Source organism: Silene latifolia, chromosome 5, assembly GCF_048544455.1.
Source record: "Silene latifolia isolate original U9 population chromosome 5, ASM4854445v1, whole genome shotgun sequence".
Taxonomy (NCBI): domain Eukaryota; kingdom Viridiplantae; phylum Streptophyta; class Magnoliopsida; order Caryophyllales; family Caryophyllaceae; genus Silene; species Silene latifolia.
This window is the reverse complement of record NC_133530.1, coordinates 8071608-8185972: the sequence shown is the minus strand read 5'-3', so window position 1 is coordinate 8185972 and position 114365 is coordinate 8071608. Positions and strand designations below refer to the sequence as shown.

General features: G+C 38.0%; 9 protein-coding genes across 9 annotated transcripts; 5 read left to right on the top strand and 4 right to left on the bottom strand.

Annotated features, from left to right (window-relative positions):
* Positions 1 to 10159: 10159 nt before the first annotated feature.
* Positions 10160 to 14659, bottom strand: LOC141656616 (uncharacterized). Its single transcript, XM_074463567.1, is given in 4 exon segments — positions 10160 to 10430; positions 10878 to 11214; positions 11794 to 11972; positions 14163 to 14659. Coding segments are annotated over 4 exon segments (1017 nt in total). The 5' UTR covers positions 14586 to 14659; the 3' UTR covers positions 10160 to 10352.
* A 2011-nt stretch (positions 14660 to 16670) lies between these two features.
* On the top strand, positions 16671 to 22439 carry LOC141656613 (mitochondrial ATP-independent inner membrane protease subunit 1a-like). Its single transcript, XM_074463564.1, has 5 exons — positions 16671 to 17118; positions 18109 to 18303; positions 18614 to 18829; positions 21515 to 21625; positions 22088 to 22439. Exons 2-5 carry the CDS (start codon positions 18187 to 18189, stop codon positions 22124 to 22126), a joined length of 483 nt encoding a protein of 160 aa, XP_074319665.1. The 5' UTR covers positions 16671 to 17118; positions 18109 to 18186; the 3' UTR covers positions 22127 to 22439.
* An 18182-nt stretch (positions 22440 to 40621) lies between these two features.
* LOC141656611 (uncharacterized) lies at positions 40622 to 44711 on the top strand. Its single transcript, XM_074463562.1, has 5 exons — positions 40622 to 40916; positions 42363 to 42515; positions 43442 to 43489; positions 43576 to 43765; positions 43870 to 44711. The coding sequence occupies exons 1-5, from the start codon at positions 40815 to 40817 to the stop codon at positions 44394 to 44396; spliced, it is 1020 nt and encodes a 339-aa protein (XP_074319663.1). The 5' UTR covers positions 40622 to 40814; the 3' UTR covers positions 44397 to 44711.
* Positions 44712 to 44892: 181 nt separating this feature from the next.
* On the bottom strand, positions 44893 to 47335 carry LOC141656612 (large ribosomal subunit protein eL24). Its single transcript, XM_074463563.1, has 5 exons — positions 47186 to 47335; positions 45865 to 45940; positions 45654 to 45755; positions 45403 to 45551; positions 44893 to 45190 (listed from the first exon to the last, which is right to left on the bottom strand). Exons 1-5 carry the CDS (start codon positions 47194 to 47196, stop codon positions 45037 to 45039), a joined length of 492 nt encoding a protein of 163 aa, XP_074319664.1. The 5' UTR covers positions 47197 to 47335; the 3' UTR covers positions 44893 to 45036.
* A 960-nt stretch (positions 47336 to 48295) lies between these two features.
* Positions 48296 to 53448, bottom strand: LOC141656610 (uncharacterized). The gene is made up of 7 exons (XM_074463561.1): positions 53324 to 53448; positions 51824 to 52014; positions 51073 to 51213; positions 50448 to 50556; positions 50272 to 50333; positions 49040 to 49143; positions 48296 to 48629 (listed from the first exon to the last, which is right to left on the bottom strand). Exons 2-7 carry the CDS (start codon positions 51914 to 51916, stop codon positions 48533 to 48535), a joined length of 606 nt encoding a protein of 201 aa, XP_074319662.1. The 5' UTR covers positions 51917 to 52014; positions 53324 to 53448; the 3' UTR covers positions 48296 to 48532.
* Positions 53449 to 57825: 4377 nt separating this feature from the next.
* LOC141656609 (protein phosphatase inhibitor 2) lies at positions 57826 to 62593 on the top strand. The gene is made up of 5 exons (XM_074463560.1): positions 57826 to 58116; positions 59449 to 59511; positions 60892 to 61010; positions 61454 to 61618; positions 62091 to 62593. Exons 2-5 carry the CDS (start codon positions 59507 to 59509, stop codon positions 62333 to 62335), a joined length of 534 nt encoding a protein of 177 aa, XP_074319661.1. The 5' UTR covers positions 57826 to 58116; positions 59449 to 59506; the 3' UTR covers positions 62336 to 62593.
* Positions 62594 to 64557: 1964 nt separating this feature from the next.
* On the bottom strand, positions 64558 to 70580 carry LOC141656608 (uncharacterized). Its single transcript, XM_074463559.1, has 4 exons — positions 70256 to 70580; positions 68886 to 69033; positions 67825 to 67983; positions 64558 to 66554 (listed from the first exon to the last, which is right to left on the bottom strand). Exons 1-4 carry the CDS (start codon positions 70441 to 70443, stop codon positions 64881 to 64883), a joined length of 2169 nt encoding a protein of 722 aa, XP_074319660.1. The 5' UTR covers positions 70444 to 70580; the 3' UTR covers positions 64558 to 64880.
* A 36937-nt stretch (positions 70581 to 107517) lies between these two features.
* LOC141656607 (protein ENDOSPERM DEFECTIVE 1-like) lies at positions 107518 to 112244 on the top strand. Its single transcript, XM_074463558.1, has 6 exons — positions 107518 to 108644; positions 109717 to 109836; positions 109981 to 110097; positions 110197 to 110286; positions 110695 to 110802; positions 111651 to 112244. The coding sequence occupies exons 1-6, from the start codon at positions 107775 to 107777 to the stop codon at positions 111729 to 111731; spliced, it is 1386 nt and encodes a 461-aa protein (XP_074319659.1). The 5' UTR covers positions 107518 to 107774; the 3' UTR covers positions 111732 to 112244.
* Positions 112245 to 112901: 657 nt separating this feature from the next.
* Positions 112902 to 113624, top strand: LOC141655868 (uncharacterized). The gene has a single exon (XM_074462892.1). It carries the CDS (start codon positions 112997 to 112999, stop codon positions 113606 to 113608), a length of 612 nt encoding a protein of 203 aa, XP_074318993.1. The 5' UTR covers positions 112902 to 112996; the 3' UTR covers positions 113609 to 113624.
* The last annotated feature ends 741 nt before the right edge of the window (positions 113625 to 114365 follow it).

Here is a 114365-nt window from a genome sequence, read left to right as displayed (position 1 = left end):
ACCAAGTAACGACCACCTTGTGAGACCGTATTATGCCCGAGACTTGACCTAGGTCCGATATAGCTACTAAAATGTGAGGATAGAGCCTCCATATGGCCGGTCCATCAAACCGGTCCCGTTTAGGTCATGAGAGTAGTTCTCCTTACGTGGTATGTCATGTCAAAACGCACAAGTATGGTGCTCATTCCTTACCGTAGAAGTGTAGATGTGCATATTGAGACAATTTTGTTCAATAAAGTAACCTCACAATAGCCAAATAAGCTTTTGTTATGCCCTTGAGTCAATCGTTTCCTTTTGTTAACCCATTTTGAGCCTAAGCCATATCGTTTCTATTGCCAACAAAACAACTACATCCCATAAACAACTCACCTTGGTTGAGTAGTTCGTCATTGTGGTTCTTTTGTGGAGTATATTTGGGTTGAAATTTTGACTTATCTTGAGGTGTATGATCTTAATGCCACATGAGTGAAATGCAATTTTGGCTCATTTTGCAAGAATAAGAGGTGAACTAGTCATGAAAAATGCAAGAAAGAAAAACAAATAGAAAAGAAAAAAAAAATGAAGAGGAAAATCAAATAGAAAAAGAGAAAAATGAAATGAAAAAGCAAAAAGAAAAGAATGTATATTTTTGTCTCCAATAAAGGGTTGGTAATTTGCAAATTGAGTTTGTTTTAAAGAGAATTGAATGATTTTTGGAAGTGGCAATCTTGCCATATTTTGTTGAAGAATTCATTTGTATGGGTAGAGTTTAGTGGATTGGTTTGATGTGGCGACTACTCGATCTTTAGCCTCACATTTCCTAAAAATGGTGCTTGCACCAACCCCTTTTCACCGAACCCAAGCCCCATTACAACCCGGTTGTCTCTCTTGTATGTGCATCATTTAACATTTCTCTTGCGGATATTGGATATAGTACCATATTAGATTGCGGGCATGCTTCGCAAGTCGAGTTAGGAGAGTGATTTTGGCTACTTTTGTCACAAAAATCACCCCGTTCTTTCATTTGAGTGACTAGTGAAACCCGTGAGAGTCGGTCTTTGGTCTTCTTTTGGTCAAAGGTTTGATATGGAGTCGAATCTTGCGTGTGTCGTGTCATTCTTGGGAGTATAGCGAAGTACTTCCTCTTTCCCGCCTAGAATTTGTTTCTTAGGCACTCCGTGTTGTCTATGTAGGTTGCTTGAGCTAGTATTAGGGAGTCGATACCTTGGTAAGACCCGGAGACGACATCCTCCACTAATGACTCTCTTTATTCGATTTTTAAGAGTAAAACGGCCGCTTAGATGAGGAAAGCGGTTTGACTTTTTGTAGATGCATCCATTACTTATTTGTGTGCTTAAATGTCGGATGTATCAAAATTTTCCGCAAGCCCCCACTTGCCTTGCATCGGAATGCATACCTCATTGTGTTTTGGTGTGAGTTGAAGGGACGGAGAAGGCCCGTTAATTGTCTTTCATCGGATATTAGTAGTTTAGATAGTACTTTTATATTAAGGGTCTTAGTTTAGTTTAAATGAGCTTACTCGAGGACGAGTAAGGTTTAAGTGTGAGGAGATTTGATAAGTAGCATTTTAGTTGTATTTTACCCCGCATTTATACCTTATTCCGACTCGATTTTGCGTGCTTAATGATTAAATAGCTCATTTAATTTACTAATTATAATAATTAGTCGTCGTAGTCATATTTATTAATTAGTCGGATATTTATTTAATATTATTATTATTAATATTACTTTATTATAATAATGTGTAGGTAAGGCGGAATAATAAAGAAGAGATTCGGGTAAGAGTAATTTGAGACGGAAATCAAGGAACAAGTTGGGTCGAGACAAAAATATGACGGGTCAAGGTAGAGTCAAAGGAAGGTGACGGAAAGAACACATAAACAAAGTCAACTCTTGACTTTAGCAAACCAAATACCAACAGTACACCATCATCAACAATTCACCTGCCATCGTTCTCCACTCACCAAAATCGTCCTTCATACCTCCATCACCATCATCTTAAACCTCCATTAACAGACATCACCACCATAGCTGCAACCCGACTCCATAACCACAAACCCAATTACCACCATTAACAACTCCCTTTACCTTCATCATTGCCATCCTCTTAGTCTGAAAACCCGACATCGGAACCGGGTCGACAATCAAGCCACCAAGACATCGAGCCCATCAACAAGCAGCAGCGATATATGACAAACAATTCCGCATCTCCATTTTCAGAACAAACTTGTATTCCCAGCCGGCTACCCGTCTGCCGCCTACCCGGCTCGCAACACATTCTCGCGTCAAAATGTTCTCTCAGACGGTCCACCGGCCGTCGACATCACCACCGGCTGAGAGCACATCAAAATTTATTGAAGTTTCCAGGAGATTCCCAGCCGGTGTCAAGCCCGGCGGCCGGCCACCCGGCTGGGACATCAATTGCTACGTTTTAATCCGTCGTTTCACCCTTTTCAATGGGTTTTGTTTGTTTTACTTTTGGGAATGTCGATGTGTTTTAGGAGGCTAGTGGTATTTATTAGGATTATTATTAGTATTATGACCATTATTATGATTATTATTATTAATATTATTATTAGATTAGTTTAGTATAAAAGACCACATTAGACCACCTTACATTAGACACTACCTTAAATTAAAATTAGTGATCTCATTCTCTCTCAATATTGTAGAACCCTAAATATTTCCCTTTCAATATTTCTTCAATAAAATTTGTAATCATTCCTTAATTAGTTTAATTAATCTCTTGTTTATCCAAGTTCTTCATTCCATCAATTCAAGTTCCCAAGTATTATTGGTATAATTCTTTACTCTTATTTCTCTCTTTAATTTCAATAGTTTACATTTGCCTTCTTTTAAGTTTTGTTTAATTGTTTATGTTTGAATTCTCCTCTTTTGTTGTCTAATTGATGTTATTCTCTCTCTTGTTCATCTTTTCTTTGTTTTTCATTGTTGTTGCTCTCAAAGATTGAATCTTTGAGTTGCTATTGTTAAAGTTTGTGTCTTTTTGCATTAATCTCTTTCCATCTTAGATTAATTTGCCTTTCCTCATAATTTTGTTGATTAATTGCATGATTAGTAGTAGAATTTATTCTCCCACCATGTTCATGATTAAAGAATCCATCTTTATTGTCTCCTTTGTCTTAAGAAACATGATTAGTGAGTAGTCTTCTACTAGGACTCGGTTTGACACGACATGAGTAATTTCACTAATTGAATCTCATAAAGGCTAATTATTTGGGGAAATTGGTGAGGGTAGTTTAGAGGATTGATTTGGGTTTATGGATTGATTCCGGGTAGTGTCGACTTGTGACCCTTGTCCACCAACGAGAGTTGGTTAGGTTGTGATTTGGATACCCTAATTCGACCCTATTGCTAACCTTGGTTGAGACCGAAAGGGAGAACCGGGTAGGGCACCTCTAAATTAGCGTTTGAAATCGACCCTTGAGAGAGGGAGTGGGATGACCCGGATTATGATGAGTACTTAATGACCTTGACCGATTTCTTGACCTCCTTGGAAAAGTGCACATTTTTGGGGTTGTTGGGTGTTGAGTTAAGGATTCCGACCTTCGAACCCGAGAGGGGGGTTGGTGGGTAGTGCTAGTGTCCTACTTCGAATCCGAGAGGGGGGTTTTAGGCGAATTAGAGCCATCTCCTCCTTGCCCGTTTACCTAAACGATTAGCCTAGGGAATTAGTATGTGGAATTACGGATTGTTGTGGGAGAACCGAGTTCTAGGCCTTTTAATTATTTGAATTACAACTTAGTCCTTCTTGCTCATTTTACATTCTCTAGTTAAATTGCATTTCATTTTGTTTAGTCTAGTTTTTAGATATTTACACTCATCATTTATTGTCGACTTAGCTAAACAAAAGAGTTAAAACGATTAGTAGTCTTCCTAGCTCCTTGTGGGATCGACCCTCAATTTTGCACAACGATAAATCGTGCACTTGCGAGGTATTATTTGATAACCATCAAGAGGTTATTTTCTGATGATTCAAAATGTGATTTAAACTGAAATTATCGTTAATAGTTTGCAATTTGAGATAAAAACTATTTTTTTTCATCTCAATTATTTCTTTATTATCTTTCTTTTTTTGTTAGGAGAAATATAATTAAAATTAAGTAAACAAACGAATAAAGCGAATATCTTATTACCGTGATTAGTCTGCTCCATTTCAACATCTACTTATAATTTTAAATATGAATTATTCTAATATGTACATTATTAGTTACGTACTCCCTCTGTTCCGGTCATTTGTTATCCTTTCTATTTTAAGAATGAACTTGATGAATAATTTGATCATTCACACTCAATTTGTTCCACTTGTCATTTAGTAATTGATTCCCTCCTTTTTACTTGGTCTTTGTGCCAAAACCAAATGACAACAAATAACCGGGACGGAGAGAGTATTTTACACTTTTTGGGATGATATTTTGTTACAAGTTGCATGGCCATGTCATGTTCTTCAACATAACGTAATTAGGGTCGGTAAGCACTCGTTCATCACTTAAGTCATAGGACCTAGGACGATTAGTTCTTAATGTCATATACTAACTAATCGTCCTATGAAATAGCAACTTAAGTCAAATGGTTATAATTAAATAAATACGAGGTTGTGATGAACGAGTGCTTACCAACCCTAATTACAAATATAAGACCGTCTTAAACTATGTCAGTTCTAACTACGTCATCTTTGTCGCGTAATTAAACTACTAAATATTTTGGCTTTTATAGATAGAGGATTGTAAAATTGTTTTACATTTACATGAGATTTATTCATAGAAATAACCGCATCTTCGTTTTTCATCCTTTATTTTCAATACATTTTCATTTTGCACGTATTGGGTAAGATAATTTTCAATTACATTTAGACTCCCTTAATACGGACATATTCGTCTTATAATTAAAATGGTCTTATAATTAAAATGCATGGGTGAATACGTGACCTATGTAGTTCCAACGTTGTTATACAAAGTTATCAATGTTATTATTTATGCTCGGAATCAATTGATTAAAGAATACTCCGTAACTTTCAATTGATTGAAAATATGTAATTATTTTACTCAATGATTGCTAGGAATCTGCCAGTTTGCTATTACAGTTTAAATTCTTGGAACTATAGAGTAGACTAACAATGGACGTATTAAATTAACTGATGCAAAAGTCATCTTAATTCTATTTTTTATATACATTTTTAATGCAGAAATTAAAGACAAAGTACTCATTTCACTACACAATTCAATGCTTTCCAAGATTAAAAAAAAAAAAAAAAAAAAAAAAAAAAAAAACAAAAAAACTCCATTGTCAAACTATTCTCACACTAAAATTTTTTTAAGGAAAAAAAAAATGATGGGGCATATTCTGCACCCGCTGACCGAGTCAACACATTGAGCAAGGTCAAGGATCAAAAGACAGCAAGTCAACATGTTAGACCGCCTAACCGACGCAGCCTGTCGGCCGATCACTTGGGTCTCGGGTAGGCAACTAGCCAGCCGGGAGACATATCCGCGTACTCATATCCAAGACCCCTCGGCATGGAGTCAACAGGGCCCGCCGGCCTGCCATGGGTCCCTCGGCCGAGGGTAGAACAGACTTTCCACCTGCTACGCCACTTGGCCCACTTGGCCACTACGTGACAAAAGGTGAAAGTTTATAAATACTCCACTTCTCTCATTGAGAAGAGGATCCACAATCTAACCTAAAATTCACTATTCATCTGGTATAAACTCCCTTATCTCTCTACAATATACTTTGTCAAGTAACACACAACTTAATCCCTTTAGGTTTACTGACTTGAGCGTCGGAGTGAGTACGCTCGGTGCAAAGCCGAGCCCTCAGTTTGTTCATCGTTTCAGGAGAGATCGAAAGGAAGAGTCAAGACAAGGAAAGACATCATTTCACCAAGCTTACGTGGTAAACAAATCTGCTCTGGAATTACACCCGGAATAATTGGCGGCTCATCTTGAAGAATGATCTGCGTCGGGGGCATCCATCCCTTCGGCGACCCATCCTTCTCAGTCTCAAACAGCTTCATTGCCCGCCGTTCGTCCGCATTAAGAGGGACCTTCAAGGCGTCCATCTTAAGCTTATGCCAGGAGACATATTTCTCACGCTCCCCTTTGCTCTCGCACCGCAAATTGACGCGGTGCTGGAAGGACCGAGGCAGTGGATAATCCCCTGGAACCTCAACATATACCCACCGTGCCTTCCAGTCCTTGCAGGAAGTAAGCTTAGAGACGGTGATATAACCTGGCTCGGTGCGTATGCTATACCACCCCCGCCACCTTGAACATTCGATCGAAGGTGATGAAGCGTGAGGAATAGGTTCACCGTTGGGCCTCCCCTTAAATCGGCATAGCCACACAAAGCCAACAATCGTCCGAATGGCCAACGGATGCAACTGTGCCACAGCGACGCTCATTGCCTTAATTATAGCAGCAACGTATGCATTGAGAGGAAACCGGAGCTCATACTCCAGGTGTCTCATGTATACGCCGATACAACCCGGGGGAGGGCAACAGACGACCTGGCCCTCTTTAGGAATAACAATCCTATACTCCCTGCCGAAGGAGAAGTGATGTTCAAAAAAATCAGGACCAGAACAATTGGCGAACTTATTGGTCCAAGCACGATCAGGGCCGATCTTACAGGCGTCGCCGTGGTCCAGGAGTTGCGGCCTCTCCTCATCGGAATGAGTCTTTTCCTCATCATCACCGTCATCATCACCATCACCATCATCCGAGAAATCCTCCAAATACTGATCATCAACCTCAGGAGAAGGAGACCTAGGGCCCCCAGACCTTATCGGGATGGCGGCCAGTGCCTCCTCCTCATCAAGGCGCGACGGGAACCCCGGCGCAGGGATTACTAGGTCCCAGATCGCGAGAAGACATGTTCACAACAAAAAATTAACAATTAAAAGTTGGAAAATTTGTTTGTTTACCTTGGGAAGAGTGTTACGCCGAGTAACGCTTCAAAGACTAGAGAGAAGTTTCGTCAAAGAAAACTAAGCGAAAAGAAGAAATTTTTTTGAGAAAATGAATTTGGAAGGCCAAATTCAGGGGCTAACTGCCCTATTTATAGGGCAAAGTCCACTCAATCCGACCAATCAGGGCAAAGCCCATGAAGCGTCAACCAATCAAAACCAAGACACGTGTCAAGCATGCAGCCACGGAATGTCAATCGTCACAACAGTTACCAATCTTCTTTGACACGCTACTTGGCGGAATGCCAATCGACGTATCTTCTTCAACACGCTCCTTGTTATCTTCTTGCCAAACGGCCAGCTGATCAACCAAGATTGGCAGCACCGGCCGGGGGCAATCAAAGCATTCGGCACTCTCAACCTTGGACCCGCCGGCCAGCGACACCTTCTTTTCCACATTTGATGTCCATTACACATGCATGTGGAGGGGGGATATGGTACGGCCTGAACAGAAGCAAGCCGGGGGAGAGGAAGCCGGGGAAGAAAATTCAACTTGCGCAGAATACGCTCAACACTCATCGAAGGTCCATACCACGGCATAGACTACGCTGGGGGCAAATTGATGGGGCATATTCTGCACCCGCTGACCGAGTCAACACATTGAGCAAGGTCAAGGATCAAAAGACAGCAAGTCAACATGTTAGACCGCCTAACCGACGCAGCACTGTCGGCGGCGATCACTGGGTCTCGGCTAGGCAACTAGCCGGTAGGAGACATATCCGCGTACTCATATCCAAGACCCCTCGGCATGGAGTCAACGGGGCCCGCCGGCCTGCCATGGGTCCCTCGGCCGAGGGTAGAAAGGACTTTCCACCGCTCGCCACTTGGCCCACTTGGCCACTACGTGACAAAAGGTGAAAGTTTATAAATACTCCACTTCTCTCATTGAGAAGAGGATCCACAATCTAACCTAAAACTCACTATTCATCTGGTATAAACTCCCTTATCTCTCTACAATATACTTTGTCAAGTAACACACAACTTAATCCCTTTAGGTTTACTGACTTGAGCGTCGGAGTGAGTACGCTCGGTGCAAAGCCGAGCCCTCAGTTTGTTCATCGTTTCAGGAGAGACCGAAAGGAAGAGTCAAGACAAGGAAAGACATCATTTCACCAAGCTTACGTGGTAAACAAATCTGCTCTGGAATTACACCCGGAACAAAAATTATACGATGCGATCACGTAAAAAATAACATTTTGTATTAAAAATAGACTACTTTTTGTTGTACTATAATAAAGTTGACAATTTTTAGACATAAATCACTTTTTAATATAAAATGGCCACTTTTTGTCTTACGAACCATATGACAGAAACAATAACTGCTATAAAAACGCTAAGTCTCCCTTACGACAATACTATCCGTTTTAAGTTTAAGACGAGTCAAATATATATCACTTGTGTATATAATAAAGCATGGGATCGAAAAGATAATATATTTGTCTTACATACATATAAGTGGTATGATAATGCTTTTTTTATATACACAAATGGTAAGTATTTGATTCGGTTTATGTTTAAGACACATAGTGTCGTTTTAGATGAAAATTTGTGGAAAAAAAAATATGGAGTATGATTTGCATACTAGTGATAGTCGATGCACAATCTTGTCATTTGTCTAAAAAGAATGAGTTTTTTTTGTCAAAAACTACCTAATATTTACTTCATTTTCATAAATACTACCTAAAGTTTTTAATTTTGCGAGAAACTATCTGTATTTTCTTGACTTTTGCCGGACACTACCAAATTGAAAAAACCGATCAAATTAGACAAAATTCTAACTCGAAAACATTATTTTTGGCATTGAATATACATTATTTACTATACTTAACCACTGCCAACTGTTTTGATTAGCTACTAACACATTTATTTCAATTTTTTTTACTACAATTTTGACTAGTCAAGAAAATACAGATAGTTTCTCGCAAAATTAAAAATTTTAGGTAGTATTTATGAAAATAAGGTAAATATTAGGTAGTTTTTGACAAAAAAAACTCAAAAAGAATAAAGAAAACATTTGTACTTCATGATGTATTCTCATTATTACATGGAAGAGTCGCGTCTCTTATAGCTCATTAGCCGGAGTTGAACCTTTGTATTCTTCCATTTTCTGACTACTTGACCTTGTTGTATAAATAATGTGATGCATTAATAAGACTAATTCTCATTTACAAATTACAACCCAGCATATTCGTTTAGATCTTAAGACGGTTAAGTAGTGCATATAAGACAAAATTAGAATACATTGAGATTAACAAAAAATTTGTCTCATTTATACAAGTGAAATGTTATATCCGTCTAAGGAAGACTTACTGTTAAAAGAATTCAATCCACTAATATCAACACAAAATGATTATACATCAATTCTTAATTAAGACGGATTATTTAATATATACACACCCATCTTGATTTACAATAACCAAGTCTTAACTAACTTATTTCCTATACTTCAGTAGATCAATGAGACAAAAATAGAATATTTAAAGACTAAAAAAAAACTTATCTTATCTATCCAAGTGGAGTAATGTTTAACCTGTTTTAATTTCAAGATTAATATTAAGAGTCCGTCTTAGAGAGACCAAGTAACCAACTAATTGATATTCTCACTAGTATAGGCCCCGTGCAATGCATGCACGGTGTTTATAGAATTTTACCTTTTAGTATATACTATATTTATAGAGTGTAAATTGACAATTCATTATTTTTTAACGTTTTTCATCATTGTTATTTTGATTTGAAAGAAAAAAAAAACAATTTAAGTAATACTCATAACATGAAATGTGTATTTCAATGAAAAAAAATTAATGAAAAATTTTTTTTTACGCAGATTTAATGATATTGTCTTATAACTTTTTTTAATAGCATATTTTTTAGCTACAAATTATCTTACCGAGAACGAAAAATTTATTATCAAAAAACCTAAAAGCAAATCTTAAATAGGGAACTATATTGAAATAGGAAAGAAAATAGAAGATTATATCAAAATAGGGGAAATATTTTAGGCGGGAAAACTTTGAGTTTTTCCTATTCATTTAGTATATAGGGGATGTTATTAGACTCGAGATTTTATGCTTAATTTGCCATCCCTATTCTAGTACTCTTTCGTTGCTACGAACTGTACCCAAGTTTTTTACGGAGTAATAGCCAAATTTCTCTCCGCCATCAGATGGCACAAATGCCAAAACAATCAATTTCATTCAGACCGTTCCCTTCGCTAATCTTTGCAAAGGCGTCTTTTGTGTCACTTCTAAATCGTATACTAAAAAATGGCCACGAGAGGCTATTACATGAACATACTGAGAACTTTACAGGACAGTCTGCAAGTCTACTCTTGTTGTAGGCTTGTTCCACAAAGGATAACTTCATTCTACTCTTCTGATACTATCTCTTGGATGTTCAAGTCAGATATCGTCTCCTTCCCGAAGATGGTGAATCCAACTGTTATCTGGAGTAGTGCAAGCAATTCAAAACTATGAATTATGACCGCTAATTGTCTGGAAGAAGAACAATACCAAAAGGTCCTCTCCAGAGTCGTAAGATTAAGATAAAGAGTTTAAAGTATATAGGCAACCCGATGAACCAATAATGACTATTAGAACACAGTGGCGGATAAAGAGTTTCACTTTTTCTTTTCTATTTTTTCACATTTTTGAGGTGTGCGTTCACCCATGGACGATTCTAAAGGATGATTCATGTCAGCCGACACCAAATCATTTTGGGATTAAGGCTCTGATGTTGTTGTTGTTGTTTGGACCTGTGCCACTTATCGGTTAATCAGCATTCCGTATATTTTACCTTACTTGAACACCACATTTTTATAGAACCTTTTTGCCATGTCTCATTGCACAAATACTTGTAGAAAAAAGAAAACGAAAACCAGATAAAAACTTACCTTTTCATTTTTCCTATCGACCTTCTTCATGATTCCTGAAAACTCAGCAAATGACCCAGAAACAACTCTTACGCTTGAACCGATTTTGGGGTACTTGCTCTTTCTTCCTCTTCGTGAAGGCTCCAAAACTTTTTCGATCGGGATCTTTGTACTTGTATCAAGAGGAGTTTCCGCAACCCCATTTAGAGTATCAAGATTAGGCATCAAAGACTCCAGAAATTTTTCGTGCTTATCTTGGAATGCCAAATCAGCTTTCTCCTGCTCTTGTTTAGCTTCTTGAAATATCTTATCCATATCTTCCTCATCTACTGGTCTCGGTTTGTTTATTTGTCGTTTCCTGAAACCAGCATTGTCCAAGTACATAAGCTCAAAAGTTTATTTGACTTGAGATGAGAAGTCAGTCAATTCATAAAAATCTGTCAATGCACTCAAACTCGTCTGTTGCATGAAAAGAGGTTAAAATTAGTAAATCGGGATGAACGGTTGTATTGAAAGCTGGATAATACTGCCATTTTTTTTATAAGAAGAGCAGCAATTTAGAAAGGGGTACATACATATATGTGAGAATAGAACTTATCTGGCAGCAAGGCCAGTTTCCTAAAGGCAAATAACTTTCGCGACAAACAAACTGCAGTAGAAATTTAATAGCAATAGAAAGCAGACCCCTCTAACTCTAGTAATTTGCCGTGTAATGTTATTATAGAAAGAAAAGTAACAATCTTGATTACGTATCATGATCAGTCCACCCTAGAAACCCCAATCATTCCCAGAACCATTATTTGCCGCGATTCTGAGAATGCCTGGAATTCCACCAGAGTTCAATTGCAGAACTGTAGCATTATTTCGGTGGAATTTTATAGACTGAAAACAGACGACATTCTCCGCACAAAAAAAAAAAGTATTGAAAATAGCTTACGTGTTCCCGACTTTTGACCCAATAAATCCTCCTATGCCATCAACATCTCTAATGAAGTCATGTATTTCCTTGTTCAGCACACATCTTAAGAAGAGACAACCCGGATATAGCGGTCTTGGCTAGACAGAAATGGATCCATTTTTTAATTTCCTTTTCTCTTTGATAGTAGGATTGTACATCTGAAATAAAATAGAAAATTCTTTACAAGATCACCAACACATTACATTACTGATCATCATATCCACCCACCAGGGCCGTCTCTGAGATTTTAGGGCCCTGTGCAAAAACTTAAATCGGGGCCCTATATAGTATTTTTCAACTTCAAAGTATAATTTTAATCCCGACTACTAAGGTATCAAAGCCCTATTAAATTAAGATGGCATAAAGAAGAGACCATCTTTATAAGTTTTACATTAATTTAAGGTGCATAAAATAATATTAAAGTATAAATATTGTCGGGATAAAACTATATTAGCTCAAATACTAAAGGTTCATCAAAACAAAACAAAACAAAACAAAAAATAATTAAGATGGCACAAAGATGAGACCATCTTTATAAATTTTATATTAATTTAAGGTGCATAAAATAATATTAAAGAATAAAGATTGTCGGGATAAAACTATATTAGCTCAAATACTAAAGGTTCATCAAAACAAAACAAAACAAAAAATGACAACAGTAGTAGTAGTCAAACCTGGGACATAATGGCTACATGAATCCCTTATTACCACAATATGAACCACTACAATGCGTTGGATTATATGATAATACACATTATCAAAATATCCTTATCTAATATTTCCGATTTTTGGGATATGCTCCCAACACCGATTTTGGGCCAAAATTTTTGGGGCCCTGTGCAACCGCACGGGCCGCACACCCTCAAAGACGGGCCTGCCACCCACCAGATTTGAGGAAAACATCTACATGAAAGTTTCATACTTGTATGAAAATTTCGGCGTCTTATTCTAGTCCTCAGCCATTACAGATACTTCCATGTTTATCACTTTCCATCTCAAGAACCTAAATGCACCTGAACCTAGTCCAAATCTCTTTGCTCTTTGTGATTAACCACACTGATGCCACGCAAAATGTGGTATATAGATTGCTTGTCAAGATATGCAAACCAACAGAAACGTGGCTGTGACGGGTTTAATATTAATCCGTACAGAACAATTTTGATAACCAACTAGATCCAGCAGCTTACATGATTAACAAATCCGAAAAGCTTAGAACTCAAAAGTAAAGCTGTAGTTATTGATTTTCCAGCGATGATCCATCATGATTCATGAGTGAAATGTTCATGCAATTCACATTTCCAAGTAAATATTTCATTTTAACTGATAGCAATGATTCTATATTGATACCAGTAATCCACCAGTGACCATTTTAGTTTCAAAAGTGCGCCTAACTCGTGCTTAAGCACGAGGCGCTGTGAGGCGCATCTCGTTCAGAGGGTCAAGGAGCTTATGATCCAAACGGCAACGTGAGCACTTTCCCTAAAACTTTCTCTTTCCTTTCATTAGATTCATAGGTAGGATCGGATACAGCTACACAAATTCCTCACATCAATTCTAACACACAAGGCAATCCTATTTGAACAAAAAAAGTTCCCCATGAGCTTAGTCTCATCTGTCAGAGGGTCGGGGCTAATGCCAACAGCTTAAGAAGGTTCATTTAATCCACTTCAGTAATTCAACGGAACTACCATTAGCTACTAAAATCTCACACGACTACATTTTTCGTAATCATCATAAGAAAAAAACATCTACCACTCTTTCGAAGTAGAACGAGTTGAAATAATATATCACCAAAATAATACAAAATGCAACTTTAAACCAGTCATATTCTCATACTGTGCACAATATATGACAGATCAATCAGCCAAGCTAACAAGCATGCAGAAAAATGTGACAATTCCGGTGTAAAGGTGTTACCTTTCATTAATTCATCTCTAAACCAGTCACTTTTACTGAAGTTCATAGCACCATTGTCTAAAACACAATTAATTTTACCCTTTTATGCGGTAAAACATCTAATTCCCCGTTGCACATAGCCAAAGGACACATTATTCTTTGGTACTGGATTACGATGGAATAAAGCAAAAGGACCAGTTAATTCTATACAATTCTTAAGGGAATTAGCGAGAGCTCTTGAGGTGTTGGACTAATGTTGCAACTATTGTGTTGAAAAATAAGGCGGTCTTTACACAAGTACTCCACTGCAAACCGTTTTCTTTTGATGTGGAATCATTTCACCCAATGACTGTGTAAAACCGTCTTGCACAAGACTAACTGGTTTCGAAAACAAACTACAATACCAAAAAAATCCAACAACCAAAACATCAAAAAAAAATCAACAAACAAACCTTATAATCCATATCAGGATGATTATTATAAAGAGCAAGAGCAAGTCTTTCAGCAGTGAACTGACTCATAACCCGCGAAACCCGAATAACCCACCATTGAGGACCCAATTCAGCTAAATTATCCAAATTAAGTTCTTCAGTCCAAGAAGCATATCTTTTCTTAGGTTTCTTAATAAGTTTCATTTCAACCTCTTCTTTCCAATTAACTGCTTTACTTTGTCTTCTTTCATTTTTAAGTTTTCTTCTCTCTTTTGCTGGTAAATTGGATAATGATTCTTCTTGTTGATTTTGTTCTAGGGAATTTAGGGTTGCTGAGATTAAGGAAAAGGGTTTTGATTTAAAGGGGAAAGATGGTGTTTTTGATTGAAATGAGGAAAGGGAGTTTGGGAAGCTTGGACTCCATTGTAGGATACCGTGGTTCATTTTATCCTCTTTGGAAACAGATAGAATTGTGCCTCATCACATTAGTTGTCTCATGTTTTTCAGTCGGCCCGTCTTGTATTTGTATGGGGATGTTCGATTTACTTCAGCTCAGTTTAATTCTTTACTAGATTTCATGTCCTTGCGCTGTACGGGTATGTAAAAATGTCCTATTTTAATATGAAGCTATTTATTTTAATGTGTAAAGTTATTTTAGTAGCACCAAATATTCTGGTTTGTAAGATTACATTTTAATTGAAATAAACAATCTTTTGATGAACAATTCATTAATTTGCCTTCAGTACTATTAGACGGAGATGGCTCAATCTCGCCGTACTCGCACCAAGATGTCATTAGTTCATTCTTGTTTAGAGTTTGACTTGATCTTTATCCCTTATCGAAGAATTAAGTCAGACCACATTTTATTTTAAGAAAGCAAATATAGGAATAGGTAAATCAGTGTCCTATGGAAGAAAAGAGTTGCGGTAAAGATAGGATTAGCATTGTTTAATATTGTTTTAACTATACCTAATACTTTACCTATATTTGTATTCTTGATTTATAATTATTGAAACAACTCTTTTTAATCCAAAAAATTTTATAATTTTAATTTCTCTTTTATTTATTTATTTATTCTGAAGTGTTCTATAAAAGTGTGAATTTCTTATTGTACTTATAATGACGAATTAATGTCAAAATTGTGAAATATGTGTTTGGATATGTGTTAAATTTTCATTATATGTGCAAATCATTTTTTATTTTGCTTTAAAAAAAATATCTTTTTTTGTTTTATCTTATTTATGTACTATAAGATAATTCTTAAATTTAAAATGCTATATAATTGTTATATGTTTAAGAGATCCTACATGTTTTATACTATACGTACAGATTAGTTTTAAACAAAACTCAAATCAAGTTTTGAGTTTTAACCCTTATTCATGCAGTCATGTCATATATTTGTAAATAAATATTAAGCGCTTCTTATATATACTTTCTCTAACTTGTTAATCTCAAATTCTCATCTAACCCGTTTTATTCTTAAACGGAGATATTTGTCTTAAGGATACGTAAAAAATTCGACTTAGTTAAGACAACAAAATAACTATGAACCATATTCATATCCCATAGTCAATGAAACTTAATAATTTAATATGGATTTAGCTAACTAAGCAACATGAGAATTGAATTTGGGTGACAAAAGGCTAGAAAAATCGATTACAATAACAATATTGTTGAACTGTTATTAATTTGGTCTTGCAATAACTGATCTTCGATAACCTGATAACACTATATATAAAGCATAAGAGCAAATTGACAATTGATGAATAAATTTTAAGTAAAGCTAATGCACACTTGCATATCCATAATCCCATATGTAGGAAAGAGTGAGGAGTATCAACCTACGTTTTATGTTGCCATTGTTATATTTGATCCCGCTCTAAAATGTCGCTTCACCTAAGAACCCTTCATTTTCTCACCCATGAAATTAATAGTGTTATCTGATAGAAATCCATTTGAAAGTTTGCAATTACAATGCATGCCTCGTCCGACTTTGAAGGTTTAGGTTTATGCATGCGCTCTCTGATCCCATCGATTCTCGTCAACCGAACTTTCAGTTAGCAATCAGTTGTCGTACATGTTTGTCACCGCCTGTACAACCTATTAATTCCGCATTCATTAGCAATCCAAGAATGTTAAATATACATACACAAGTTAAAATAATTTACGACAAAATCATCTAAAACTATTAAACAAAGTTAGATAGCACTTTTAGCTGTACACATCAAATCAAATAAAACAATACAGAGACTCAAATAAGTGATGCAAAGGGCGTGGGTCAAGATGAAGTATGCCAATATGAGTTGTTTTTATATTGGAATAGCTGTTATTGGTGTAGCTGTTTTAGAATTACCGGACTCCTCGAGAAAATCTTCTATCTCTAGTTAAAGATAAAGATTTTTAGAATAAATGTCATTTTATTAATGCAGAAAATAAATTAAAAATAATTAGTGTTTTACAAAACTTGGAGACTACCACGTGCTTTGAAAAATAGTTCAGTTCAGTTCAGTTCAGTTTATTTTATCATAATATTTGAAAAGATAGATTAGCCCTCATCACCTTAGTCGTTCTCGACTTCTCATGTTCTTCAGCCGGCCCCCATTATATTTGTTCTATGTAATTTGAAAATTTCAGTTTAGTTTATCTCAATTTCGATTATATTTTAGTTAAAGGAATTTAAACTTAAGTAGTCGGGTCAATTTCGTGTTTGCTACCTTCTGATTGGGTTCGGGTTATTTTCGGCTTAACTATTGTCAAGTTTTTCATGGATAATAATCAGTTTGCAATAATAAATATTTGGATCAAGTTTCAGTCCTGAGTTTGGGTGTCGGGTCGGATACAATTGGCCATGCCATAACGTAGGTTCAATTTCCACAATTGTCATCTTTTGTTGTTGTTCACCTCAAAAATAACAATCCGCCGCGCTGCTTTACCCGTCTTTGTCGTCTTCGGCCCATCGCCAGTCGTCATCTTAATTGTAAGTGTTTTCTCCCCAAATTTCCATTTTTTTTACCCAATACATCCCGTTGTTACCTTCTATTAGGAGTAAATCAGTAATTACACTCATTTTTGTTACATTGTTACTCTATTTCTGTCATTCTATTTGTATTTAAGTATGGATTGTGAATTTGTGATCATTTGGTTAATGCTGGCAATAACATGGAGTAGTGAATTTGTGATGTTGCTTTCAAGCTACTTGGTTTTGGCCGTCTCATTCATTTGTTTGCCTTTTTTTTTTTTAATTCTTTGCCATAAATATTTTAATCAAAGGTAAACAAATGATTGAGAGGGAGAGAGTAATAAGGGCAATCAACTTTTTATGTATTAATGCTTTTTAGAACTAATTTGTATTTTTGATTGAATAATGAATAGAGGAGCAATTCGAAACAGGCAAATTAGGGCAAGAGTAATCTGAACCTGTGTTACCCCGACTCTCCGACACGTGTTGAGAGTCGGATATGGCTATTTTGTGCGAATTTTTCAATTGTTTGGTCTAAAATGAAGTGTCGGGAGTGTCGTGTCGGTGTCGACACCTACACTCGACATGGCAGCTAAGTGAAGTGTCGGAGTAACATAGATCTGAACATGGTTACGGAAAAACTAGGAACATTTTTTGATTGAATAGAAGAGGAGGCAATTTGACATCCCTTTGTTCCACCATGTTATAACATTTATGGACTTGAAAGTATAATGTAATCTACATACACTTTATTCGCGGTCGATGTGATGGTTATCAAATATTTCTGCCAGTTGAACAAAAATAATTAACTAAAGATATCATCTTTACCCTTCTCGTATTCCTCCTCACCGTCCCATTATTCTATGTCATTCCGTCTTTTTCCCCTTTTTATGGTGTAAAGGGAGCCACAGGGGCAATATGTTGTTGACGGGATCAGAAGTACTACCCGTCATGACTTTTTTTTTTGCCTTTCTCTAACATCTTCTTGTCCTACTGATATCCATCTAGATCATCTTCAACTGAAGACTGTTTTAAGCTGCAAGCGCCTCACCTGCACATCTCAAAAGACATCGTTAACTCTATTACATGTTGTGGGGACAATGGTGCAACATAGCCAAGGAAGCAGCTGCTCGAACGTTCCTGGTTGCCAAATTCCTGTGTCTACTTCATGTCACCGACACCTACCTCGTCTCTACCTCCATTGTACTTTCTTTCTCACTCTCTTCATTGTTGAAAAAACATTTAAACTTTGGCAAATTCTTGTTTAAGATGACAATATCTGTTTTAAAGGTAACGGATCCAAATAGGAATTATGTGATAAAGGTAATTGCAACAAGTTTGTCTTATAATCATCAAGTGGTAGTATTTTGATCCATTTTACTATTAAAACGGAACTGCTGTCTTAACTCTTAAGCGAGAATAGCTGAAAAACTTTTGTTTGTAATGTTAAAACTATGCAATTAGCACTAGTACACTATGCTGTATTATGTATGTGATTGTGGGAAAATGGCAGGTACATGGGCCAAGCATGCTACCAACGCTGAACATGAGAGGGGATGTTATATTGATGGATAAATTGTCGCATAGATTTGGGAAAGTGAACGCTGGAGATGTTGTGTTTGTCAAATCCCCACAAAACCCAGATAGGTTTTTGACCAAACGTGTGTTGGGATTGGAGGGTGATGTTGTTTCCTTCGATACTCGCTCCGGTATCTTTAAGTCGTTGGTGGTGAGCTTCTTTTGTGTTTTATTTTATGTTTTGCTTCCAAAGTGTCTATCTTTTGATTGTTGGAGGATTATTGATTAGTGAATAGTGGTGGAATCGGGATTCGAAGTTGGAGGGGAGGGGTATGTTGATCAAAACTCGCAGTGATCAAACTAGTAATGCACTGAGATAACTTAGAAAAAAAATCGGAACTTTATTATGAAAAAAAATAATCATATTTTTCATTGGTAACAGGGTGGCAGCCGTTGTTACCCTCTCTCCACATTGGTAGTGAATGTGAATGTATGTTCTGTCCGGAATAGGTGAAATGAGTTTTCTCAGTAGTGTGAATGAAATTTTGGTTAATGAATATCATTGTTGTAATTTGCGTTTTGGTTGGGTACTTGGAGTTAGTTGAGGAGTGAATGCATGTTGGTTGATACTCCGGATAATGATTTGTTTTAGTAGGGAATGTATGTGTATGTCTTAGTGAAGGTTTTGATGTAAATGGAATGAGGGATAAGGATGGAACAGGATGGTCAGTATTGTTGGATTGTAATAGTGAAGGTGAATCTATGTTTTGTTGGGTTTTGATTTGATCTAATAGATTACGTAAACGAAATTTTGGTGTGAGTTGCTGTTATTAATGTAACTCTTGGTTGGATAAAACTATTTAGTGCGGCAGCATGTTTTGGCGGTTAATGAATTAGTTGTATGAATTGTTTGTTTTGGGTGTACCTCTGTGAATGGATGGAGTAAACAACATAATATTACTCAGTTGGTGGTTGTTATGGTAATCACCGTTCGACCGGATCTTTGATGGAATGAGCTAGCTGCTAGGCTACATGAGGTTACGTTAAAAGATGAGTTTGTAGTCTATTTGTTGAAAGACTCACACTTTAGGCCTATTTTGGATGGAAGGATTCGGTGGGAAGAGAGAAGAAGAGGGAGGGAGGGAGGGGGGGAGAGTGCGGGATTTTCTTTGTTTTGTTAGTAAGCGGCTTGGAGGGAAATGAAGGGAAGACTACAGAAATAGAGGGTTTCATTTGCTGCAGCCAACCCCAAGTTATTACCTTTCAAGTTTCAACATTGGAAAGATTTAGTTAGAAAATGATCTCCCCCCCTACTATTTTAACAAAGAGTGAGTCTCGCGCATCATTATGAGACATACTTTTAGTTTGGTTAGTTACTACGGAGTATTTTTTTGGTGAAACGTTTGATTAGTTACGATGGAAATCATCTATCACTATGCTTGGATAAATATTGTGTAGAGTTGTGGGATCTGTCTTCTATAAGAGGTGGTTGTTCCCGTGTGTTGCACATGGACCAAACATAAAGTAAACTGCCTAGAAAGTTGCAGTTATTCAGCTTTAATACTTCTAATTTAGAGCATTACACAGAGGAAGGTTTCTCGAGTTACCCAATTAGATAGTCTCTTGAAGATAAAATAACTGGTCTTGGGGAATTAGATCTAGGACCTTACTTTTGGTGTTAAGGGATAGACAAGGCTAATACACTATAAAGGGGAGGGGAAGTCGAACCCGGGACCTTTTGTAATCCCGTCTTAACTACTAGGTAAAATATCTTCTGGCATCTAAGACCTTAAGAGGCTACAACCCATATGTATGAGGACTTTGGGAGACATAACAGAAACATGTCTGAAGGTGGTGAGGTGCTCTTGGGGTATTTTAACTAGGGGTCGTCATGGAAAGAAGGATGGATGATTGGGTGAGGAATTGAGGATGTGTCGGCACCAGTAAACCAGCAAGGATTCCGAAAATGACTTGGTTGGGATGTTTATTTGTATTAATTTCTGACAATGCTTGAGAATGGAGTTTTCTTAGAAAGGATGTGGTGGAAAACTTGTCATCTTTGATAGGTGAATAAAAAAATTGCAGCTGGGAGAAATTAGTCAATTACTGTGCAATTGATATTTAACTACTTTGTACTCACATAGCTAACAGAGAGTTGAGCCATAGACCCGAGTCTCCTTTTCTTTCACTCGTGAGATTTCCGTTTTTTGGTCTATGCTCTTCCAGCTAAACCAAGACTAATCATTAGTTGGATCTGGGGAATTGTGATAGGAAATTATGGTGTGTAATGGTTTTAAGGGACAGTATGGAGTTCAACATAAGCATCATTAGTCTCATAGATAGGACGTTGAGACGAATGAAGTGTCACATCTGAATTTGGTGAAAGAGTGTGTTTTTGAACTGAAGTTCTTAAAGCAGATTAAATTGAAGATTTATAAAAAGCAGGCCATAAAAGTGTGCAATTAAAATGATTAGATATGAGCTGGGCGTACTTTAGATCTTTTTGAGGACGATACATATCTTAACCAGTTCATGTTTGAACTGGCGTCACCCTGATAAGAGGGAATTGGCGGGAAGGACGGACTTTAAAAATGTAAACCTAACTGCAGTCTTGGTTGAAACTCTTGAAAGCTAAATAGCCCGTAATTTATTGAAAAAAGGCTCTACTTCCCTTATACCAACTTTTGCCCTTTTAAACCTATTTGTGGTCATGGACTCATGGGTGATAAATTCATCATACAAAATTACTCAAAAAGTTTTCTGGAAAGGCGGGGGTTAGTCAGCCTCTGATTGTAAGTTTGATGAGTGAACTATTTCATTTGTTTACTTAGTTGCTTTCATTATGTGCAAATATATTAGGTTCATCTTAGACTGGTTCAAATTTTACTTTGAACAGGTACCTACAGGGCATGTTTGGATACAAGGAGACAACATTTATGCATCAAACGATTCACGGCACTTCGGTGCAGTTCCATATGGTCTTATTCAAGGCAAAGCATTGTGTCGGGTATGTTTACTCACGTGGCACCTTGTTCTGAGTTGTGCTTTACAATATGTATTTGCAACTGCTTCATCACTTAATGATGGCTTGTGATGCTATAGTAGATTTTGGCAAAATATATTGCAAGCCTTTTGCCAAAATGGCAAGGGAAGGCTTGCGCCTATTACACTTTTATGGTGGGTCCCTTCCCCGGACCCTCGCCTTGCGGGGACGCCATCGTGCACCGGGCTGCCCTTTTTATATTGCAAGCCTTTGCTACACCTGTTGAGTTTTTTTGCATGTGGTTACATCCATTGGGTAAAAAGAGCGTCAACCGGCTATATTTGTCTTGCTGTTGTACTGCTATTCCATTCATGATGGCTCGTACTTTCTGTATTTGACTTAAGCTTTTAATACCAAAGATGATACCTTTTGAGCTGAAGTATCTCTATTAACTAGTGTTATCGCTACTACGTCTTATCTCGACAGATATGGCCGCTTGCGGAATTTGGTATGCTGGGACCATGATGCGTGGGCAGTGAGGTCAGGGTTCTAACTTAAGGTAAAGCAACGCTCTCTTAATCATTGTCCTGTTAGCATTTCTTCGAGGCAACCCTGGTTATGTGAATCACTATACCTTGTCCTTCGTGATATGTTCTTCACAGTTCAACAACTGCTAATCATCTGAATTCCTTGCTCTAGTTTACATACCTTACATACCTGAAACATTTTTTATTGGCTATTGCTGACGGATGGAATGAGTATGAACGTATGATGTTGATATCTGCATCGGTTTATCCCTGAAAGTAATTTTATCCAATCCTATAAATCAGTTCTATGATGGGTGTCGACAATTTATGGACTATGCAACCAGTTGTATATGTTGTACGGTGTAGAATCTGAGCTTTGTGATAAAGTATCTGAGCTTTATATTAAAGAATATGAGCTTTATTAGAAAGTATTGAGAACATCCATTTACACATTAAAAACATGAACTTTGAATTAGCTCAGGAAAAATACATATAAGCTCGGATTCTTATACCTTGGTTGTACAATGCTTATGGTACAACTGGATGTATAATTCTATTTGTGCGAAGTTTTTAGGCTGTTGAATAATTTTTGAATTTTAACTTTACTAGTCATGAGTGTCATGACCATATAAATGTTCACTTCAATTGTCACGAATACAACGCTATTTTAATTCACACAGTGATACAATGCTATATTTCACAAATACTTGTGTAAGTCGGCTTTATACACGTATAATGTACAACCAAATACTTTGATAACTACTTTTTCACTAATATTATCTCCGTCCCAGTCATTTGTTTATCTTTTTTTTGGAGTATTTTAATCAAAGGTAAACGAATGATTGAGACAGAAGGTTCGTTTGTCTTGTTCATTGGTTTACTTTTTTTTAGGGTTATTTTAATCAAAGGTAAACAAATGCTTGGAATAGAGTATTTGTGTTTTCCCATTGTCGTCACTTAATTAATTTTTATTTATTTCATCGGCTAGTTTTACGTAGGATTGTGTATGAGTCTTAAGTGAAAACTTGTGTTAATGTGTTTGTTGGAATATAGGCACAAAACCATAGTTAGTTCAAGTTAGTTAAGCATAGTCACAAGTTAGTTATTCTGTTAGAGTTTGTTAAGTACTAGGATTTCTATCCTATGTCGGTTTATAACAAGTACTCCTTATATGATTGGCCAATCCAATCCTCGTCTAAATTCATGACGGAGAACTTCGCCTTTTAATCTGTAATCAATTCATTCATTCATTCATTCTTATAATAACAATCTTAACAATTCTTACACAATCTCTCTCTAGAATACTTTCTCAAATATTCAACTGTTATTCATCATATTTTATTGAGTCCGTTTTTGAAATAATGCTGAAAAATAAAATAATTGTTGTTTTGGGTCGGTTTTGAAAATAATTTTCGAAATGGTGTCCACGTAGACTCGGTTTTTACGAGCCTGTGTGGGGTTCAAACACGCCATACGTATTGGCGTGTTTCTTCAGTCCAATTTTCCAACCCCGAATAAGGGAAACAAATCAAACACGCCATTACTAATGGTATGTCTTCTTCAGTAAACACGCCATTACCAAACTGGGCTAAGTGCTACAACCCAAACACGCCATTAAAAGTGGCGTGTCTTCCTCACTAAACACGATGTGGCGTGTTTCTTCAGTACATTATTAAAACCAAACTGGAAATTGATTAAACATAGAGACGCCAATACGTATGGCGTGTCTATGCAGTCATTTTTTTTTTTTACAAAGCTGCCCATTTTCACTTCGTCCTCATTTAGTTCCATTGTCAAACGGCACAACCAAACTCAACAATGCAAATTGGACACAAACCATTGTCTATTGAAAACTAAAATAGAGTTTACACACCACATAGTTTAGCACAAGTGGTTTAAATTCTAAGTTTTCCAACTAAAATATCAATTACATTAACCGTCTAAAGTGTCAAATACATTAACCGTCTAACTATTACATTAAGTTCTTCAAGTCTTCTTCTTGTTCTTTCCTCGAAGGCGACTTTCCCTTGTGAAGGTTCCGGGGTACCTTGTTCATTGATGGGTGACATGGAAGACATAGAAGGATTAGAGCGTCTAGCCCTTCTAGTGTATTGAACCAAATGTGCATCGTCATCCATATTCATTGAGTCGAGTGACTCTTGAACCATAGGTGAACTTTCTTCCCTTGGTTCTTCGGTTGGTTGAAGATGATGAGAATAGCCTACATGTTGAAGAGATTGAGAGGAGTAGTCCCGGATGTGTGACACCATTGAGCGGAAATGAGGAGGCACCTCAAGAGGCATTTGTTGAAGCTCCTTATCACATGTATCATGGACATTGACAAAACCATGCTCCTAAAACAAAATAGGTAGTATCACAAATCACATTTTATGAAATATTGGTTAAGAATTAAAAGACAAGTATATTAAGTATACTTACAAGATATTGTATGGCTCCAAATCGTGCTTGATAAGTAGCTTGTTGGGAGAAAGGGTTCATGCGAAGAATAGTGCGATCCCGGTACCAAACCATGTAAGGGTCGTAGTAGCTCATTTCATTATCACCCTCTACACCACGGTACCTAAAATCAGCCCTCCTAACCCAACTTTATATGTATGGTTGATGTCTTTCTATCCAATTCCGTGAAGGGGCACCCCTTTTGTCAACTTTGTGCAAGTTAGGTTCGGTATTAGAATTTAAAGGGATATCTTGTTTCCACCCAAATTGACGAGCTACCCTATTAGGAAAATGCCACTCAACAATGTCGAAACAAATCATAGGTGCCATCACTGCCAATCGTCGGAGTATCATAACAAAACCCGGGCAAAAAAGATAAAATCTGTTGGGTGTAAGGTTGCCATATAAACTGATCATGTCGCATTGTATCGAAAACATCCTTATACCCAATTAGTGTGGTAATGCCTTCCGGTCTCTTACGATTCACACTTAGCCACCTACGACCCAATGAGTCAATCCTTATTTGATGTTGAGAACCTAATGGGTTTGGTCCATGATGTCGACCAATACTAATCCTCTCCCAAGCCCACAATTGCAATAGAATAAGGGGACCTCCAATGTCTTTTGACTTGACGTTGCTTGCTCTACATAAATTATGATATAAAGTAGCAAGAATGACACTTCCCCAAGAATAATTATCTAAGTTGGTCAAATCCCTCAACAAAGGCAAATAAACAACTTGAATGTCATTACCACTCTTATCCGGAAACATGATAGTTGCCATTAAGATAAGCAAATACGCTCTCACATATCGATGTAGAACATCAATATTTGCATCTTCCGGAAGACCACTAAATTGTTCCAACAACCAACCAATCCTTAGAGAAGCCCCTTTAAGGTCTCCATCACCCGGTATTTTTCCTAAGAATTCAGTTACCAACAATCGCCAATTATAAGCGGTTGTTCCACTAACAATACCGCTAACAATCGCCAGTTGGTAACTGAATTCACGCCCACTAAATTAAATAGAACTTAAACGAGAAATAGAGGCTCTTAGGGAGGCATTCTCTTCCATGATTTTGATCTTCACCTCCTTTGCTAGTTTGAGGTCTCGTAAAGCAGATTCAATATCTGCCTGCATCTTCTCCAACTCCGGCATAAAGTCACGATCTTTGGCGACCTTGAGTGGGATCTGAACATTAACAAGGAATATGTTGTTCTTCCTTTCGACTTCCTCTAAGCGATTTATGAAACATTTGTTGTACTCGATTGTAATCAATGTTTTGGTAATGTTCCGATCCATTATTTTGAAGAAAGTTTTCAGTTTAGGTTTTAAAGGTTTAGGGTTTGAAATATTGATAGACAAATCAAATTAGATAATGGCTTGGGTAGTAGATGTGGTTAGGATTTACTGAATATATGTATCATATATATAAATAAAGTGTGGGTCGTGTCTTTTCATATGCCACACAGGAGGATTTTTAATTATAAAAACAAGTGGAAGTTGAATTAAAATTAATATGTTTATAGGAAATGACAACTTGTCCTTTAATCTTCCGGTACAATGAATTGTATTTTAATAAATCTTACGTAATTAATATAATTCCGAGTATTTAAAACCGATATTTATTTATCAACTCTTGTTCAAGTACGAAATTAAAATGACGTCACATAGTTAACATTCAAAATCGAACAAAATATAAAAGGGGTAGAAGAGAAAACCCAACCATGATAGTACTAAAATGAAGTAATATTAAGATAAAACTTAAATAAGAAAAGTACAACATAATAATATTATAAAAATAAAACATGCATAGATATTAATTGGAAATTAAATACATGAATATCTAATTAAGGACTTCTTTTAATCCTTACTAATTTAAGGATTTTAAAGCCTTTAGATCATCCTCAAGTTCTTTCCTAAGGTCGATGCATTTTCCATAAGAAACAAACAAGGATTGTGTGAGATCATCCGCTTCCTTTTCAATCTCCTTAACGCATACATGCATAACAATAGTTCCGAGTTTCAATCGCACCAACAATCATCTTCATCGTTCTCAACTCTTGTTCAAGTACCGTTTGAATGTGTTTTTCCAAATTGGCGATCAAACCCATTGACATACCACTTAGGTTTGCCATTTGAAATCTTTTGTAGTTTTAGTGAGAAGAAAGAGATAACTATTGTTATTTTAAATTGTTTTCTTTTAGAATGATGTTAACCACCAAATATTTATAATTGAATTTATGACCTTTGGAGAACCGTGCGTTGAATAGTTAAAAACAATTGTCACTTGCGTTTTTATTTTTATTTTTATTTTTGACAAATTGGTTCATAAATTATGATCATTGGTGATTGCCAATTTCATTTACCTTGCAAACAATGGTCACTTGCATAGAAATCAAATGAATGATACACCTAATGTAAGAGGTAGAAGTAGAGAAAACCCAACAATGTTAACTAATTTAGAAATAATACCAGGATAAACTTAAAAAAAAGTACAACGTAATTATATAACTAAATATCAAACAGGAATAAAAAGAGGTCTCCTAATCCTTATTAATAATGAACTTTAGAGCGTCAATATCCTCTTCAAACCCTTTTCTAAGATTGTTAAATTTTTCATACGTACCCAACACGTATTTGATGAAATCATCCGCGTCCTTTTCTGTTTCCTTAAGGCCCCTTAAATAACAATCGTTACGAGTTTCAATCGCCTCGACAACCACCTTCATTGCTTTGAACTCGAGTTCACGAAGATTGGAAACTTGTTCTAAAAATAGCAACGATTCAATTAACAATTCATTAAGGTTTCTCATTCTAAAAATTTTAGTTGATTTATTTAGAGAGAAGATAAAAGGTGAAATAGTTTAGAAAGAGAGGAATAGTTATGTTTTAGAATGGCTACTTTGTGTTAGCTCCCCCACTATTTATAATTAAGTTGGTGACTGTTCTACTACCATGACATCAAAGAAATTAATTAAATTAAATTAAATTAATATAAATTTAATTTAAAATTACTTTTTAATTACCGTTGGTTCACCATTGCTCTATTAAATATAAAAAAATAAGTTGGTGATTTGTTGGCGTACCATTCTTTGTATTTTGATTGAAATTATATAAATAATTGAAATTGGCATAATTTTTAAATACTTTAATTTAGCACATTTGAAGGTAAATTAAAGAGTGCAAGGATTTGAAACGTAAAATCGAACTGGTAGATAAGACTTAATACTGAATTGAAAATAGGAACATAACAAATTCGACCATCTAAAATCGAAACGAGACTATGAATCTACTTGAAATTAAAAGGATCCATGAAAGTTATTTAGTAAACTCTTTGATCCACCCTTGATAAAATTCTTGCAACCCTATCCTCTATTATGGCAAGCCTTTGGTCAAGATGAAACAAATCTTTTGTTACTGGGTCTCTTATCCCCTGGCAAAGACAATATTCCTTGACTAAATTAGTCCCTCTTCTTATAGTAAGGATACCAAACTTCACCTCTCGGCGTAAGGACAGACGGTAATCTCTTATAAATGATGGTTCATGGTCTCCAAGAAGAAACCATTTAGCCTAAGCTTTGCATACCTCTGCTACATTCTTCCTATCAGTTGTGGCCAACCTATTGAATATATGAGTACTCATAATATCCACATTGCCGAGGACTTCGGTAATAGGTGAACCCGTTCCCCGGTTTCTTTCAACACTATAGTCAACATTGAAATCCATTTGCATGGAGCGCTTTTTGTTGGCGATATATTCTTCTTTGAACAATTATTTGTCCTCTTCCAATCTATTGATTGAATGAAATCGACAGTCAACAATTCTCATATTTGAATATTTTTTTTTGTTAAATTATGTTTAATTTAACTTGAGATAGTCTTTTAGGTTGGAAACATAAGGTATTTATTTAAGATGCGTGACCGTAATGGATCTGTGGCCTTAAATACACAACTGTTTATTTGAAGAATGTAGCAGATAATGAAAGGTTACATGAAACTAAATTATTTGAAAAGATACCAAATATAATATTATGATATCTATTTTAATTGAACATTACTAGACAATGTTCGTTTATACAACTTAATTGATCAACTATTTTTTGTACGAAGTAGTAGGTCTAACTTATGGCGCTTTGTTTCTAGGTTTGGTTTATTTTAGGGTTGGTTGTTTTAGGGTTTCTAGTGTTTCTATGTTATGTTCATTATATGGTTGGGGTTGTATTTAGTGTTTGTTAAGTATAATTATTTCTAGCAGCTGGTGTCTCAACAATATCATTCTTGACCGGGTAGAGAATGACATGTTCATCACTTGGCCTTGCAACATCAACGACCCCGTTTATTTCCCTCGTGTACAGCTGATCTCTTCTCAGCTTTGACTCGAACATTAGGTTAAACTCCTCCTCGTACATGTTATCTAGTAAGCGATTTGGAGTTCTAGGGATTCTAGAAATTGCGTTGGATACTGCAATTTTTCCAGATTCCTTGAGCATTTCCCTCATGAACATCCTTAAAGAAAGAAGATCAGCCACGTGGGCCTTTCTTTCCATCGACATTGTTTTGTATAGAGTAATAAAAGGATTTTTCTTTTACTTGAGTGTTAAGTTGTGTGTATAAAAAATGGAGGGAGGTGATTATTTTATAGTGTAAGCTTTCCCTCCATAATTACCCTAATGTAGTAAAATTTTCCTCCAAAATTACACCTAATGTAGTAAACTTTCCCTCCAAAACACTAAAGGCCAATATAGTAAATTAAAAGTAACATATAACATTAAATCTAAAATATTTGATACAATTTAAAGAAAATTAACCACTATCTTTTTTTTTTTTTTTTTTTTTTTTGGAGTATAAGATATACAATATATACATATAAATAACCTTCCTTAAATTCGATTTTCATAAATTTATATTTTAATCTAAAAGGCCATTGAGTTCTGACATTTCTTTAATATTCCAATGTTATTTCATGATGATATTGTTCTTTTTTAAGCTGCAAGTAAATTGTGTTTCTTAAGTTCCCTATGTAATCTTTATTATGTCATCTATTTACGAGGTGATGTGTTTATTAACCTAGTTTTAGGCATACGTTTTTGGTAGTAGGTTTAATATTTTAGTATACCTAATTTTTTTCATCAATAATTTATTTTGTAACAAAATAAAACATGCCATGAGTAGTAAACGAATTAACAATTGTTATCTAAATCTATTTTGAGTAATACACCCAAAAAGGAAAAAGATAACAAGTGACCGAGACGGATGGCGTATGACTGAAATGTGGATATTTATCTATTTTGAGTAGTACACGGAAAAAGGAAATAGATAACAATTGACCGAGACGGATGGAGTATTACTCAAATATTATCTAAATCTATTTTGAGTAATACAAGAAAAAAGGAAATAGATAACAATTGACCGAGACAGATGGAGTATGACTCAAATGTTATCTAAATCTATTTTGAGTAATACAAGAAAAAAGGAAATAGATAACAATTGACCGAGACGGATGGAGTATGACTCAAATGTAATCTAAATCTATTTTGAGTAATACAAGAAAAAAGGAAATAGATAACAATTGACCGAGACAGATGGAGTATGACTCAAATGTAATCTAAATCTATTTTGAGTAATCCAAGAAAAATGGAAATAGATAACAATTAACCGAGACGGATGGAGTATTACTCAACAATTATCTAAATCTATTTCGAGTAATACAAGAAAAAAGGAAATAGATAACAATTGACCGAGACCGAGACAGATGGAGTATGCCTCAAATGTTATCTAAATTTAGTTTTAGTAATAACATTTCAGTAATGAACCCAAAAACGAAATAGATATCAACTAACAGACAAATTTATAGTATGACTCAATAGTTATCGAAATTTAATTTTAGTAATATTTGAGTAATACACCCAAAAAGGAAATTTAAATATCAATTGACAGACAAATATGGACTATGACTCAATAGTTATCGAAATCTATTTTTAGTAAATAACATTTGAGTAATACATCCAAAAAGGAAATTTACATATCAATTGACAGAGAAATAGGTACATAAACCTAAGATAGAGACGAAATGAGTAAACCTTTTTTAAAAACAAACCCTAAAATAAACCTACCCTAGTAAAAAAACCCTACAAACCCTTTTTAAAACCATACCCTAAAATAAACCCAACCCTAAAACCACCAAAACCAACCCTAAAATAAACGTGACGTAGAAATAATTATACTTAACAAACACTAAATACAACCCCAACCATATAATGAACATAACATAGAAACACTAGAAACCCTAAAACAACCAACCCTAAAATAAACCAAACCTAGAAACAAAGCGCCATAAGTTAGACCTACTACTTCGTACAAAAAATAGTTGATCAATTAAGTTGTATAAACGAACATTGTCTAGTAATGTTCAATTAAAATAGATATCATAATATTATATTTGGTATCTTTTCAAATAATTTAGTTTCATGTAACCTTTCATTATCTGCTACATTCTTCAAATAAACAGTTGTGTATTTAAGGCCACAGACCCATTACGGTCACGCATCTTAAATAAATACCTTATGCTTCCAACCTAAAAGACTATCTCAAGTTAAATTAAACATAATTTAACAAAAAAAAATATTCAAATATGAGAATTGTTGACTATCGATTTCATTCAATCAATAGATTGGAAGAGGACAAACAATTGTTCAAAGAAGAATATATCGCCAACAAAAAGCGCTCCATGCAAATGGATTTCGATGTTGACTATAGTGTTGAAAGAAACCGGGGAACGGGTTCACCTATTACCGAAGTCCTCGGCAATGTGGATATTATGAGTACTCATATATTCAATAGGTTGGTCACAAATGATAAGAAGAATGTAGCGGGTATGCAAAGCTTGGGCTAAATGATTTCTTCTTGGAGACCATGAACCATCATTTATAAGAGATTACCGTCTGTCCTTACGCCGAGAGGTGAAGTTTGGTATCCTTACTATAAGAAGAGGGACTAATTTAGTCAAGGAATATTGTCTATGCCAGGGGATAAGAGACCCAGTAACAAAAGATTTGTTTCATCTTGACCAAAGGCTTGCCATAATAGAGGATAGGGTTGCAAGAATTTTATCAATGGTGGATCAAAGAGTTTACTAAATAACTTTCATGGATCCTTTTAATTTCAAGTAGATTCATAGTCTCGTTTCGATTTTAGATGGTCGAATTTGTTATGTTCCTATTTTCAATTCAAAGATTAAGTCTTATCTACCGATTCGATTTTACGTTTTAAATCCTTGCACTCTTTAATTTACCTTCAAATGTGCTAAATTAAAGTATTTAAAAATTATGCCAATTTCAATTATTTATATAATTTCAATCAAAATACAGCAATGGTACGCCAACAGTCACCAACTTATTTTTTTATATTTAATAGAGCAATGGTGAACCAACGGTAATTAAAAAGTAATTTTAAATTAAATTTATATTAATTTAATTTAATTAATTTCTTTGATGTCATGGTAGCAGAACAGTCACCAACTTAATTATAAATAGTGGGGAGCTAACACAAAGTAGCCATTCTAAAACATAACTATTCCTCTCTTTCTAAACTATTTTACCTTTTATCTTCTCTCTAAATAAATCAACTAAAATTTTTAGAATGAGAAACCTTAATGAATTGTTAATTGAATCGTTGCTATTTTTAGAACAAGTTTCCAATCTTCGTGAACTCGAGTTCAAAGCAATGAAGGTGGTTGTCGAGGCGATTGAAACTCGTAACGATTGTTATTTAAGGGGCCTTAAGGAAACAGAAAAGGACGCGGATGATTTCATCAAATACGTGTTGGGTACGTATGAAAAATTTAACAATCTTAGAAAAGGGTTTGAAGAGGATATTGACGCTCTAAAGTTCATTATTAATAAGGATTAGGAGACCTCTTTTTATTCCTGTTTGATATTTAGTTATATAATTACGTTGTACTTTTTTTTAAGTTTATCCTGGTATTATTTCTAAATTAGTTAACATTGTTGGGTTTTCTCTACTTCTACCTCTTACATTAGGTGTATCATTCATTTGATTTCTATGCAAGTGACCATTGTTTGCAAGGTAAATGAAATTGGCAATCACCAACAGTCATAATTTATGAACCAATTTGTCAAAAATAAAAATAAAAATAAAAACGCAAGTGACAATTGTTTTTAACTATTCAACGCACGGTTCTCCAAAGGTCATAAATTCAATTATAAATATTTGGTGGTTAACATCATTCTAAAAGAAAACAATTTAAAATAACAATAGTTATCTCTTTCTTCTCACTAAAACTACAAAAGATTTCAAATGGCAAACCTAAGTGGTATGTCAATGGGTTTGATCGCCAATTTGGAAAAACACATTCAAACGGTACTTGAACAAGAGTTGAGAACGATGAAGATGATTGTTGGTGCGATTGAAACTCGGAACTATTGTTATGTACAGGGCGTTAAGGAGATTGAAAAGGAAGCGGATGATCTCACACAATCCTTGTTTGTTTCTTATGGAAAATGCATCGACCTTAGGAAAGAACTTGAGGATGATCTAAAGGCTTTAAAATCCTTAAATTAGTAAGGATTAAAAGAAGTCCTTAATTAGATATTCATGTATTTAATTTCCAATTAATATCTATGCATGTTTTATTTTTATAATATTATTATGTTGTACTTTTCTTATTTAAGTTTTATCTTAATATTACTTCATTTTAGTACTATCATGGTTGGGTTTTCTCTTCTACCCCTTTTATATTTTGTTCGATTTTGAATGTTAACTATGTGACGTCATTTTAATTTCGTACTTGAACAAGAGTTGATAAATAAATATCGGTTTTAAATACTCGGAATTATATTAATTACGTAAGATTTATTAAAATACAATTCATTGTACCGGAAGATTAAAGGACAAGTTGTCATTTCCTATAAACATATTAATTTTAATTCAACTTCCACTTGTTTTTATAATTAAAAATCCTCCTGTGTGGCATATGAAAAGACACGACCCACACTTTATTTATATATATGATACATATATTCAGTAAATCCTAACCACATCTACTACCCAAGCCATTATCTAATTTGATTTGTCTATCAATATTTCAAACCCTAAACCTTTAAAACCTAAACTGAAAACTTTCTTCAAAATAATGGATCGGAACATTACCAAAACATTGATTACAATCGAGTACAACAAATGTTTCATAAATCGCTTAGAGGAAGTCGAAAGGAAGAACAACATATTCCTTGTTAATGTTCAGATCCCACTCAAGGTCGCCAAAGATCGTGACTTTATGCCGGAGTTGGAGAAGATGCAGGCAGATATTGCATCTGCTTTACGAGACCTCAAACTAGCAAAGGAGGTGAAGATCAAAATCATGGAAGAGAATGCCTCCCTAAGAGCCTCTATTTCTCGTTTAAGTTCTATTTAATTTAGTGGACGTGCATGATGTCACTTATATTAAGTATGTAAATTTTAAATGTGGGTTTTTAATATTTTCTATTTGAATCAGTTTTATTATCATTGATTTTCTTTGGTTTCGATATAACATATGAATATCTATTAATAGTTAAAAATGTGGATTGATTTTCCTATTAAGTAGTCCGTATAAATTATTTTGATTTGACTAAACACAACACAAAAAGAATTACAATTGATTTGATTTGATTATGTGTGTCGTGTAAGCAAGCAACGAAACGGCAGAAATCTAGCATGCATACATGTTGATTTGACTTCCAATTGACAGGATTTAAACAAATCATCACTAATAAGAAAAATAAAAAAATTTGTCTTTCTCCCCATTATAAAAGGAAAATGACACTATTTTACATTCATCTACAAAAATAAAACTACCTTTAGATCTCATATATACTTGTAAGGAGGACTCCAAACTTGTTCACAACTCTTGTGTTACTACTAATTCATTCATCAAGGTATTTAACCATTCATTCCTTTAAATTAAATCGTTTGTATAGTTTACAATTTTTGCATGTATGCGACAATCAATTTAATAAGTCCTCAATCATAATTATATTTTAATTGAATATAAACGGTTTATGTGATAGGAAAGGTTGTTATATTTGTTTCTTTTTACATAACGCTTTAATTTTTTTAATTGAATATAGACGGTTTTAAACATCACTAATTACAAAAATTAAAAAATTGTCTTTCTCCCCATTATAAAAGGAATATGGCGATTTTACATTCATCTACAAAAATAAAACTCCCTTTACAACACAAACCCTAGATCTCATATATACTTGTAAGGAGGACTCCAAACTTGTTCACAACTCTTGTTACTAATTGTTTGATCATTCATCAAGGTATTTTAACCATTCTTTCTTTTTTACTGCTCATTTCATCAAGATATTTAACCATTCTTTCTTTTAAATGAAATCGTTTGTATAAGTTTAAAACCGTAAACGATTTTTGCATGTATGTGACAATCAATTTAATAACTCGTCAATCATAACTATTTTTTGATTGAATATAAACGGTTTATGTCCATATTGGCAATGGGATATGAATGGTAGTTGTCATCCAATTTTCCTTTTACATAACGTTTTATTTTTAATTTAATTAACTCGTATGAATTTCAGATGGTTAGACAGTTCATTCCTATATTAGTACAATACACTATCAATCGCAGAATCAAACTCGCTCGGTTGCGAGAGATTGACACTCAGTTGGCCGATCTAATAGACCGAGCGGAGGTGATAAGGCAGTGGGCAATAAGTAGAGGGATGAAGGACGTGCAGGAAAATATGGAAGCTCTGATACATGAAGTGAAAGCTAATAGTGAACAAGGGGTGATTGAAATCCAGAAAATTGAGTTGGAGGTTCATCAACTTGAACTTCTTGGTTTTAGTTAAGTTAAATATGGTTTATATAGTACGTATTTTGTAAGGATTAAAAGGTTGGTTTATATTTTCCAATAGATCTATGATTATCAACTACCCATTTTCCTTTTCAAATTCCTGTTATTTTTTTTTAATTACTAGCTTACGTTCTTCGTTAAAAAAATACCCGTAATTTTACCAATGTGTGATGACTAATTTTAATCCAAAAAAAATCCGGCACATGAGGAGAACACGGCCAAGCGAGTAACAAACGCCACAACGAGATCTTATGCTGCTACAAATAATTATGCAATTTAACTTGGTAGGACTGACCATTATTCACTTGGGCCATTAATATTCATTTTCCATGTTTCTATGTTAAAAACCAGACCATTAGGAATGTGACCCTAATAGAGGAAAAGCCCAATCAAAATATAGGTCTTATATAACAATTTGGGCTAATTCTATTTATCAACTAACTTACTTGGGCCTTCGGTAACTAGACCCATTATTACTTCCTCAATTGTGCCATTTTCATCGATTACTTTTCGTCGACCCATTTACTTCCTCAATTGGGCCATTTTCATCCATTCTTTCTCGTCGACCCATTTACTTCCTCAATTGGGCCATTTTCATCCATTCATTTACTTGGGCCGTCAGTAAGTAGATGTCATTTGCAATTTGCAAAGTTAACACATTACAAATTTAATGTTTTTCTTTTTGCAATTGATTCATTTTAAGTTTTTAAAACCTTAATAATCAAGCATAACAAACCGAGACCGAAATTATTTTTGATCGACAACGAATAATGGACAACTATCGTCAAAATACAAATTTAGATCAACAATCAATAACAAATTAAAGCTTCTTCTCTTATTTATGTAGTATTATCACAATACAAATTGATAATAATAATACAAATACAACCCATGAATAATACAATAACCGACGAGCTAACTTTTCTGATTTAGTAGCACGTAACTTATGAGATTTCAATTTAATATTTTCCGATGTCAATTGCCGTAACTTATCCTCCAAAGATTTGTTTAGATCAATAAACCTGTTCATGTTCCGATCAACCTCCACGCATTCATCCCATACGAAGTAACCACAATCTTCAGTCTAAAGATGCATTAAAAATTAATTAGAGCAATAAACATAGATATTATACTAATTATATTATTTTGAGCTATAAACATAAATATACCTTCCATAAGGGACAACGATAAAAAAACCTTCCTTTGTTAGGTCCATTTTTCTTCACGAGTTGACGGATTGGAACCAAGTTATGATAACAATGTGAATCGCAAGAACAAGATTGATTAAAACTCATATTTGAAAGATGATGGTGGTGTCGACACAATTGAAATATAGTATGAGATTTTAATAATTAAATATGATTATTAGATTTGGAAACAAAATATACTTATTTTTTTAAGGAATTATTAGATTTGGGAAAAAAAAATATACTGATTTTTTTTATGGATTATTAGATTTGGGGAAAAAAATATACTGATTTTTTTAAGTGAGAGAAACGATTTTTTTTAGTTAGAGAAAGGAGGTTAAAATAAATAAGAACATAAAATAAATATAAGAAACAAAAAATAATTAGTATAAAGATTAGTATAAAAAAATTAGATTAATATTGCTAATGATCTTTGGAAAGTGTAGCAATTAATAGGTTGTCTCTTTTTGAATTTGAAATTCAAAATTTTCAAATTTATCCCTCTAAAAACTCATTTGAAAAAGATTTCATATGGTCCCTACCAAACTCCACTTGGCGCGCTCTCACTGGCCTGTGTACCAAGGCCCTTGTACACCCCGTGTACTTGTAGCCTTTTCAACTATATTTATCTACAAACTCAATATGAATCTTAGCAACATTAAATATTACTTGTATTTATATATTTTATTTGAATGACCCAACTGATACGCTTTTATTTCCACTTCATCCCTCATTGGCTCACAAGTCAAAGGTCACCGGTCCACACCCATTAAAATTGTCAACAAAAATATATAAAACCCACTAAATATATTTTCACAAACACACACTATTTATGGAATCATGGGTCTTAAGTTGGGTCTATTCAAGACCCATTTGAAGACTTTTCTATGCTCCCTCCGACCCAGGCGAAAAGTAACATGATGAAAAATGAATTATTTAAAAAAAGGGTTAAAAGGAGGGGCGAAGATGGAAAGATTGGTGAGTGGACCACATGCATGGGTAGTGTGTATAATTAAATGGGTTTAGAGCATCCACATCCAAGAGGATGATTTTATCCTCTTATTTTTTCTCTTTCCTTCTCTAATTTTGACACCTCAATTTCACTCATATTTCACTATCTTTATCCTCTTCATTTTACTCTTCTTAAAAAAATTACAAATCAAAGAGGATCCTCTAACCTCTACTCTCCCAAATTTTTTATACCAAAAAAAAAAAAAAAACTTATGCCACATGCTTGATATTGGAGGACCAGTGGACACAAGGGTCAAGATTTCATATCCTCTAAAAATAGAGGAAGTATTTCTCTTCCTCCTTCTAAGAGGATATGTAACCATGGTTCCACATTAAAGAGGACATCCTCTTAAATGAGAGAGGGTGCTAAGAGAATGGTCAATCCTCTTCAATGTGGATGCTCTTAAGTGGGTTAAATAAGGGGTTGGTGAGTGGGCCACATGATGACATTTGTATAAATATAAGGAGGGTATAAGAATTATAATGTCCAAAAACATGTTATTTATAGTATGTTACCTTTGGAATGATTTGCCCATTTTTTGCAATCGTTACCTTTGCTTAGTTTCCTCTCCATCCTTGGTTAAACTCAAGCTAAGAGTAAGATTATCAATCAGACTCTTCCAATTTTAAAACATTCTCACATTTATTTTTCACTAACGTTTATTATTATTTTATTGTTCAGACTCACCTGATACTTTATACGTCAACCATCAGACTCACTTTAGACCCTACTTTTTCTACTTTTCCACTACACTTTTCTTGTGGGGTTTTAGATAAAAAGGAAAATAATAATACTTTTAATACATGGAACTATGGAAGCCATTCATTCCATTGATTGTCAATTTGTCATTACAAAAAGTGAGTCTTAAATAGATTATTGGTAGTCTTGAGTTAGTCATATCTTAATATTTACCAAAATCTTATTTCAAAACTATCAATAATGTTAACCTATGGATATTCTAGAGTCTCATGAGACTATGAGAGTACAAAATCTGAAAATCATAATTATGTACTCCTGTGATGTATGACAACATGTCATATCGGTTAAATGCGTTAAGATGTCAATCCAAGTATCCAACCTGATTTCAATTCGTTTAGGTAAACAAGTTATATTCACCATTTTCTTCCCTATTTCCTTAAACGGATTATTTACGTTTTCTTCCATATTTTCTTTTTTGGTTTGATTTGTGTGGTCCAAATTCAATAGCATGTGGGGTAGTGTATTTTGTGTGGTCCAAATTCAACTTCTTATTTCTTGTACAAAAAGGAAAGGGGGAGAAAATGGTGAATAGGAGGGAGTATGTAACATGTGTCAGTCTTGTCATAAGAACTCATCCTTAACCCGACACATTTAACTTTATTGTCAATTTCGTGCTAAGCTATTACTTAAATGGATTAAAATGTTTCAATAACCTAAACACGCTAAGAACTCTACATCACGTTCAATTCGTAGTTGACTAGTTATAACATGCATGTGTTGATGTCTATATGCAAACTCTCGAAATTTGCTCATGGATAAATTTACGTTGCATTTTATTACTCATGCATGCTAAGTATTGGTGTCGTACCTAACCATCCATGAATGTGAGAAAAATAATGCTTTAATTAATTCAACTAAATTGAAATGAACAACAACAACAACATAGGACACGTATAAGGAAATCCATAGAGTTGGAAGTAAACAAAGATGACAATTGTCAAAACACACTCTTTAAGTTAACACATTAGCTATACAGGTATCAAAGATAGTGGATTAACAATGCTCTTGTCTTTCCTTGGAACTTCAACAAACACTCTCTTTAAAATAAACCCAAATTCTACTGTAACGATATAAAAAGTGACTATATTTTCCTGCTGAGTCCATCTGTCCCGCTTATTTGTTGTTTTATTCAATTTTAGGGTGTATAGTTAATTATTGTTCTTTTTATTTTAATAATGAATTTGATGAGTAAGGCCTTGTTTGGTTGCCCTTTCAATTCATGGGAAAATAAAAATCCAATGAATTGTAAAAAGTGGTGGATGTTTGGTTGCCAAATTTTTGGCAAAATGTAGGCATTCAATTTTCCATGGAGTTTTGAATGCCTACATAATGGTGGAATTGAATGACCTAGCCCCCCCTAAGTAGTTCACAACTCCTGTGGAATTCAACTCCCGCATTCACAACCAAACGACTTTTCCGAATTCATGTGAATTTGTATACAGGAAAATAATTCACATGAATTGGATATTCCGGTGTCAATTAAATTCCTAGATGAACTAAACGAGGCCTAATTTTATCATTCACACTCAATTTGATTCACTTGTCATTCTGTAATAAGCCTCTTCCTCTTTCTTTCATCTTTGTACCAAAAACAAAGGTCAAGAATTAACTGAGACGGAGAGAGTAAAAAATAGTGACCATTTTAGTATAAATAGTGATAGTTTTTTTTATTACTTTTTAGCAAAAAAATAGTCACTAATAATCATTAAATGGTCACTTTATGCAACATTACACGATACAACCGAACCCTGGTAAATGGGTTATTCGGGCTGAGTTCAGATCGGGTTATTTTTAGGGTCAATAACTATCAGGTCGGATCATTCTTGAATTGGGTCTGAGTTAATAGTTATTTAGTCCAGACTTTGCTTAAAACAAGTTATTTCGGGTCAAATTCAAGTGACCCTTTTTAGATTCGAGTGACCCTTTTTAGATCACTTTTAAATCTCGGGTCAATCTTATCGAGTCAGATCACTCGATTGGGATCAGTTTTATTTACGAGGTCTAGGTACAACCGTCGTATACTAGTTACCGATAGATAAATAATACAAACAGATTGTTTATGTTGGTGTTACTTAAGTTAGTTTGGCACCATACACGTGTGACATCAACCATCTTTGTTCTTCAACAAATTTACGTACATAAATTAATAAAATAAAACAAAATTAGACGTAAATTAAATGGTTAAGAAAGTGGGTGTAAAGAGTGATGAGTAGAAAATGTGAGTGTATGAGATTTTAGCGGTGCCTAGGTTTTAGGAAGATTAACCATAAATGTTGAGTGATTTATAAGAGAGTTTAGTGTTTTAATTTGTGAGGTTAAGCTAAGTAAGAGGAGTTGGTAAATTTTCATGGTAAAAATAGTGAAGAGGAAGAAATAATAGTAATAATAATGGGAGAGCAAGTAATTAAGGGTGAAGATTTGTTACTAGAAGGGCTGCCTGAAGGATGGAAGGTGGAGATTCGAGTTCGAAAAACCGGCAAAAAAGATAGGGTATTTTCTTTTAATTTATTTCTTGTTTTCTTGAATTTTTCTAGTTTTGAATTCATACTTTTGTGTGTATGCAACTATGCATAGGTGATTATTTTCTTATAATATAGATGTAAATTGTAATTTTTTTTTTGTGTAAAACAGTTTTACATAATTGTTACGGTCAAACCATGTGGTAGTTTAGTCATTTAATCCCACTAACTCAAAAATTTATTGTAAAATGGTTCTACAATGTAGGATAATATTACGACGTTATCGGGTGGCGCTCAATTTCGGTTCCACCCTCTCACATGCATCCCTTATTATTGGGGTTCCCGCTTATTTTATGGGATTTATCCATTATTTTAGGGTCCACATTTATTCCCTGTGAGAGGGTGGCGCCGAGATTGGACGCCATCGAGTGGCGCTAACTTAAAAAGTCGGCCTTTTTTTATGATAAGGGACTGCAACAGTTATTTTTGGTGCGCATTCAGTGGCGGACCCAGGATTCAAATAATGGGGGTTCACTTTTTAACCGAGCCGATAAATTTACATGAGCCGATCATAAAAGTAGAATATACGCGCAACGGAAATTTGATTATTTGAACCATAACAATAAAATTCAAGGTATTCTGCATAGAAATTGAACCAAGTTTAATTTCAGTTAAAATAATCTAAAAAAATTCAATAATTTTTATGAGAAAAATATCATATAATTTCACCCTATGATGAACACCCAAAAGATGATGAAACTTTATGTGTATTTTCTTGGATGATTCCAAAACAATGGGTTGGAAGTCTGGCGAGAAGCAAACGAGTATGGGTCATGGGATGTGTGCTTATAGCTTGGAATGGAGCAGCTAAAGCCCAAAAAAGTGAAGAAGGGGAAAAGGGGAAATATATGTTGGGTAGCAGGATTTGATCCCGCGTCTCTTGAATTGGAGATAGGACTGTTAACCAGTGCGCCACACGGACTTTCATTGTTCTTCTGATACGCAAATAATATACAAACCTTGGATCGAAGCTTTTTTTTTTTAAAAAAAAATTCAGAAACCGAGGGTGCGCACGTGCGGTGCTGTGCGCACCCCCCGGTCCGCCACTGTGCGCATTAGGTAAACCTCTAAAATATGTAATTAATAGAAACCACGTATACCATCCTACCAGGTAAGGTACCCGAGGGTGACAGATCCAAAGATTACTTTCGGAGAGACTTGAACCGTAGAGTACGTCTCTCCACCCTTGCGGGCAAGTTGGCCATTATACTCGTAGAATTTATGTACTTCGTATTTCTTCTTATATGAGCGGAGTCATATGTTCCATCTTATTATCTAGCATTGAGCCGGTTAGCCACTCAGACTTCGGTTTCGAGTATTGCAGACGGGTGTATGTTTTAGTGTCAGACCTGTAAAATGATGAGACTTGAGAGCTATATATATTGATGAATGATGGAAGTGATGCTTATGTTTGCAGTACTACACTGATCCTGAACATGGGTATATATTTCGGTCTATTAAGGATATAGACCGATATCTTCTAACCGGAAAATTGGGAAGGCATGTAACAAAAACAAAGCCAAAGGAATCAAACAGTGGCACTGCAAATGTCGAATGTGATGAACTTAGTGTAAGTGCACTTTAAAATTCCTCCTCTAGCTTTAATAATCCCATTAATGTAACACAAATTCTTGTTTGTGACGGCACATATCCGTCACTTTTAAGTGACGGATACCATTTTACCTCACAAAGTACCCACTTTTTCTCTCTCTGCAACACTATTCATGTGGTCCCCTTTCTCCACTAACCCATTTTATTACCATTTTTACTCACAAAATATCCACCACAAATGGTAACCCGTCACAAGGGAGACCAATTGTTAATGTAAAGACTTATGTGCTCGGCCTTATTGCAAATTTGCAATATCGCCTTAGTTAAATAGTTATGTTGTGGCTGATTACCAAGGAACTGTTCTTTGGCTTTGAGATTTTAAGGAATGAAGTAAATTAGCTCACTAGAGCTGGCCATCAGCACCGGCGACACGGCCCGTCCTTAGCCCGTTATTTTAAGCAATTTGGCCCGACCCGACCTGCCCTTGGCCTGGGTCCTAAATTTCCATCACGGCCCGCCTTTGGCCCGCCTTTTTAGTAAAAAAAATAGAAATAAAATAATACACCGGCCCGTCAGCCCGCCAATCACGGGCCTGGTCCGGGTCAAACATACTCCCAGCTCGGCCCGGCCAAATTCGCCCCTCCCCCTAGCAGGTTCAGAGCCTGACCAGAAGGGCCCTGCCCGGCTCTGGCTAGCCCGGCCCAAACCCGGCCCGAAGACAGCTCTATAGCTCACTAATAAACTGTACTAAAGTAACAGCTGATTGATGCTAGAAGCGTTTCGCTATTGGGTTCACGGGAAACACCCTCTACAACTCTGTTTTTGAAATGAAAAAAAAAAAATTGCGAATGTGGCCCCGTTTCCTGACATAAACGGGCGCTTTTGAGAGAAGGGTAGTAATTTCCTAACTTTGTATGTTGCCTCGATTCTTGCCTACTGAGACAGGATGTATCACAACAGAAGGAATTGATCAAACCAGATGAAATGAAAGAGGTAAAGTTTCAACTTTGACGAAAACTTTTCTATGGTGCTCCAAATCCTGTATTTTGTTGCCCTTTTAGACGTTCTCTCTTTTCCAGCCATGTCTCGGTCTAGAAGCCCAAGGACAGGAACCAGGTGAAAACGCATCCAAGCGAAAGGCTTCCACCACTGCGCATGACTCGAAAGGTGGAACGAAGAAAAAGATCAGTAGACCTTCTGCCGCGAAGTCTTCCAGATCTCCGAAGAAAAAAGAGAGTCCACGTTTCTTTATGCTTGATTCTGATCAGTGTATGCCTCTAAACTTTCATCCCAAATTAGTGTTCGTGTAATTTCCTCCCCCGTCTTCCTTGTTCATATTATCTTCTGTGTATTTTGTGATTTGTGTATCACAGGTGATGAGACCGATGCAATCGACATACCAAACCTAGGAGAAATTATAGATTCAATGCGGAAGGAGAAGGAGGGTAATAAAACCGTCTACATTTCAGCACCAGACATTGGATCCCTTCTAGGAGGACAAACATCTGAAACGAGGGCTAGACCCAATCAGGGACATGACACCAAACCTCGCTTCCCTCTACCCGTAAGCCAATACATTACTAATATACCGAACATGTCTTATATTCCAACATCCATGTTGCCGAAACAGGAATGGGGGCCAAGGAACATTCCAACTCCTTACCAAAGTTCATCACCCTTGGAGAAGTTCGGTAGACTAAGCAGTGAAAGTAGGCCTATAGGCGTGCCAGGGTGCGCTCTTTTTGGCAACTTACTTACTGATCCATGCATCGACTTTGCTTTCAAGACTCTTACTGGGACAACGCCGTTCGGAAATAAGACAAGTGCTGAAGATTACGTCTCGCCGCAGCAACTTGGCTCATCGAGGATACTAAGTCAAGGCGGCCCTTGCCAATCCTGATATAACATGTATATGTAGAGACTCAGTTAAATGGTGGCACGCCAGTTACCTTCTCGTCTCAAAAACGCATAAAACCGATATAGTTATTACTTACATGGTGAATACAGAAGGTGTGACAAATAAAGGCTGGAAGGAGAAGTTAGATGGCGTTCCCCCAACGGTTAGGGTGTTCCGCCCAATAGTCATAAATCGAAGATCGTCTAGTTTTCCATCTTCGGTTTTCTTTTCCTTGCAACATACAAAGTGAATCTAGTTGTATATATCGGATGTATGTATCAAATAACAGAAATAAGATCGAACTTTTTAGTTGTAAAATTTGCTGAATTGTACTCCAATTCGTAGATTTCTAGTGCTATATCAATGCATAAACAGCAGATTGGTAATGTTCAGTTTAGCTTCCTGGTTATAGAGCTTTCTGATTGATTATTCAAAAATAGTGAACACCGGAAACGAATGCCATCAAACAATCAGCATGGCGGTGAAAACAAAGCCAAGGTGATGAGAGAAATAAAGAACTCGGTTTAACAAAAAATCTCGCGATTCAGCGTTAGGTGTTTGAAATACGAAGTGAAACATAATAAGACCAAGTTGCACAAGTCTTCAACTAGACAGTAATCTACGACTAGGAAAGTGATTTTGTTCAGCGCTTTCCACCACCACCACCAAGCTTAGGGCCTTTAGCGGCTCCTCCCTTGGGAATTCCCTTTCCTTGAGCCTTTGACGTCTTGGCTACTACCTCGGCTTTCTTTGCCCTCTTTTCATCCTTGGTCTTCTTGATCCTTTCCTTGATCTCACTGGTAATAAATTCATGTTAGATTGTTGAAGACGCTGAAAGAGATCTAAAAATTCATATAGGCTGTGACTAAGCTACATTTGAAGTATACTTTAGTCCATACGAGTGTTGTCAAACCTATGTGTGTGTACAGCTAAGGTTGCAGGGTAAGATGTAGCCAAGGAGTAACATAGGACAATGGTAACAGATGTAAACGTAAAATTTAAAACTTACCGGAGAGCAGCCTCTCGAGCAGCATCTCTTACTTCAGGCTTCTCAGCTCTCTTCTTCTGGATGACTTCCAAAGTAGCACCAACAATGGACCTCGAGTATGGCTTCTTGGTAGCTCTTCTCCTCTTCTTCACAGCTTCAGCAGAAATATCCTACAAAATAAATGAAATTCAATACAGTACAGCTAACGATAATCAATTATGCTTCTGCAACACTCGACAATTACAATAATAGAAAGAAAACCAACAACTAACCTTCTTGTGCTGCTTTCTGTAGACAGCGGTCCAGCAAAGCTTTGCTGGCCTGAGTTTGTTGTGGAAGTACCTCTTACATTTAGAATTAACAAAAAGGAAAACCTTCAAGAACAACATCCCGTTGTCAGATAATTCGATGGCTTCTAGAATTATGGATAAAAATGAAATTACAAACACAAAATAGAGATGAGCACAGCACAAACTACTATACCTGGGAGTCTCCTCGGACAAACCTAATCCCCCTTCCAGGATAAATCTTGGCACCGCTGAAACGGCAGAGCTCAGTCCTGAGAACAATAATCACTATCAGTATCCGAGACAACACAATTGACAGACTTGACACTAGACAGTATGATTAACATACCTAGCTTGTTAGGTGCATAAGCTTAAGAGAAATATGACAAATACTAGAGCATCGCAAATAGTAAAAATGAACCACGTCAAGACCCTTAAAACAAACAGAAGGGCAACAAACAAACTTAAAATTTGGATAATCGTATTCCTTTTGTAAAATGTTAATTTCCTAAATCAGTATGAACAAGGAAAAAAACTATTAACAAATGTGCTATCCTAGATCAGTATGAACAAGGAAACAAACACAATTGCTATAGAATCACCAAATTCATACGCCGTACTCAAAAATTCAAATATAACAGACAAATGCTCTATCAGCGAAAACAAAATTATACACACAAGCCACCCAAGATCGATAAATCCATCACGTTGTCGGATGGAATGGTTTGGAGGGAAAGATAGGGAAGTGAAACAATTCCCATGTTTAGTTACCAAAACTGAGTTACGAGGGAAACGAGGTGAAGGAATATTGATTCCTGCATCTTCATTCAACAAGGTAAAATAAAATTGCTCGGAAAGGTATAAAAGAAAAACGGCATTGGTTCATTACCATCGTCCTCTACCTCCCTCCCGTCTCCTTGTCTTTTTATGTTCAAACAAGCTTGAACCATTAAAGCTACTTCAAATTCTAACCTACCAAGAACACAGTATCGAACACATTGAAAGTCCATAAATATCTTCATCAATCGATATCGTAAAAAAAACCAAATCAATCGGATCATTCAAACGGCAACTAACTATCATTGATAGTATCTATTCATATTCAGCGACAAAAAACCGTCTCGATCAAACTACGAAGTGCATCTCACTACAATACAACTTCAACCTAGATCGATTACTAGATCAGCCCATCTAGCCAAACAACCAACAACCAATAATCATGTGAAAAACCCTAAATTTCTCAATTAGAAAACACAATTAAGCTCAAACTAAACAAACTAAGTTCAAAGACACAATCTTTTCTACTCAAACAGCAAAATTAGTAGATACCCACCTCACAAATCACATGAATGAATAAAAATATACGAAATTAAGACAACATTTTTCACATTGAAATGCATTTCTGCATAAATTTGATCAGGAATCAAATGTAAGTCATGGATTAATTAGCAAAGATAATGAACAAATTAGTGTAGAAATACATAGATTAGGGAAATGAGGAAAGAGAGAAAGATTACTTGAGAACCATTGTAGCAAATGTTGTGAAATCGCGGCAGAGAGATTGAAGAAATTAGAAACCCTAAGATGAGAAACTATAAATGTGGTGGTGATGAAAAATGAATTGGGGGTTATATTGCCAAAACCCTAATTTTATTTTTGGGCTGATTGTGTGACTTCATGTGGTGTATGGGCTTTCCTTTTAGTGAAATTTATTTGGGCTTTTTTCTTTTTTTATCCTCCGTGATTTTGAGGTGAGACCGTTTTATGGTAAGATAAATCCTGAAGATGAGAAATGTCCGAACAAAATTATAATACTCGGCTTGTTTCATTTTTTTTTTTTAACTTAATTTTTTTTTTTTGATGTATATCATCTGGTTTATCCCGAGTTCGAATTAAGTAGAACCATAAACAACCTAAACTTTGTAATGACATAATAACGATTTATCTGAATATGCCGAATGATATAATAAAATGTGAAGCTCTCAAAAAATTAAAGGTTTAAAAACACTTTTTATGATTGGACTCTTTGTAAATGAATTGGTTTTAATCTAGGACCATCTTATAATTATCAATTGTCTTGCTTATAACCGTTGTAAATTATAATGAAGGGGCGTATCACCCTACCACCCCAAAAAAAAGGTGTTAATTAGGATGGATTTATACCTACCTCGTAAATTATTCTTGTTTATAACGGAAGTAAACAAAAATTTGTGTATAATTATTGGAGTATTGGTTAAAGTATTCTTTTCGTAAGGAAAAATTTTGATCGGGTAAATTGAGTATTTTAACTTCCGTTATAGGGTTGTTTATTTATAGAAAAGAAAGTGCAAATCTTTTTCGTGGTTGAACCTCATGTAGTCTCATTTTATTTATGAAAATTCGTTGTGGTAAAAAAAAAAAAACAGAAGAATTGAATCCTTTGAATTGATGTAGCTACTAGCTAGGAATGGGGTAACCATTCTTGCTTGCAGAGTATAGTTATTACTCTTATCTTACGGGTATCGGGTATGTGTAAGTACATACAAAATAGCTGGATGTCTGGTGTATTATGTAAATATCACCGGGTCATTCGAAATGGTTTAAGGAAATTACAACAATTGGCATGTGCAATAGTCCCGGTGACAACAGATTAATTCTAGCGTCAGTTTGACAAACCGAATGCTTATACCTTTTCCGCCTTCATTAAGTTCAGCAGCATAAAATCAGACAGAAAAGAATCAAGGCCACTCTGCGGAGCTACAAATTGAAAATCTGAATGTATCCACCATTCCACCCTGAACTAAGATTCGGAAAATTACATGCTAATTTATGTACAGAAGGTGTCGGTGTACTACTACTCAGCAGTGTCAGCAGGAAACATTCATTCAAGTGGCGGCAGGTGTACGACTTCTCAGCACCTCAGTTCGTTTGCTTCTCTCCATAGCATCCACAAGCCATTCTACACTTTCTTTGATCCCTCTACTGCAGTCAAGCCAAACCACAAATTTATCTTTCTCGAGTTACACAACACAGATAACAAAGAGAAGGAAATTGGTTGGTATGTCTAATAATCACATTTTTATCACCATGCAAGCGTGATCAACTGCCAACCTGCCAAGGACTTAAGACATACTCCCTCCGATTTTTTTCCCCGGTGTGTCCAGACTGTCCACTGTCTAAGAGTCAGGCTCGGCTATTTAGCGGAATATCCTAATGTTTTTCTGTTAAATTAAGTGTTCAGGTGTCGAAGTGAGATAATATAGTGTTCCAAGTAACATAGCTAATAAAAGAAATAAACATGGAGATAATGTGATTTCCAGTTGGGGAGTTCTTAAAACTGGGATTTACCCACTATAACACGAAAAAAGAGTAAAAGGTTGAACAAAATTTACCCATCGTACGCTGAAACACCTTCGAACATATAAGCCCTTTCATCCAACTTTTTGAGGTCCAGATATCGAGCTACTTCTGCAGCTGATTCTGCTGAAGAAATATCCTGACACATAAGAGAGGGAGTATGAAGATCGGTAAGTCACTGCGGCATACAACATTAATCCTCATATTAAAACTCTTTCTGGTTCCGTTTTTAGGTTTACGTATGAACTTTCCACTTGAAATATTTCTATTTTGTATAGTATTTGTGGTCAAAATGGTGGTTTGCAACCTTGCATCTTCCATCAACCTACATTTACATTTACATTGTACATGTTCCATAATCTTTGCTCAAAGCACACCATGAAATTTATTCATGGACAAAGATAGTACCATATACACTTCAAGAAAATTCATAACGACCTGGTTAGATAAGTGAATGGCTACGCTACTCAAACACGCTGGTATTGTGTCGCATGCTAAACGATAAAGGGTGTGTGACACTATTTTGATAAATGACTTGACCAGTGGATATGGTAAAACAAGTGTATTGACTAATTATGTAGACATGGATCCCGACTCATTTTGTGAAACAAGACTAATAAAATTATCCTCTTTTATTTATAAATATTTCTATAATGTTACCTAGTGATCTACGGAGTAGTTTGTAAGGAGTACAAGCTAAAAAAACAATCAATACAAGTACAATAAGTTGTTTTAGTCTTAGATAATGGATGTATTATGGGCTCCGAGAGCCGGATCATTGTGTAATACATCTTTTCACTTCTGTCAAAAAAAAAAAAAAAAAAAAAAAGTTCTGATACTTGCAATTATTTAAACTACTAATGCTCGATTGCTCGATGCATAAAACAATGGAAGAGGAAATTTAACTCTCCTCTTTGTTTTAAGCGGGCCGTTGCCTCCGTGACTCTTTCCATATCGTCTTCTATGAATTGTTTTTTTGTTAGGAGAACATTCTTTTACTTTTTACTTTCTCTTCTTGCTCTTTCGATACCGTCGGTGTCACATCTATTCACGCGGGTCAAACAAGAGTCTAGGGTTGTATTGGCCGTGAGTTGCTTAAGATGCGCGACACTATGACTAAGTGAAGTGTGTATGTAACATATGACGGGATAACATCAAACAAAAAAAAAAGTCATTTACCCTAAAACATACAGTTGTGTCAGTGTGTATCCGTTGGTCAATACCAAAAGTGTGTTTCAGAAGCTTCGCACCAAAAGTGACCAAATACCTGTTTGTTCGCTAGAATCAGAAGAGGAGCACCTTGTAAATCCTGGTGTCGAAGAACCTTTTCTGGAGATATCAAATAATCAGGATATTTTTGTCTTGAAACTAAATTTATTAATCATAATGAAAATCCACAATATAAAAAAAGACAGAATGGTAATTAAAACGAACAAAACTAACCCAGTGCAGACTTTGAATCCTCAAAACGTGAAGGACTATTTGCATCAACTACATAAAGCACAGCATGAGCCTCTTCGTAATATTTCTCCCATATTGAACGAAGGCCGGGCTGACATAAAGAAAACAATACATCGTCAATATAAAAGCTAAAACTTAGTCTTAGAAGGTTCCCGTGGGAGTATAGTGTCCCGAATGGAAATAAAGAAAGGAGTGAATATTTACACAACACGGTATAAGCTAAATGTATGATCAGCTGGTTAATAGTTAGCTAAATTAAGCAGTGTGAAGCACTAACATATCATTAGATTCAATGTGTGGGACGAGGCTGGTTCCAGTAAACTACTAAACCGTGCTTGATGCACCCTACACATAGAATTATGGATACATACGACTAGCCCTACAATTTGCTAAAGAAACAAATAATTTCAAATGCTCACAAAAAAATGAGCAATATACTAGAAAAACTATGAATGTATGCTAAGATAGATGTTGTGGCAGCTATAACTTGTAGGGTGTAGCTATCCTGGGAGCTAAGCTAGAACAATTTGTATTCATCATGGAAAAATCGCATTTGTGCAAGTCATGGAGTTAAAAAAAGCAGAGAAGAAGAATAGTTTAGGCATACCTGGCCACCCAAGTCCCAGAACACAAGTTTTGTGTTCGCCACTTCGATACGCCCAATGTTGAGTCCCACTGTTGGAACAATTCGATCAGGGGGAAGGCCTTCCAAATTTAAGTACTGTTCTTTCAACTTCTCCAGTAAAGTCTGAAAGACATTGAAATCAATATTACTACATGCGGAATACCTTTAGTTTGATAGTCACAACTCACATGTCTGGCACATAACAAGGATCGACGTGTCAATTTTGGGTAACTAAGCTGAAGAAAAATGATGACAAGAGGATTAATATTACTCCACAAAGTAAGGAAATATACCAATAGAGGGCACAAGAATATAAAAGTAAACGGTAAATGCATGTTAAGTGGCCTTGATGACAATGTGCTTTACCTTCAATCAAGTGTTCAGATGTTCAAGTTACGTGTGCCTAATGGTTCTGCTCCTACTGTCAGCGCTTTGACACCCAACTTAGGACAGCTAAGGAAGCCCATCTTCAAATAAGTTGGATGACAAAGGTGCAATGGAACTTATCATCTCAGATTAACACACTTTGATGCAATCAAACCAAGATATTGAAGTGCTTCTCCCTTCCACCAATACAATACAAATTTTAAAACAGCCTTACAACTAAAAAGCTGTGTACAAAACTGTGCGCACACACCAAATCACGACAACATGACCACCATAAGAGTTATAAAAAAACTATGCCGGTTGACATTTTATGAGAGAACATAAACCTAGGAGCAGATGAACTTACCGTTTTGCCAGCCTTGTCGATTCCAAGAATAAGAACATGGAATTCAGTCTTACTGAACATATACTTCCAGAACCCATGAATAAGAGAAAACATTGTCTCCGACTCTCCGCCTTCCTGATACTCCTTTTTTCTCTTACACTGGTAAGAGCTTCAAAAAGTGTTGATGTCTACCATTTCCCACACTCACGGACCTAAACACGTAGGATAAACACAAGTGTACAGAAAGTGAACTTTCAACACCCAGCATAAATATATTTCTTCGTAAGCCAGATACATCAAAAGCATTTCCATAAAATTACACTCATATTATCATATAAGTCATCAATAGATTCATTTCCGGATAGCTCACAACATGCATCATTAGCATTATACTCCCTCCGTCCCAGTCAATTGTTTTCCTTTGGTTTTGGCACAAAAACCAAGGAAAGAGGAAGGAGCCAATTACTAAATGACAAGTGGAACAAATTAAGTGTGAATGATCAAATTACTCATCAAGTTCATTCTTAAAATAGAAAGGACAACAATTGACTAAGACACCCCAATATGGAAAAGGACAACAAATGACCGGGACAGAAGGAGTAACTAGTAACAGAGCAGGGGCTAGCAGCGGCGGATAAAATTTTCAACCTAATTAGCACCTAACTTGGCACCGTCACTAGTTACAATCACGACACTCGTATACATCATCATACATACTCTGATATTCATTAGCCCCTAACTTGGCACCGTCACTGGAAAAAAATGAAACTTTTTCATTAAAAACTTTGAAATTTTTTCCCAAGTTACTCTACTGCACAAATTATTCCCACCCCTAAAATTTTCAACCTAATTAGCCCCTAACTTGGCACCATCACTGGTTACAATCACGACACTCGTATACATCATCAACATTCATTTTCGGATAGTGGACAACATGCATCACTAGCATTGTACTCCCTGATTAGAATACTCCTCACAAAGAATATAAAAGTAAACGATGATTGAGACGGAGGGAGTAATTTTTTCGTACCCCCTAAAATTTTCAACCTATGGTTTAACCCCCAAACTTCAAATGCCGGTACAGCCACTAATTATAATCATGTGATACGCCTAAATCAACCACAAAATATTGTGCATTCGATTAAGTCGAGAAATGCTTTCCATTATACAGAACTAGGGAATTCAGCGTCATGCCGGTACAGCCACTAATTATCCAATGAATTGTTTACGCTTTTCAAAATTGTCCTCACATATTTTGCAAAAGGTAAACAATTCAATGGAACATAGGAACTATCATGTAATATCCTCAATATGATAAATCCGAATTCCAAATTAATAGTTAATAAATCAGTAACAGTATCTAAATGATTCGATGTTATGCCATAAATTAACACTTCTCCAAGCATCAAACACATGATCAACACTTAACAGTAAGGAGATGACAATTGATACGGACTACGCACTATAAATCAAAATAATAACTTTGGTGAAATTGCAATGAAGAAAATAAAAGAAAAATACCAGATGAATAATGCAGAATTCTGAGAAAGCAAGCAAGGTATCGGGGTATCGGAGTATCGGAGATGAAGTTGAGACTTGAGACTCGAGACTTGAGAGTTTTGAGTGATACTTTGATATTTGACCTCTTAGATATTTTATTCCGTCTTAAATTTAAAACGAATACTTCCGTATTGGTAAGACTATTTTAAGCTACTAGCTTAAAACCCGTGCAAAGTTGCACGAGCATATTACAAATATTATATACAAATCAGTTCTTATAATGAGGTATTACTCCTCTTGCGTACCAAAAGAAAAAGTTCTTATAATATTTATGTTCGTTTGAGGGTACATCTTATGTATATATTTATATTACATGAAAATTATATTCCAAAATGACCGAGACGAATTAAAGTGGACAAATGCAAAACAAAAAACATAATAAACAATTCTCTTCAACTGTTACTCGTTATAATTTAATAATCATAATATTAAATGGTTAATCTTTCTCTTCCTTTTCAAGTTATTGTATATCACTCTTAAATAGGGGAGTGATATGTAAAGTGCGTTTTACATGTTTGGTATGAGAGTAATTATTCACATCCCGAATATATTACCCTCATGAAGGGGTAATACAATACCCACCCTCCCCCTGCCTGGGTAATGATTAAGAGAGTAAAACATCTCCTCAGTAATCATTACTCATATATGCCAAACCTATCTTCAAGGAACTCATTACCCAAGTAATTAACTTACCCAGTAATTATCACCTAATTAAAATTACCTAAGTAATTAACTTCCCCAATAATTATCACCTAGTTAAAATTTACCCCTTGATTATTTCATGGATTCCGGCTAGCCCAAAGATAGTTTATACTTTTGTCAGAGCATGTTTATACACGTGTCCTTATCCGAGATAAAAAAACCACTATGTTTAATTGTTTTACACGGTGTGTCCTAGCATGTTGATATTATATAAATGTGGAATTAAGTCAATTTGATATAGTGGTTGCTCATATCATCTTTAAACTTCGTGCTCAACAGCGAGCAAATTTTACCCATGGCCTATGGCTATGTCTCAATCATATACTCAAAAATAACTACTATTATTTACAAAGAAAATATTTATATATAGTCAATTGTATACTTTTATTATTCGTGACTTATTACAGCAATTCTTTCCTCTCTAATAAATTGGGTGTAAAGCACCTATTTTCATTATTTCATACTTATCTCAAATGTGCAAATCGAGCCATAAACAATTCTTTTGGGATCAAATATGAGTTTTTAAAATACAACGTAATAATTTTAATACAAATAATTAATCCTTTTGAAAAAGTAGAAAGATTTTCAATCAATCGAAAATATAATTTATTAAATGTACAAAATACGAAGTACTCCTCTGTCTCTATCATTTGTTAATATTTGATTAAAATACCTCAAATAATAAAAAAGAAAACAAATAATTCGGACAAAGAAAATATTATTTTTGTAATCATATATATTGCATAAAGTTACAAAAAAAATTAATTTATTTACACATAAATATATGAAAATGTATTTTCCTAATGTTTAAATACGTATAAAAGGAAAGGAGAAAATTAGAAGATATACTAAAGGAGATAAGTATACATGGAAGTATAAAGGGAGATTTGTTTCGTTATTTGTTAAGAGAGTAGTGGGAGATTTTTTTCTTGAACTGTTTACTGCTTTGTATATTTACAATAGAGATATTTATTTTCTTTTTTAATCATTGAGTAAATTGCATATATTAAAGAGGTGGAGAGTTGGTGGGAATTGAGAGAATGTATGGTTTTTGTTTTATAGTATTGTATAGATAATGTTACAAAAAAAATCAATTTATTTACACATAAATATATGAAAGTGTAGTTTCCTAATGTCTAAATACGTATAAAAGGAAAGGAGAAAATTAAAAGATAAAATAAAGGAGATAAGTATACATGGAAGTATAAAGGGAGATTTGTTTGGTTATTTGTTAAGAGAGTAGTTGGAGATTTTTTTCTTGAACTGTTTTAGTGCTTTGTATATTTGCAATAGAGATATTTATTTTCTTTTTTAATCATTGAGTAAATTGCATATATTAAAGAGGTGGAGAGTTGGCGGGAATTGAGAGAATGTATGGTTTCTGTTTTATAGTATTGTATAGATAGATAATGTTACAAAAAAAAATCAATTTATTTACACATAAATATATGAAAGTGTATTTTCCTAATGTCTAAATACGTATAAAAGGAAAGGAGAAAATTAAAAGATAAAATAAAGGAGATAAGTATACATGGAAGTATAAAGGGAGATTTGTTTGGTTATTTGTTAAGAGAGTAGGGGGAGATTTTTTTCTTGAACTGTTTTACTGCTTTGTATATTTACAATAGAGATATTTATTTTCTTTTTTAATTATTGAGTAAATTGCATATATTAAAGAGGTGGAGAGTTGGCGGGAATTGAGAGAATGTATGGTTTCTGTTTTATAGTATTGTATAGATTCCACATCTTTTTTCGGGATTAATTATTTTCGCAATTTTCTTCCTACTTTCCATCTCTTTCGAGTTCTCTTCTAGACTTGTACAACAGTACAAGTGTTTCCGAGAAAAAGGATTGTACATCAGATGTATTACCTCACACTTAATGACTTTTTGAGTTTTTGTATATTTTTTTTGAGTTCTATGAAGTTTATAAATTACATTTTAGTTTTATGATCTCAAAAATCAAATTTTTATGAGCTTATATGTAATTTTTTTGAGTTATAATGTAACTTTTTGAAATTAATGTTTAAGTAATTGAACTCGAAAACTTTATAATAAAACTCAAAATTTTTAAATTAAAACGCAAAAACTTTATCTTAATGCTCAAAAACTATAAAAATTTGATGTATTACATCAGATGTATAATCCACTTACTGAGGATTTCCTTGGCTTTTTAAATTGATTTTTTTTGTCATTCCTTCAAAAATAAATTAAAGGGTAAAAAAAACTTTGATAGCCTCGAATTATCACAAATATTATCCTACAACTGGTTGTATAAGAGTTATGTACAACCACGTCAAAGTTATCGAGCTCTCACACAAAGTTGTTGAGTTATTGAGTTATTTTACGAAGTTATTGAGCTTGATAATTATTCTGTTTAGCTCAATAACTTTGTATCATAACTCGATAATTTTGTTAATATAGCTTGACAACTTTGTAACAAAACTCAACAATACTGCATAAGTTGTATATACAACCGGTTGTATAATAAATTAACTGTCGAATTATATGCTGCACATCTAATTTATATCAAATGATTTTTTATCGTAAAAAAAATTATACTCCCTCCAATTCGCTATAATATTCCCTCTTTCCCGAAACGGATTATTCAAGTAATGTTCCCCTTTTCTTTTTTGATAACTTTTACTTTTATTTTATTCATCCCTCTCTCCTATTACCAAACCCCACTCAACTCTTTTACTCTTATTTTATTACTTTTCTTAATGTTTTGGCTTCACAACTCCTTATTTAACTCCTAATAATTCATCTCTCTCCTATCAACAAACCCCACATTTGTCCTTTATTCATTTTTCTTAAGTATTGTGTCCATCTCAAATGGGATCATTATGATGAATTGGAGGGAGTATTAACTTAATTAGTTAAACAGATATCTAATAAACTAATTCGCCCTAATTTAATGCAAGGTCCATCATTATATTAACGGTTGTTAGTGGTTGAAGATTGGTGTTGTAAGGTAGCGCTGATGTCAAAGATTGGATGAGGGGGTGCGTTGACGGACAATCGGGGTGGCTACGTTGATGTCTTAATGGTTACCGATACTAGTGGGCTAGTGGTATATAGTGGTGGTGAGAGAGTGGAGAGAAAAGTATGAGTTAAGTGAGGATGCAAGTGAGCAAGTGGATACCTTAAAACGTAATATAATATATATTCGTCTTAAAAGATACTCCCTCCATTCAACTTCACTTTGCAACTTTCTATTTTGCGCACTATTCACAAGCGGACGTTCAACTTCAATTTTCTTTCGATACATAAGTGAAAATATATTCATGTGAGATCTTATTTGATTCGTCTTTAAAAGTACATTAAAAATATCTAACTTTTATAATTTTTGCAAATACGCAGCTAATGATATTTATCGTGCAAAAACTGCGTTGACAAACGTGATAAAAGAAACTTGTAAAGTGGAGTTGAATGGAAGGAGTACTAACTTGTTCTAACTTATATCTAGGTAAAAATATAAAATCATCCTCCAAAGTTCAAACTAACGGTGGTCAAACATCCAGGCCAAGCTTGACCAAGGTAGACTGGAAAGCGGTCAAGTGTAAGGGCAGGTCAACATAGACTGGCTCCGATGAAGGGGGTCTTGGATCGGCCCGGCCCAGGTCTAGGACGAGCCAAGGCAGTCCATACTTCATGCCAAACAGTTCATATTATTTCTAAGTAATAGGGGTATCAAATTATAACCGGTCGAGAATAGGTCGGGTAGGATTTCTTGTACCCGGCCTCAGCCTTATATTTGAACTTTGGTCTTTTCACGGGTCACACTAGACGGGTTAAGATCCGAGGGACGAGACGAGACGAGCCGGCCTGAAGTTTGACAACTCCGGACTAACCTAACCTAGAAGTCAACTCCCCAAAATGAGAAAGTAAAGGGGTTGAAACAAAAAGTAGCAACCTACCCAAATATATCTATCTCCCTACCCTCAGGCCTCAATTGAAAAATAAAGATCTCAAACCCAAATTGTTTCCCGGATTTCGTTGATTGCTTTCTTAAATCATCAAATTTGCTGAAATTTATTCAATACATTCCTGGTAATGATCTCATTTTCCCTAATCCCATCTTTTTTTTTTTTTTTTTTTTAATTTTGTTTTATTTTAGCCCTTGAAATATTACTTCATTGCCTCTTACCATGATCCAAACATGATTTTAGGGTTCATATCTAATCAATTAAATTAGTATTTTATTTATGTGGGGTTTTATTTTATTGGGTTTTGATTGCTTGTTGCTCTTATTTGATAATGTGATTTTTGGAGGATTGTTGTTGTTTTTGATTGAGGAATTAACTATTTAGCTGGGTAGATGAGGATGTTTAGCTGTATTTTCATGTAATTGATGCAATTTTAGCGGTTAATTTGATTTATCTAGTATTTAGTTGAGGAAATGTATGTATTTTGACATTGTTGGTGGTCTCTTGTAGGCTGTAGCAATTATAAGGCGGTTTTACACAAGTATTGTGTAATATGGATCTATGATTCTATTCACAAGGAGATCATGATTCATATTAGTAAAAGAGTACTTCTTAGTTATCAAAAGCCATCCGTTTTACACTATTGTAAGGCCGCCTTACACACTACTTGTGATTTCTGTAAACAATGTTATGACACTCTTTAGTAGTATTGACTCGTCATGTATAATAATTTCTCAGTCGCTTGGATTTGGGGTAATTGTTGGGGTACTAGAGCCTGGAGGTATAACACAAAGGAAAGTAGGAGGAAGTGATAGTGGTGGATAGAGATAGGGAATGGAAATAAGCTAATTACTACCACATTACACGGGTAATAGTTACCTACTTTCCCATCTCCGTCGTAGATATGGAGTAGTATCTTAACCCCGTGTTCACCCTCCTTCACCACTTGTTATTTGTCCTTCACCACCATCACTTTCCAAAACCTCTGTAGTTAGTGGCAAAAACTGTAGCGGCCTTTAGGTGCTTCATGTGTGAGAGGTGGCTAATGCTCGAATTTAAGTTGGTTTGAGGTATTGTCAATCTTGCATCTTCTTTGAGAGTTAGACTGATATTGCTTGTTGGTCAGTCACCAGTTTGGGTACTCCTAAGTCCTAAAGATTGGGAGCATTCATGTATATCAAAGTTCTGTTGAACTTCACTTGTATCAAAAATAATTTAATTATTCTTGGCATGTGTTTAGAATGGAGGGCGTGCTAAACGTTGTTTGATTTGCGTTATCGGTTACGACTTGTTGATGTTTATACTACTGCCGATTTGGACGAAATTCGTGTATCTCTGTATTGCCCTTTCTTGTTTTATACTTATTTCGTTTAACCTGTCCCAATCTTGTATAAGAGAATTTCTACATGAACTTTGTCTTGATGTTAACTAGTTCCACACATCTGTTGAAACACAGGACGCTTGCCGCTTGCTTTGCTTGCTGTGGATAGTCTTGGAAGATCACCATTAGAGATATGGAGTATGTCACCTTTATGTTTATAATTTTTTAGTATTGAATAGAGATGGTTACGTGGAAACATTCTATCCATGTTTTCAATCCAAGGGAAACACAAGGGTAAGTCCGCACATACATTCGACCACCTTACCCCTTCATAGGCAGGTTCTTTGAGGTACTTGTCTAATATTGTTGTAATTAGAGACACCAGAAATGCATAATTTCTCCTTTTGTAGCAACTGTGCTTTATATTGCTAACTGGCTAAGTCTCGTGCTTTATTCTTCATTCATGCCCCTATAAATTTAGGTTCCGGGTATGTAATTTCATAGGTATTTGTCAGCCGTTGGCATTCTTAGCTAGTGGTGCGCCTAGGGCCGTAGGCGCAGTTTCGACCATGTGCATGAGGCACGCTCTAGGCACACAAGGTGCACCTGTACATCTTAGCGCTATTTGTAGATCAGATGCCCAAAATTTTATTTTAAAATACACGTTTGTCTGCAAAAGCAAGGTGTCCTGCGTGAATAAGGGCTATGAGACCTGATCTGCACAGTTACGCCTCGTTGCCACTCGCCAGAACTCGTTATAGCTTTGCTGTGATCTTACGTCTTTCAAAACAAAATGGCCATTAACTGTTAATGTACACTGTGTAGTTTGTAGGTGTAGATAGGGTGTGGGAAAGGGTGCTAAACATCCGACCACCCCCCACCCTCTTACCTTGCTATTTGCGGGAGCCCTTGAGGCACTAAGGTAATGCTGTTGTTTTAATGTCAATTCAGGAATGGATGGGCTTAAATTGCTTTTAAGCATTATGTAAATGTTTAAAACCTCGTAAGTTGGAGGAATGTAAGGCAGCCAAAAAACAGGTTCAAATGTTAAATGATAGGCAATCCTAAAGCGGATCTGATAATGATTACTGGGCAACTAAATAGAAGTTCCTTCACCCAGGTATATGTGTAATCCGTAATGAGGCAGTCGCTTCCTCTTCTCTCTCCTTGAGTCGTATTATAAGTGTGTGTGTCTTTCGAATTGAGACAAGGAGAATGTGAGAGACATTTGGTATGATATGTATGGTAAACTAGTGAGTAAAGACCAAATGATGAGGTGCAGAACCTCTAGCACAGGGGAGAAACTAACAATTGAGTTATTGGATTCCAAGTAATTTAATAGCCATTTTAGGGGCCCGGTTCGTAAGAAATGGTTCACTTGATGTCCGATGAATACAAATGACTTATCTTTAGCCGTGACATAAGGATTATTGTGTAGTTAACTTATTGGCATCCAATATTGTATAGACTGAACGATCTAATTTTTTTTGCAAAAGTTGCAGCTCTTTGAGATGATAGCCTGTGTCTTTGTGTCTCATCACTCATGTATTGACACACACTTGCTTTTGCACTTATTAGGAACAGAGGACGTGTTAGGTGGAATGAGGATAACTTGGGGGAAATCGAGAAGAATAAACCTGTACGACAGAAGATCACTGAGCCTAAAACACCATATCACCCAATGATTGAAGATGATGGTTAGTATTTTAATTGTATTTCATTGGCACAGTTCACATCTGTATGGTTCTTATGTTATTCTCAAATATGTTGTAGCTTGTAGTAAGTTTAAATTTTAGGCGCCATGTGCAATTCATGTTGTAGTTACTAATGAAAATAAAATGGGGACTATCCGGTAGTTCATTCTTCAGGCATGAAACTAGTAAAATTTGTGGTGTCTTTTTTAGCAAATTGCTGCTACATGTGCATTATTCATAACATGATTATCACTTCTATGCACAAATTTCCTCAATTTCAGAAATACTCTTGCAAATATTTTTAGTGGTGCATTTAATGGTCTCATTCTGCGTAAATAATACTGAATTGTTCCTTGAGACGGAAACAGGGATGACCTTGTTGAAAGTGTTATGTTTCTATATGGTTCTAAATATTCTAATATCCTACATCCTCTTGGATTGTTCAGGTTCTTTGTCTCCAATACGTGGGGGTACTTTCGATGAGTGTATTGATGCTGCTGAACATGCCGAAGCCGTCCGTCATGCTTTGGATGATGCAGCTTCTTCAACTACAATGAGCACCAAGCAGTCTGGCGGCTGGACGTCTTCTGAGGATGAGGAGGATGATGGAGGTAGTTTTTGTGGTGTAGCTTTCTCTCTCTTGTTTGTTTGATCCATAACTTTCCATTCCCCAACAGTACAGTCATATTGCTTGCGGACTGAAAGTCCTGCTCTTTGATTTGAAATATGAGTCTGGCTAAGTGACGTATCTTTACAAGTCTTTTTGAAGTAGAATTATATCGTCTTCAAACAACACTACCTCGGTATCTCAAGGATTCACAAATAGATGTTCGAAAGGAGTAATGAACAAATATGCTACCTCTTTAGTCCTTCCCTCCATTTGTTTTCGACGGATTTGCATATTAATGGTTTTAATGAACTCTGTGAAAATGCTAGAAAGTAGTTCACTCACTAGTTTCCATTGAAATTTAGACGAGTCTTACTCATTTATAAACTTTGTTTCATATTATTTGTCAACAAAAAAAAATATGCATATTTCCCCATTCTTTAATTAGGCTGAGTAGGGTTTTATCATTATGGCAGATTTAAACCGGAGTGAGAGTTTCAAAGCGCTCAGGACAGCCCATTACGACGAGTTTCTGAAAGTGAAGGAGCTTCGGCGCAAGGGTTCTTTCATGGAGGAAGAAGAATCTGATGAGGATGAAAACAGTGTATTGAAAAAAGGCAAGGCATCTGCCTCTTCTTCATCGACTCTTGCATCAAATGGGGTTACTATAGATAACGGGAAGAGTGCTGCGATTGATCCTCCATCAGCCAACGGATCCTAGGAGTTGCAGGCTGAAACAGCATGTCCCGACTGTTGTACTGGGTTAATCAGTTTGCTGACTTTTCTGTTGGGCGACACAGGATAGTAACTGTTGTTGCAGTTGTACTGTATATAACTGTATGCTGACCTTATGTTGTACTACTGCGATAAGTGGATCGGAAAAACGTTGCTTCTATTCATATCATGATAATTAACTCAAGTTTGGTAACAAGAACTGATCTATCTTTTGCAATATATGGATTACTTCCATTTTCTGCAATCCACTCTCTTCAAATGCACTTGTGGCATAAAGTTTGTAACAAAAAATGTTTTACTATTGAAGATAATCCTCAAGATCATCTCAAATCATAATACTCTGTATCAAGCACATTATGAGTACATTCAACTTTGGTTATGATTATTATGTGTACATATTCAGACTAATATTTTAGTTTGAAGATGATATTATCCGATCAATTTAATATACTCCCTCCTATTCTACATTACTACATAGCCTTCCCTTTTTTCTTTTTCATCTATTCACAATACCTTTCTTATTTCCTTATTTAATAAAGTTTTATACTTATTTTAATCACATCACCCCACAACAATACCGCACCTCATCCCACAACAATACTTATTTTAATCAACCTACCCCACAACAATACTTATTTTAATCACCCCACCCACAGTAATACCCCCACAATATTTTCCTTCTCTCCAATTACATAACCCTACTACAATACTTTACCTTATTTTAATCCATTTCCTTAATTCTAGTGCCCCATGAATATGGATGTTTATAGAATAGGAGGGAGTACAAATTTTGGTTATGATTTTCTAACGTATTGCCCTGATATTAAGAAGTTAATTTTAAAAAGATTCGTAAGAGTATATCATGAAAAAATTTTGATGTACAATATCCTAAAAAAAATTTTAAAAGAAAAAAAAAATTGTAGATCTTTCTCTAATTAACTTCTAAATTTTATTTTGATAATTTGATATCTTATGGGTGGAATGATAGATACTAACATACTATTTAAAAAAAAATCTTGGGTACATCGGGTGTACAAGATTATCGTACACCCTAACCAATGATAAAACTTAAATTATATTTTACATAGATTTTGATTCATTATTTATGGAGAGTTTAAGTAGTTCTAATGATCTTATTGGCTAGGATGTACGATGACGTGGTCAGTATAAAATATTATGCTATCAAAAATAAAATATTTTTTTGAAGATTATCAAACTAATTTAATTGGGCTTTTTATTATGGGGCAAAACCAATCAATAAAATGGTCTTATACGACAAATTGCGACGAAAATAAAGCTGTCTATTTCCTCACTAAAAAGGAGAGGTTCAATCCTAGGAAAACCTAGAGAAAAGAAAGGAGTAATAATGGCGGAGTCCGAGGACGAAATGGCAATAGCAGCGAGGTTGGAGAGTTCATGCATAAGTTCATGCAACGCGGCAATAGCCGACGCATTAGCCGCAATAGAGTACGCTAAAGCTGCCAAAGCTGCCAGCCAAAAAGTAAAAAGAGAGGTTGAGAGGATTAAGGCCGAAGCCGAGGCCATGTACAACCCCAAGCCCATGGCCATCAAGAAGGAGAAGGAGACGGAGGTGAAGAATGAGGCCATCAAGGAGGAGAAGGACTAGGAGGAGGAGGCCGCTAAATTGTTGTCGTTTATGTACTCGAACTTGGTTGAAACTTGAAATGCATTTGCGCAATGATCTTGTCTACGATGATTTTTAATATTACGTCGGTTTCAATTATTTGTTTTCTATTTTTATTTGTGTTTTGATTAAAAGTAAAAAAATGATTTAATCGTAATAGGTCAAAAGTGAATGGGTGTACAACATCCATTACGAGTAGAATCTTCATACAATCAATGAATCAAGAGTCGATTTCCTCATTTCCCTTGAGCCGGTGATATCCGTCTTAAGTGTATAGTAAGGCATGTATGACCAGTACTTGCAGCATGGCAACTTCAAAATATGCTCGTTGCGACTCTGAATACTTGTAGAGCGCGATCACTATCCATAGCCAATTAGCCATGACCCTATGTTAGCTCGACATTATATCAAAAAAGTCTGCAGAATGGAAAACAGGCCTGAATCATGTAATAGCATCATCGGGTGGTTTGTCAGGTGGTTGCAGTACGCAATACTCGCATTAGATTATTTGATTAATATATAATGATTTTTTTTACTTAGTACCAACCGGTGGTATTATAGCATTTCCACGACAGCAATGGCTTCTTGATCAGATAACAAAAATACATTCAGGTTTGGTTACACACTCGCACTACAAATATTTCACCCCTGTAAAATCCAAAATACATCACAAGACACCCAACTTCACAATTTACAGCCTTATTGTCTAAACTTTTGAAGCCACAATCCATACATGGAAATTACGTCCACAAGTACAACACCCATTAGCCCACAGAAAAACGAAACAAAATCAACAAATAGGTTGGCATAGGGTGGGACTGTGCGGTCAATCTGATGATAATAGTGTCGTAGGAGAATTTGTGGGTAAATAAATGGATTGCTTCAATCACCTCCTGAAAGCATTCTGTTCGTCGACTTGTGTCCGTCCTTGAGAGAAATGGCTACGACGACGCACGCTCTCCTCAATTGTCGAGCTCCCCCCCTTCTCAGCACCATACACACTTTTCTGAACAGCATCCAAGAATGAAGAGCCCCGAGAAACAGTCGCTTTGCTGGCTTCTTGTGCATCCTCCTCTTCGGCTTTCTTCAATCGTTTCCAACGATTCTCTTCATGTAGCTCAGCATCCATTTGCATCTCCCTCAATCGAGCAGCCCTTTCTTCTTCAGAAAGCTGAGGAGCTTTACCCCGGCGCCTGTGTGATTCAGGCTTAGGTGGCAAGGCTGCATGCTTAATGTCACTGGTTTGAGATGAGCTGCTAGGTTTATCTCTCAAATCCTTGTCAACATCGAGGCGCTGACAGCCTTCATCTTTACTTGCTTTTTCGTTTACGGGGCTTCCATGATTCTCAATTTCATAATCTCTGCGAGAGTGTCTATGATCTTTTCCTCTCTCTCTCAAATCCATGTCTCTGTCTAACTGCTCACGACCTTCATTTCTATCTCGCCTTTTGTTTACAGGACTGCCATTTCTTCTATCCCTCGAATCCCTGTCCATGTCTGAGTTCTCACGGCCTTCATTTCTATCTCGCCTTTTGTTTACAGGGCTACCATTTCTTCTATCCCTCGAATCCCTGTCTATGTCTGAGTTGTCACGGCGTTCGTTTCTATCTCGCCTTTTGTCTACAGGGCTACCATTTCTTCTATCCCTCAAATCCCTGTCTATGCCTGAGTTCTCACGGCCTTCATTTCTATCTCGCTTTCTGTCTACAGGGCTACCATTTCTTCTATCCCTCAAATCCCTGTCTATGTCTGAGTTGTCACGGCCTTCATTTCTATCTCGCCTTTTGTTTACAGGGCTACCATTTCTTCTATCCCTCAAATCCCTGTCTATGTCTGAGTTCTCACGGCCTTCGTTTCTATCTCGCCTTCTGTTTACAGGGCTACCATTTCTTCTATCCCTTAAATCCCTGTCTACATCTAAGTTCTCATGGCCTTCATTTCTATCTCGCCTTTTGTTTACAGGGCTACCATTTCTTCTATTCCTCGAATCCCTGTCTATGTCTAAGTGCTCAAGGCCTTCATTTCTATCTCGCCTTCTGTTTACAGGGCTACCATTTCTTCTATCCCTCAAATCCTTGTCTACGTCTAAGTGTCCATGGTCTTCTTTTCTATCTCTCCTTTTGTTTACAGGGCTATCACGGCGCCGCTTTTCACCGCTGTGGTCTTTGCGAGAATGTGCATGGCGCCTTTCTCTATCTTCAGAGTCCTCATCTGAAACCAGATGCTCCTTCCCTTTGTGGTTTGCCTTTCCTTTTCTTTCATTATCTTCATCACTATCATTTTCCGTGTCAGATTGGTGCTTCGATGAAGAGTGCCTTTTACGTTTTGACTTTACCTTTTTTTGCTTCCCATCATGAGCTTCATCATCTTTCTTGTCCTCATCTGAAACCACACGCTCCTTCATTTTGTGGTTTGCCTTTCTTTTTCTTTCTTTATCTTCATCACTATCATTTTCCGTGTCAGATTGGTGCTTTGATGAGGAGTGCCTTTTATCTTTTGACTTGACCTTTTTTTGCTTCCTATCAGAAGCTCCATCATCATCTTTCTTCTTTGCGTCCACCTGATAACAAGAGATTGTTAGTACTTAAAAAAAATATCCTTCACATGCAAAAAAGAAAAAAGAAAAAAAAAGCAAGGCTCCATCCAGATTCAAGAGGAGATTGACATAGGTTCGAGTGAGTGAACTCATACGCCTACTTTGTAGTCTAGTGACTATAGTTCTACCTCTGTAACACAAATTTCTAATCTTCATTTGACCATGAATTTCTACACATATAGTACAGATAAAAGCCATTATTTGTCGCGTTTCATTCATCAAATCAGCTAATTTTCGTATTATCATCTTACCAAAGTTGTAATTGTTCCTATTGTGAGAAATTACTTGTCAAAAAATCGACATAGATTGACAAACAACGTCAAGGGGGATGGGAAAGAGGGAGCACTAAGCAGCGGCATCCACAACATTATTACCACAGTACCTCAAGGGCTCCACTATTTGCGGTAGATAGGTCGAATATACACGACGTTACCCTTATATTAGGAATCAGAGAAACTGTTTGCAGGTGACCAAAGGGAGAAAGCAATGAGATAGATATATCATTCAGTGTCTTGTGTCTGAACCTACAGGCTACAGCTACCAGAAAATCCAAAAAGAATAACTGCCCTCAATACCTTTAGAATGGGAAAACCTTGTTAATCACCAAAAACGACACAAAACAAATCACGAAAATTGGTAAATGAAAGAAAATGCAGCCAAGTAAACACTTTAATCACTTGAGACGCTTTTCTAGATGGTATGTATACAGCTGGCTGAGCACATCAGCGAGGACAAGAAAGGGAGAATGGCAAGGGAACTAATATTTCAGTAGCAGTTAATTGCTTACTCAGAAAAATATAATTAGTACCAGAAGAAAAAAAAAAAACAAAGTTTGCCACTCCTCCGACAGGAACCGATAAGTTATAAAAGATGCAGTCAACCTAACAAGCTATACATCTAACAGTCTGACACCTCTGCCCGACGAAAATGCTATTTGCTTCTGGGTTGTTACGGCTAATGAGCTTATAATAACAACGTTGTCGATAGAGATGTTTCTACATTTCTATAGAAACACTCATGCCAGCAGAGCACAGGGCATATCATGCATTATACTAGCTGGCAAAATGACATTACAATGTTTCCTAGACAATGCAAAGACAGATTTCGTTCAAACATAAGAAGGTACAATGTAATAATCAACTGGGACATTAAGATAACAGCAAGCAATCGCCACAAACATTCGAATGTCATATTTGGAAAATAGAAGTGAATAGTGTGGGCTTAAAGAGCTTACAGATTTGCGAATCATAGCCATCTTTACAGGGTTATTCTTAATCCTAGCAAGAGCTTCTTGCTCTCTTTGACGGATCATCAGCAGTGGATCTGAATGAAGTTTCCTCCATGAATCATTTGCGGACTGTGGTTTTTCTTCAAATAAAGCTCCAGGGTTAGACTGCATATGTTTAGAAAAATGATTGTAAGAATAACCTATCAGGAATGTTTACCATGATTGTAGCAAACATGAAGGGATAGTAGGAACAGGTTCAGAAATCAAAAGATAACATTAAGACTAGAGTGGCAGTATCAGTAAGGAGATGCGGTATATCTTGGCTTATGCAATAACAGGCTGAAGTGAATCTATCAACAAAGACTCAAAAGGAAGCAAATAGGTTGAGTTGACCAAAAAAAGGTATCACTCGCTTTCTCCATGGGTCACTACGGGTTAATCAAGAAAGAAACAACTTAAAGCCTCACTTACCAATCAAAAACAACATGGAACTTTAAAAACCCATTGACACTGGGATGCCGTTATGTTGGATCACACATCAAGCCATTAGCATCTGGTCACAAGACTAAGATTCACAATATAACCTCCTTCATCACTAGACTAACGGATACTTGTATTACAGTACATCCTTCATAATCATATTTAAGAGCCCACTGCTGCGACATATCATTTTCCATCCAGTAAATGGCAACATGAATCACAAATCCACAAACATTGCAGTCCAATACTTTATAATAGAAAGTTGCTGTCTTGCACAACGCAGCAGGATAGTCTCAATATTCCACATAAGTCTCAATCGAAGATAAGCTACCAACAACATAATCAGAATCATAAAAACTTAATAAGATCAGTACGACAGCACACTAATCCTGAACCTATTCTTCAACTCCAAATCAAATTTTCTGAGCCAAACTACTACTGAGTACGTAATTGCTCTATACCTAATTTGTTTTTATGCTACTTTGAACTCCACAAACCCAAACACCATTAAGGCACAAACATCATTACATAGAGCAATTTACTAGAAGCAGCTAAATTTAAAAGGAGAAAAACATAATTGAACTTACATTTGTGGATGACTGCGCAGCTGGTGCTGAAGAAGAATTGCTGGTATGAGCAGCAGGGGGATAGCTCTGAAGCGCTGAAAACCCTTCAGTACTAGTTTTCCCAACAGACAACCCTGAATCATACAAAAATTCCAACCTTTCCTGTCTCCTACACAAAAACAACACACAAAAACTGAATTAAAATCACTAGCAGTATATCACAAAAACCTAGAACCTAACCGTAGCTACGATGATCAAGAATAGAAACGACAACAATTAACAAATTAAGTAAAGAGAGCAAGGAACAAAGAGTACACGGCACAAAAACCCAAAAATTAACAGTACTCACGAGAATCAACCATGGAAACAACAATAATAGACGATTAAAGTAAAGAGGGATAGAAAACAAGATTTACAGACCACAAAAGCTCAAAATCTAAACCATGAGAATCAACCGTATAAACAACAATAATTGCCAATCAAAGTAAAAGAGAACACGAAAAGATTTACTGAGCACATAAACTCGGGGCTTACCTAATTACAAGAATCAACTATACTAATAGCCATAATCGATGATTAAAGTCTGGAAAGGAGGAAAGAAGATTTACTGAACGCAAAAGCACAGAACCTAACCCTAATTACAAAAAAATTAACCATCAAAACCACTATAACTGATGATTAAAGTAAATAGAGCAATAAAAGAAGATTTACAGAGCAGAAAACACACAAAATCGAACCCTAATTAGGAGAATTAGGCATATCAATAACAAAAATTGATGATTAAATAAAACAAATCAAGCAACTTAAATATAAAGAGTACAAAAACACAAAGCCTAACCCTAATTACAAAGAATCAATCACATCAAAACAACAATCGATGATTAAATCACAAAAAACAAGCAAATTCGATCTACGAAGTACAAAAACACAAAACCTATAACCCTAATTAAGAGAATCAGCCATATCCAACAATTATTATCGATCACATCACAAATAAAATGGAAACAAGCAAACAAGATGAACGGAGTACAAAAATACAAAACCTAGCCCTAATTACCAGAATTAACCATATCAACAACAACATTTGATGATTAAATCACAAAAAGCAAGCAAATTAGATATACTGAGCATAAAAACACCAAACCTAACCCTAATTACGAGAAATCAACAATAATTGATGAGTTAATCACAAAAAGCAAGCAAATTAGATATACTGAGCACAAAAACATCAAACCTAACCCTACATACGAGAAATCAACAACAATTGATGATTAAATCACAAAAAATCAAGCGAAAATGATTTAGGAAACACAAAACCTAACCCTAATTACGAGAAATCAACCAAAAAAATCAACAAAAATTGAGAAATTACAAAGTAAAGAGAATCATACGGAGCGAAACCAGCTTGTTCTTGAAGTTGACGAAATTCATCGCGTTCTTTCTCTTCATGAATCTGCTTACGAAGTTCCTCTAACTTGCGCTTTTCAGCTTCATCTTTTTGTTCGGCTTTCCATACATTCTCGATATTACGAAGACTTCCTGTATGCCATCCCTTCTTGTTCAAAAATTTCATCCCCATTTTTGCGGATTTTGTATTTTTCCCCTTTTCGAATCTGTTTAACTGGATCTTTATAACTTGATTGATTGTTGATTGAATAAAAGTTTGAGAAGAAATTTAGAACACACCAAGTGTCGGGCGGGCTTAACAAGTTTTTTTTTTTTTTTTTTTTTTTTTTTTATAAAAGATTGTCAAGCGACTGATGGTAGAGAAAACTAAAAGAAAAACAAATTCGCAAATATAAAAAAACTAGATTTCATTCCCGCATGTCAAAAAATAATTTTTGAATACTTATCTTGAAATAATTATGAAATATTATATTTTTTTTTGTAAATCTAGTGTGATTTATTTATCTTTTAATAATTTTCAAAATATAACATACTTATACTCTCTCCATACCACACCAATGGTAACATTGAGAATCTTGGCACTATTCATGATCGTAGAGAATCTTTGATATTATTCTTAATCTATAAAACAAAATATAGTCATGTGAGATCTTGTTTGATTTATCGTCATGAATGCTATAAGAATATCAATTTTTTATAATTTTTAATATTGTGTAACTAAAGATATTCACGTTGCAAAACATGTCTCGACAAGTGTGAAAAAGTCAATGTTACCATTGGTGTGGTATGGAGGGAGTATTATATTTGGTGTATGTTAAATAATTAACATCTTTATACTAATTAATACCATAAGTAAGACATATTTATTTTAAGGAAAATCATCATATTCTAATTTTGTCTAAATTTATACTTCAACTAAAACTAAATACGGAATAATATTTACATTTTACATTGAAGTGTCTTGGTTAGGTCTATCACACAACGCTATCGATTAAAACTATATAATATAATTAATTTGTAAAGATTTATTTAATTACATTTTTTTTTTTTTGGTGAGGAGAAGCAAGGTACAACATTTGAAAAAAGAAAGACGAAAAATAAAAACGAAACAACAAACTAACTACTACAAAACCTTAAAACGAATAAAACGGGACAACTCGGACCCAAGGGACTCTACCATTGTCTTGCTCCATTAACCGGAAAAGTTGATCTGGTACATTTGAGAGTTCATAGATGATCAGTTGCTGCATTTGTGTCACTCCTTGATTTGCAAGCCAATCCGCACATGAATTAGCTTCCCAATAAATGTGATGGAGCTCCACTTTCCAAGTATTATCTCGAATAAAAGATTGACATATTTGTATCGTATGGGAATGGGCTATTGGGAACTCAAAAGTCCAGTCCATTAGCGTTCTAACAACCTTCGAATCTGTCTAAATCATGAGATGAGTAAATGGTTGTGTTAAGCGAATCTCCAAAGCCAACATTAAGCCCCTCCGTAGCGCCATGATCTCAACCCTAGTCACCGTCGCCATTTCAATTCTTTCAGCAAAAGCATTAATTGGGTGGCCATACGAGTTTCTAAACAAGCCACCCAAACCAGACAAACCCGAGTTGCCCTTAGAAGCCCCGTCAATATTGAGTGCAATCCAGTTCGCCGGCGGTGCCACCCATCTAATAAATATCTCCATGTACCCTCCTTCTGGTTTGTTAAGACTAACATCCGTCGATTCTTTTGCATTACGCACTTCCCAGACCCTTTGCATCAGGAAAGCAAACTTATTCGACGCTATATCATTCGCAGGGTTAAAGATTCGACAATTCATCCATCTCCATATCCACCATGCTACAATTGAAAAAATCAAAAGCCATCCATCCAGCCCCTCGGTTTTTTTAATCTTCAAATTTTCTGAAAATCATGGGTTTCGGCTCTACCTGGAGAAAATGGATTTATCAGTGTTTGTCTACAGCAACCGTCTCCATCCTTATTAATGGGTCTCCAGCCACACCCTTTAAAATGGAACGAGGACTAAGGCAAGGTGACCCCATCTCACCCTTTCTCTTCTTGCTAGTGACAGAGGCTTTCAACCAAATTATGCTCCGTGGTATTCAGGCCGGGTCCATTCAGGGATTGGAGGTAGGAAAGGACAAAGTGGTATTAAGTCATCTTCAATTCGCAGACGATACTCTTGTTTTCTGCCCAGCTTCGTCTCAGGTCTTGACAAATATTAGACGTCTACTTGATAACTTTCAGAGAGCTTCTGGCTTGACAATTAATTTCAAGAAGTCGGCTCTTTTGGTCATGGGTAGGAACCGACAGTGGGGTGAGAGGAATGCTCAAAAATTAGGATGCCAATTGTTGCAGTTACCTGTGAAATACTTGGGTATACCTTTGGGGTGCAATCCGAGCAAAATTTCGTCTTGGGACTCAGTAATTCAAAGGGTGAAGGTCAGACTAGCTTCTTGGAAGGTTGGGTTATTGTCCAAAGCGGGTAGGGTGGTGCTTATCAAAACGGTCCTGAACTCGTTACCCCTTTATTTTATGTCTCTATTCAAAATTCCTAAAGGCGTCTTAAATAAAATCATCAGTCTTCAAAGGAGTTTTTACTGGGGAAAAGGAAATGAAAAGAAAGGAATACCTTTAATCAGCTGGGAAATCATTCAAAGACCAAAAGACCTGGGTGGCTTGGGCGTGGGTGATCTTCAGATAAAAAATGCCAGTTTGCTTTTTAAGTGGTGGTGGCGGTTTTCTAAGGAGCATGAATCGCTTTGGAAGAGAGTTATTTGCTCAGTTCATGAAATTAACCCGGAGAGTGGGTTTAGGAGTGATGCAATGGTACCTAAGTTTGGACTCTGGAAGTCAATCTGTTATGTGAAATCGTGGGATTCCACTATTGCTGAGGTCTTGGCGCAAGGTACAAAAATCCGAGTGGGAGCAGGATCTAAAATCCGGTTCTGGGATGATAAATGGATTGGTGATTCATCTCTTAAGGATGGATTTCCGCGTTTGTATAGTGTCTCCAACCAAAAAAACGAGTTTATAGCGGACCTGGGTTGTTGGCAGAATGGTGTGTGGCGATGGCAGTTGACTTGGAGGAGGTGTTTATTCCAATGGGAACTGGGTCTGGTTGACCATTTGATGTCACTAATTGAGGACTTTACGCCGCCTCCAAATGATGTGGATCGTGTGTACTGGGAATTTGGCAAGGCAGACGGGTATACAGCTAAATCTTTTGTCGATGCTTTTTATAACCTAAAATATGAAGATGTGGAGCGGAAACAGTGGTTTACGCTAATTTGGAAAAATCTAGCCCCACCGCGTTATGAAATTATTCTATGGGCTATTTTGTGGAAGCGAGTAAATACAAAAGATCGGATTTTGAAGTGGAAGACACTTTCTTGGGATGAGATGACGTGTGTTTTTTGCCGAGATGTTCTGGAAACTCCTAATCATCTATTCCTACACTGTCGATATTCTTGGAAGCTATGGATGGATTGTTGTGATGAGTGGAGTATAAATTGGATTTGCCCCATGGAGATTGAGGACGCTTTTATATGGTGGAATGACTCCCCTTTTTCTGGTTTTGAAAGACGGATTTGGGAGGCTATGTTCGTTGCTATTGTGACTCTTATTTGGGAGGTGAGGAATGAATGCATTTTTGAAAACAAAGCACCGAATTGGTTATGTATGACGGACAAAGTGGTTTTAAGGGTGGGGATGTGGAGTAAAGCTTGGAAAGACAAAATGCTGTACTCGTTAGAAGATTGGATGAACAATTGGAAAACGTTAAGGTCATGGAGGGGATGAAGTTTTTTAGAGTCGAATGCTTTTATATTTGGTCTGATGTTGTATGGCTGCTTGTAGCTCTATTTTGTTTTTTTTTCTTTTTGGGACTCTACTCGCTGTAGGTCTTCGGGTTAATCCCCTTTTTTTATCAAAAAAAAAAAATTTCCATTTCCCATTCTCGAATATTGGGAGAAGAAAAAAAACGTTGTGACTGAGCATACGAAAATAAAGACCATACCTTCCTTGCCTCCGGGCAATCTCGCAATAAGTGAAAAGAAGTTTCCTCAACCCCGGTACAAATACTACAACACGGGTCTTCTGTAAATCCACGACATGCTCTCTTAAAGTTTAACATAATTCTATCATGTAGCAATAACCACATAAAACCCGTATTCATTGAGGCGTCCAAGTCTTCCAAGGCAATTTCCAATTCCCGTCCGACACGCCCTCTGGTTCATTTCGTAAGATTTGAACAGTTGACTTTATTGAAAAGAAACCCGAAGAAGTAGCAGCAAAAAAATACGATCTTCATTCTCATCACCTGGAAAAACTTCAAACGAAGCAATGGTTTGAAGGACTTCCGAAGCAAAGAAATCTGCAACAATCCCAAACGCCATCCCGTGGACGGCTCCCACATATCTTTAACCGACACATCAATTAAATCAGTAGGAATAGAGAGTGGTGTCAAAGTTTCCTATGGAACATCCATAGCCCATGCATGTTTCCAAAACAGAGTTTTCTTACCATTACCAACCGACGAACTAAAACCCGTCTTTAAAGTCGTCACACCTTCCACCACACCTTTCAAAACATTAGAATTATTTTGCTTATTTTTGAACATATCAATGTCAAATCTACCTTTACAGTATTTGTGACGTAAAACACAAGCCCAAAGCGAGTTAGGCTCCGACATTAACCTCCAGCCAAGCTTTTCTATGAAAGCTATGTTAACTTGTCTCATTGATCTAATTCCGAGCCCTTCACTTTCCTTGTATTTGGTCACATTATCCCAAGATACAAGATTGGGACCCCTTTTCTCTTGATCACCTCCCCACAAAAAGCGTCTTGATTTTTTATCAAGTTCATCACACAAAGACCAAGGTAATCTTGTTGATTGCATTACATACGACGGAATCGACGCAAGAGTTGATTGTACTAAGGTGGCCCGTCCAGCTAGGGAGATATTTTTATATTTCCAACCTGATAATCTTTTGTCCACTTTTTGCGCAATAAAATTAAATGTATCTTTTGTCACCCGATCATTCAAAGTTGGCATACCCAAGTACATTCCGAGATCATCAGTGGCCAAGATTTGAAGCTCATTCGTGATGTTTAAGGCCCCTCTCAATCAACATTGGGTGAAAAATAAACTTTAGACTTCGACTTGCTAACTCTCCGTCCCGATGCTTGACCAAAATCATCCAAACAGCGATTAATCACTTGCGCTTGTTCAACCGTAGCCTCGCCAAACAGAATAATATCGTCTGCAAAAAATAAGTTTGATAAAGTCAGTCCCCCTCTGCAAATTTGAAACCCTTTCCATTGACCCACCCGACACCTTTCTTCTATAATTTAGCTCAATTTCTCCATACAGATTGTAAAAATGTATGGCGAGAGCGGATCACCCTGTCGGATACCTCTTGTAGGTGCAAAAGGCTCGGGTTTTTTTCACCATTCCATAACACTTAGAGTAGCCGATTTCAAGCATAACATTATGGTCTTGATTTGTAACAACGCACGGTAATTGAAGCGGTCTATTGATAGGCTTAAATGACTAGTGCTTAAAGGGATTGAAAGTATTACTCATATTAACAAAGTGCACTTTCTTTTATGGTCATTGTGGACATGGGCCATGGAGGCGTTTGGGAACAAGCATTGCATTTGTGGAGTCTCCACCAATTTTTATGGGAAATTGGAACCGTTCGAATACCTCGTGCATGTCAAGACACAAAGTAGTGACATGAACACTAAGAACTCGTTACCCTTAGCATTCTATGTCTAGAATGACTCTCGTGGATGCCAATGAACACAAATGTTCACATAGATCTGGAGTAAGGGGTGAGGTACGTATTAGGAAGCTCTTTTAATGAACACCTAATCCCGCCCTCCTCGATAGCGGCATCTACTAATGATTAGGGAAATTATGCATATTTGATATGTTGTCGATTATATTCATCAAATGCAACAAACAACGTTTTAGTCCTAGCATGTGAGATTAGACTATGTCGGTTGACACGTAATTTATAAAACAATTGAGGCCGAAGTAGGATATTAGGTTAATTACATGTGAATGCCATACAATTAAATCATACAATATGAAATATTACAAAAGAATAAGAAATGAATTACAATGGATATTTGAATTTGCATCATAACACATGCCCAAAAGAGTTTTAGAAATAAAAGAATAAATGAAATAAAGAAAATTGGAAAAATAAGGAAATTGGAAATTGATTTAAATAAGGAAATTAAAAAAAATAGGAAATAAAATAAATTAGGAAAATAAAAAATAAAATAAAAAAATACTCCCTCCTATTCTATATATTCTTCCCTATTTCCTAAAACGGATTATTCAGGTTTTCTTCCCCTTTCTTATTTTGGAAACTTTTACTCTTATTTTATTCATTTCTCTCTCCTATCACCAAACCCCACTCAACTCTTTTACTCATATTTTATTACTTTCCTTAATATTTTGGCCCCACCATTTCTTATTTAACTCATAATTATTCATCCCCCTCTCCTACTACCAAACCCCACCCAACTTTTTACTCTTATTTTATTCTTCTCCTTAATTCTCGTGCCCACAAACATAGGCAAGAATACATAGAATTGGAGGGAGTATAAAATAAGGAAAATATGAATTATATAGAAAATATGTTGATTATGGTGATAATAAGAATAATAGTTAATTAGAAACCTAATTAGAAGCCTATGTCAAAACAAGAAGAGTTCAGAGGCAGAAGCCGACTCAGAACAGGCGCAGCATAAACTGCGTCCTCTGGAAGAGGCGCAGCACTTCCTGCGTCTGTTCTCCAGTTGGATTCTGACTGTGAAAGTCAGACCCGCGGTTTGTTAATGTTCGTTAGTTATTTAGTGTCGATTTATTGGTATATGACTCGAGTAGAAGTGATTTAACATGTTTATGTATAAAAGACAAATTCTAAAGACTCGATATGGAAGAATCGAACCTATAAAATTCGGGTTTATGAAAGCAATGTGTTTATCTACTTAAGATTAGGATGTCATAAAATGTTATGGGTATATCTCATTTTGAGTCTCATGTCACTTCTTTGGGCTAAACTTAAAGTTTACATTACAAAATGTGCATTTCATTTAGTTAAAATGACAACCCGACCTTTAGGCCCGTTTAACAAGGTGATAACGACTTTTTTTGGGTCTAGCCTATTTCACATAAAGTTCTAGATCTTTCTCTTAGATTTCCAACGCCGCCAAAATCACCTTATTTCGAGTCTTGTAGAGAAAGTTATGCCTAAAATACGACAGGCTGTCAAACGCGTTTTCTACGCGTAGAGGAACCTACCCGAGATAGGACGCAGTAAGAGCTGCGCTTCTTTGAAGGATCGCAACACCTGCTGCGCCTTTTCTCAGGGCTTTCTTTTTGTCCAAGTTTCTGTGTTTCAACCTAAGTCGGTTGTTTCCGGATCTTTCCTTCCGTATCCTACTCTTACCATAATTCCTCCGTGTGATTAGTAAAAATAGGGACCTTCGTTCCACATATTTTTCATGCGAGTGTCCGCCCTTCTCTTCTCCCTTTGCATTCTAAGACCGTGCTCTAAGCTTATTGACGTCTACGTACTTGATCAATCGACCACGTAAGCTCAGATCATTATGAGTACCAGTCACAATTGCATGACCGACCAATTTGACCATTGCACCATAATTTATCAATAATTCAATTAATCAATCTTTTAATTCTTTTTTTAAAGGCACTTTCATATTTGCATAGACCGAGTCGACTTACCACTAAAAACCGATTAGTTAAATCTCGCGGCGCTAACATGTAAGTCCGAGGGTGTAAAATCCCAATTTTATTTATTGTACTTTTTATATTGTAATTAATGTACGAGTTTATGTCATAAGCATGCTCAAAACCGTTTTCAAAATTGTGTCTTAAAATCCTTTTCGACGAAACAAAGAGAGAGACACAACATCGAGAAGAAGAAACGCAATAGTCGTTGCGCCTATACGAAACAGATCGCGACAAAGACTTGTCTGCGCTTATTCCAGAGGCTGCTTAGTCGTTGTTGCTCTTCTTCTTCCTCGTGTTTTTTTGTTGCTTCGTTTAAAGGTCTTTTCTTGTCTTATTTCTTATTTTCCTCAAGATTTCACCTTTTCCAGTTTATTAGATTATTTTAGAAAATCCTTTTCAATAAATTTTGACTTAAATCCCTTATAATTCGATATTCGCGGGTTTTGGTCATCTTATTCAAACCCAAATTTTATAGGTTCGATTCTTCCATATCGAGTCTTTAGAATTTGTCTTTTGTACATAAACATGTTAAATCACTTCTACTCGAGTCATATACCAATAAATCGACACTAAATAACTAACGAACATTAACAAACCGCGAGTCTGACTTTCACAGTTAGCTAAATGAAATGCACATTTTGTAATGTAAACTTTAAGTTTAGCCCAAAGAAGTGACATGAGACTCAAAATGAGATATGCCCATAACATTTTATGACATCCTAACCTTAAGTAGACAAACACATTGCTTTTTGACTCGGGATTTGACGGATTTAGGAAATGAAGACGGTTTTTGACCCGGACTCCAATTATACTCTAATTACTGCCAAAACGACCGTAATGACACCTAGAAGACAACCATGGGTTAGACACAAGTGTATGAGTTACTTTTTATTAACCGATTTGCAAAACTTCATAAAATCGCGACATATGCTAAACATGTGGCCCAATCATCACTGGGTGTTCGGCGGGAGGTGCAGAAATGAGGTATATACAGTCATACATGCGAAAGAACTACAAAGTTAAGCGTGCTTGGCTGGGAGTGGTCTTAGGATGGGTGACCTCCTGGGAAGGTTCCCAGGATGCGCATGAGTGAGGACAAAATGCTCTATAAAGGACCCATGTTGATCTGTGGGCCATCTACACAGCCTGGTGAGCTATCATAAGTAACCACTCCCGCCTCGGTTTGGGCCGAGGTGTTACATGATCATACGTGATGGTAGACCCATATCCCTTAACGTAAACTGAATAAAAGGTCATTCTAAGCGGTCATATGCCTTTTCCAAGTCTAGTTTAAGAGCCATAACCCATGTTCTGTCTTTCCTGCTCCACATAAAATGAAGCGCTTCTTGAACAATAATAATATTGTCCATAATTTGTCGGCGGGGCATAAAAATGGACTGCATAAGATTAATTAGAATCAGAAGAACCGGTTTGAGCTTGTTAACAATCATCTTGGTAATAATTTTGCATGCGACGTTACATAAGTCAATCGGTCTAAATTGCGAAGCCAAATGTGGATGGTCAACTTTCGGAATCAAGGATATATATGTTTCACCTAGACCTTCAGGTAACATATTATTATGAAGAGTTCCAAAAACCATATTTATTTAATTACATTGAAATCCTTTGATTCCCTAGAGTAAAAAAGAAGTGGGTAATTCACAAATTCTGGGATTCTTTACCAAAAAATAGATAAAAAAATGAATAGATATTCATCACCAAATTAATTTCATCCTCCAAAAACACAACTCATCAACATCAATTTCTGGCACACAATTTACAAGTTGTTCATCACCAAGTTACTGATCCCCAATTCAAAACCTCAATCCCTACCCAAATTTCAATGCTTTATTCTACATAAAACCATCTCACAATTGCAGAATCCACGAGTCTAATGAAAGCGTTGATATGCTAAGGGGTGTTTTTTTTACAAGAACCCTACAAGCAACCTTAGTTAAATATGATTTTAATTAATCGTTTATGATGCTTTATTATATTCACTTTGTTATCTCTGATTATTGTTCAATTAAATGTCATTACAGTCTGATTATAATTAGAGTCTATTTCCTTACATGACGCTTGTATTAAACATTAGCCTAATGCTAATAAACCTAAGTTATGCCTAGCATAGCTCTATCTTCTCCAATTGTGTGTAAGTCGATGAAATTGTTCCGGTTAATCTCGACGGGAGTGCCTCTTTTTTCGATAAAACTGACCTTAAGATGTAAGTCTCATTGTAACTTGTAAATTGCTCACAATGCTATAGTTGTTAATGCTATACTTGTTATTAGTCGTATGGTTGTTACTGGTTAGTTAAAAGTTAGTTAAGAAAATTGTAGTAAAAGTAGCACTGAACCTTAATAGATAAAGTAAGTCTGGCAAAAATTAAAAATAGATCTCCTTATGTTCATGGAGCCGTGAGCAGACAAAGCAAGAATATACTCCCAATAATTCTTACAACATTCATCTTTATTATATCTATATCTATATATAATATAAAAAGGCAAAACTAAACATTATCTTTCGTCATTCAACTTTTAAAACTATTAGAGCATGTATTATTTTTAAAAAAAATTGAAAAAAATCCTATCATAAACACAAATTATGGATCTTATCATAATCTTTCAAAACAATGCTAACCATTCAATCTACCTTGAATTATAGTTCACAAATAAAAATACAGAAATTTCTATTTTGAAAAAGTTCTTTTAGAATGAATTAATTACATAGCTAAAAAAATTAAAAACAATAATAATAATAACAATAATCGTGACAAAACATTAATAAACGTAACAATATTCGTGGCAAAATACAAATAATCAGTTGCAAACGTTTTTTTTTTGGTACATATGAGAGACGAACCCTGAATGGCAAACGTTTAGTAAATGGTGGAAAATATATTTTGACGGTATAATATGACAATATAATTATTGAGTAGTAAAACGTTTTCTTACAAGTCTTTTTTTGTCATCAACGACCTCAAATCTGAGTTTGCATAACACAACCAACATGATAATATAGCTAACCCCATGCATTTTCACGGGTAATAGAACTAGTTGTTATTCAATTACAATCTTTACATACAGTTTTAGATTCTTTACATATTCATGTCATTATCTTCTTAGTATTTTCGAAAAGAATCTTCATGTCTGCATATCCTTATCTTCTCTATTTCAGCTTTTGCATATCAACATGATGTTAGGATTTATCGGTTTCAATACTTGTTAACAGGTGGAGTTGTGGCGTTACAAGGAAAATTGTCCGAAAATTTAAGTCGGCTACTATTTTCAACACGTTTGTGGTATTGTCTCTTCAGCAGATTATACATGTAGATTCTCGGTTTTTAAAATCTAAAACTTTCCAAGTTGGGATGGTATCCCGTTCTCCAGAGGGAAAAGTACTTTGGTCTACAATGTCTAGGTTCAATATAGATGAATTGATGCCAAAATCTCTCGTAATGGATAATTAATGTCGATGTAAATTTGGGTGAGATCGCTCCATTGGCCTATGCAACCATTAGAGTTCATGAAATGGACGAATTTTAAACAGCTCATTAATAACGTATTTAGATGTAAGGTTGTATTATACTCCCTCCAGTTTAGTAATTAGTCAATTGTTATTTATAGTCTTTTATTTTGTAAGAGAAAATTCAAACATAGATAACTATTGATTAGAACGGACACAATAACAATTCATGTAAAATAGTTTATTACTGCAAATATAATGACACTTTTAGTGAAAAATAAATTAAAATTTGCATTACACAAGATTTGAAAATTTTAGGAACTCTCTCAAATTTTGTTGAATAAATGATTGTGTTTAATAAAGCAATAAAAAATACAAAAATTGCACATAAAAAAATAAAGTATTAAATTAACATATAATTAATAAGTACTCACTCCTAGTCTAATTGTTGGTTCATCTTTCATTTTCGATGCTAGTTAGGTGTTGGTTCCCTTTTCTTTTTTGCTAAGTTTAGTGCGGTCCAAATTTAATTCTATGTGAATTAGGGTGTTTTGTGTAGTCCAAATTTATTTCCTTAATTTAATATCCAAAATAAAGGAACCAACAATAGACTAGAAGGTAGTAGTACACTTGTTGAAATGTGGAGTTGGAAATATTAATCAATGGACCAATATTGAAGGATGCCCAAGGAATGAAATTGCACAAATTTTCATCTGTGACGGACAAAGTCCGCCACAAATTTATGATGTGAGACAAAGGGGTAAATAAGAGGGGGCAAGTGAGAGGGTAAGTGAGAGAGGGTTGTGAGATATCACAAGCAAAACTGGCTAATGAAATAGATAGAGGCGTAGATCAAATGAGGAGAAGTAGGGTCCAAAGATTTGAGCCGCAACAATAGTGCAGAATGATGCTTTGGCGGGAATAGATTTACCATGTTAAAGTGGTTGTTCTATTGTGATTTACAAACTGTTTTATAGGATAAATTTATCAATAAAATCGGTCTAATAACCTACAATCCAATTAAAATAGTTAAATATAGTTGTACACTTATTTTTTTATTTTAAAAACATAATATTATATTTTGATAACTTATACATTTTAACATGTCCGTATTCATACCAAGATGTCGGGTTAGCAAATACAACTCTTCTATAAGGCCGTCCAATAACATAGGCCTGGCCTAGAAGGAGAGAAACCCAAAAATAACACTTAATTTAATTTATATTTTAATTTTATTTTAACAACACGACATTTTATGATAAAAACTAACATATTTAAATACACAAGTTATTAATATAAAATTGGATTATTTCACATGAATAATTCATCCTATTGCTCTCCCCCCTATATTAATCTATCCTTTACATTATCTCACAATAATCCTACCTATTACACGACTTTCCTTGCTTGCACTTACGAACTTAAGTGACCCGCTAATTCCGGTTTCTTTTTTTAAACCCTATGTGTGACTGTCTTCCTTTCTTCTTCTTCTTCGTTTCTTTTTCTCCTGCATTTGATTCCTCCTCTTTCCTTCAATACTATCAAATTCATCATTTTTTCTTTTTCCTTCAAACATTTGTGTTCTTATTTAGATCAACATTTACTTATCCTCTTCACTCCTTCACTTCTCCATCATTAACCTTCAAACACCAAATAAACCACCAGCACACGCCCATCAACTTGTTGCTGCCACCACACGTCACCACCACCAAAACCACCAACAACATCATCATGCAAATTAGCTAGACCAGAAATCTCATCCCTAACCTAATTTCATCAAACCCCAAATCAATCACCCCCAAAACAACCCTAAAATCCCTAAATTCAATTATACATATGCAATTAACAAAAAAAAACCCAGAAAAAGTACTTAAGAATAACCTGAAATTCGACATTAATCAGAGAAATAGAAGAATCAAACGCGGTATTGAGCTTTTCTTTGAGATAATCGCATAAACAACAACCATGCTTTGAATATAAGATAAATCTATGGGGTTTTCAATTGAAATGATGAAGAGAAACATGTAAGTTTAAGTGACGATGATGATGATAGTAGAGGCTGACACCATTTTTGGGAATGAGCTTGAATTTCGAGTAACGATAATGATAATGGCTTATGAGTTGTGACGGAAAATTAAGGCTATTAGATTCTGGGTTGATTATTTAGTTTTACGTTTGTGTTGGCGGAGTAAATGGTTGATGAAGGGTAAAGGTAGTTGGCTGGATTGGACTTGAGGTAATGGCGTGGTGGTGGGCGGTGACCGGTGACGGTGATTGGTGATGAATGAGATGTGAGAGAGAAAGACGAGGGATGATGATGACGTTTTAGTGTAATTAGAATATGGGTTGACCTGTTTAACAGGTAGCCCTTCACCTTAGTGCATAAGACCATCCCCAAGCAGTGATCGCGGTAATTAGGTCGCGACCCGATTTTACTCTTAATCCCACTTTATTAACCTTGACCCATTTTCACCTCCCAAGCAGAAGGTCGCGACCTAGGTCATCAACCCAATCATTTTTCACCTTCCAACCCTTTTTGTTTTGTTTACGACCAATGATAATTTGACACCTATTGGGTCACCAATTGACCTAATAAGGTCAAGAGCAACCAAAGAGGTCACAAATTGACCTTAAAAGGTCAAGAGCAACCAAAAGGTCACGCTAATCTCATGCTTAATTGTTGGTTAAGGCGACCCAACAAGGTCGCGACCTTCCTCGTGACCTTGCTTGGGGATGGTCTAATGGGAAGGTCGTGTTATAGGTAGGATTATTGTGAGATAATATAAAAGAGGGATTAGTATAGGTTGGACAACAATAGGATGGATTATTCCTGTGAAATAATCCTACAAAATTTTAGGTTATCAAAATAAAATATTTTCTTTTAGGAATCTACAGGGTATTAAGTAATTTTTTTGGAGTTATAAGTTAATTATTTAGGCTTTTGATTATGGGCTATTCTTATGTTATTAGACAATCTTATAGAACAATTTATAAACAAAATTAAATATTGTGTGTGTGCTATTCTTCTATTGGGCCAGTCTTATGGTATTGGACGCTCATATAGGAGAGTTGTTATACATACTTATATATATAAATAAATAAATACGTTAATAGCATCAAGCAACGATGGAGCAAGAGGAATCATCATATTTTGAAACAGAGTGATCAAGTCTGGATAGATAGTGTAGGAAATTAGAGTGATTGAGATTTTGTGTACTAAGTTGTTTATATCCTATAGGACGCATATGTAATTTGTTCCGGGTGTAATTCCGAAGCAGTTATTGTGACCACGTAAGCTTGTTGAATGATGTCTTTGCTTGTCTCTTCCTTTCGCTCTTTCCTGTTTAAGATGAACAAACTGAGGGCTCGGCTTGGGGCCGAACGTACTCACTCCGACGCTCAAGTCAGTAAACTTAAAGGGATAAGTTGTATGTTACTTGGCGAAGTATATTGTAGAGAGATAAGGGAGTTTATACCAGATTATTGTATTGTGAGATGAGTTGTCGATTATTGGATTGTTTTCTCAATGAGGATTGAGGAGTATTTATAGACTTTCACCTTTTGTCACGTAGTGGCCAAGTGGCAGAGCAGGTGGAAAGACTGTTCTACCCTCGGCCGAGGGACCCATGGCAGGCCGGCTGGCCTGGTTGACTCCATGCCGAGGGGACTGGATGTGAGTACGCGGATATGCTTCTCGGCCGGCTAGTTGCCGAGACCGAGACCCAAGTGACAGGCCGACAGGCTGCGTCGGTTAGGCTGTCTAATACGTTGACTTGCTGTCTTTTGACTTTGACCTTGCTCAATATGTTGACTCGGTCAGCGGGTGCAGAATATGCCCCATCAATTTGCCCCCAGCGTAGTCTATGCCGTGGTATGGACCTTCATGAGTGTTGAGCGTATTCTGCGCAAGTTGACCTTCTTCCCCGACTTCTTCTTCATCGGCTTGGTTCTGTTCAGGCCGTACCGTATCCCCCCTCCACATGGATGTGTAATGGACATCAAATGTGGAAAAGAAAATGGCGCTGGCCGAGACCAAGGTTGGGAGTGCCGCGTGCCTTTGATTGCCCCCGGCCGGTGCTGCCAAGCTTGGTTGATCAGCGGGCCGGTGGAAAGTAGATACCAGGAAGCGTGTCAAAGAAGAGTGGTTACTGTGTGTCGATTGACATTCCGTGGCTGCATGCTTGACACGTGGCTTGACATTGATTGGTGGACGTTTCATGGGCTTTGCCCTGATTGGTCCGCTTCATGGGCTTTGCTCTATAAATAGAGCAGTGTGCCCCGTTTTTTGGCCATCAAACTTCATTTTCTCAAAAAAAAAAAAAAAAAAATTTTCTCTCTCTTAGTTTTCGAAGAAATTTCTCTCTAGTCTTCAAAGCGTTACTCGGCGTAACACTTTTTCCAAGGTAAACAAGCAAATTTTTCCAACTCTCAATTGTTAAGTTTTTTTGTTGTCACTATGTCTTCTGCGGATGCTCAACCCAGTACCTCTACGCCGGGGGGCGAACCGTCCGTCGCGTCCTGATGAAGAGGAGCCACTGGTCGTCACCCCGATAGGGTTTGGGGGTCCTAAGTCTCCTTCTCCTGAAATTGATGAACAATTTTTGGAGGGTATTGATGATGATGATGATGATGAGGCGACCCCTTCTGATGAAGAGAGGCCGCATCTCTTGGATCACGGCGACGCCTGTTCGATCAGTCCTGATCGTGCTTGGACGAATAAGTTCGCTAGTTGTGGTCCTGATCTTTTTGAGGACCATTACTCCTTCGGCAGGGGGTATAAAATTGTTATCCCTGAGGAGGGTCAGGCGGTCTGTTGCCCTCCCAAAGGCTGTATCGGCGTATACATCAGACACCTGGAGTATGGGCTCCGGTTTCCTCTTAATGCATACGTCGTAGCCATAATTAAGGCCATGAATGTCGCCGTGGCACAACTGCATCCGTTGGACATTAGGACGATAATCGGCTTTGTGTGGCTCTGTCTCTTTAAGGGGGAGGCCCTAACGGTTAACCTCTTCCGTCGGCTCCACCATCTTCGGCAGACTACCTTAGGTGGCACGGGGTGGTACAGCATACAGACCGAGGCGGGTTATGTTACCGTTTTGAAGTTGTCATCTTGCAAGGACTGGAAGAGGCGGTGGGTATACGTCGAGGTTCCGGATGACTATCCGCTGCCCCGGTCCTTCCAGAGCCGCGTCAATTTGCGGTGTGAGAATCAAGGGGAGCACGACAAATATGTCTCCCGGAATAAGCTTAAGATGGACGCCAGCAGGGTCTATCTTAATGAGGACGAGTTGCGGGCAATGAGGTTGTTCGAGGCTGAGAAGGATGGCACGACGAAGGGATGGATGCCCCCGACGCAGATCGTCCTTCAAGGCGAGCTGCTTTGCCACGTCGGCCTCATACCGGCCCTCAGCCAAGGTGAGTGGGGTCGGTATGAGGCCCACTTTTGCTTTTACTCCTTCTGTATAGCCTCGGTTTATTTCTTTTGCTTAACTCTTGCTTCGTTTCTTTTGCAGACCGATTTGGCCCGGAACTGCCTGTCTCCGTCCTCAAGCGGTTGGGACTTGGTGAGGACGAGAGAGTTGTTGAGCTGCATCCTAAGGCCCTGCCACGTGACCGCAGACCGGCCCCTCACGAACTTATGGAGCAGCAGTTGAAGGCATTGGATGTGACGGCGGCTCAAGCGCAGATTGCTGGAAACGTGTCGCGCCGGAGATCAAAGACAACGTCTACGGCGGCAACGGTGTCAACTCCAGCTCAATCTTCAATCCCCGTGGTCCAAAAGGAGCAGGTGATCGTCGATGTCGAGGAGGAGGTCACCGTTCTGGAGGCTCCTCCTCCTTCAAATAAGAGAAAAGAGGCCGCTGCTGCTGTTACCGAGGTCGGGAAAGGAAAGGGACCAGCCGACCCTCTGCATAAGAAGGCCAGGACTGGTACGGATCTTACCCATGGCTCGGATTTAGCAGGTTCATTGGGCATTCCTGATGACAGACTCTCTGACATGTCAATGAATGTTGACATGGATGCTTTGTCTGGATTTTTTGTAGATAAACCGTCGCCAGCTGCTGTTCTCACCGATCGGCAATTGGAGAAGCAGCCTGTGCAGACGAGCGTTAAAAATGTCACCGCCGACTCCTCATCCCAGAAGGTTTCCCCCGCTCAGCTTGTGGCGGAAGGCACAAGGTTGTGCAAGAAGCTGGCGAAGTGGAATGAACTAGCCGGCGGGTGTATTATGGAGCAGGAAACGGTCATGGCTCGAGCTGCCGGTACACTTGAACGGCTTAGGCTCGATCTTGCCGCTGCTAAGAAGGAGGCTGAGAAGTCGAAGGAGGACTCCCAGGCCGCCAAGAAGGACCTCCTCGCTGAGCGAAAGCTTAGGAGGACGCCTGCGAAAAGCGGTCCCTGCCGAGAGAGCCAAGGTTGAGGTTGCGGAGGCCGACGCTAAAAAGTCTGGAGGAGAAAGAGAAGCTTCGGGCGGTTACGATGCTATGCTTGAGCGAGAGGGAAAAATGGAAGTCCCCGCATCGAGGCGAGGCGAAGGAGCACAGGAACACAAAGGCCATCCTTGCTCAGAGGGAGAAGGACATTGAGACGCTCCAAACTGTCATCATCCCTGACATGTGTGCCCAGTACCGGGACCGGGCTGAGGATGCTACCAGGGATGTAATTAAAGAGCTCTTTCTTGAAGGCTCCTTCCCGTGGCAAAAATTTGACCGGCTTCTTGATGAGAAGGCGGATGCTGCGGAGGCAAAGGCTGCGGAGAAGGCGGAGGCGGCGAAGGCTGCTCAGGAAGCTGAAGCCAAGGCGGCCCATGCTGCAAAGGTGAAGGAGGCTAGGGAGGAGGCCGAGAGAGCAAAGGTAGGTGAAGCTTCTGGGTCGCCCACTGATGGTGATGCTGCTACTGCTGCCGGTGGCGAGCAGCAACAAGCATAGGGAGACGGGCGGTCGTCACCGGATTCACCCGGCCCTTCTGACAGCTTCAGCTGTTCGGGGGCCAACTATTGAGCCTTTCCTCCCTGCCATCCTTTTGGCGCTTTCAAGTCTTATGTCTGTAACCTTTTGTTGTACCTTTTGTTTTTGTTAAACTTTGGTAGGTTGTGTTTAGGCTATCCCTATGGGGACGACCGTCGTCTTTATTTTGCCTTCACCTGTAAACATTTTTCAATAAAGTTTGTTTATTTTGCCTCCATCCAGTTGTCTTATTACGTTTCAACATATTGAGTGCTTTTTCGTTTTTACTTTCGGCTTGGCCGAGGCAGTTAGAAGGCGCACTCAATTGTACTTAAACTTTTATTAACATGTTGGCATGTCGGTCGCTTCCTCCTCCACCCCCGGTCTTAGCCGAGGCGGACAGACTTGCGCTTCCCAACCGCCGTTGTGAACATGTTAGCGTATCGGTCGTTGTGTCCCCGCTACTCCCGGCTTTGGCCGGGGCAATCGAGGTTACGGCTCGACAGCGTTCGTATCTGTAGACATATTGATCGCTTCCTCTGCCACTCCCGGATTGGCCGAGGCGGTCAAATTTGCGTTTCTCAACTGTACTTATACGTTCCTAAGCATGTTGGTCGCTTTCGCGAGTATCAACCGCTGCAGTGACTTCCCAGAAGGGGCGTCTACTTTGGTTGCATGTTGGTCGCTTTCGCGAGTACCAACTGCATTTTGTAGTGACTGCCCGGCTTTGGCCGTGGCGTCTTCCTTTGTACGACTACGGAGGGGACGAGCATTTTGATGGAAAACTTGGATCATTCTTCATTAGATATAATCACGCGCTGGGGTGTCCACAACGGTCTCGGACACCTCCGCCGCTATACAAAATATTTCCTAAGGTTGTCCGTGTTCCAGTGGCTCATTAGAGGAACACCCTCCATGTCTGTCAGCCGGTATGTTCCCGGCCTCATTTCTTCAACCACTTTGTAGGGTCCTTCCCAGTTGGCCGTCATTTTACCATGGATGTTTCCTTTGTTTGTTGCGGCCGACTTTCTTAGGACTAGATCTCCTCTTCTTAAGTCCCTTTTGTGGACCCTACGGTTGTATGCTCTTCTCATCCGGTTTTGATAAACTGCCAAGTTGAGCCGTGCCGTGTCTCGACTTTCTTCGACCAGGTCTAGGGAGGCTTTCAGGCCTTCCTCATTTTCGACTGGGTCAAAGGTTTGCGTTCTGAATGTCGGCACCGCTGCTTCAATTGGCAGCACGGCCTCGGACCCATAGACTAGGTGGAATGGACTGTACCCCGTTGCTTCTTTCTCCGTGGTTCGAAGAGACCACATGACGCCGGGTAGTTCATCAGCCCACCTTCCTTTTAGATCTTCAACCTTCTTTTTTAAACCGTTCAGGATTGTTTTATTAGCTGCTTCCGCCTGCCCGTTGCCCTGAGGGTGGCAGACGGCGGAGTATGCAAATTTGATACCGAGCTCTTCCAACCAGTTCATCACCATGTCGCTCCAAAACTCTCGGCCGTGGTCAAATACCATGACTTGGGGCAACCCAAATCGAGTTATAACGTTCTCCCAAATCACTTTTCTTACGGCCGCCATGGTCTTGGCAGGTACCGCGACAGCTTCGACCCATTTGGTGAAGTAGTCAACGGCGACAATCAGGTACTTTCTTCCTCCGGAGGCCGTTGTAAATGGCCCTAATAAATCCATACCCCACTGTGCAAAAGGAAGGGGACTAAGCACCGGTTGCAGGTCTCTGGAAGGAGCATGTATTACCGGAGCATGCATCTGACAATTCTTGCACTTCTTGGTCTTTGCTCTGGAATCCTCAAGCATGGTAGGCCAAAAGTAGCCGACTCAGAGAGCTTTGTGGGCTAGCGTTCTTGCCCCCATGTGATGTCCACAGATGCCTTCGTGAATCTCTGTCAGTATTAGCTCCGCGTCGGCTGGGCCGACACATTTCAAGAGTGGCCTTATCACGGACCTTCTTTACAATTCTCCTTCGAACACCAAGTACCTTGCGGCGATCCTTTTTATCTTCTGCGAGAGACTGCGGTCCTCCCGCAATTCATTTGTAAGTTTGAATTTCATTATCGGAGTCATCCACGTCGTCTCGGCTTCGATGTCGCCCACCATGCCGACGGTCTCAGTGATGCTTTTAGCATTCCTGATATCCACCAGCACGGTTCGACTGACATTCTTGATGCTTGAACTGGCAAGTTTTGAGAGAGCGTCGGCTCGGTTGTTCTCAGACCTGGGGATGCACTGTATTTGGAAAGATTTTAGTTTTGCGGTGTCGGCTTTTACCCTCTCCAAGTATCTTACCATCCCGTCGTCTCGAGCCTCATACTCTCCTCTGATTTGATTAGTCACTAAGAGTGAATCTGTCTTCAACACAATATGTTCCGCCCCGGCAGCTCTAGCTAACTCGATTCCAATTATCACCGCCTCATATTCGGATTCATTGTTTGAGGCCGAGAAGGTAAACTTCAAGGCGTACTCAAACACGTCCCCGTTAGGGCTGATGATAAGGATGCCGGCTCCTGAGCTGTTCGCCGTGGAGGACCCGTCGGTGTATACTTCCCACACCCCGGGATGTTATTCTTCTTGATATGTGCACTCGGCCAGAAAGTCTGCAAGCGCTTGCCCCTTTATCGAAGGCCTCGGCTTGTATTGAATGCCGGCCGGATAGCTCTCGCCCATTTGATGAGCTGCTGGGATTTTTCGAATTTTTCCAATGCTTTCTCCAATGGCTGGTCGGTTAAGACCGTCACGGGATGTGCGTCGAAGTAGGGTTTCACTTCCTTGCGGCAACGACGACGGCAAGGGTCGCTTTTTTCGATCGGTGGGTAGTTTCTTTCTTTGACGGCTAGCGATGTATGGCGATAAAGTAGATTGGGTGTTGCTTTGCTTGTTTCTTCTCTCGACGATTACGGCGCTGACCGTGGCCGAGGTAACTAAATATAGGTATAGCGTCTCCCCCAAATCGGCTGGACGGGGTCGGGAGAGTTAGTAGGTGGTCTTTCGATTGCTTGAAAGCCGCACTATGTTCCTCCCCCAAAGAAAAGTCTTTATTCCCCTTCAACACTTTAAAGAATGGGGTGCTCTTGTCGGCCGACCGAGAGATGAAGCGGGCGAGAGCCGCCATTCTCCCGGTCGACATCATAACCTCTTTGCGATTCCTCGGCTCCGCAGTCCAAAGATTGCTTGGACTTTCTCCGGATTGGCATCAATTCCCAAGGCGACAAGTACGCCGAGGAACTTACCGGCCCGGACACCGAAGTTGCATTTCTTTGGGTTAAGCTTCATTCTATATTTCCTTAGTGAACAAAATGTCTCGCTCAAGTCGGCCAGTGCTGCTCATTTGTCGGACTTGCTTTTTACAATAGCATCGTCGACGTAAGCCTCGATGTTTCGCCCTTTTTGATCTTGAAACACTTTGTCCACAAAATTTCTAGTGTAAGTTGCGCCAGCGTTTTTCAAACCGAACGGCATCATTTTATACATGTATGTGCCGTGTATGGTGATGAATGCGCACTTAGGCATGTCTTCCTCGGCCATGAATACCGATGGTACCCTGAGAAGGCGTCTAGCAGGCTCGGATAGTGTAGCTGCCGTTGCGTCAATTAAACTATCTATTCGAGGCAAGGGATAACAATCTTTAGGGCATGCTTTATTAAGATTTGTAAAATCAACACACATCCTCCACGCCCCTGATGACTTCTTTACCATTACAACATTTGCTAGCCACTCAGGGTAAGTACAAGACATGATAAAGCCCGCCTCTAATAGTTTATCTACCTCGGCTTTGATGGCCTCATCTTTCTCGGCCGAGGAGTTCCTCATCTTCTCGCTTGACAGGGCGGCGGTGGAGAGTACGTTCACTTGTGAACGATCACCTCCCGCTCACGCCTGGCATCTCGGCCGAGTATGCGAAGACATCTTTGTTCTTCCTCAGCAGGTCTAGGAGATCGGCTCTGAATTTTGGCTCCAGGCCGACACCGACAGTTACGGTGCGTCCTGGGTCAATTTCCACTTCCTCGGTCTCGGCTCCTTCGACCATGCCGACGTTGGTATCCATCCGTTCGCCCCCCTGTTGTAAGGATGGGCTCTTCCCTTTCTCTGACTTCTTCGCCACTTTGAGGGATTGCATGTTGCACCCTCTGGCAGATATTTGGACATTGACAATTTCGTCTCTTTCGTCCCTTGAGACGAGCTTTTGTGCTTCCCCCCGGTCCGAGACATACATCAATGTCAGGGCCCGGATGGACATCACAGCATCGGCCTCGCTCAAAGTGACCCGGCCTATCAGAACATTGTAGGCAGACGAACCGTCGATTACCACAAACTCAGATAGAACATTTTTAGCCGCGTCGTCTTGGCCGAACATCACCGGCAATCTGATTGACCCCAGGGGTACCGGGCCGGCCCCGAGAAGAAGTGTCGGCGGGTTGGTGCAGGGGCTCAGATCTTCAATCTTCAGACCGAGATTGAGAAAGCATTCCCTGAACATGATGTTCGTGTAGGCGCCTGTATCAATTAGGCACCTCTTGACCAAGTGGTTGGCTATATCTAGGTGGACTACGAGCGGGTCGGGTGTCAAGTGGGGCAACAACGACGCCGTCGTAATCCTTCTTTCCGATGGTTATATCGGGGACGGTGGAAGCGGGGGTCGCTGTGGTGGGCACAAAGTTGATGGCTTGGTAAAGCTCATTTAAGTGCCGTTTGTGCCCATTAGCTGACCCACCGTTCTCATTTCCTCCGATGACAACCTGGATCACTCCCATTCTTTGGAATACTGATTTTCTATCCGCCCCGTCGGAGCTTTTTCCTGGGCCTCCAGCTACATACTTGCTGAGGGCCCCATTTCGGATCAGCTCCTCGATGGCGTTCTTAAGATGCCGACAGTTGTCGGTCTTATGGCCGGGTTGGCCGTGGTAGTCGCAAAACTGGCTAAGGTCACCGTCCCCCCTCGCCTTGGGGGGCCTTGCCCATTTCTGCCCTTTATTCTTGCTTAGGGCAAAGACCTCGGCCGGTGATTTAACCAGGGGGGTGAGATTGCTGTACCGCTTCAGGGTGTATGGTCCCGAACTCCCCCCGGCGCCCGCCGAGTTCTGTTTCCTATTAAATCTTTCAGGCCGTGACCTATTAGCGTCACGGCGTCCTTCATCTACGTTGTCCTGGCGGCTCCTCCTCTCTGGGTGCCCAGCTTCGCTGTGGCCTACCCAGGTCTTGTGATAGTCTTCCACCTTGATGGCTCGGTCGGCCATCTTTCTGGCGGAGTCTAGGTTGAGGTCCTCGCACTTGATGAGTTCATTTTTGAACTCGCCTTTCTAAGCAGCCTTTCATCGATCTGCGAAGGCGCGATTCGATGTTCGGCTCTCGGATCTGCTGAACCTTAGCGTCGAATCTCTTGACATAGCTCCGGAGGGACTCGTCGTCCCCCTGTCGGATAGTCAGGAGATCAGATGTCTCCACGGCCCTTCGCTTGTTGCAAGCGTACTGGGCTAGGAAATTATCCCTGAGGTCGGCATAACAGTACACCGAGCCATTAGGTAGCCCTTTGTACCAACTCTGTGCCATCCCATGCAGGGTTGTTGGGAAGACTCGGCACCACACCTCATCGGGTTGCTCCCATACCGACATGTAAGACTCGAAAGCCTCGGCGTGGTCGGTTGGGTCGCTATCCCCTTTGTATGATAGGGGCGACAGCTTCAGTTTGGTCGGCACCGGGACTTCGAGGACAAAGGCACTGAGGGGCTGTCTGACCACATGTCGAATGACACGCGGCGATCGACTCCTTGCACCCTTGGTCCGGCTTCTCTCCCCGTGGTGGGAAGGGCTTCTTGTTGTCCGACTTTGGAGAGTTGGACTTCTTTCTTCATTTCTTCGGGGGTGGCCTCGTTGTTGCCGCGGCGACGCTATCCTCCCGCGAGTGGGGGAAGGACTTGATGCACTTTGGCGGCAAAGACGGGCACCGCCGGCGTCCTTGTATGCCCAGCTCCTTGTATTACTTCGGTTAAGTTGTTCGGAGTCACTTTATGGGCCCTGGTTACCTGTGGGTGCGCTACCGTCCCCGTCGCCGTGACAGGGGTAATCGGTGTACTACCCATCAGGTCCAGGAATAGCTTCAATTTGGCTGCATCGACCACATGTCCCATGACAGTGACTTGGTCGGTAGGCAGCGGTGTTTCTGGCTCTCTCGGCATCCCGTACTTCACCGGCTCAATGACTCGGCCGGTGGGGGACTGCCTGATCTCAGAATTAGGGAACGTCTCATCCTGGTAGAATGCGGTTTCGTCACTCACAATTATTTCTTGTTGTTTTGACATCTTCTTAGCTCTTTGAATGGTTTTTGGTTTTTTTTTTTGTAAGGTAGGTGACTAGGTTTTAGTGTCGTATCCCCACAGACGGCGCCAATTGTTCCGGGTGTAATTCCGAAGTAGTTATTGTGACCACGTAAGCTTGTTGAATGATGTCTTTGCTTGTCTCTTCCTTTCGCTCTTTCCTGTTTAAGATGAACAAACTGAGGGCTCGGCTTGGGGCCGAACGTACTCACTCCGACGCTCAAGTCAGTAAACTTAAAGGGATAAGTTGTATGTTACTTGGCGAAGTATATTGTAGAGAGATAAGGGAGTTTATACCAGATTATTGTATTGTGAGATGAGTTGTCGATTATTGGATTGTTTTCTCAATGAGGATTGAGGAGTATTTATAGACTTTCACCTTTTGTCACGTAGTGGCCAAGTGGCAGAGCAGGTGGAAAGACTGTTCTACCCTCGGCCGAGGGACCCATGGCAGGCCGGCTGGCCTGGTTGACTCCATGCCGAGGGGACTGGATGTGAGTACGCGGATATGCTTCTCGGCCGGCTAGTTGCCGAGACCGAGACCCAAGTGACAGGCCGACAGGCTGCGTCGGTTAGGCTGTCTAATACGTTGACTTGCTGTCTTTTGACTTTGACCTTGCTCAATATGTTGACTCGGTCAGCGGGTGCAGAATATGCCCCATCATAATTGTTTGGAGCTTATTCTTTATTAGGGGTTGTTTGGTTGACACTTGAAAAACACTGGAATTGGAAAATCCCATGAATTGCAAAAACATGGGTTGTTTGGTTGCCATATTTTTTGGAAAATGGGGGAATTAGAAGTTCCCAGGAACTTCCAATGCCTACATGATGTAGGAATTGACTTACCTACTCCCCCCTTGGTCATTGGAAGTTCCCATGGAATTTAATTCCTACATGAGCAACCAAACACTTTTGTCAAATTCACCCGAATTGGATGTAGGAACTTAATTCCCATGAAAATGAAGTTCCTAGGAAAATTAAGTTCCTTGATCAACCAAACGACTCCTTAATATACTTACCCTTCACCAAAAAAAAAAAATACGTTAATTTTCCCTTTTTATTCACATTTGATCGTACCATTTTCATGGCGATACTTTGACTATGCGTTACTACATTTATAAATAGATAGATTCATTATTGGTTGGATATGATTGATAACCAGATAATTATTATGTTTAATATTGATCCAATAAAAACGATTTAGTGTTTTAGCTTGATACATTTTACTTAATAAAAAAAACAACAAACTAAATAATGGCCGGAATTAAACTTATTAGTTAAAAAAAGTTAAAGTATTGTTATAAAGCAGTTTACCCGACCCAAAATTAACTCGAATCGATAAATTTGTTAACCTGAAATGACACGATCCAATAACGTCTTCACCCGTTCGATTGTTACATCTAACGTTATTGGATCGTGGCAACACTAGTGCTCGTCCATCGAAATTACAGTAGGAAATTTCACATTTTCACCATTGCAAATCTATGCAGCCGCACTTCCAGATTACACCCTAGAGTAGGAAAGAAGTAGGATTCCTTACCAAAAAATAGATAAAAAATGAATAGATTATTCGCCAAATTAATTTCATCCTCCAAAATCACAACTTTATCAACGTCAATTTATGGCACACAATTCACAACTTGTTCATCACCAAGTTCCAGATCTCCAATTCAAAACCTAAATCCCTACTCAAATTTCAATGATTTATTTTACAAAAAACCATCTCAGAATTGCACAACTCATGAATCTGATGAAGGCCTTGATACGCCAAGGGGTGTTTTCTACAAAAACCGTACAAGCAACCTCGTGTAAATAGGATTATAATTAGTCGTTTATGATGCTCTATTATGTGCATTTTGTTATCTCTAGTTATTGTTTGATTACATGCTATTACAGTTTGATTATAACTAAAGGCTACTTTTTTACATGACATCTATACAGAACATTAGCCTAATGCTAATGCACCTAAGTTATGCCTTGCATAGCCTTATCTTCCCCAATTGTGTGTAAGTCGATGAACTTTTTCCGGTTAATCTCTACGGGAGTGCCTTTTTCTTCGACAAAACTGACCCTAACATTTTTATATAATTTTCGATAATAGATTTAATCATCATTCTCTTTTGTACCTTTAATTATGCTTTTAAAAAATTTTTTACACTCTACATGAACAGTTGTGATGGGATTGTTGGTACCAAGTTCGATGCTTTATTTATGTGCCAAAATAGAGAGGATACACTCGTATTAAAGAAGACAACGGGTCTTGGGTTGAAGATAGTGAAGCTGTTAAAGACTTAGTTGTGAATTATTTCAAAAATCTATACACTGATGACACACCGCCTGATGATATGGATTGTATTCCGTACGATATTTTCCAAGAATTTAACTCAATGGACTGGGAATGGCTTACAAAACCATTCACTATAGCGGAAATCGAACAAGTTATAAATAACATGGGTCCTTTGAAAGCTCCCGGCCCAGATGGATTCCAAGCATTATTTTACCAGAAACATTGGGCTCTTGTGGCGGACTCTTTATGCTCGATGGTCCTCAAGTCACTCGAGGGCAAGGGCTTTCCCGAAGGATTAAATGACACGAACATTGTTCTAATCCCGAAGGTAGACTCTCCGGAAACAGTGTCCCAATTTAGACCTATAAGTCTCTGTAATGTGGCATACAAAATCATCAGTAAGACCATCGCTAACCGGGTAAAAAAGGTGCTCCCTTTCCGTATATCCGAGACCCAAAGTGGGTTTGTCCCAGGGCGGCAGATCACTGACAACATTGTAGTCTTTCAAGAGGCAATCCATTCCATGCGTACAAAAAAAGGACGTAAGGGCTTCATGGCGATTAAAATAGATCTCGAAAAAGCTTATGATCGTCTCAAGTGGGATTTCATACAATCCACTTTGAACGACATGTGCTTCCCCGGGCTGCTCATCGATGTCATTATGGAGTGCGTTCGTACCCCGAGAATGCAAGTCCTATGGAACGGTGAACCAACTGCTCAATTTAGACCATCTCGAGGAGTCCGCCAAGGTGATCCACTTTCATCTTATTTATTCGTTATGTGCCTTGAAAAATTGCAACAATTAATTGATCAAGAAGTCTGTAACAACAACTGGAACCCTTTCTCGGTTTGCCGCAATGGTCCGGGTATTACGAACCTGTTCTTTGCAGACGATATGGTCTTATTTGGTGAAGCATCTGTTGCTCAAGCCCTAGTTATCAAACATATTCTTGATGCCTTTTGTCTAGCTTCTGGCGAAAAAGTAAGTCACTCCAAATCTCGTGTCTTCTTTTCGCAAAATACAGACATTGCAATCCGAGTGGAAATATGTCGAGCTCTGCATATGGAAGAAACAAATGACCTTGGGACCTATCTTGGTATGCCCACCATTAATGGTAGAGTAACTAGACACACTTTCGCCCATCTTGAGGAAAAGATCAATAAACGTCTTACTGGTTGGGCGACAAAACGGCTCTCTCTTGCGGGAAGGGCCACTTTAGTTAAATCCACTTTGAGTACGATCGCTAATTATAGTATGCAGTCCGCAAAAATCCCGAGAACTGTATGTGACTCTATTGATAAAAAATCTAGGAGATTTTTATGGGGCGGTAACGAAGATAAAAAAACGATTCATTTAATTGCATGGGAGACTATCCAACGCCCAACATCTCACGGAGGCCTAGGCATCACTTCGGCCCGTCAAGCTAATGCCGCATTCCTAACCAAACTTGGTTGGAGAGTCCTTTCTGAACCCGACAGCTTGTGGTCACGGGTCATTCGCTCAAAGTATTGCCATGGTCGCTGTGACCTAGATATTTTCCAACCTAAGCGAAACATGTCTAATGTATGGGCCGGTATTACCTCACAATCGAAAAACATTGTGATGGGATCAGCCACGGCGGTGGGTAACGGAAGACGAACTCTTTTCTGGGACCATCCCTGGGTCGATGGGACTTGTCTATCGGATGTCGCTATCTCTACAATTCCTGACGATATACTCGGAGCAACGGTAGCCGAGATGTGGAGTGAACAATCTGGTTGGAAGTGGGATCTTTTTTCAGATATTATACCTCAAATTTATCTGCAAAAAACAGCCTCCATTTCCCTCATTTCAGACCCGGATCTTGAGGATACATTGTATTGGAATGGTACAAGTTCAGGGAAATTTTCGATCAAGTCGGCTCTAGGATTCCTCTGTGGACACGACCTCTCTAACAATTCTGAAGCTCCCATTTGGAGGATTATCTGGCGCTTACCCATCCAACAAAGGGTTAAAATGTTCTTATGGCTTGCAGCCCATGGCAGGTTGATGGTTAATGTGAATCGAGTCCGTCGGAATCTCAGTGACGATTCTATTTGTCCTCGTTGTGAGACCAATGAAGAAACAGAGAAGCATCTTCTTAGGTCTTGTCCGGTTTCTAAACACATTTGGAGCCTTCTAGGTATCCGTTCCTCTCATACCCCTTTTTATAACGTCCCTTTTTCGGATTGGCTAGTCAAGAATGCCGGGAATGATGCTGCATTTTCCGTCACCGATTGGCCGATTCATTTTACTATTACCTGTTGGTGGATTTGGCGATGGAGAAACAACATTGTGTTCGGCCGAGCAAATGAAAACCCAACCAATCCTAGGGAGTTTCTTATCAGACATTTTGAAGTAACGAAGCTAGCGTTTGATAAGTTCGACATCTTCGTTCCCACAGTAGGTCTAGCTAGTAAGGAGATCTTTGTTCGTTGGCTTCCACCACCGCATGGGTGGCTCCAATTAAACACGGATGGCGCCTCTAAGGGAAATCCAGGGATAGCAGGAGGTGGTGGCATCTTTCGAGACGAAACGGGTAATTTCCAACACGCTTTTTATTTCTCCTGTGGATTTTGCACCTCCATGAAAGCAGAGCTCTTAGCTCTACTGAAGGGTTTGGAATGGGCGCGAGAGTTGAGAATCACCAAGCTTATCGTTCACATGGACAATAAGCCTTGTATTAAGCTTGTATTGGAGGATCAATTGGTGAGCAATGGCCTTAAATTTATAGTGATGCGATGCAAAGAACTTATAGCCGCTACTTCTTGGACAGTCAGACTTGAGCATTGCTACCGGGAGGCGAATAGAGCCAGTGATTGGCTCGCAAATCAAGGCATCAACTCCAGCACGTCGGGCACATACCTAGACTCTCCACCTAATGCTCTACGTTCTATCCTACGGGAGGACATTTTTGGGGTCGCTTTTCCCCGTGTAATAGTTTCTAGTTAGTTTCGGGGTTCGCCCCTCTTTAGCACCAAAAAAAAAAAAAAGAAGACATCCACTTAAATGAGCAAGAGTGTTAAAACCATGTTCAATAGAAAGGGAGTTTTGCAATTGTCACATTAAAGCTTTTGCAATTTACAGAATAATCATAAGTTTTCTCTTACAGATTCTTGTTGCGCACTAATTTATTTACTCAAGTTTTTTGTTTTCTTTCACCGTTGGACAATCTAATATGGTCATAACTGAAATACTAACACATTTAACCTCTACTTGAAGTTCAAAATCTTTATAATTTGAAATTAGTTCATTACTCGATGTACGTGATGAATATATCTATTATCACCGTTGGACAATATAACACGATAATAAGTTTCCGCCATTAAGACGATTTTAAATTTGTGAGAGAGTGCTTTTGGGGTAAGGGTTGTACTTGAGTTGCAGTATCGGGTTGATAGTGGAGATTTTTTTGTAATCGGGTTGGGTTGTAAAGAAAATAATTATAAGAGAGATATTAGACGTAGACCTTTAGAGAGTAGGTCGAACACTTCAAAAGTTCTTGTGCGCTTGTTTTTATTTCTCGTGTTCATCATGTTTGTTATTTACGAGTTCATACAAATAGTACTGCATAATCATCATTGATTGAACGGTCATGAAAACTGTTTAAATTGCATGTGTGCTGATTCAGAATCGTTAACAAACGTGCTTTTCCCTTATAATTTAAATGGTCTTAATTCACCTCCTCCCCCTCTTAAGTGTAAGGTTTAGAAAAGCTTGAATATTATTGATGAATAATCAAGGTATTTATACAAATACAAACAATGCTATTTAGGAAAACCTAAGATACAAGAAACGAATATAACAACCTAAGGAAATACAAATAAACGCGAATTAGGAAAGACGGAGACATTATAGAATATACAAGATACGGAGTGTTTTAGCAGGATTTTCCTGAAGGGATCCGGCTTAGTTATATAGTGATCAGGGTATCTAGTTCTATAAGATTAGAATGGTATGAATAAATGACAAAGAAAGAAATAAGTATAAAGAATAACGTTTTTATTATTTTGATAGACCGGGCACAATGTTGTATGAATATCTGAATGCTCAAGAGTGAAAAGAGATAAAGTATGGATAAAATTAACTAACCATCAATATCTTTACAATTGTTAAATTCTCCTATTTATAGTTCTACCCCCCCTTAACGTTATAATGAGCAACGTTTATAATCAGCAACCTCTTCCCCAAATTGTAGGAGTTGTTGCCGGAATAATAGGGCACGCTTCCTATTAGCTCGCTTGACCCGTTCTCAACTCAACCAATCCTTAGCTTTTTCTCTTCTTTCCGTCCAGATTCATGGATTAAATAGTTTTAGGTTTGGACTTGGTCTTCCTTGAGAATAGGGCACGGTTATTTGGCTTATACAATCGCATTTCTTGTTTATCTGCTCAATCCAGGCTATTTTTAGTAATCCGCCAAGCTATGATATACTGACTATCAGGCTTCTCTTCCAGGATTTAGTAGTCTTCTTGCCATAATATTCTTCACCAGCTAGATAGTAGTTAGTCTTGTCCGGTCTTCGTCTCAATCAATCAGCTTTATTGAGTCGGACCAGGTTATGGTCAGACCAGGTTAAACTGGGCCTAACACGGAGAATAAACTACGAAGATACAGGAATATTATTAACATGCTCCCGCAAGTTGGACGATCCTTCGAGAAGACCAATCTTGGAAATAAGAGACTGAAATGGCGCACGGGCAAGAGGTTTAGTAAGACCATCTGCTAGCTGATCACGGTTGGAGACATGAGCTACACGAATAGAACCATTTTGAACATGCTCACGGACAAAATGAAAGGCAATAGCAAGGTGCTTCATACGAGAATGAAATGTCGGGTTAGCAGAATAGCTCGTAGCACTCAAATTATCACAAAAAATAGTCGGCGAGGCTCGAATAGGAAATTGAATTTCAGTGAAAAGATTACGAAGCTATAATAACTCCGCAGTTGTAGCAGCGATAGCGCGAAATTCAGCTTCTGTCGATGAGCAAGCAAGAGCCTTTTGTTTCTTTGATGACCATGAAATTGGAGTCCGACCAAGAAATACAAGATAACCAGTTGTAGAAACAAAATTATCCTTGTCACCCGCCCAATCCGCATCACAGAACGCATGAAGACTAAGCGGTGAATCACGATAAAGTTGTAAGCCGAGAGTCATAGTACCTTTGAGATAACGAAGCAGGCGCTTCAAAGCGAGCCAATGAGATTCTTGAGGATCCTGCAGAAACTGAGCAAAACGGTTGACAGAAAAAGCAATATCGGGACGTGTAAGGGACAAATACTGCAAACTACCAACGATGGCACGATATTCACTTGGGTTAGAAAGGGACGATCCAGACCCGACAGTAAGAGGAGGGTAAGTGGCGAGAGGGGTAGGTGTTGGTTTAGCATCAGTCATGGAAAAACGGGTAAGGAGATCATGAATGTACTTGGTTTGGGTAAGGAGCAAGCCACGTGAATTAGGGGTGACCTCAACACCCAGAAAATAAGAGAGCGGTCCCAAATCCTTAAGCGAGAAACGAGAAGAGATTGCTTGAATAAACTGAGCAATAAGAGATGAGGAAGAGCCGGTGATGATGATATCATCAACATAAACAATAAGAAATAGAATAGATGAGCCACGAGTAAGGACAAATAGAGACGAGTCAGAGACAGTAGGTTTAAAGCCATAGGAAAGAAGAAAAACTTTGAGTTCCGTATACCAAGCCCGAGGGGCCTGTTTTAGCCCATAGATGGCTTTGTTTAGATGACACACATGAGTGGGGCAGTCCGGATTGACAAAGCCAGGAGGTTGGCTCATGTAGACGGTCTCACTCAAGGTACCCTGTAAAAAGGCATTATTAATGTCTAATTGACGAAGAGGCCAATTATGATGAACAGCGAGAGTAAGAAGGAGACGAACGGTTGTCGGCTTAACAACCGGACTGAATGTGTCAGAATAGTCAATGCCAACTTGTTGATGAAAGCCCTTAGCAACAAGCCGTGCTTTATACTTTTGAACTGTGTTGTCGGGGTTATATTTTATACGATATACCCACTTACAACCGATGACATTATAATTTGAAGAAGGAGGAACAAGTTGCCATGTATTATTTTTGAGGAGAGCTGCGTGTTCCTCGGCCATGGCAGCCTGCCAGCGAGGGTCAGTGTTGGCCTGACGAAAGGTGGTGGGAGTAAAAGGGGTAGAAAGAGTAGCAACTTTGGCATATTTGGGATTTGGCTTACGTATGTTGTTTGATAGACGAGTTGTGACATTGCGCTGAGGAGGGGGAGGAGGAGGAGGTGGTGGTGGGGGAGAAGAGGAGGGAGTAGTCGTGACAGTAGGAGTAACTGGTGAAGAAACGGGTGTAGTAGGGGAAGCAGCAGATGAAGGCGTGGTGGTGGTGGATGGTGAAACCAGAGGAGTCGTGGGAGAAGACTGTTCAGGAGATTGTTCCTGAGTTATAGAAGGGGGGGATGCAGTGGAGGGAGTTAAGATGGGAATATTAAATTCACACCATTGTGAGGAGGACACAGAAGAATTCGACGAGGAGGGTACAAGACGAGAGTATGGGAAATCATGTTCAACAAAGCGAACATGACGGGAGGTATAGATACGGTTGGTGACGGGATTGAGACAGTGATAAGCACTTTGAGTGGGTGAGTAGCCTATAAAAATACATGGGACAGACTTTGGTGACAGTTTGTGTTCAGAGTAAGGCCGAAGCCAAGGATAACACAAGCAACCAAAATTCCGAAGCTTGGCATAATTGGGGACGGAATTAAAGAGCTTGTGAAACGGGGAAATTTTGTGGAGATTTGGAGTGGGCATGCGATTGATAAGGTAAACGGCTGTTGCGAAGGCGTGAGGCCAGAAAATAAGAGGGAGAGAGGCGTGAGTGAGGAGGGTAAGACCAGTCTCAACAATATGACGATGACGTCGTTCGGCATAACCGTTGTGTTCTGGTGTGTGAGGAGGCGAGGTAAGGTGAGCGATGCCAGTGTTTAGCAGATCGGGAGTGAATTTAACAAATTCACCGCCGTTGTCAGAAAAGAATTGAATTATAGGCCGTTGAAAGTATTTTTTCACAAGGGCTTTGAACCGAAGAAAAGTTTGAGCAGTGTCGGATTTTTGTTTGAGAGGATAGAGCCAAGTATACTTCGTATAATGATCAACAAATATAACGTAATATTTGTAACTATCATACGACACAACTGGAGATGTCCATAAATCAGAAAAGATTAATTCAAGAGGAGCTTTAGAATTAAGAGTAGAAGAATTAAATGGCAATTTGTGACTTTTATTGATAGAGCAAGAGTTACAATTATGCTTAGAGCTAACAGACTCTTGAATTGGAAAAACACTATTAATTAAACTAATGACTCGAGATGAAGGGTGGCCAAGGCGATGGTGCCAGCTGGAGATGGAGGTGAGGCTGCTGTGATGAAGGCGAGGAAAGGAGGGACACCATTCATAGATGCCGCCAGAGCTAGGTCCTTGGAGAAGAATTGTGCCCGTCAATCGTGCCTTAAAACAGAAAGACGAGTGTGAGAATTCAACAATTGCATCATTATCATGACAAAATTGTGAAACAGAAAGTATATTACGAGAAATAGACGGAACATGGAGAACATTATTGAAACGAAATTGAAAGGAGGAAACAAGGATTGAGAAATAACCAATATTCGCAATAGGAAGAGAGGAACCGTCTCCTATAAGAAGTTCATCCGACCCATCATAGGGAGAATGAATGGCAAGAGTGTTGAGGTCATTAGTAATGTGGTGAGTGGCTCCACTGTCAATGAGATAGGAGGATGGGGAGGCCGTATTGGAAGCAGTGGCGGTGTAGGCTTTCGGGGTTTGTGGTGGTCGCTGATTACGAGCAGGGGGTGTGTAAGGAGGGATAGTGACATTAGGGAAGAGCTTCTTGAATATAGGACATTGTTCAAGGAAGTGTCCAATGGCATGACACCATTGGCACTTGCCTTTGAACGGGGTAGTGGTAGGTGATGCAGGCGGGGGTGTGGGAAGGAGGGGAGGTTGTGTGCGTGGCTGGTTGCGGGTATAGGAGGTACTGCCTCTGTAATTAGCAGCATAGGCAGAGGCAGGGGAGTAAGCAGGGGAAGTAGGGGGTGGGTTTTGAGTCCCAGTGAGTTCATGATTGAGTAATTTTTCATGAAGGGAGTCAAAAGAGATGAGTTCATCACGGGCTTTGACGGCTTCAATGACGGGGCGATAGGTGTTGAAGTCGAGGCCGCGAAGTACTTTGGCAATAATGTCTTCAGGGTCCATGGGTTTACCAAGGAGGGATAGTTTGTCGGTGTAAACTTTGATGGATTGCATATATTCTGTGACGGTCTTGTCACCTTTGGAAAGGTTATTGAGGTTGTCTTTGATTTGAAGGATGTGGCCACGGGACGGGTTGGCATAGGTCTTGGCTAGGACGGTCCAAGCTTCACGGGTAGAGGTAGCCCGAATAATGAGGGAGGAGATGTCAGGGGAAATTGTGCCGACAAGAGCTCCAAACAGTAGTTTGTCTTGTCTTTTCCAGGTGAGAAAGGCGGGGTTGGCAGTGGTTTTCTTGGTGGTGGTGTTTTCAATGGTTTCGGGTGGGCAAGAGTATGTGCCATCGAGGTATTTGAGCAAATCGTACCCAAACAGAAGAGATTCAATTTGAATCTTCCAGGACATGTAGTTGAGAGGAGTAAGCTTGTCGCAACTAGCAAAGTTGACGAGGATAAACGGTGTGTTTGGATCATTGGCATTAGGGATAACTTGATCATGAGGTGCCATGGAGGCCGAAAAAATTAGGGTAGAAGAGAGGTTTGTTTGCGATTGTGAGGCTCGATACCATGTAAGGTTTAGAAAAGCTTGAATATTATTGATGAATAATCAAGGTATTTATACAAATACAAACAATGCTATTTAGGAAAACCTAAGATACAAGAAACGAATATAACAACCTAAGGATACAAATAAACGCGAATTAGGAAAGACGGAGACATTATAGAATATACAAGATACGGAGAATAAACTACGAAGATACAGGAATATTATTAACATTAAGTACCGTGTCCATGACTCACCTCCTCCCCCTCTTAAGTAGCGAATCCATAAACTCAACAATATGTATGGTGTAGAAGTCTTGAAAATCATTGTTGATCAAGATGTTAAGGATGATGATCATGATGTAATGATGGTGACTGGTGAAGAATTGGCCTCAAAAGAAATAAGTTTCATGAAAGATTTGATCCCTTATAAAATTTTAGGTACCTTTGGGCCAAAAAAGAAAAGTTAGATACCTTAGTGTAAACGAGGCTAAATGTAGGTACTCCCTGACAAAAAATCTTTTTTTGGAATAACCACCTTAATTTTTCTTAATTCAAAAACTTAACACCTAAATTGGATTACGCCGACGACTTTCATAAAACCAGAACTAATTACGACATTACTGCTTTAACTTAACTATACTACCTAAATTACCCTTACTAATAACACTCATCCAACCTTGACTTATTAAAACTCCAAATCAATTGAATCTCTACCGGTCCAAATACTTTTTTATCCTTCATCCTCAACACCACGAGGCCAGAAAAGAGATCCGACCAGCAACAACACCGCGAGTCTAAACGAGCAGCAATTCCAACAACCAGACGAAGTCCTCTGTTTCGCCCCTTCCCACCAGCAACGGTTAACAGCCACTGCAATCAAACCCGTCTTTGCTGCCTAGTGCACGGACAACAACCACCTAAAAATGATAACCTCTCAGACTCGGAATGAAACCCGAATCCAGATTACCAAACTATAATTACACAATCGACGTTAATCAAGTAGTTTTGGTGAAGTGGTTCCTCACACAATTGCATAAAACGTTGTCTCGGCTTATTACATTTCTTGTGGTATTTCTTCGTCAATAAGGGAGGAATTAGTAGTTTCAGCCACTAGGTTGGACAGTGCGAAACAATTTTGAGTAAAGAAGCTTCTTATTCACATGAATAAATGCTCCTTCTGTGAATATAATCAAAGAAGATCAACCATCAATAATATTCCTCTTCCGATGGTGCAGCACTGTAAGGATCTAATCAGAAGCGAGAACTAATCGATCAAGATAAAACATGTGTACGAAGAAGTTGATTAAGCCAGTGATTGGCTCGCTAATAGAGGAGTAACATCCTCGACGGATTTATTAATCATCTTGGACACGCCCCCTTATAAGCTCCCTTCCATCTTCCGTGAAAATATTATCGAGTCGCCACTCCTCAAGTAGTAGCTAGCCACTTTTCATTTATTTCGGGGTAGCCCCCTATCTTACCAAGAAAAATGAAGATAGGAAGGGTTCGATCCCATGAATTTTGTCCCCGTTGCGATTTACACCAAAAAGAAAAAGAAAAAACAAATCCATAAACGGATGGTGGGTGAGGTGGTAATCTTAGTCACATGAGATTAACGTTAATTTTGGCTCGTTTAGCTCCCCCTCTTCAGTCCCCCAACTTTTTAAACAATACCGTTAAAACCTCTCATGTAACGGCTATTTTTTTTGTTCTCTTTTGCTCCATTTTCCTCAGTTGTTAGTTTTACTACACTCTTTCTTCAATTTCCCAGTTCTTATTCATCACCCTTGTCTAATTTCCCCCAATTTAATTTCTAGGGTTTCCCCCAATTTCATTTCCCCCAAATCTGTAAACCCTAACAATGGCGGAATTCCCAAAACCACCAACATCAACATCAACCTCAACCCCATCGGATATGGCAACTCCGGCGAATCACAACCCGCCGCGTCGATCACGACCTAGAGTTCGTGAGGTCAGCTCGAGATTCATGTCGCCGGCGATATCGACACCGAAACAACCTTCGATTAACTCTCTCCGCCGATCACAGACCGATTTACGACCGAAGTACGCCGACGAAAACCGGCCGGAGTCGCTGAATCGGACCTCTGTCAGTCCAGTCCGGTCTAACAAACCCCGGTCCGCCGTCAAGCTCTTCAAGGAAACCTCTCGGTCCGACACTCCGGCGATGGTGCCGGTGCCGGGAAGGAGTATCCGGCATCCTAATTGGGATACCGCCGCGTCGAAACTGCTTACTGTAATGGCGGATAATAGTAGCTCAATTGATTGTTCTAGTTCAGTTGATGGAGATTGTGAGTCAGTAAGGTCAGAACCCTGTGAAATTGGTCAAAGTAATGGAGGAAATCGGGTTTCAACACCGTGTTCTAGGTCAATGGAGCTATCTTTTTCGAGTCACGAGCAAGGGAACGTCGTAAATGGGAATGTAGATGGAACAATTAGGAGGAAAGATGGTGGGAATGAAGAGAAAATGGGTGGTTTGATGATGAGGGGGTCGGTGAAGGTGGGGAGGAGTTTAAAGCTTCCTCCGGTGCCACTTCCGCCTGGCGGGGCTAAGGGTCAGGTGGCGGTAGAGGTTAAAAAGGCGGTGAGGAAGGGTTCGAGCCAGGTAGAGGATGTGCATAGGCTTAGGTTGATGTATAATCATTATTTGCAGTGGAGGTTTGCTAATGCTAAGGCTCAGGCTTCTTTTGTTAATCAGCAAAAGCAAAGTGAGGTTAGTGAGTGCTGTCATTTTCCCTTGATTAAATTGGTTGATTGTAAATTTAGGGTCGAAAATCGAAATATTATTCATGGTTACATGTTATTTGCTTCTATGAAGGTTGAAGTTTTTGATGTGATTGTGAATTGATAATTAGTGATACTTGTGTAGGACGGTTTTAGTAAAAGCGTGTGCACAATAACCCTAAAAAGCAGTAATTGGTAACTTTGGTAGTCTTTATATTATGGGTTTAGATTGTAAAACGGTTTTACACAAGACTTTCTAGAAGGTGGCATCCTTTAGATTGTCTTTTGCATCTCTGTGTTGAAGTTTTTTGATATAATTGTGAATTGATAGTTAGTGAACACAAGTGACAGTGGGCAACAAACCAATGGAGTAACACAAATACTTGTATAGGACGGTTTTAGTAAAATCGTGTGCATTTGTCCAAAATGTCCCTAATAAGCAATTGGTGAGACTACTTTGTGCAGTTCTTGATCTCTTAGTCGGATGAATATACCGGCCCTCTTCGGATAATGTTTCTTACTTTCTTTTGTGAGAATAATTTTGGTTGAAGAGCTCTAAGGAGGATGTCTTTAAGGCTTTGTTTGGATAGGAAAAAAGGAGAGAAAGGGAGGGAAGAGAAAGGAAGGGGAGGGGAGGGGAGGGAAGGGAGAATGGAGGAGGTGATTTTCCCTCCAAATCTTGCCTATGTTGGTTGGGAAATAATTTGCCTTGTAGGAGGGAAATGGAGGGATCCATTTTCCCTCCCCTCCAAATCCCTCTACCTTCATTTTGCTAATCAAAGTACCAAACAATGAATTTCTCATCCTTCCAATTCCCTTCCCTCCCTTTCCCTCTAAATCCCTCAATCCAAATACACCCTAAGGGTAGTTTTGTACTCCGTATTAGCACAACTGGTTTTTAGGCTCTAGCGCATTTTGAAGGGATAGATGGTTAAAATTAAGAGTCTTTTTTAGAGATGATGCTTGCAATTGGATGTTCCTCACTCCTCAGTAGTAAAGGATGCATGCTGAGTATTTTGTGTATCGAGTTTCGCTTACAAGTAGTCCTATCTGTTTTGCAGAGACAGTTGTATTCTTTGGGAGTAAAGATATCAGACCTGCGGGATTCTGTACAAAGCAAGCGTATTGAATATGGGTTGTTAAAACAAATGGAAACTCTATCTACGGTACTCGACGCTCAGGTGAGAGTCAACTACACCATATTTTTCCTAGCTTAATTATTGGCAATCAACTAGCTTAAATGTTTAAGAAATATGCTGTACATTTGTTCCCTGTACTTCTGTTGAACAACTTAATGAATACTTGACTCCTTGTTGCTTTCACAGCTGCCCAATCTGGAAGGCTGGGCCTCTATAGAAGAGAGTTATTCTTCTTCATTGCTGGAGCTTAGCAATGGATTGCTGAACGTCTTGTCTCAACTTCCGCTTGTCGGTAATGTAAGGGTAAGAATTCAGAGACACTCCACTTTACTTTCCCTCAGATATTCCATGCTTTCTACTCCTCTTTGACAAGGTCTGGATTACTAATTTACTATATTACAGGTTGATTTGAAAGAGATAGAAGAGGCCCTAAATTCAGCCGCGAAAGCAACTGAAATGATTTGTCTACAAGTGCAAAATTTCATACCCAAGGTCAGTTCTTTTTCACAGTCATCATTGCGGAAGTTCCAGAAAACCTTGATCCATCACCCTGTCTCGAAAACACTGCGAGACTGTTTCTGGGGAAAAAAAATCATTATCCTCAATCAACATTTGCTTCAGTTTCTTTGGTACTCCATTATTTACACCTTTTAGTGAATCGAAGTACTGCACGAAGTAATTATTAAGGCATAAAATCATTTATTGGACCTCAATCACCTTCAGCTTTTGTTCATATGGTCTACTCTCTTGATATCAAAGCTCAGGCTGGAGTTCATCTCATAAGCGGAATATTGATAAAAAAATTATCTTTTGCTTAATATAAGTCGATTAAAGAAAATAATGTTCACCGATCATAGCAATATGACATTCTTGACTGATAGATATTTCCAATCTATGCAGGCGGAAAATATGGATAGCTTGGTTTCTAACTTGGCCAGAGTATACAGTGGAGAGCTTACACTTGTTGATGAATGTGGAGATTTGTTGTACAAGACACATGCATCCCAGGTTAGTTTCACATCTTATTTGAATCTCTGCATTTGTCTATTTTTGGCGTCATTCTTTTCCACGGAGAGAAACATGAACATAAGCAAAGCTGGTTCTGCACTACTGTTACATGCTAATTGGTAGAGCCAAAGACGACAATTTCAGGGCCGTCTCCGACATTTTGGGGGCCCTGTGGAAAATTTTAAAAGTAGGCCCTGCAAATATTTATATTACCTCAAATATGGCATGAATTTGTAACAAATTATTAAAAACTCGTTATAAACGCAAATTTTTTTGCAAGATAAGAAACCTTTGTATAGATAAAAACACTACACTAAAGAACAAGAATTAATGTTGGTAAAGATGGTTCTACCTTCACATTTATGGTGTTTGGTTTCAGGTTCGAATCCAACCAACTACAACATTCTTTAAATTTGTGTTGATTTAAAAAAATAAAACTGAAAACTGATTCTACCGAGAATCGAACACGGAGTCTTTAGAACATACACTACGCATAGCTACCAGCAACACTCTTCAACTAGTGATATTATTCCGCGCTATATAGTATACATAGTCTTAGTAAATAGAATTTCAGATTACCCCCGGGCCCCAAAAAATCGGGGGCCCTGTTCCGTTGAACGGGTTGAACACCCTAGTAGCCGCCGGCCCTGGACAATTTCATAAATTTTACAACAAAGGTTTCTTGAATTCCTCTACCTCTTTAGATAAAAAAGTATGGTATTCTTGATTTACCCTTTTTTTGTCGGGGGTTGTAGTCTTGTAGATTCGCTATAAGTCGGATTAATTGAAGAAGAAGCTAAATGCTGAGATTTTCTGAAGGTACTAATGGGCTATGTGACTATTTTCAGGTAGAAGAGTGTAGCCTAAGAGGACAACTAATGGAGCTTCAGCGTTGCAAGCTTGACAAGCCTAAAAACGGACAATGCTAACCCACACACTGGCTTGATTTGATAGGGTTAGATCAAGTTGGTTCAGATGGTCATAGGAAGAAGAGTGTAGCCTAAGAGGACAACTAATGCAGCCAGTTTCATCGTTGCAAGATCAACGAGCCTACAGACGGACAATGCTCACTCACACACTTGCTTGATTTGATCGGTTCAGAACAAGTTGGTTCAGATGGTCATAGGTAGAAGAGTATAGCTTAAGAGGCAACTACTGCAACTTCATCGTTGGAAGCTTGACGAGCCTAAAGACTGACAATGCTAATTCACACGCTGGCTTGATTTGATCGGGTTAGAACAAGTTAGTTCAGATGGTCATAGGAGCGCCTCTTTGTCAGGGTCATCATATATTTCTAGCATACTCAATGTATGTAATCATCCTTCTCATATTTTTGCTGCTGCAACCTAGTTAAGATGATCGGTGCAGTTCCAACATAATCTGTACAGCTAAACATGATAGATTGATACAAGCAAAACTTGAAGAACAGCGATTTCTGTCTTGTAAACAGATGGCTTTCAATACTATATTGTCTCGATTTATTTACTCAGCGTGTTTCCTAGAGTGCAATATTGGCTCAGCCAGTAGAAAAACGGTGCTAATGGGGAGAAGAAAATGAGGACGAGTGTAATATGTGCGGATAAGCTCCTTCTCCCTGTCTGTCCTTTTTTTTTTTTTTTTTTGGCAGCAGTAAAGAAAGGTACACCTAACTAATCATGGCCTTGCAGGCAAGACCATGAGCGATATTATTAAACAACCTAGATAAGTAACTAAAAGATAAATAGTGAAAGGAGGAACTAAGGGAAAGGATATCTATCATCAAGGATCTCCTTAATGAGATGGTGTGTCTTGCCGATGTTTGCAAAGAACGCGACAATAGGAAGACAGTCGGAAGAAACCTCCAAATGCCACAAATTCGACTTCTCCCTCATTTCCATCGTTTTTGCCTCCGTTACATCTAATCTTCAATCCAATCAAGTTCAATTGTTAAATAGACGAGATCATGATTGTTAGTATTCGTTAGATTATTTATAGAAACGGTTACAATCACATACTCCGTATTACTTTTTAGTCTCCCCTTATAAGGATAAAAACAGCGGGCCCGTCCTTGTGAACGAAAACGAAGTCATATCGACAACACACTACACATCCAACCTTTAAAATTTCAATCAGTAGATAACAACAATTGTAGTTCAAGATTATTCATAGAATCATAGTCCACAAAAACAACCAAAGAGAAAAAACAGCTGCAAAAATGGGAGACCAAAGCAACTCCGCAATGGCAACCATGGCAACAAAAATATGCAACCAAATCTCCACCATTTTCACCAAACCCACCCTCGGCCCGTCACCACTAACCCTTTTAGTGGACCAAATCTCCGAAACCTCGGCCCAAAAGGGTCAAATCTTCGTCTATGGGGTTGGCCGAGAAGGCCTAATGCTCAAGGCCTTATGTATGAGGCTAGCCCACTTAGGCCTATCAGCCCACTGCGTCTTCGACATGACCACACCACCAATTGGGCCCACAGACCTCCTTATTGCATCTGCTGGGCCGGGTGGATTTGCCACGGTCGATGCAATCTGCGGTGTGGCCCAGTCCAAGGGTGCTCGTGTGTTGCTACTTACGGGCCAACCTCAAAGTGGGTCATGTGTTAAGTATGCTAATTTTGTGGCCCATGTAAATGCTCAGACTATGGCCGATGATCGCGATGAAGGACACGTGGAAGGATCGAGGCCGTTGCTTCCTATGGGGAGTGTATATGAAGGGGGGTTGTTTGTTTTATTTGAGATGGTTGTGTTTATGCTTGGTGATGTTTTAGGGGAGAGCGCTGAGAGTGTTAGAGCCAGGCATACTAATTTGGAATAAACTAGTTTTTGTTGTATACTTTTTTTTTTTTTTTGAGGTAAGAAAATTAGGTTGATCATCGAGGGTAGGACCAATCTATCTCATCCTTTCGAATGAGGGAGGTAAGTTGAAGCCACCGGCTATCAAACCAACTCAAAAGAGTTGGACTTGATTTGTTGTACTTTGTGATGTTCAGTCAACCAGTCTTGCTTATAGTGCTTTTTTTAGATGTAATGCAAAAGTTGGAAGTCTTAATAACAATGCCATGTACATTGATGACAAATATCAATGTAATGTACATTGATTAATTAATTTATCATGATTCATGAGGTCAACAAAGTAAAATAAGTTACTATTAACACAAGTTATGATTTATGATCCATTTTCCATTTTGAATGGGTAGGTTAAAGATTTCATAATTCCGAAAAAGATAATAACTTAACTAGACTTTATCGGTGAGTATGCGTTTTTTTAGATCAATCTATTAATGGTGAAAGACTGAGAGTAAAAATATTCCATATCCGATCAAACCTCTCACTATAAGCTCCTTGCATCACAAGAGCGAGTTAAGGAGACATTTTGTTTGATCTGCCCATATCTTAGTGTTGTTGAGTGGTCCGTCTCTCATTCGTTCAATGTGGGACACTAACATGTGCGTTAATATGAGATTCTTCACAATAAACTTGCAAATTACTCCATAGATTGCTAATATTTTGGAAAATATCAAAATAATCATTCTATCATAAGGCTAAACTCTATAATCAATCTTGAATACGTA

Bases quoted from the DNA above. Each gene is read 5' to 3' on its own strand.
- LOC141656613 (XM_074463564.1), top strand. From the start codon at position 18,187: ATGTTGTGGGGACAATGGTGCAACATAGCCAAGGAAGCAGCTGCTCGA. The intron at 18,304-18,613 runs GTACTTTCTTTC...GGAAAATGGCAG, and splicing joins ACCTCGTCTCTACCTCCATT to GTACATGGGCCAAGCATGCT. The intron at 21,626-22,087 runs GTATGTTTACTC...TTATCTCGACAG, and splicing joins AAGGCAAAGCATTGTGTCGG to ATATGGCCGCTTGCGGAATT.
- LOC141656611 (XM_074463562.1), top strand. From the start codon at position 40,815: ATGGGAGAGCAAGTAATTAAGGGTGAAGATTTGTTACTAGAAGGGCTG. The intron at 40,917-42,362 runs GTATTTTCTTTT...TTATGTTTGCAG, and splicing joins AAACCGGCAAAAAAGATAGG to TACTACACTGATCCTGAACA. The intron at 43,766-43,869 runs GTATGCCTCTAA...TGTGTATCACAG, and splicing joins TATGCTTGATTCTGATCAGT to GTGATGAGACCGATGCAATC.
- LOC141656612 (XM_074463563.1), bottom strand. The intron at 45,756-45,864 runs GTATAGTAGTTT...TTGTTCTTGAAG, and splicing joins TTGTCCGAGGAGACTCCCAG to GTTTTCCTTTTTGTTAATTC. The intron at 45,191-45,402 runs GTAAGTTTTAAA...ATTTATTACCAG, and splicing joins GCTCGAGAGGCTGCTCTCCG to TGAGATCAAGGAAAGGATCA.
- LOC141656610 (XM_074463561.1), bottom strand. From the start codon at position 51,916: ATGTTTTCTCTTATTCATGGGTTCTGGAAGTATATGTTCAGTAAGACT. The intron at 50,557-51,072 runs GTATGCCTAAAC...TCTTTATGTCAG, and splicing joins TCTGGGACTTGGGTGGCCAG to CCCGGCCTTCGTTCAATATG. The intron at 50,334-50,447 runs GTTAGTTTTGTT...TGATATCTCCAG, and splicing joins GGATTCAAAGTCTGCACTGG to AAAAGGTTCTTCGACACCAG.
- LOC141656609 (XM_074463560.1), top strand. The intron at 61,011-61,453 runs GTTAGTATTTTA...TGGATTGTTCAG, and splicing joins CCCAATGATTGAAGATGATG to GTTCTTTGTCTCCAATACGT. The intron at 61,619-62,090 runs GTAGTTTTTGTG...TCATTATGGCAG, and splicing joins GGATGAGGAGGATGATGGAG to ATTTAAACCGGAGTGAGAGT.
- LOC141656608 (XM_074463559.1), bottom strand. From the start codon at position 70,443: ATGGGGATGAAATTTTTGAACAAGAAGGGATGGCATACAGGAAGTCTT. The intron at 69,034-70,255 runs GTATGATTCTCT...GTTTTTGTGTAG, and splicing joins GAACAAGCTGGTTTCGCTCC to GAGACAGGAAAGGTTGGAAT. The intron at 66,555-67,824 runs GTAAGCTCTTTA...TCTTGTTATCAG, and splicing joins TGGCTATGATTCGCAAATCT to GTGGACGCAAAGAAGAAAGA.
- LOC141656607 (XM_074463558.1), top strand. From the start codon at position 107,775: ATGGCGGAATTCCCAAAACCACCAACATCAACATCAACCTCAACCCCA. The intron at 110,287-110,694 runs GTCAGTTCTTTT...CAATCTATGCAG, and splicing joins TGCAAAATTTCATACCCAAG to GCGGAAAATATGGATAGCTT. The intron at 110,803-111,650 runs GTTAGTTTCACA...GACTATTTTCAG, and splicing joins ACAAGACACATGCATCCCAG to GTAGAAGAGTGTAGCCTAAG.
- LOC141655868 (XM_074462892.1), top strand. From the start codon at position 112,997: ATGGGAGACCAAAGCAACTCCGCAATGGCAACCATGGCAACAAAAATA.